The sequence below is a fragment of the Melanerpes formicivorus genome, unplaced genomic scaffold (assembly GCF_026170545.1).
Source record: "Melanerpes formicivorus ecotype bairdi unplaced genomic scaffold, bMelFor1.0.p_v2 SCAF_14, whole genome shotgun sequence".
Classification (NCBI taxonomy): domain Eukaryota; kingdom Metazoa; phylum Chordata; class Aves; order Piciformes; family Picidae; genus Melanerpes; species Melanerpes formicivorus.
Genome location: NW_027142366.1, coordinates 13521325 through 13628239, shown reverse-complemented (window position 1 = coordinate 13628239; position 106915 = coordinate 13521325). Strand labels below are relative to the sequence as shown.

The 106915-nt window shown below is 39.4% G+C and overlaps 3 protein-coding genes across 10 annotated transcripts; 2 read left to right on the top strand and 1 right to left on the bottom strand.

Moving 5' to 3' along the window:
* Positions 1 to 11143: 11143 nt before the first annotated feature.
* Positions 11144 to 37156, top strand: CIITA (class II major histocompatibility complex transactivator). Of its 4 annotated transcripts, XM_068147134.1 has the most exons (21): positions 11144 to 11218; positions 16698 to 16841; positions 17174 to 17302; positions 17714 to 17773; positions 19849 to 19932; positions 20496 to 20555; positions 21352 to 21501; positions 22669 to 22803; positions 23360 to 23413; positions 25378 to 25443; positions 25862 to 27563; positions 27680 to 27853; positions 28680 to 28751; positions 29779 to 29859; positions 31270 to 31362; positions 31693 to 31776; positions 32485 to 32568; positions 33066 to 33149; positions 33788 to 33880; positions 34933 to 34954; positions 35123 to 37156. In XM_068147134.1, the coding sequence occupies exons 2-19, from the start codon at positions 16715 to 16717 to the stop codon at positions 33858 to 33860; spliced, it is 3312 nt and encodes a 1103-aa protein (XP_068003235.1). In that variant the 5' UTR covers positions 11144 to 11218; positions 16698 to 16714; the 3' UTR covers positions 33861 to 33880; positions 34933 to 34954; positions 35123 to 37156. The 4 variants fall into 4 exon arrangements, with proteins under 4 accessions (XP_068003235.1, XP_068003234.1, XP_068003236.1 ...); XM_068147133.1 differs by having other exon boundaries at positions 34933 to 37156; XM_068147135.1 differs by lacking the exons at positions 11144 to 11218; positions 16698 to 16841; positions 17714 to 17773; positions 19849 to 19932 and adding an exon at positions 17625 to 17640 and having other exon boundaries at positions 17256 to 17302; positions 34933 to 37156.
* A 1037-nt stretch (positions 37157 to 38193) lies between these two features.
* Positions 38194 to 46479, bottom strand: DEXI (Dexi homolog). Its single transcript, XM_068147372.1, has 5 exons — positions 46468 to 46479; positions 44734 to 45193; positions 44187 to 44536; positions 41299 to 41486; positions 38194 to 38831 (listed from the first exon to the last, which is right to left on the bottom strand). Exons 1-3 carry the CDS (start codon positions 46477 to 46479, stop codon positions 44412 to 44414), a joined length of 597 nt encoding a protein of 198 aa, XP_068003473.1. The 3' UTR covers positions 38194 to 38831; positions 41299 to 41486; positions 44187 to 44411.
* Positions 46480 to 47291: 812 nt separating this feature from the next.
* On the top strand, positions 47292 to 105909 carry CLEC16A (C-type lectin domain containing 16A). Of its 5 annotated transcripts, none has more exons than XM_068147128.1 (24): positions 47292 to 47506; positions 51535 to 51663; positions 52964 to 53097; positions 53795 to 53943; positions 54573 to 54678; positions 56570 to 56693; positions 57181 to 57355; positions 58916 to 58969; positions 60539 to 60652; positions 66027 to 66255; positions 66735 to 66864; positions 70709 to 70809; positions 75426 to 75548; positions 77064 to 77173; positions 77662 to 77706; positions 79054 to 79104; positions 82046 to 82174; positions 85345 to 85465; positions 87454 to 87605; positions 88290 to 88494; positions 89276 to 89443; positions 92302 to 92445; positions 95917 to 96036; positions 100341 to 105909. In XM_068147128.1, exons 1-24 carry the CDS (start codon positions 47427 to 47429, stop codon positions 100676 to 100678), a joined length of 3231 nt encoding a protein of 1076 aa, XP_068003229.1. In that variant the 5' UTR covers positions 47292 to 47426; the 3' UTR covers positions 100679 to 105909. The 5 variants fall into 5 exon arrangements, with proteins under 5 accessions (XP_068003229.1, XP_068003231.1, XP_068003232.1 ...); XM_068147130.1 differs by having other exon boundaries at positions 95913 to 96036; positions 100341 to 100425; XM_068147131.1 differs by lacking the exon at positions 95917 to 96036 and adding an exon at positions 99073 to 99169 and having other exon boundaries at positions 100341 to 100421.
* Positions 105910 to 106915: the final 1006 nt, after the last annotated feature.

Here is a 106915-nt window from a genome sequence, read left to right as displayed (position 1 = left end):
GTGGGGCAAGCTGTGGGGGTGAGGAGCCAAAGCCCATTGCCCAGCGCTCTGAGGTGTCCACTCCCCTGGCAACGCTCACCAAGCACACCCACCTGGAGCTGGCTTCTTAGGTCTTAGTCTGAAGATATACCCCAAAGAGGTACATGTGTGAAGATGATACACGTCTGTGTGTTTCATTGAGGGCTACAGGTGGTACCAACAAGTCTGCAGAACTGTCACTGTTGGGTGAAACCCTATGTGCTGTCCCCTGCCTTGCACTGGGCCTGTGTCCCTGTATCATTACAGCTTTTGAGGGCAACCCAGTATGGCTATAGTAGTGCTATATATAGTGGAGCTTCTGCTTCTTCCTGATTGCCAGTTTATTCATCTCATCTACCCTATTAGCTCTTTCAGGCCTCAGCACAGTTCTACCAGCAAGTCTGATGGACTGCATTTAGTAGTTCTCTAATGTCACTGTGTTATCTGAGCTGTCACATTTTTCTTCTAATGCACCACAAAATAATTGTTTACTACATGCCTTATCAAGTAAAACAGTCCTTACTTCTGTGGGAGAGGTGACAATCAGCCTGTCACAACATTAGGTGTCTGATTTACTACTCTGGTGCTGCTAAGTGATTTCATCAGAGATGAAATAATAGAACTAAAAAAGAAATAGAAGCTGTGGGCCTACATTTTAAATCAGACAAGTATTTCTATAATTTTCTTCCTTCTGATGTTTGTCTCCACTGATTAGGGATTGTCTCTTTTCCTGAGAAATTGTGTTAGAAAATCCAAGATGACTATCACTATGATGTGCAAATGTTGTTAATTGCTCACTGAAACACATAGGATAAAATAGTTCTAAACTGCATCATTTGCTGCTGTGTGCTTACCATCATCTTGCAGACAGTCCTCCCCCCAGAACAAATAATGGTCTTTCTATCATAGAGCACTATCAGTGCAAAAGGTTTGGTGTGAAAAACTCATAAATCTCTGTTTCAACCATAAATGGAACCTCCTCTAAGATTAGTATGGTTAACGTGAAGTCAGCTGATTTCCTTTGGAGAATTGCCTGGAATCTTGCACTGGCATAACAGACTTGCCCTGTAAACTGTACAAGGAGGATATTTTGAGTAACATGACAGCTGTTGCTCTAGTTTGAGTATCTCAGTGGTGTTTACAGCTAAGTATTCCATTCCTCTGAATATTGTTAATCCAAGAAAAACTCTCACTCACATTAGATAGGTTCAATAAAATGTTTACATTTGGAGGATATAGACCAAATTAGAGAAGGTATTTAATGAAAACTTTCTAATAGTGTCACCTTCTCATTAATTTGTAAAATATTATTTCTTGCTTTGGCCCAGAATCTATTTCTGTGGAATATTTTGGCTGTACCCACCTGAACTGTAGTAATGGACAGCTCTGTATTAACAGGGGAGATGCCACAGCATTTACTTAACAGATTCGGATAGTCTTTTAGTTGGGTGATACAGAGCAATACACTCTCAGTAGAGATCAGAGCATGCACTAACTGTCTGGAGGGGAGAGCAGCCTCAGAACGAGGGTTTGAAGCTTCCCTTTCCCAGTGGCAGAGCAGCCCAGAGACCATGCTGCAGGACTATGGAAATATGGACCTGAAACTCCTGGAAAAAAAAAGTGCTGTGACTGTATCTGTGATACCACACTCAGTGCCTGCATTTACAAGAATAACAGCACGGCTACTGGAATTAGTTTTAAGTGCTGGCTTATTCAAGTGGCTAAAGGTAGAGCTGCTTTGTCTAATGTTGTGCTTAGTTGACAAAAATCAGAAAGGAAAGCCCCTAAAATACATGGTTTTTTCAACTGTCACTGTAGTATTTTTGACCAGTTTTCTTGCCTCCATCATTCTGAAACTTGACATAGGCTGTGGGTTTGCTCATATCCTTTTCCTTGTTGGTTTGGGTTTGCAGTTGTATTTTGTTTCCCATTTTTGCTCTATTTTATTTCATTGTAAGAGGAATTGCCAATGTACCAGTGTACTAGTAGATGAAGTCCAGTGGTGGTAACAGAAAGGTTATTAATATCTTTTAGTTATTTTTTAAAATGCTCTCAGCTATGGATGAATGACAAGTCCTTCTGTTAACAAAATGAATCCTGTTCTTCACTGTCTGTCCCAAAACTATTTCAAAGAGATCCATGCATTTACGATGCTCACAGACTTTTTGAAAACCAGGGGAAGGAATAAGAGCTTTTCTCAGGTGTTTTTTTCCTCCTCCCTCTGTAGGCCAAGCAGCAGCTGGGTGTTGCTGCACCTCCTGGTGCTCATGGTGCTCTTTCAGAGCATGCAGCCACAGCAACTGCTAGTGAGAATGTTTCACACTCCATCTTTGGCTTCCTGAATAAATACTTTGTGCTAGCAAAATTAATGTAATAAGAGAACAACATGCATATAAATCCACAGAATTTTAGCTAAATACTTCTAAACCAGCAATATTTTATTATTTTTCAGTTGTTTCAGCTTTTTATTTCACTGGGAAATTTCAGCAGGTGCCATAGCGCAATCATTTTAGTGCCAGTAAAAGTAGTGGATTCATTTTAGAAGGCTCACTGAAAACTCCAAAGGAGAACTCTGTAAGGAGGGACAGGTTCTCTTGGCATTGAAAATTGCCTGAATGTGTATGCCTGGGCAGGCACTGACACCCATGACAAGGAATATAGAATCAATATTCATTGGATTGCCCCCTCTTTTTAAAACTGGTCTGACAAGTGGCTGAGTTTTCATTCTTCTCCTTACAGGAAAAGAGGATCAACCTTCGCCAGCCAAGGCCAAGGGAAAGCATACCAGGTCGTGGCATCGGGTCAGGAAAGAAGTGGTGGAATTCATAGTTTAAATGTGGGCCTATAAATGCAAAGATGGTTTAGAAAGTATTTAATAGCTTGCTACTGAGAACAGCTCCATGTCTTTGTCTTCATATGTCTGCGTCTTCATATGTCTGCCTTGTGGTAACTCTTGGCACAACAATGAAACTGGGCTGCACAAGCTGGGCAGGAAAGTTGGTGTTGTTTGTTGTTAGTATTATTTATGTTACTAAACTAAAAATGCAAGGGCTGAGGTTTTAAACTAATATTTCAGAGAAACAGAAGAATTCCATTGAATGTTTGTGGCAGATTGGCAGTAATCCTGGATCTCCCAGCCTAATAAAAGTAGAAACCAAGGTCATTTCTGCAGAATGCCTTTTGAAGTTAGCCTATCAGGATTTTGCAAAGCAGGCACCTAACCAGGTTTTTAGTTCAGCCTGCCTTGCTCCAACAGCCTTCTGAGAATGCTTATCCAAAGTTCTGTGGGGTTGTGAATGACTGCAAATATTTGAGGACGCAATCTTTCTTTGCACCTACTAAACCAGAAATTCACAACCTTTTGAGTTCCTAATCACAACTGAGAAAATTATGTTCTGGAAAAGCTGCCAATATGACCCAACACCATTGTAGTGCACCACCTTGTGCTCTGTGCCATGTCTCACCTGCAGTGTTTATGCTGCACTATCTTAGCACAGTATTTGGAAAATAATATGGTAGGTGTAGGCATGGAAAGATGCTGAAGGACTTTTACACATCAATGGAAGCACAGCTAGTTTCTGAGGTGAGGCAGAAGGGATAGTTTAAAAACAAGCTCTGGGGAAGGAGAAAAAATAAAACAATTTAGCTATCTAAAACACATACCTTTTATGTCAAAACATCTCCTGTAACACCACACCTGTACTTTCCTGCGGGAAGTTATTTTCATAATAGGCATACAAGATTTTACATTAACAGCTGTAAACCTTGGCAGAATTAGTTAAGAAATCCTGTATGAGTGTGTGTATGTCTGACTGAAGACACAACATTGGTAACTAAAGTCTCCATTCTAAGATTTACTCAAAGTTTTGGGGCCCTCAGCACAAGATACACATGGACCTATTTGAGCGGGTCCAGAGGAAGGTCACAAAGGTGGTTACAGGGCTGGAGCACCTATCCTGTTAAGACAGGCTGAAAGAATTGGAGTTGCTCAGCCTGGAGAAGAGGACGCTCTGAGGAGACCTTTCAGTCATGGAAGGAGGTCTACAGAAAGGCTAGAGAAGACTATTTAGAAGGGCTTGTAGCAATAGGATGAGAGTGTATGGTTTTAAACTGGAGCAGGGTAGGTTTAGGTCAGACATAGCAAAGAAGATCTTTACAATGAGAGTGGTAAAATACTGGAACAGGTTGCCCAGGGATGTGGTTGAGGCCTGGTCCCTAGAGACATTAATGATCAGACAATGTGGGCCTGGGCAGCCTGATCTAGTTAAAGGTGTCCCTGCTTACTGCAGGGGAGTTGGACAAGATGGCCTTTGAGGGTCCTCTCTGACCTACTGCAATTTGTGAATCTGTTCCTGCAGTACAGCTTTGCAAAAACTAACAAAGTTAGGTGATGGGGAACTAGTAACTAGGTACTCACCAAGAGTAGCATCTCTAGTGCTCCTGGACATTGCTGTTGCTTTCAGTAGATAGTATTATGAATGAACTGTACTTCCTTGAAAATTACTTTCATGTTGTCTGAACTGTTAGCTCTGTCTTTGAGCTCTGGTTTTCCAGTCAGCTAGGTGTCTTTGGCTGTAAATTGGATTCAGTACCAAGATTTTTGTTTGTGATTCCTTCTGTCCAGGCTGAACAGATTTGACATACTGCTGATTGAGCAATTTTCCATAGACTAGAAATTCTATTTAACAGATTTCTCTACTTTCCTATTGCAATGGCTCAAGTCAGTATAATGTATAGGCATCAGCCTTTCACTCCACAGATGGTATTTTGTGTTCAGCTGCCGAACTTCCCTTCCTGTTCTAAGCATGCTCCTTAACTGACACATAGTTTATGTAGGTTAGAGTGATGTTTCATGGCAGCTGCATCTCTTTTTAGGGATCATCATGGTCATCTTCGTCTCAAAGTACAAAGGAAAAGACATACCTTAGCTACAGAAAGTGCTGAGTACTAGCAACATAAGAAACAAATAGCAAAAATGTGCAGGCTGTGTTAGTTCTCTTTTTCACACACTTTGTTTGTGCTATGATATGGTTTAAAGCGGAAAGTGAGTTAAAAAGGAGAACCCGTGCTTTTGATTTCTCTGCATTGAGGGGAAGTATCATTTCCAAGTAAATATGATGCTGCTAAAAGTCTACAGCTAATTTTAAAATCTTAGTCAAATCTTAGCAACTCGTTTCACTGTTTTGTCTAGGAGCAATGAAGCATCTTAAAAGGGTACCAATGTGTGTCAGGTTACATCCTTCATACCCAGATGCCTACATACCTGGCATCTGGGTATGTCATGAGCTTTAGCAGATTTTTATCTAGTGTGAAGATAGTAAGACTATTTATTATAATCATTATTTATATAAATGCAAAACCAAAAGCAGAAATAGAAATTATATTAGATTGTTTTCTCAAAATTGTAAATTAGGACTGTAGCAGCACCAGAGCTTGTGTCAGGTTTTCCAATCTTAAGCCATTGTAGTTTTCTTTCCTTTATTTTTGCCTTAGCTACAAGATAAGAAGTTTTGAGGTCAAAGGCAGAGTGCCTCCAGCATGTTATTGCTTGGTATATTTGCCTACAGCCCAGCAAAGGCTGGAGACATCTGTATAGAAACCACACTTCTTCCCAGATGATGATCCTGCAGATCTTTAAAACATGGGAAGAATAAAACAGGAATCAACTTGAAATCTTTACATCTTATGTAAATACACTTTTGGGCTGTCTGAAATCTAAACAGAAGAAAAAACATTGCATTAGGGGTTGAAAAGCCTGTAACCTCCAATTCCTGGTGAACTTTACCTGGGCACATTTGCATGTGTTAATTGCTTAAGGTGTGTAACACTTGCAGAAAACCCGCTTTTCTCACGCTCAGTTGTCAATCACAATGACACACCGTAAGGTGTTCGCTCACTTGCTTGTCTGCTTCTGGAGGGAGCTATCCTAAGGATAGGGGTTCTTTGCCCACAGAAAGAAATCCACCATTCCCACATTATTCTATCCCTTCACAGTCAAGCATACTTTTGCCCTGGAGAACTGAGCAAGGCTTTCTGTATCTGGCTTCTGCAGAGCTGTGGTGCAGCAGGTCAATGAGTTGCAGAGATAGGCTGAGGATTACAGTTTAAATTCAGTTTCTTCTTTTAACACACAGCTTTTCATGTAGCTTGAACTCTTCACTTCCCATCAAGGAGACTTCTTAGTCTGGACAGCCACTGCCTGAAGGGCCTTTGAATGTGGCTAATGATGCTGAGAAAGGTTTCTGAAAACTTCCCTTCCCTTCCCTTCCCTTCCCTTCCCTTCCCTTCCCTTCCCTTCCCTTCCCTTCCCTTCCCTTCCCTTCCCTTCCCTTCCCTTCCCTTCCCTTCCCTTCCCTTCCCTTCCCTTCCCTTCCCTTCCCTTCCCTTCCCTTCCCTTCCCTTCCCTTCCCTTCCCTTCCCTTCCCTTCCCTTCCCTTCCCTTCCCTTCCCTTCCCTTCCCTTCCCTTCCCTTCCCTTCCCCCCATTCCAGAGCATGCTGATTGCAGAAGCTGAGGCTGTTTCCAGTTACCCAGTCTAAAGACACCCACTCTTTGTTTTGCTTCCTGTTAGAAAATGCTATGACAAAGATAAGACAGTATTAGTTGCATTTATACATTTTTGAAGAGCAGATTTAGATTGGACGTTGAGAGCAAGTTCTTTACTATGAGGGTAGCAGAACACAGGAACAGGTTGCCCAGGAGGTGATTAAGGAACCTTCCCTGGAGATATTCAAGGAGAGGTTTGATGAGGCCCTGGGCAGCCTGGTCTAGTTGGAGGTGTCCCTGCTGACTGCCCCTTCTGTCCAAATAGGCAGTGTCTAGTCTTGAGCTCTGCAACAGAAAAGCAAGAAATGGATCAAGAAGGCAATATTTAAACAAAAATAGTTTTGAGATGAATTGAAAGTGTAGGTTGTAGTAAGTTTGGACCTATAGTTTAACATTGTTTTGATTGCATGGAAAATTTGGTACTTAATTTTAAAACTCTTAAGGAATTGCACTTAATCTGCCCCATAGTATGTTACCTTTGAATAAGAATATGTGGAAGTCATACCTAACTTGTTTCCTAGGTGCTTTTCTTCCTAATAACTTCAGATGTAGCAGAAACCGGAGGTAGATTTGGGATAATATTTTAGCCTAGAGTTTTTACCCTGGTTCTAACCCCTTTGACTTTTGTGAAAGCAGAATTTATTCACAACTCATTCTCTAATATTACATCAGAGTCTTCAGGTTTTAAACCTATCCCTACTGCAGAGGATGTGTTTTGTGCTTAAGCTTTTGGTACTCTTCGGATTCAGCAATGACCTTGCTGGGCCCACTTAGAGGACCACCAGGACCACACTCCACCTTGGCCAGGAGACAAAGATCCACCTATACCAATCCTTCTCTAATGTGATAAATATGCTGTGATTGGAAAATTGTATTTAGGGAATGCTTGGAAGAATTATACTGTTGTGTCATTTAATCAAGACATAATTTGTTGTTGGAAATGTTATTTCAAAGGCTTAATCAAATGAGGAAATATCTATGCTATTGCAGGCCAAAGTCTCATAGTGGTGTTTTGGGTGTTTTTCACTTCATCTTTTTGATGCAGAGTCTATTGTTTATTTTTTTATTGCATCAAAACAGTTGAGATTTTGCTCATCCCTCCTTCAAACATCTCCAGATGCAGGTATGAACCTCTTTAAGGAGATCTTGCCTCAAGTATGGAAGGTTTTTTCAACTGCTGCAGATTCTGATGACCATGCATTGTTTAACATCATGCTGAAAGAAGCCATGATATCCAAGGAGTACCATCAAGCCTTGCTCCATGAAGAAGACAGAGAGGATCTTGCAAGGAAGATACCTCTGACATTTGTGGAAAAATGGGACTTGTGCTTGAACACTTTGGTTCCCCTCAGTTGTTTAAATCTCTATTGCAGTAAGCCTCAAAACATGAGAGACTATGAGCCAACAGGAAGCAAGTACATTTCTGGTAAATCAGCTTTGTTTGTTTCTTTTTTCTTTTGTTAAAGATTTACTTTTGTTTATTGCATTTTGAGATTGCATTGTGGCATAGTGCAAAGTACAGCAGTGGAGAGCAGGTAGACAAGAGAAGAGAGTGTGTGGGAATACTGTGTGGGAGCAGCCAAAAAGAAATCCACCCATTCAGGGTAGCTACCAGATACCCATTTTCATAGCCAGGTCACAGTAACAGTTGTTCTCTGCCACCTTTTTGCAGGACCAGAGATTCAAAGTATATTAAAAAGATCATGTTAAGGTCAGTTCTCAGTTGACATATCAGCCATCAATAGTCTGAGTAGCATTTGTTCATGGCATATGCTGGGAACTTACATAGGGAAATCTCTTTTTTAATCATATATGGGAGGAACACGATCCACTTTAAATTCTAGTTGTCTACAAGCAACAGAATTGCACTGTCTACAACAGACTGCTGCAGATATAAGGAGAAGTACTTCCTGACGTATAAGGTTGGGGTTTTAGCAGGCAGCAGGACGGATAAAAATTTAGACATCTTATAATTCTGAGGCACTAAAGTAATTTTTTAGTCTGAAGCACTAAAGGATGAATGTATATGTTGGTAAACAAGGATAACTCTAGGATGATCCTAATGTTGCCCATCCTGTGTAAAATGACAGAATCCCATTTTAAATTACAGCATTCAGGATGACTTTCACAAAACTGAGCAACTGGAAAAGGAGAGTAGAATACTTATTAGATTAGTGGGACAGCCATGTAAAACTGATGGAAGGACTTTGGGCTGTATTGTAGTGAGGAGTATAAATTGTTTCCTCTCCTAAAATACAGTACTGGACATCACTTATCAAGACATGGATGACAGTAGAAGAGGAAATGTTTGGGGGATATTTAAGATAGTTCATGAGAGGACAAAATACCGACCCAGATTTTAGCTCTATTATTATACACATTCCAATTAAGGCCAAGAATTAATATTTTAAAGGTACAATATTATAGCACATGGCCTAGTGTCACTTATGTCAGGAGTGTATATGCAGTCTGGTTTCCACTTTTAATTAAATCCCTGAAGTGCTTGAAAAGAAACATGTTTCTTCTCATTTTTGTAATGATAACACCTAACATTTCCATTCAAAGATCTTGATCCTGTCAGTTCTGGCTCTCTGTCTCAATCACAAGGTCTGATTTTATTTTAGACATGACAAGAGGGAAGCTTAAGTGGATCAGTCTTTATGCATCACATGTTCAGTCACTCTCATTGTTCTCTAGCATTTGTAGTAGAGATGGGCTTTGAAAAAAAAAATGGTTTCAAAGACATTAATCCACCAGGAGATGACTCAAATTGTGTTGGAGGCTTCAGCTTCCTTTGAAGCAAATTATTTTCTGACTTTCTTTTTGAAATCTGTTCATTTTTTCAGTCATGTATTCAATCATTGTTTCGCTCTGAAGAAACCTTCCAAAGAAAACTCAGGTCACAAACAGATTGATAACAGCAGGCTTCCTAATATACCTTCAGTCTTGCAACTGTTGTACCACAGAACAGATCTTTACAATTTCTGGACAAAAATGTCCCAGATTTTCCCCTCTTACAAAGTGCACTGTTGACAGCAGTTTTGCAGTGCTTCCAGTACAAATCAATATTTTCTGTCCCCTCCTTTTTCAGTAAGATAGCATTTCAGCAAACATTGAAGCAGAGAAGCTGATGGTCACCTGAGAAGCTTAGGCAGTTCTCAGCTGTCTCACCACCTCTTGTTTTCTAGTCTACTTTTCTCCTCTGTGTCTCAGACCATCTTTACAGACTAGTTTGCTAGATAACCAGGACTCTAATTTCCTTCAACAGTTCCTTTATGCTGTTTCTAAGCAGCTGTGTGTTGTTCAACAGGTGGCTACCAGTCTTTGCTGCAGTTATGAACTAGAATCACAGTAAACAGCTGAACCCTTTTGTTCCCCAAACTTAAGTTCTTGAAATATATAGGTCACCTCATGGGATTATAGCCTCAGAAGCTGGTAAAGAAATCTGCCTGCAGGGCTGGTAAAGGAGCCTGTAATTTCTGGTGTCATGCTGCACATCAGAATAGGACTAGGAAGTAACCCTGTTAAATGTTGTAGGGATTTCTCATTCATTGTTGTCTCCTGTCAAAATAGAGCACTAAAATACAGAATCTGTATTTATGCAGCCTTTAATTATTTTCTGTTCTGAATGCTGTTATACTCAGATACTGCTGATCAAGAACTTGCCTTACTGAAGCAATAAGTCCTGGATGTTGTTGGCTTAATGAAATCCCACTTCCTTTTGACTTCAGATTCTGGTGTAAGTTTTGTTATAAGCTATAGCCAATGGCATAATGCTACAAAAAGTGTTTGCTCACTTGAGGAGATAATTAAACTCTAATTTGTGTATTTTTATTCATGATGAAAAAAAAAAATCAAAAAATAGGCAAATAAGCTTGCAAAGCCACACAGAAGCAGCTATAGGCATCACACTATAAAGCTCATGAATGAAGTTGGTTTTCAAGAGGCTGTTTGTCTTACGCCTGGTAGGCTCTGGCAAGGCAAGCAATGATTAGATGAATAAACATTCTGTCAGATGCTGCTACAAGCAAACCCTGACCACCATGTATAAGCTAGACAAGATATGAGCTCCTGTTTCATAGCACGTCCTACCTATAATTCTGGACCAATGGCAGGAGACACTTGCCCAAATTACCCAGCTAATTTTGTACTGATAGAGGCTGTCTGTGACATGTGAAAGAAATAGTTTCACTTCTGTTACACCAAATGGAGCTGCAAGGTAAGAGAGTCCACATGCTGCTTGCTTTCTTCTTACTGATGGATTATTTAACAGCATGAGTTTGGGACAGATTTGATCTAGAAGAATTCTGGGGAACACTGGAAATTGTTCCTGCCAGGTGTCATCCAATTTTGGTTTCCAATGGAATAAACCAACCTGGTCCCGACTGGTGACAAAGGCAAGCTCTTCTGAGGGGTGACAAGTGACCGGTAAAGGTGCAGTGCTTATTGTGCAGGGGTTGCTAGAAGGGAGGTTATTCTTAATTTTTCACTTTGGAATTCCCCTTCAGCCTTTAATTTTTTCTGTAGTGACTGATCTGGTTCATTTCCTCCTTTCTGGTGTCACTTTCTATAAGCCCTGGGCAGTGATAGCAACTCTCCTCATATTCTGGTACTGAATCCAGAGTGGAAGAACAGGAACTGTCAGGTTTCCTAAGGTGAGTCTTTCCTCAACTCTTGAATGCATTGTTTTTGTCATGGTAAATTCGTCTTACCTTACCTTCTGTACATATTGGTAACTACAATGTTTCGGTACCTGGACGTGTATTGCTTGAAATATTAGTAGGCTGACATCTGAATGCAAATGAAATTTTGGAGGATCTTTAGTTATTTTGTTTGTGGCTAGCCCTGTTCCTTGCACAAAGGGTCACTGTGGCTTTTTTCAGACTTTGTTGAGAACACACTTGGTTTTTGGTATAAATTTTGCTCCTGTAGAAAGTGAAACTGAGGATCACTGAAACAAACTGGCTTATTCACAGATCTGGCAAGACAGCCTAGAACTTTACTTTCCCGTTTAGAAGGGCTGAGATTCTGTCTGGAAGAATGTCTGTTTGTGCAAATGTACTTTTTCTGCCAAAGAGACTTACAGGCAAGGTGTATGCTGTGCTGCTCTATTTCATCTTGCTGGGATGGGAGAGCTGGGCACAGCTGTGGCACACGAGGTGATACTGGATCTGAAAAGGCAAATTCTGCTCACACATCACAACTCTGACACCTGCAGGACAGTGCATTATTAAACTGCCTGAACTTGGCTGTCTCCAGCCCAAGGCTAGTAACATTTCTCCTGTTGTATTGGTCATTATACAACTATCTTCATTGAAAGGCAGAAGCTCCTTTTACCTGATGTTTATACATCTAACTTCTTCAAACTCATCTCTAAGAGAGATGAAGGAGAATGTGTCAGGTTTTCCCAGCATTATCTCCGTTCTTCCTTTTTAGACTAGAAAGCCCTTGGAAAGTAACTCACCACTCCCTTGACAAGATAAAGACTGTTGGTAAAAGTAGTGCCTTTTGTTAAACTGAACAATGCAACAGGAAAAGTTCAACCAGCTTTCAGATGCAGAAACCTCTCAGGAATCTGAAACAGAAATTACAACCTTCAAAGCCAAATATAAATAGGGCATGATTACTTGCAGTTTACAAATAATCAGGCCACCCTTGAGAGGAAAATCTGGTAGAGGTGAAGCAGAGAAATTGTTAATGATATATTTGGAGAGTGGAAAGGAAGACAGGTGAGCGCAGCATGGAGGGGACTTCATCCCTCCTTACTGCTGGCTTGCCCACCTCCCAGAGAACATTGCCTTGAAACACTGCCTGTGACAAAAGCCAGGAAACACATCCCTGCCTTCTGGTGTGTGTATTGTGCATAATAACCTAATATTTGTGGGGCATAGAAGGAGAGAGAACTTTCTAAAGTTGTTTTAAAAGGCTTTCAAATTGTGGCTGCTGATATTGAAGTTTTAGGTCAAAGTACCAGCATTTCACTGGACTCTCTTACTTAGAGTTTGACATAACCTGGGTTTAGGCAGCTTGGTCACTCAAATTCATGTGCAGCACTTAATGAGGTGTTGCAAGAAAATAATATTTCTTCAACGATCTTTGTGTTTATTTTATCAGCCTCCTTTTTTTTTTCATACCAGTGCCACTCATATTTTTCTGTAGTCTAAGACTACAGCTGTAATGTTATGTCATCCTCTGGTTATGAAATAGGTGATGTGCATGGCACTACTACCCTATTCTATGAATTATCCTCTGCTTCCTAAATTGGTACACAAATTAAATTGTGAGGGGGGTTTCCTCTGTTCCTGAAATGACTTTACATATTTTCATTTTCTTAACTTCCATACTCACATGGGAGATTATTTTATTACCTGTCAGTACAAATGTCAGCAGTTTTGGGAAGGAAAATCCCTAACAAATCTCCTCACATGCATCCACCTGATTTTTTGGAGTAAATGCTACATTACTGTCGGTATAATCCTTCTCCCTTCTCTTAGATACCATTTGTTACTAGCAGACCCCATTGCCTGGAATCTTTAACATGCTGATCCTTTGAAATACAAGACATATTAAAACAAATTGCTGGGGCTAAACAATAAATCACAACCACAACCCTCATCATTAAAAATCTAAAATGCCCCATCTAACTCATAAGGCTTGTATGTGATTTAAGTAGACCACCTACTCCTTCATTAACTGGTACAATGATGTTAACTACATCTTTTACTACCTTTCCAGCATTTTTGATTCATATGCTATCACTTGGATTCTAAAAGAACACCAGAAAAACCACTGAGAGTCTTACCATATTGTGAACCATATTGCTGTAGTGTATATGCAGAATACAGCAATAAAACAAAAGCATCCTGAGTAGAAACCTTGCGGTAGCAGGTATACACTGGAGCACTGCAGAGGTAATAGGAGAGGAACACAGGGATGCAGCTGGATGGGATAGGCTGCTGGAGAAAGGAGGTATTAAAGATTAAAGAAAAATACTTGTCTTAACCAGTGTCCATATAACAAGTATTTGAATTTTCTGAATGGCATGGAAGTACATTTGGAAGAACATACTGTCTTAACCCCTATCCAGCACATGCACTTTGTGCATGGAGGCTTAACATACAGGAATAACAAGCATGCCTGGAAACACCAGGCCTTTTTCTTTCAGGGTTGTGCGGGGTTTGTGTTCCTCCTGCTTGGAGCTGACTCTGGTGTTCGCAGCCCTAACACAGAAATTATTATGGCATGTTTTAGTCCTCTCATGTGAAATGTCAGCATTGCATGAGACCCCAAAGGGAATGTATTATCAATAAACTATGTTAAAATCATTTATGGAGCAACAGAGAAAGTGTTGAGCAGTATAGAGTTTATTCATCTGTGGTCTCTGACAAGGGACAGTTGGGAAGCTGTGAGAAAAAAGGGGAAGCCCTAGGAAAGGAATTGCTGTTGTAAACAAGCTTGGTAGTGTTTGGTTTCATTTTCTATGCTTCAGCTGCAACACACAGTAAAAGACTTACTGTCTCCAAGGTGTAATTCACCTTGCCTCTGGCTCTTTTGGTGCAGAAATTTTCATCTTTCAAAATCCCCCTTCCAGCATCCTTGGACAGAGTGCTGCCTATAGAGGCACCATGATTTTAATGCAGCAATGCACAGGCACTATTGAGAACTTGTTGGTTCAGCTACAGAAAGAAATCACAGCACCCCTAATCCAGTGTAGCCAATAGAAAGACAGCTAAATGTAGCTTTTTGTCAAAACCAAAGCAAAAAGGGGGTAAGGTGATGACCACTCAGACTGATGAAACAAAACCGACAAGTAATCAAGTTTTTAATTCTTGAAAGAGTGGCAATCTTCATTCCTTCCAAGGCAGAATGCTAAGTTTGTCTCACTGCTGTGCTCCTGGGTTATAGCACCTTCTATGTTCTTATTTTCAGCTCTCTAGCTGGACTTAGCATCAGCAAGACTTTCTCTTGGTTGCTTCCCAACTTCCTGACCATTGTAGCTGAAAACATTTTGCATTACCTGTGTATTTATCCACAGGGAGATGCTATTGAAAGGAAGGTTTAAAATCACAAAAGTTCTTGAAACTATGCCTTAATTAAAGGTTGTTATTATTCTCATGAACATTAGGTAGGCCTTTTTAATCTCTTTCTGTAGTGCTTGTCCTTTTCTTTGTCTGCTGTCGTCAAGCAGTTTACCAATCACTGAACATGGAGAGATGCATTTGTCTGTCTTCTATTCACTTTCTGGCTTATGTCCAATTATTTGTCTGTCTCAACCTCCTAAACTATTCACTCAGAGGTAATGTTTCAATATGTTAGTCACAAAATCAAGCTGGCATTCTGAAAGGCCCAACTTTGTTTAGATTTTACATTAATTCAAGAAAGAACAGGACAAAGAAAAATGTTGCAACCAAGTGAAAATGTAATCTGGTGTGTTTATAACCTCATCCTTGGTTCTCATGCAGGTTTGTCAACTTCTGCTTTCCATTTATAGCATGGCAGGCAATAACATCAATTTTTTTGTAATCTTGGTAATGTAATGAGGCCACACAACATGAAAAAGGAGAATTGCCTGAGGGTAGGTTATTTCTGCTTGTGGGACCTCTATGTGCCCACCTGTAGATTCTGATGTCTTCTGCAGCAGAACACAAAGAGGTCCATTTTCAAGATGACCTGAGGGCCAGCCCCTCAGAGGGGTAAGAAGAATTTGTATTAGTTTATAGCAAAGCAGCACCCGGTGGTATGTGACTAGGGCTACTCTGCCTTCTTTCATCAGAGCTGCAGGATTAGCTCTATTTCTTTTTTTTCATGTTGCAGGTGGATTTCATGGTGTAGCATGTTGCTCCACATTTGCCCACCTTATGAAAGCAGACCTGCAGCCAGGGACACCAGTGACATTCTGCTAAAGCCAGAATATTTCAGAGCTGTATCATAGCTATCCTTCACTGCAAAATAAGGTGCCTGATGCCAAGTGGAAACTTTGTGGTCACAGTCTGTGGACACTTAATTTCACAGGACATGATCTGGAAATTTTGGTGGTTGTTCATTTCATGCTGCCATCTCAATATTATGATGGAATAAATTACTTGGATCACTAGCCCAGGTGACATTCATATCAGTGATCTATAAACACTGAGAGTCAATATTTGATTTTGAAACAGTTTGATAAAGATGATGAATAGCCAACAAGTAATGTTATTCAGCTACCTGTGAAATATCCAGGAGGGATGTTTGAGCTTATTCTAGTGCCTGCTGCAGTAACTGGAAGGAAATAGAAGGGATTTAAAATGAGGTGGAGGAAGAGATAAACTTTATCAACAAATGTAGCTGCAGCAGCAGTTCAAGCAGTTGTTACAGAAACATGGGTGATTGGAGCAGGTAGCACCTTAGATTGGCCAGATTATTCTGGATACTGTATAGCATTCTGCATGTAAGGCTATGGCAATTCCCAGCTCATGAGTGGGTACACACTTGAGTTCTGAAGGGAAAAGAAAATTAGTTTAAAATAATTGTGACAGATTCCAAAATGTTAGGGAGTGCCCTGTTACCAGAAACTAATTTCTGAGGTGACCAATGCTATTCCGTACATGAGCTACTGTATGGTTTGGGAAAGAATCATTAACTAAGTGTTCTACCTTTCACTGTTCCCTCTGCTACTGAGGGTATGTTGCCTTGTGTCATCTCTAGAGCTTAGGAATTGGGTGCAGCAGCTGCTTCCCCCAAGAAGAAACTGTCCTGACATTAAAGAATGGGATTCTCCTTTCACCCTCTTCATTGCAGACTTCTCATTTCCCTGATACCTGCTGGATCTGTGCTTTGCATGACTTATATCCTGATAAAGACATAGGAGTTGTGACATTCAATACTTGGCACATTTGGTCCAGGTGGTCACACTGCAATATCCCACTCACCTGGCTGGAGGAATAAATAGCTAAGTCTCATTGCAAGCTGTATCTGGATCTATAAGTTTAAGTAAGTCAGGGTTATAACTCCGTGCAAGACTTGGCAAGCTACACTAGCTCCATAGCCTAGGACTTCAATGTCTTGTTAGCAGAAAGCCACAGTGCAGAACTTACAGTTTTGTTTGACAAAACCTGTGGTTTTGCCATATCTGACTGTTTTGCAGTTTGATTTCAGACAGCAAGAGACAAATCATGAATTCACCGTCTGTGTCCGAAAGTGGCTATCTTGATTTGCTGCACAGTGATATTGATCCATTGCATCTGTATACTCTCCTTGATCCTAAGTCATCTGGAAATGAAGAAGGTGACTTCTCTGCAGGTTAGTAAAAACACTGTATCCTGAAGAGTAATCACAGTGGTACAGATGGGTCCAGGCCATGAGTGTAGGCCTCAGTATCATAGATTCTGGAACAGATTTCTTTAGTAGGAGAGATGAAGTCTCAGAGTTTTGCAAAAGAAAAGCATTGATTTCTGAGTGTCTATAAATTACTGAGAGTTCTGTTTGAGCCCTACTTAGTCAACACAAAATGAAAAGCTAAAGCCTTGTGCTGAAGTAATAAATCTGCCTTTTCTGCATGTCCTACTGTTTGTGGTTTTTACTCCTTGGTTATGGCATTCATTGAGCCAGTGTCTACTTCTTTTAAATTCTAGACCCTGAAGCTGATGCCTGCAACTGCGATCAGTTCAATAATATGGATTTCCTGTGTACAATGGAAAATGGTGAAAATGGGGATGAATTATATCTCTGTTCCAACACTGTAGAAGCTTATGCTAGAATAGGTATAAAACCACTTTTTGGTTTTCAAATCTTTATTTTCCAATGACTTGCTATAACTATTTCTTACTAATCCGGTTTTCAGCCTAAAGCAGTGACATACACTCAAATGGCCTCATGCATGGTGGATCTAGCAAGGGCACCTAAACCTGTGCATTGTGGGGAAACAGATGAACAGTAGCTTGTGGTTGTTGGGTGGAAATCTCTCTATTAATGGCTCCTTCTGCTTAGTGCTTCCTGTCTCCACTTCTCCTTTCTCATGTTCTTTGTTTCCTGAACAACAATCTACAAGAAAAATGTAACTCTTCAATTTCTCTTCATCCACAGAATTCTGTTTATGAAGGTAAGCTTACAAGGGTTGTACTGCAGAATTTACTGTGTCATTACTGTGTTCCTGTTCTTTCCTTTCTTGATAGCTGAATTAGCAGAATATGTGCTCAAAGATCAGCAGGAGAAGCAGGTGGAAGATGCTTTTGGTAAGATTTATGTGACTAAGATTAATTTTCTCCATGACAGTGTTCTGGCTAACATCTGTGCTGTACTTCATCCCCACAGTTGGAACCCCAGTAGGGTTTCTATACATCTAATATCCTCTTCTTCCCCCTGGGAGTTATGCACCAGGATTTTCTTGGCAAACTTTGAGATTTTCTGTATTTTTGTAGGCCTTTCTCAAAGATGGCAGTTTTATCTCTGACCAAGTTGCTGATCATGTCACCATGGCCATAGTGTATGTATAGCTTCACTGTCTAGTGCAGTATATGCCCACAATTAGCATCTGACTGATTCTGAGCGCAACACAGATAATATACATAAGTTCAAAGAACCTGACTCACCCAGGGGACTCGGCATACAGTTCATGCTCACATATTTCTGCCCAGAATGCACAGAGCTGCCTGAGGAAGTATATTATATTTTACCTCTCTCCCTGAATGGTATAATATACCTGTAGTAAATGATTCTTTCATTCAGTGCATGACCAGAGATAATTGCTTGGCTTCTGGTACAAAGTAATTCTTTTAGAGGTGGCACAAATGCAGCTGTTCATATTTCAGTACATGAATACATTAATGTGTGGTTGTTCTGAAATCTGGGGAATCATAAAGCCTCACAGAATATCTATATATACTGTTTTATGTTTAAGTGAAGTAAGTTGGAATAACTTACCAAAGATCAGTTCTTCCCCAGGACAATTTTGACTAGATGAAGCTCACATGACTTTTCAAATGTTTTTTTCTACTCCCTGCTGTGTTTAGAATTAGGGGGGGGGTTGCACCTAAAGGCAAAATTTATGTTGACTATAGAGGAAGCAAGGTACAGTATTAGTATTTAAGTATTTGCCAGTAGAAGAATGGTATGGATAGCTCCACAGTTCCTGCAACACAAAACACAACAACTGTCTGAACCCTTTACTCTGTCTCTTAAAGGACCTAATCCTGTTTGTACATAAAATAACTTTACTTGTACTAAGATCACACTGTGATACAGCCATGAGGTTTTATCCATGGCTCATCATTAGAGCATTGAGATGTATTTATGTTTTATTAACCCCTGAATTTATTGCAGTAGAGGAATATTTTGCAGTGCTAAAACTAACACAGGGTGGCAAAATCTGCATTCTGAGCACTGTGTGCTTTCTAAATCATTATCAATCTGGGTATGTGAAACACTACAGGCTTGGGGAGAGTGGCTGGAAAGCTGCCCAGTAGAGAAAGACCTGGGGGTGTTGATAAACATCTGGCTGAACATGAGCCAGCAGTGTACTCAAGGAGCCAAGAAGGCCAACAGCATCCTAGCCTGTATCAGGAATAGTGTAGCCAGCAGAAGTACGGACGTAATCATGCCCCTCTATTCAGCGCCGGTGAGGCTGCACCTTAAATACTGTGTTCAGTTTTGGAGCATGTCCAAAGAAGGGCAAGAAAGCTTGCAAAAGGTCTAGAGAACAAGTCTTATGAGAAGCAGCTGAGGGAGCTGCAACTGTTGAGTCTGCAGAAGAAAAGGCTGAGGGGGAACCTCATTGCTCTCTAAAACTACCTGAAAGGAGGTTGGAATGCGGTAGGTGTTGCTCTCTTCTCCATGGTATCAGGTGATCAAATGAGAGGAAATGGCCTGAGATTGTGCCAAGGCAGGTTTAGATTGAGTGTTAGGAAAAATTTCTTTACTAAAAGAGTGGAACAGGCTGCCCTGGGGGATGGTGGAGTCACCAGCCCTGGAAGTGTTCAAAAACCATGTAGACATAGTACATTGGGATGTGGCTTAATGGCCATGGTATTGTTAGGTCAGCAGTTGGACTTGGCCATGGCAGGGGGGTTGGAACTAGATGATCCTTGTGGTCTCTTCCAACCCTGACTGATACTATGATACTATGACTTGATGATGTTAGAGGTCTTTTCCAACTGGAACAATTCTGACTCTGACTATCACCTGATTTGGGTTATATATTTTATTTGGAGCATCTTTGCTGCCTGTTGGTGTGTTTCTCTTGTTTTTACCTCTTTCTGTAATCTTCCTAGGGGAGCAAAGGTTGACATTTGGCAATATTTCATGTTTTTAGCAGGAAATCTTATTTTGGATGAAATGACTGCTGAAAACACTGAGAAATTTACTGACATAAAGATGCAAAAATGTCACAAACGAAGTAAGTGAAAAACAGTGAGAGTCTGAAAGGCCATAGTTTGATTTCTAAGTTTGCATAGTTGTACTTTGGTTTTAACACAGGCTCAGTGCATCTCTCATGCAGCTCCTCACTAATACAACTACATATGCTTCCTCTGACTTGGCTCCTCCTGTGTGGGAGCACATTTTTTACAGTTTGCAGAATCTGTTGTCCTGTAGCATGACATTAAACATGTTATATTTCTTCCCTTTTTTAAACATCTATGTAACAGTGTTAGCTTTGTTTTCAGTGTAACTATAGCTTAGCAAGCATTAACTGAATTATTCCATCTTTAACAGCAAGAACAGCAAAAATCTTTAATTACTGGCACAAGACTCTGCAGCCTAACTGAAAATTCACAGTCAGAGTAAAATAATATGAGGATCTTCACATTCATACTTCATACAATGGACCCATACAGTTCTGCAATAGCTGAATTGAAATTGATAACACCCCATTCTAAGTAAAGTTAAAATAAGGTACCACAGTGGAAAGTTAAAATTACCAAATGACCCATTTTTGTCTCTCATTATCCTTTCTTTCAGCCTTCTTAGCCTCTGCAGAGAGTTGCTCTGGTGCTTCAGAACCCAAATACAAGAAAATTGGTAAGTTATTGGCTGAACAGGAGAATATTATTGAACATATATTGTCTCAGGCTCCAAAGTCTCATCCTCTCTTAAGCACTGTAATTCTACCTTCTAGAGAAAGTTTGCTCTCCTAGATTTGTACAGCATCATTATGTATTTTCATGTTTGCACTTCCATCAGATTCACTGTAGAATCCCATTCTTACACACCTTTGACTAATTCATGATGTAACAAATTCATGTCATCTCAGGAGCAGTTATTAAATTATGTGTCTTAGGACTGTTCCTTTGGGAAACCCTCTTAACACAGGCTAGTGATCCTTACAAACACTGTATTGTCCAAGTAAGGAGTCAGGGTCCTCAGTTTATTGTACTTGGGCCTATCTAATCACGGAACTGTCAGGGTTGGAACAGACCTCAAAGATCATCCCAGTTACTCTTGTGCAATATTAAGGTAACATGCTTGGGAAACTTAGTACAGTCAACGTAGGATCTTCTTGTGCCCTGTCAGTCGTCTATACATAAGATTGTTTGCATCTAAACACATCTGAAGAACACATAAAGAAGATAGGCCAGGAAAGATGAAGAAAAAGAGAAAAAGAGGCTTACTACAGAAGTTCATAAATACATTTTAGATTTTGAGACCTGGGTAAATTTCAGAAAGCTATTGTGATTGTTCTTGCTTTTGAAAAATCAAAACACAACTAATCAGAATCAAGTGGTTTATGATATCTCTTGAGACCTCTTCTTTGACCTCCTTAACTTCTTGCAATGAAATAACTTTTTCCTTTCATTTTACTTTCTTTTTTTCCAAGTGGACATCCCTGCAGTGCCTACAGGAAATGGCAGTTTCTTAGCTATGCCTCTCAACAGCCATGCAGCTAGCTCCACCTCACTGACTAGCCAGCACATGTCCTTTCTTGTTCCTGCTACCAATGCATTGGAAAGAAGTTTTGTATTTCCTGGTATGTATGGTACAGCCTCAGGTGTGCACCTGTACACAGAGTGATTTATACAAAGGGGAAATTCCCTTATAAATCTGATCAGTGACCATGAACAAAGGTGGGAAGAACAAGTGTGGCAGCTCTTTCAGTCAAGGGTGGCACTCACTAAAAGAAGGGAAAATATTCAAGGGAAATTAAACTTGCATTTCCCCTATTGAAACAGAATGAGTCTTTCATTTAATTGCTGGAGTGCAGGTTAATAATAAGAGAACAGAGTTATTTACTATATGATAATCAAAATAGTTACTTATTTGTGTTAAGAGTAGGAAGTCACAACATTTTCATTAATAAACTTTGGGTTAGTTCCAACTTCTTTTACTTCCAGAGGTTTGTAAAGGACTGCAGGATAATTCTTTTTGGAATAGAAGAGCAAAAGCCAGGTTGGAATTCTGTTCACAAAAGCTGAGTACTAATCCAAGTGATGGGCTGTGTAGTTTCCTTGACTTGATCATGTTGGGTCGCAGAAGATTCTTATGGTACACTAGCAAGACACAATACAACACCTTTCACTGTTAAATCTATGCTGGAAATGAATCAAGAAACAATAGGTAAGTTAGAAGTTCTGAAGCATCTGATGTTAGGTGAAACAGCACAAATTAGCAGAAGAAAATCTGTCACACCTACAGAAACTCAGATTTATGGCTGATTAAATTGCAAGCTATGCATCATCAAAAATATTTCCCAGCATGGACTCAGAGGGAGGATGCTTGCTAGGTGCTTGTACATCTGTGTGATGTATAGTTTAGGGGGAAATATGTAGTGCAAAGGATGGCAAAATTAATTCAGACACATAATATCCACACATTTTGTTTTCTGGATCTCTGTTCCTTAATTCACAGATTTTGCCTTAAGCCTTGTGTTAGTATAATTTCTCTTTAGGCTATAGGAAGCCAATAGTCAATAAAATCTGGGTAATTCCTTCTGTTTCACATTCATTGTACCTTTTAAGAGCTTTTGCTTAATGGATTCTGTGGACCTCATGTGATCCTACCAATTCTGGTTCATAAACTCTCCACTGGGGAAGCTGCCAGAAAGGATAAGCAGCTTTTAGAAATTTTCTTTCTTAGAAACCTTTTGAAACAGGAGGCTTTTAAAAATAGAAGAGTAATTATTCTGCTCTCATTTCAGGATCTTCAGCGCCTTTGATTCCAGAGTGTCTACTTGTTGGCATGAGCCAAGAGAATCCAGGCTTTGCAGATCCTCCTCAGCAGATAGTGAACTTTGTTCTTGGAAATGGCATATCTGATGTTATAATATATCCAGGTAAAAGCAATAATCTTTTACACACATAAATAGACAGAAAGTACTGTAAAATCAAAGCTGTCCACAAAGTAGTAATTTCCCTCATTTCAGTCACTGATGGCTATGATATGCTGAAAAATGTCAGAGAATCATAATATCATAGAATCAATAAGGTTGGAAAAGACCTCAACAATCATCAAGTCCAACCTGTCACCCAACACCTCATGACTACTAGACCATGGCACCAAGTGCCATATCCAATCCCTTTTTGAACACCTCCACAGGTGGTGACTCCACCACCTCCCTGGACAGCACATTCCAATAGCAAACAACTCTTTGTGTAAAGAACTTTCTCCTCACCTCGAGCCTAAACTTCCCCTGGTGCAGCTTGAGACTGTGTCCCCTTGTTCTGGTGCTGGTTGCCTGGGAGAAGAGACCAAACCCTACCTGGCTACAACCTCCCTTCAGGTAGTCGTAGAGAGCAATAAGGTCTCCCCTGAGCCTCCTCCTCTCCAGGTTAAATAATCCCGTCTCCCTTAGCCTCTCCTCATAGGGCTTGTCATTTCTTTCTTGCTAGTGCTGACTTCCAAGGAAACACTGATATCCCCGGGTTTCCCAGTTAGTGTATGTGGTAAGTAAAAAATTTATTTTGTAGATATACAGTACTTTGGATTGGGAGAGGGAGCATACTTCTCCCCTCCAGGCATTACTCATATTGACTTTACTGAGGAAAACAAAAAAAAATAATGGTATTTCCTTCTTTACATTGATCACTGGCTGCTTTGTCTAGCCCAAAATATAGAGCAGGTAAGATGCTGTAGAGCTGCAGGCTTACCTGTATATTTGCAGCCAAATGCAAATGCCTTTGCTCTTTTATTCTGGAAGAAGCCCAAATAAAATAATACTAAATTAGCCTGCTTGAGCACCATGAGAAGTGGAAGTTGTGCTAGTACTGGCATGGCCTGAGGATCTTAAATCTCCAATGCTGGAAGCCAGACTGCAGTTGGCTCACATGAAAGGCACCCAAACCAAAATGATGACAACTTATTTAAATAAACAGTACAGAAACCTATTATACAGAATGGCTGGTAAAGGAATCAGAGCTTTGGTTCCCACCTGTGACAGCAAACTTTCCTGAGACACTTTTCTTTCAGCACTCAGAGAGGTTTTGGAAAAGGGATTTTGAGTGCAGCGGGTGTTTCAGTAATTTCAGCCGCCTTGCAGTTTGGTACCGGTGGTTTGTTGCCCTCTGCTGGCTAACACCACCCGAAACAGCAACATCTTAGAGTGGGGATTAATAATAGGCAAATATCCCTGTGCTTGGGGAAGTATTTTGTAACTGATATCAATAATTCCAACTGATTTACAGCAGTACAACATGTCTGAGTATGTCACAAGCCTCAGAATTCCAAATGCAGCAGAAAAATAGCACATATATGACCAAGCCACTCTCTTTTTGCCTTTAAAAGCATTATTATCACCTGATTGATTTGACCAGTGCAGCTTTTCTTGGGTTTCCATCTGGTTGTTTCTAGGTAATAAAATAGTTAGCAAACCAAAACCAGACCTTTGCCTGAAAATAGGCATGTCTCCTGTTTATTTAACATCTTCAGTTGATTTTTCTTCTGCAAGGAGAACTAAATATTAAAGGTGTTCTGGAAAAACCAACTTGTTTGTTAGAAGTCTTGTGGGGGATTCCCTGCTAGAAGCAGCTCTGGACTAACCACTCCATTTGTAGCTGGCATGCAGAGTAGGAATTGATTGCCAGATCTCTGAAACCTGAAGATTTGTATTTTTTAAAACCACATTCTACATCAAGATACACCAAATCTTATGGCAATACTTGTACAAATCTTGGGAGATTTACCTGGTTTGTTTTTTCCACTTCTACACTGAGACTTGATGAGATTGGGGTTGTTTCAGACTGCCAATTTAAATTCTGTCCTGTGCCTGTAAAGCTTTTCCTAATCAAAATTTTGTCAAATCTAGTTGTCATCAGCAGTCTACAGAAATGGGCTTTCTCTGAAAAAGTCCCAATTTCTTTGTATATGGCAGACACTGCTCATCTGACCAAGGGCAGAAGTCTGCAGTAGTTTGAAAACAGACAAAATGAAAGAAAATTGGACAGTGGCAGTAGTTTTTCAGGGAGAGCAAAGGGTAAATTCTGATACCAGTAAGCACTTCTCTGTGACTTTCATCCTTAATGCTTGGGTACAAGGTGTAGAATAACAAAAGGGAGCTATTAATTTCGATGACATAAAGTGCAATATGTGAATGTGAATTTATGCAAACCAGTGACATTTGAGAAGAACAGTGGACGCCACCTTATTATGATAGGTCCTCTGCTTCATACAGCAGTCATCTTGCCTGGTGTCATACTGCCTGCAACAGTGCATGTCAGCTGAATTCTACTTGTGTGAGGACATTTTTCCTTGTCTTTGTAAAATCAAAAATAATGACTCTTTTCTCTGGATGACACAAAATACATGTTGCAATGAACTCAAAAATGTCCATTAGACTTGTTGTTAAAATTAGTGAATCTGAATCAGTGATTGTCTAGATGTTTTCCTCAGGTATATTGTTTTATTTCTCCAGGTTTAGAAATGTTCAAAGAAGTCCAAGTTCCTGTAATTTCTCCTGAAGTACCTTTCAAAAGACCAAGTGAGTTTAGATATCTTAAACTTAAAACTTCCAGTATCTTTTGGCTATTTTTTCTGTTTATTCCCATATAGAAAAGCTACTTGTAGGAATTGTCATTCAAAATTTGTGAACTGCTCCAAGTGTCTGAGCACAATTCCTGGTTTTAAGATTTTAGTTGTAGGTGCAGTACCTACTTAGGGCACTGTACTTAGCTGTTTTAATCACGGGCATAGATCCTTCCACAGTCTTCAATTCATAGGTCTGAAAGTGGCTGTTGTGCCTGCACTCTACTTGTGGTAGCATGGGATAAGTCCAGACCTACATGCATTATGGGAACTGATGTGTTTTGACCATATTACAATTAGGTACTTAAATCATCATGAGGCAGTGTTGCAATTTGTGGAGTAGTTTCTTCAGTGTGTGCTTTTCATTTCCCTAGAGCCAGTGGAAGCTTTCTGTGCATCACTTAAGGATTACTTCCGAGATGTGTGCAAATCTGTGGCCATGGAGCGTGAAGTAACTCTTGATCACCTGTTTATTGATGGAACACTTGTTCAAAGCCAAGCTGAAACCAAGATTGGGAAGAATAGTGTAAAAGCAATGGAAAAGGAGATGGTAACTTGCAGTTTGCAAGGGAATGAAAGGGCAGTCCTTAAAAGAAGCCAACTATTTCAAATCCCAGGAGGTAAAGACTTAGACACTAAAGTAATTGTGGTGCTGGGAAAAGCAGGAATGGGCAAAAGCATTCTTGTTCAGAAGATCTGCCAGGACTGGTCCAATGGAGAGTTTTCTCAATTTAAATTTGTGTTTTGGTTTGACTGCAAGCAAATAAGCTTGCCTGAGAAGCGATACAGCCTGAAGGATCTGTTGCTTGAGTTTTTTGTAAAACCTCAAGAGGGAAGCAAAGAGATCTTTGAGTATATACTGGAAAATCCTGCTGAAGTCCTTCTGATTTTTGATGGCTTTGAAGAGTTGCATGATCATGACACTTTTTCTCGTTGCTCAGCCAGCCAGCCTGAAGAAGACTTCTGCAGTATAAAGGAGCTGCTTTCAGGACTCATACAAAAAAAGATACTCCGTGGTTGTACTTTATTACTTACATCAAGACCAAAAGACAAAGTCTACCAGTATGTGTCCAAAGTGGATAAGACTATTGAAATTGTGGGATTTTCCCCTCAGCAGAGAGAATTGTTCATAACCAAATATTTCCAAGGCTTGCCCTACAGCAGTAATGCACTGAAATTAATCAAAGATTCTGAGTATTTGTTCAGTCATTGTCACTGCCCTGTTATGTGTAGATTTGTTTGTTTTCTCTGTGAGACAGTACTTGAAATGGGAGACAAAAGCCTTCCTTCAACACTTACTACAATCTTCCTGAAGTTTGTTCAGCAAAAGATCATACCTAGGCAAACAGATGTTACAGCTACACAGAATCAAGAGAGTTTCACTGCATTAGCCCGTTTAGCCTGGTATCTGGGAGAAAAGCACCAAAGTGTCATCAAAAGTGATCTTCCTTCTAAGAAAGTTAAAGAGTTTGCTCTGAAATATGGATTTTTCCTGCCATTTACTTTCCCAAAACATTCCAGTAGTGAAGAAGAGGAATTTGGGAGCACATTCTCTGATTTTGTCATTCAAAATTTCTTGGTTGCACTTCACCTTATGTTAGCAGAAGACATTAAAGATAGAAGTCTAACAAAGTACCTTTCCTTTCCATCCAAGAAAAAACCTCTTAACTGGTTAGATCTAGTGCCTCGATTTTTGGCTGGGTTGTTGTTCCTCCAGGATGACCCCTACTTCTGCTCCTTTTCAAAGAAGGATGAAAAACATTCAACCAAGAAGCAGAAAACACTCTTGAAATATATTAGAAGGCTGCAGATAAACAGGCTCTGTCCAGAGAGGTTACTTGAGCTTTTACACTGTGTTTATGAAACACAAAGCAATCATCTTTTGCAACGTGTGGCCTTAAGGATCAAGCCAGAGCTTTCTTTTCTGGGTGTAGTTCTTAGCCCACCTGATGTCCATGTGCTGCACTCTATTTTAAAAAGCTCAAGAAAAGAGTTTTCCTTGGATTTGCGAAACAGCAGCATTGACATGCAAGGGCTAAAAGACTTGGTTGGCCTGAAGAATGTGACATCATTCAGGTTGGTCATTCTTTGTAGATAGTAGTATCATTCATAGGACTGTATGTAGCTGACACTTAACATGCAACAACAGCAGTCATATCTCTTGATTTTGTGCATCTTTTGTCACTTCACAGGGCCTCCCTCAGTGATACAGTCAGACTCTGGAACTCTTTAAAGCAGGCAAAAGACTATGAAATGCTGAGAGCATCAACAGAGAAATTTGTTCTTGATCCCTTTAAGGCAAAGACAATGAAGGACATCAGTGACCTTTCAGAACTTGTGGAGATACAGGAGACAATGATCAACTGGTAGACTCATTTATGATCAAAAGTCCTCTTAATAGAATGGAGTCCTCTGCCTGTCCAAAGGAGAATTAACTAAGGCAGTAAAGCTCTTGTATTGTCTCAGGATGTTCTCTGACCTTGACATGTGGTGGTTGTCACAGAAGGGAGGAGCAATGACAGCACCATGCAGAATATTTATCAAAACTGCCAATAAAAGAGGCCACCAGATTTTTTTCTTTCTCATCAGATTTCTTTTCAGTCTCTGACTATGCTAGCTTGCAGTTGCTTTCAGTTACAGAACCTAGGATAATTGATTTTTTCCCTCCCTGTAGCACCTGGGCCATAAAGAAGGTTTCATTTTACATCTGTCACAAATGACCTGAGTCAGTCCTTTAGCTCAGGAGGCAAAAGCTTGTGTTATGTGAACTATAAAGCCAGGTTTTCATGCTTGTGCATGATATGGCTAGGGGCCTGGTTGCAATTAAAGGCATGCATATATATTTTGATTGCTTTTTTTAAATAAAAATGGTAATTTCCATTTCCACATGGGCAGAGAATTTTGATTAAAATATAAATAAGTTTCATGTTTGACAGAAAAAAAAAATATTTGGAATAATGTCTTTCAAGTTTTAGTGGAAATAGAGCAAAGAACTGCACTATGAAAGGCAATTACCAGATTGAAATGAATGAAGAAAGGTCAGAGCAGAAGTCATTCTGGTTTTTCCTGGTTCCTTTGTTAATGCAGCAGTGGTTTGTTTCCTGCACACATTTATTGAGAAAATTCTATTTAAAGAACTGTTTTCATTGCTAAAATATTCATCATACTCTGGTTTTACTGTGCTTTATTTAGTGTGCAAGATGCATCTGGTTGCAGCAGCTATGAAATTCCTGCTATCAAAAACCTCAGGAAACTAGAGTTTGCGTAAGTGATGGAGCTCTCTGCTGATTGATGCATGATTGCATTTATCACAGTATCACAGTATCACTTAGGTTGGAAAGGACCTCGAGGATCATTGAGTCCAACCTATCAACACAGACCCCATGACTAGACCATGGCACCAAGTGCCACGTCCAATCTCCCCTTGAACGCCTCCAGGGTCGACGACTCAACCGCCTCCCTGGGCAACCCGTTCCAATGACGAATGACTCGCTCGGTGAAGAACTTCCTCCTCACCTCGAGTCTAAACCTCCCCTGGCACAGCATGAGACTGTGTCCCCTTGTTCTGGTGCTGGTTGCCTGGGAGAAGAGACCAACCCCTTCCCAGCTACAACCACCTTTCAGGTAGTTGTAGAGGGCAATGAGGTCACAGCTGAGCCTCCTCTTCTCCAGGCTAAACAATCCCAGCTCCCTCAGCCTCTCCTCATAGGGCTTGTGTTCAAGGCCTCTCCCCAGCCTTGTTGCCCTTCTCTGGACACGTTCAAGTGTTTCGATGTCCTTCTTAAACTGAGGGGCCCAGAAAAGACTGAGAAAAGATGGATATTGGCTACATCCATTGAACTGATGTATAGCTAGGTTTTGGTAAAGCATTAAGTAAACCCTATTTATTGCTAATTTGCTTTTCTCAACTAAATTTATTAAGTTATGGCCAAAACTCCAAAAGCAGTTCTGGCTCCTGCAGTGACAAAGGCCAACATGGTTCAATTTTGTTTGATTTTACTCCAATTTAACTCCTTATTACCAGATGTAGATTCTGTGCCACAGGCTATAAAATATTTTGATTGTGATCCAGCTCTCTAGGGAATATTTTTTTTCCCCACAAACTCTAAAGAGCTTCCAAGGCTGCTTCAAATATCCTGCCATAGCATGTGGATTAGTTTGGGCAGTGCAATAGAGAACTCTCATCAGGTTCTTCATTTTTTTCCTGTTCTTCATACCCAGTCCAATTTTGCTGTTTCTGAGCATGTGAAAAAAAAAAACATGATGTATGTCTATATTTGTTTTTTTCCAGGCTGGGTCCAGTGTGTGGCCTTCAAGGATTCCTAAAACTTGTGGAAATTCTTGCAGCATTTCCATCACTTCAGCACTTAGAGTGAGTAATGCTGAAGATTAACTTTGTTAATGACGTTCCTCAGCAGACCTTGATGATGTGGAAAGCTTATTTACCCAAGAAACATTTTATTTGGCAGCAAACTGCTTGCTTTGCTGAACAAACTGAACAATAAAAACAGTCAGAGAATGTAACAGCAGACTAAAAGCTATCACACTTCATCCTCCCTGAAAACACTTGCTAGTGTTTTTATTCTATACCCCTTCAGTCACTTCTCACATGTTCCTCAGCAGTTAAAAGCTTGTGGGAAAGGTTTAGAGCCCAACTAGGTGCTCCCACTTCTTGCCAGAGCACTGACCAACACTGCCTACGGATTACTTCATTCAAGCTCCATAGCATGCCTGAGCCTCAGGCTCCTTTGTGGTAAGGTTTCTGAGTAACTCACAGTTGTGTCTGGCCCAGGAGAGAATGGACTCTCTCCTGAACCAGAAGCAGTGTTAAGTTTAGGGGCTAACACCAGTATTTGTACCAGTGCTGTGCACCTTCTGGTGCCAATAAACATCTTGAACTTCTGGTAGAACTTACAAGAGATTGAGCTTTGTGGATTTGATTAATATCAAAGACATAAAAAGATCCATGCTTAGCCAATATCTGGTTTTGTTCTGTCCACCTATTTTCACAGTCCTCCCTTCCTTTATGAGAAGCAGTATTAGAAACAGAGTTTTAAGAACTCCACTTACTACTAATTCTCTTGTATCCATGACAAACTAGCCGGCTCTGAATTTTAAGCTTCTTTACACTAGAAACTATCGTAGCAACAATAGCCAATATTGTGCCATCACCCTGTGGGAAGATTACTGGGTGTTAGAGGGACTTTGGCCTCACTGGCTCAGCCCATTGGCCATTTGTATGTATAGTATCTGGCCTTTATGATTATACCTGAGGAAAACAATAGAGCTCTAAAATTTGAAGGAGACCAATATATCTCAGCATTATCTGTCAGACTAGAAAGAGATCCAGTACCTAAAATTGTGACTATCTAAACCCCTTTCCATCTAGATACCTGAATGAGGAAAAAATCTTTTTCTAATACTCCCTCTCTGGAGAAGGAGCCATTTAGGCAGGGATTTACAGCATCTGTTGGGATTTTGTCAGTTCTGCACAGGAAATCTCATTTCAGCCTAGCTGGAACACAGCTATTTCATAACCATTTAAATAATCTTGCATATCAAAGAAAATGGGTCAAGCCATTTGACTAGTAGGAGAAAAATAATTCTTAGGCTGTGAGTTCAGGAAGCAGAAATCTGCTTATTAGAGAAGCTGTAATGTGTGATGCTTCTTGCTGATTTAGGCTATAGCAGAGAAGGAACTTCTCAAGACAGATATAGTCCTTAAGGTGAATAAACCACAAACATTTAAAGGAAAGCTAATTCTGTCCTTGTTGTCACCCAGCCTTGATGCTCTGAGTGAAAATGGCATAGGAGACGAGGGAGCAAAGAGTCTATCAGAAGTCTTTCCAACCCTGACATCACTGGAAACATTAAAGTAAGTGCAAGGTTAACAGTTCTTGGAAATTTTGAGAAGAAATAGATTTAACCTAGAGCCTTCAGGGACTGTGTGTTAACAATCATGGGCACAACCAACCCATGGGCAAGGAGGATTAGTGAGTCTATGGACATACTGTACATTCATGAGAAATGGGTTAATTTATGGAAATGCCTTGTTTCCCATGACAGCCATAATTTGTCTTTCTCCCTGCATTTGGTCAAAACAGACTGTCCAAATTACATAAAAATAGACATTGAAAATGAATTTTCCCCACACTGTAATAAATGGGAATAAATTTGCTCAACTTACAAAGCAATCTCACTGTAGCTTATCACAGAATAAGATAACAGATGTGGGAGCGGAGAAACTAGCTACAGCTCTTCCTTCCTTGTCTTCATTAAAGACACTAAGGTAAGTAGTTGTATCTTCTTCAATTTCTTTATACAGCACATTTTGCTGTCCTGTCAGAAATTACATGGGCTATGCACACTGTGTAGCAGCCAAGTTTTGTACTTCATTCTTGCATAAAGCTTTTAGAGAACAGAGAAGAGAAATGTATGACCCAGTGTAGACATATAAAAGGATATCTCAGGAATAGAACGAGCACTGGAATGATTTTCAAATCCAATCCATAAGACCCACTTCTGAATAATACCCTGCACAAATGGGCATTCAGGGGCATGATCTACTGCAAGCTTAATGTGAAGCTTGCTAAGCACAGTGCTAAGCCCTAAGCCAGGAACAAGGTGGTGTGTGTTTGCTGGTGTGGAACCAGTGGTCCATCCTACTTCATTAAAACATCTGAATGAAGTGTCTCAGGAGGAAATATAAGAAACCATGCTATGAAATTCAGGAATAATTTGCTCACCTGGAAAAGTTCTCATTAGTCATTAAGAATCTAGACCGATTTTTGCTGTAGCTATGCTAGCTGAAGAAGAGATGTGACTGTTTGTCTCACTTGATACAGAAAATACAAAACTGAGTTTTAATCATTAACAGCATAAGGATAAATTGGAAGTTAAGATGTACTAACCATATCTGTAATTCCTTAATCTAATACATAATCTGTTTACATTATCCATTAATTCATTGTGACTCTACTTGTTTGGGTTTCTGCAGCTTATACAATAATAGCATTTGTGATTTTGGAGCAGAAAATCTTGCGAAAGTTCTCCCTGAGATGGCATCTCTAAGAGTGTTAGAGTGAGTATGAAATCTTCTGAGATGGCCCAGGAAAATGTACTTGCTTGAATACTGAACCTTTAAATCTTCTCTGCTCAGGGTGGAGGAGACAGGAATTGAGGGATGCAGACAATTTCGGGGAAATTTCACAGGGAAAATGTGCTTATGCAGAGTCCAGATAGTCAGTGGTCAGAAAGGATTATGGTTCACCATAAAAAAATGAAAAATTAGGCTTAAGATGGGAGTATGGGGTTGTGGGGAGTTGGAGAAGGACCTCAAGTACAGAGAATAAGGACTCCCTCAGATGAACTAACTTAAGTTCCTGTTTTACCTTTTGAATGTTTTGCTACAGATTTTTTAACCAAGGACCTCTTTGTTTTGTTGTTGTTGTTTCTCTTTTTCTCTTTTCCCCCAACTGCAAATAAGCTTGAATAGTATTTTTGTATTTTGAATTAAATGCCTGATTACACCACTACATAATGGGATCTGGACTAACAAGGTTGTTTTTTTCCCCTCAGTGTTCAGTATAACAAAATAACTGGTGTTGGAGCTCAGCAGCTGACTGACAGCCTACGAAAATGTCCCCATATAAAGAACTTGGTGTAAGTCTCTTGATGATGCTGTCTGCTCTATCCTTATTCTGTAAACTGGGTTAGAATTCATGCTAAAGCTGTGTTCTGTATTTGTCAGCTTTATAAGAGGCACAAAAAAAGACATCACCAAAATTCAAAAGCAGTCACAGCAATGTTAAAAATGTTGTCTCTAGTTTCAGTGGTGTTGATCCCCAATTGTCCCAGCAGCTTGTTCTGCAGTAAGCAGAGTTTTATTGAGCCTCCCTTCTATCCTCCCAGAGTACCTGACCTGCTCTGTGCTGCAGGACTTGTATTTGACAGACAAACAATGAGCAGCCAACACTAGAGGTTAAATAGACTGAAGCTGCCAGGACACATTGAGGGGAAGGGAGTTTGATAGAAAGCTAAAGAACAGTTAGGAAGACAGGACTGTAATGTGTACTATAAGCAGTCAGCCAGGTTATGGAGGAGTGAACTGCTTTCCTGTAAATGAAATGCATTTTCATTTGTTCCAGAGCTTACATACTTTTCTAAAATTGTATTCAAAAGGGAAAGGAACTTAAACAAACAAACAAACAAAACCACCAAACATACCAAACACACCAAAAAAACATTGAAGCAAATTATGATTCTGAAAATCTCTTTCCTTTCTGAATTTGCCCTTATAGGATGTGGAATCCCACCATTCCCTATGGCATGCTTGAACACCTTCAGCAGATGGATTCTAGGATCAGTGTGTAGATTCAGATGATCTCATAAAGGTAACATAAACTCTGGCTCCCTGAGACAAGATTTGTCTTTGTGACAGCTGTTGATTCTGGTCTTGCAGACAGCAGGCCATGAGCATCACCAATACAAAGAGATGCTGCCCTAGAGCAGCACAGATCATTGTCACAAAAGGACCTCTTTTCCCTGCTGCCTTGCTTCCCCCACCTTCCTGGCACCAGCACTACCAGACTGCAAGAGCAGCATCAAGAACAAACTTCTAGGACTCCTGCTTCAGCCCAGTTCAGTGACTGGCAGCTGACCTGCTTCCCTTCTCTTTTCCGTTGCAGAAAACTAAATAGCTCTGTATAATTCTCCTGTTTAATAGATGAGTTCTTACTCCTTAGAGTAACCACTGAATGCATACTGGGCTATACATATGCACTAATCAGGCTACAGATTGTGGAAGACTTGGGTGCTGTACCAGCTTCACAGACTAGATTATACAGCAGCAGTGAAAAATAGTAGTGATCCTCAGTAGCACACAGTACAATTTACTCTTTGTCTAGTTCAATGACCATACCTGCTTGGGAAAGACAGGGATATGAACACTGCCAGGAAACCTTACAAAAGCAAAGCTATGTCTTAACATCCTGTGTCTAATTCAAGGTGAGAATGTGACAAGAGTACCTGAATGTGTAGATCAGCTTCCAAATGACTGTGGTTTTCCCTGGGACACAGGTCAATGTCAGACAGTGGTAGACAGCTCCACTCTATAAAAGTCAGTGATCCTTGGACGCTGCTCAGATCTTACACCAAGATGCCATTTAATGTGGCTCTGCATAAACTTACAGCTCCCTTCACTACTGTCTGCAGCTCGTGCCTTTGGTAACAGTTACCACATTAGTATTGCATGAGTATGTGAAGAAACATTCTTCAACCTTAGCACTGAGGATTAGTAGCAGGAAAGTCTGGATCTTGTCTCTCACACTTGAAACATCCAGTATCTACCAGTTTTCAAAGTACATCAAATGTATGGTTTGGCAGATATTAATGGTGATGAAGCTGATGGGCATACATCTAATACTCTCTTTTCATCATTCCACAGGCAACATAAAGAAGAGGGGAAGGTATCCTATGTGTTTTCCTATTTTCTTTATGCTTTATGAATTGGTTGTTCATTTTCATGAGTGGCAAAATGAAAAAAGGGGGAAAAAATAAAAGAAAAAGAAGTTATATTTAAGCTTCTGAGTGGTGCTCAAAGTGGATGAATGATGGGATTGCAATTTTTTTTAAAGGCCATTTAAAATGCTATTCAGAGACCCAGCTGTGTTTCTAATGAAGTTGAAGTGATGAAGAGTTAAGCAACATCAAGTTTCTAAGGTGGAAAGAGCAACTGGATATTGTGATCACTGCTGAAGTTGACCAGGAATCATCAGGATATTGACAGTGTAAGATTCCATCATCAATTCATCAAAGAGTAGACTGCAAGCTCCTGGACCCGCAACAACTCTAGTACTGCCAGATCAAATCTAATTGTTTCATGGTGCCAATGATAACTATGATCAAATTCAGTTTGATGATTTTGGACTTCCAGGGCTCAAAGTTATAGATGCCACCTGTCTGGACTGATTTGAAGCATTAGGGCCAGAAGCATAAATAAGAATGATCAATCACACAAAACAGCTATCGTAAGATCATCCACAAGGATAGTGGCTCTTTCCTTGATGCTAATCACCACATCACTTAATGGAGAGAAAAGCATTTTCTACCACTCTGTTGTTACGGAATCTTGCAAAAAGATTATGAGGGGAAAAAAAAGAAAAGAAAAGGCAGTAAAGAGAAGAAGGGAATTAAAGCTAGAAAAGCACTAGGGATTTTTCTGACACCACAGAAATCCAAATGCGAACAAATAGCTTCAGTTTATTGCACAATAATCCTCAAAGTGTCAATCTTCAAACTCTTCACACTGTTACTCTGTTTCAAATGAGAACTTTAAATTCATGTATCTGGACTGGGATTTAGTTTCATACTTGCAGGTAGCAGCACAAAGGTACAAGTATCACTTTTATACTCGACAATGAAATCACTACTGTGTCTTCTGTGTCTTTTATAGTTATGAATGCCTGGGCAATGACAGACAGTAACATATTTCAAAGTATTACCATGTGTCTTTGCTGCTGGTCTCAGTTATATGTGGGCCAAATACCAGTCCTGCTGACTGCCATTGCAAACCCCTTGTCTCTTTTCTTATCTTTTATTTCAGCTCTGTGAACATGCAGAGTAGAGAGACAATTGTCAGGACTAGCACTCTGGCTTCCTGTCCAGAGACAGTCTGGAGACAAAAAAAAAGCCAAAAATAAAATAAAACCAAATCTCCATTTAAAAAAAAAAAAAAAAGGAAAAAGGAAAAACCTAGGAATATTTGATATGCCAGAAATTGGGAAAGGAGGTCTTTATACTTCATGAACAGTTCAAGTTTAGTTCAACAACCTCCTTCAAGTCTCTTCTGCTAGGAAGCACTGACAATACTGACCCAAGGATATATGCAAACTGGAATCTCTTAACTAACCTCTCAAAAATTGTTACTGATTTTAAAAAACACCCCAGTTCAAACCCACAATCTTCATGTTCTTTCCAGCAAATCATACTTCTCTGCTAAAGTTTCAGTGCCTGCAGAATCTTGATAGCAGAGATGAAGGATGGACAAATTAAAGAAGGAAGAAAAGGAGGTTTGATTTGTTGTTTCTGTTAATCAAAGGAGAGCAGGAAGCCAGACATACTGCAGGAAGGAAACAGTGCAAGAGTTCAAGGTGGAAAAGTTCTATGGAAAATATAACTAGAAAATGGCTTTTTTTCTTAACTATTCCCATAGTTCTTTCTTCTAGCTAAATTCTAGTCAGAGTCATGGGAAATATCTCATTTACACTCCCGTCTTTCTGCTGTTCGAATGGGAGGTAGTTTGAGCCCAACCTTGTGTGACGTTCACATCAGCCCACGGCACTGCAGCTATGCAGATCTATGGTGAGCCCTTGTCTTAGCTTCCCTTAACTAAGCTTTGGATGACAAACACCCCTCTAGAGATATATTTTGAAGCTGTGCTTCATTGTGACACAATCTGAGAATGTGCTAAATATTACACAGACAGCTGAATGTTACGGGACCCTGTCTGGAGTGATAAAATCATGTTGGGTATACTGCTGTTCTTCTAAGAGTTAGTGGGATATGTGTGTTTAAAATGTACAGATTGTAAATTGTTACATGGTGCTTTGCTTGTCTTTATACATTTTTTTTTAAAGTATTAATAAAAGTGAGTATTCCCTTTTACAGTAGTTTGTAGAACTTGTTGAAAATTATATTGAGTTTTCTCTTGGAAATGCTATGAAACTACTGCTGGCTTCTGAGCACGATATGCTCAGGGCTTTGCATTGCAGGCTAACAGAGAGTACTGTGTTTGAGGGAAACAGGCTGGTCCTGCTGGCACTTTACCAGTTCAGTGGTTTGGAAATGAAGAAATAATTCTAACAGACCATGGGATCTTGCAATGCCAACTGACAGACTGCAAGTCTGGAATCCAAAGATACAAAAGTGCTAACTAAAGCCACTAACAGCAAGAAGGTTATTTTATCTTTTCAGAATTTTTGACCTTAAAAGTTCTAAAATTAATCAAGCTTCAAAGTCTGGATGTCCTTGTGGCATAAAGCTCTTCCAAAATGTTTTTGTCAAATGAGAGCATTGTGTATAGAGGACTGAATTCACTGGCCACCCTAAAAAAGTTGTTGTGATTAAATCTGTACTCAAAAAATCTTTTAGGATGAGAAAAATGCTCCTCTCTTTACACCCATGCTTTTTGTTGTCAAAGCACCCTTGTTTCCTTGTTTCCTCATACTGGCTGTTAAAAGACTCATGACATGAGCTGTCTAGATCCAAAAGCCTGAGCTGGGAGCAGATGGTAGATACATAGACTGCTGAGGACAGACATAATGCAGAGTTCAGGAGAAATGTTTTCAGTTCTGTTTTATCTGTAATCTTCTCAGTACACCAACTTGGTTTAAAAACTGCTCAGACATGAGAATTAGACTTTTCTTTTTAAAAAAAACAAAAAGGGAATAAGACAAAACCAGTACAATACTTGCTCTCAGTAACATGTGAGTTTTTTCCTCCACCATGGTGTGCAGTTCCTGCTCTTTCAGTTCGAGTCTAATTTTTTGTTCATGAAAACTACTTCCTACAAGCTGGTCCCCTCAACAATCTGGAAATATTTGTAGCTACCAAGAGGAAAACTGGCATTTCCTGGAAAGCATATTTTGGTAATTTTCTCTTCAAACTAAAAAAGAAAAACTCCAACACATGACTGCTTAACTTTTTCATGGAAAAGGTCAGTCTTTATTATATTGCTTTCATATCTGTACATAGGAACATGAGCTTAAACAATCTGCCAAGTACTTTGTGTTAAGTAATGAATCCACCTGACATATAAAATTAACTCTCTGATCTATTTCAAAATTCACAATTTAAATAAAATATCTTACTAGCACAGTTGTTGCTGTAATGCTGCCCTGAACAGAACCTCTTTGCAATCACTCGTGCATATTTTCCCCTGAGAGAACACTGTCTTTGAACTACTGGCTGGTAGAGTTTTCAATGTGTGATTGTAAAACTTGCTTAAGCAGTATGTAGTGCATGTCCATTTGGGTGACATGGTATTTATTCAAAAATTTACCAAATCTGAGTAACATCTTGATTTTATGTTATAATAGAACATAGCTTATATTACTTGTTCATACAGTTCATCCCAGAATTAATTACCTATGGAAGCCCAGTGCGTGAATCACTGCAGTTAGTGCACACTCGAGAGGCAATGACCGTGGAGAAATCACAACTGACAAAGTCTGATGACAACTGTTCTTGTCCTCTTGTCCTTCTTTTCATCATCTCAGAGAACAGTTTCTTTCCATGACTTGATCCATTACCCTGGTCATAACCCATTTCACGTGTTTAAGGAATCTGTTTAAAAGAAAACACACAAATACAGAGTATGAACTGAGAAGTCACCGAGTATGGTAGATATAGCACCATGCCATTGACTTAAAGCCTTTTGTGACTATGGACAATTCTTCTTGGAGAAGACCTGAACCTTTCAGAGAAATCAGGGAGATTGTTAGTACTCCGTATCACAGACCAAATCCTAGGCTGACTTAAAAATAGCACAGCAAAATGTATTGGGCCCCCAAAGCAAAGCTGTCTAATGGAAGTTTCACATATTGCTGTGGACTGTTATTCTTAGACTGTAATTTGTAGTGGCAGATATTAAATGGGGTGTGAATGATACAATTGACCAGAATATTCAGTCTTGCCTTTCTATTCAGCTGATTAAAAGTCTGTCCTTCAAATCTCATGTGAACCTATTTTTAAGAGAAAATTTCCGAAAACAAGGGCAAATCAAAAGGTAGCAAATATTTTAACATCTCAGAACTATAGTCTTCCAATAGCTTAAATGGTACTGTAAATATTTAACAGTATGGACACTACAGCATAACTTCAGCATCAAAAGAAGAAACTCAGTCATGATATTTTTGCTAGTTCTGCCTATGGGGTTGTTGCTCTTCACAACTCAGGCTGGACCAAAGAAAACATGGTGACTCTGCTCGGCATCCTTATATTGCTTTCTGCTTCCTGACTTTCTGCCAGAGTGTGTTCTCATACCTCACAGGCTATTTAGGCTCTATTCTGAGCAAGTCTTGGGTGTTTCTTTCTCGCCCTTTCAAAGGGTATATAGCCTTAAGTCTATTAACTGAACTGGGGCTTTACCCAGCAACAGATCATTCAGTGTACATCATCATTTTCCATTACTGTTATTTTCCATATATGGCTGTTATTAGTCTTTACCCTTTTTATCACATACATTGGAAATGTGTTCATGCCCTCAGAGAGTGTCCTTCAAACTAGTCAGCTATTTTTGCCCAAGTTTGTGGCCAAAGTACTTAAAACTCAGCTGAAAAAAAAAAATGGGAAAATGTAGCCACTTCTGTGTCCCATTTAAGTCTTTGGAACAGTTGTATTCCATATAAACTACAACCATTACGAAAGAACAAATGCAGAAAGTTGGACTGGCCAAGTATACAAACTAAATATCTCTAAACAAATTACTCTTCTGATCTCAGATTGCCAGCTACTGGATGAGCTACAGTGTCACTTTGCTCCCACTCCATGGGAAACAAACATGCAAAAATTAAATTGGATTGGTTTCTTAATTCCTGTTGACAGTTTAACACTGATATTTTGCTATTGCCACCTAAGGAAGCAAGTTGGATTACAGTAAGCTCCATTTTTGTAGGATGTTCCACACACAAGATTTATTTTTTAAAAATTATCCTTTCAAATCACTTATGACTGGGGTTTTTAACACATGAAATACTCAGGTCTGAACTATTTCTATCCTAAACTGAATGTCTCTATCTTCTATGCCTCATTTTAATTCAAAAAAAGCTGTCTTCCCTCTTTGCATGACATAAATGAAAGCATTTGGAAGAAAATCACTTCAGACTGTCCATGGCTGTGGTTAATGAGTCTCTATGGACAGTTCATCAGCTAACTAAGATTTTGTCTTCCTTCTATTTCAGATGGAATTCCTGTTCAGAAGAGAGTACAAAAGTTTCTTTAAAGCGGAGCTGTCCGGTGAGCTTGAGCACTCAACTTCTATTCATTTTAGTAACATCTAAGAATTCAAAACACAGTTCTAAAAATCACAGCTATTGCTCTTAATCCTGTTGTTAATAACTCACAGAAAAACAACTGACTGATCTGTATCACAGAGTCAGCGAGCCACTTTTTTTTTAACATGGAGATTTCTACCAGTAAGGGAAGGGCATAGTGAAAAATGCCAAGGGAAAACAAGTATTGAATCACTGTCCTTATTATTTTTAAGATTCAGAGTCTGAAAAGAAAGCAGTGATGAGGTAGATTCTGACATACTTATGTGTATCCTGACATTGCTAGTGATAACATTCTATTCCTTTCTGTGGCATGTTTTGAAGATGCAACAGAGACACAAAGAGAGTTAAGCTCACAGAAGACATCAGGGGCAGACATGGGAAGGAGTCCAGCACTGAGCCTGCATTTCTAATTGGCATTATTTTGATGAGCTACTGAGTAAAGCTGTTTCTTTGATTCAGGATTTAGATGCTGGCGTTCAGCAGAAGTGCTGAGTCACAAGGTTTTGAGTGCTGGATTCTTCTCACTGAAGACATTCATCATAATTTACCTTGATGAAAAAATACAGGCAATGCTTGTACTGTATGATTAAACAAATCCAATCTTTCCTATTCAATTTTCATTATTGATTACTTTTGCTCATTTTCTTTCTGATTACATTGTGATGAGTCACATCTGATTTTAAGAAAGTACAAGGAGAACAGTTTGATCACCTTATTCCAGGGGACTCCAAATATATTAAAGAACCTGGCACACTCACACTAAATCAGCTGATGACACAAGCAAGCACAATTCTGCTCTGTTTACACAGATGGTTTTCTTCATTTGAATAGGGTAAGAAGCTTATTTCAGCTGCTCAGTTGTCCACGTTCAGTCTCTGCCACCAGTTATGCTCAGAAACCTGGACATAATTTTGCTCCTGTTGATTTTTTTCAAGTAGGGGTTTCACTGCAAGAGAGAACAGAGCTCCTCTGATCCACATGTTCTTTTATTCTTACATCTAAATTAGCCTTTCCACATTCTGCAGAATCACCTCTTGGGATTTCTCCCCTTTGTTTTCCTGTCATGCATGCCATTCACCTCCTGGGTACAAGGCATCACTTTCTAAATTCAAGGAGCACGCTGCAAGGTTTCACCTAAGCCTAATCATAGCATTTTAGTTGCTCTCAGTAATCACTGGTGAGTCACATGAACACTCCTCATATATAATGCAAAGATTATGTCTATGTATTTTTCATCTCTGTAGGTAAAACTGAGACCCATTCTTCCTGCAGTGTCTTATGAATCCTCACCACTTCAGGGTGTAAGTACACAGGGGAGGTGGGCAGCCTTCCTAGGCTTTTAGAGAGTATGGGCTAACACAAAGAGCTTGGGTCACTGCAGTCTAGACACCAAAGGAATTTAAATCTTCCCTTTCAGTGCCTTCTGCTCCCAAAGCAGAAAACACAGCTCCAAATTAGGTCCCTCTTCTGCCTGTCTTGCTAGGGAACTGGTGAGGAGGAATGGCACAGAATGGTGAAGAAACCTGTAACCAGGATATTGACACAAATTCCTTTTCCTGGCAACATGCTGAGTCTTTGCCTGGTGGCTAAATAATTCCACAATTTGTAGCGTGGTTGCTGCACATATGAATATAAATATATAAATAAGAGATTTGTGGTTTCATTCTCAATGGAAATTGCCATCTAACATGACAACTTACAGGGTGAAGGCTGGAGCTGGTAACTGCAGAGTTACATTAGCTCAAAGTGCATATAGACCAAGACATACTTGGGAGCTCTGCAACCTCTTGCACTTTGATTTCTACATAAAAAGGTCACATGGTTTTACAGTTAAAATACCAAGAAGTGTACAGAGCCGTTTATCCTCTTAATATGAAGCAAAATTTTAAGAAGCCCATTTATCTACACTGAACAGAACTGTGCTCAGATCCCATGCTTCATCAAGCTAGGTGTTCAGGAAAATTATTTCTGTTGTTCGTATGTATTCCTAGATGCAACTCACCATGACAAATCTTAGTCAGCAAAAAAGTGATCATAAAAAAATAATTTATTTCCTAAATTAGATGGTGTTGGAGTTAGGTTTGGGGTTTGGGGAAAGAAAATGGCTAGGGCTTTTTGCACCAAAGATTTTGCTTAAATCTCCATTAGTTTTTATGAACTTCTTTTCTGGAATACAGAGCAAGTGTGTTATTTGCCCAGCTGAAAAGGGTTTAGGATACAGTCACAAAAGTACCCAACACTCTTTTGTGGGGAGTTTAGTTCTGCTCCAGACCTTCTGTTCTAGCAGAAGTGATTCTAATCCAGCTGCTTGGACTGCTTGAAGTGTCTGCTGGCACAGACACTTCCATTTGCAGTAACTATGTGCCATGAGATTTCTTCAGTAGCAGAGATCGGTTCCCTCCATCGCCCCTCACACTTGTTATGCTCCCATGTGCCTTTGGCCAAGCTTTGTTCAGCTGTGTTATTGCAATCAATGTTGTTCCAACACCAAAAAATTTCCATTTTTTTTCTATTAAACTATTGCCCAAAATCAGCTACTAATGCTTCATATGGAATCTGAATAGAAATATTTAGGAGATATTTTTAACCTGTAACAGGGCCAGCACTACAGGAAAGGTTTGTTTGCTTTTTGATTTGTTTCTTTTTAATTAGAAGACTGATTAAAATCACTTGATGTCAAATAGTATTTGTATAGTATGTTCTCCAAGCTTATGTTTGTAACTTTACAACAAAATTTCCTGTCTCATAATTTCAAATAGAAAATTAAAAGGTATCCTGAATAAGATTTCAGATTTACAGACAGTATTTTGCTTTAAAAAATCTGCTACTGGCAGATTTGCCAACACATTTTAATTTAAACCGTGAGTGTTTTCACTAACACACATTTGGCACAGAAACTCCCAGCTAGAAATAGTGATCTTCTTCCCAATTGCATTTCAGTGTTTAAAAATGATAAATCCTTATACATGTGTTGGTATCACTCACAACTACAACTATAAATTGATCAAGCAACGCCTCATGTTAAAATTAACATGAGGGGAATGGTAAACTGGATAAGTTTCTGATTATCCAAGATAGATATTTTAAAGGGCTTCTGATTAAGATGTATTTCTGGCTCGAATGTTAGTATCTATTATCCTGGATGTTCATTTAAATTCAGAGCTGCTTTCCAGACCGAATTAGCAAAGTTGTTGAGCAGCTGTAAACACAACACCCAGTGTAACTGCTGCAGTGGCTCAGAACTGTGCATCAAATTAGTCCTTAGGGAAGGCGTTCTCATTGCTGCGCGGCAGAGGACACAGAACGGGGCCCTACCATCCCTGGGCTCTGCGCAGTGGTACCGGGCGGGGAAAACCGCCGCGGGCGGCCGGATAGCCCCCAGCGTCCGCGGGCAGCCCGCCGCCGACTTCTGCACGCAAAGCTCGCCTGTTCTGGGAGCTGCGACGGGGTATGTCCCCGGTACTGTGCCCGCTCACGTCCTGGGGAGGGCTGTCTGCAGCCCTGCCACCGTCCCCTCGGGGGAACGGGCCGGCCGGGCGGCCGCGCCAGGGCACGGCGGGCCCGCAGCGGGAGGACGGGCGAACGGAACGGCGGCGGCAGCACCACACGGACCGCTGCCCAGGCCGAGCCTGAGGCCGTAACTTACTTCCCTGGCGAGCCCTCTGCGTGTCCGCGGGCGGCAGCGGGTCCCGGGGCCCCCAGCTCGCCCCTGCGCCGGAGGAAGGGGGCGCATTTGGAAAGGAAGATGCTGCGCAAAGTGGCCGAGATGCAGCGAGGGCATCCCGAGGCCGCGGCGTTCCCTGAGCTACGGGCATGCCGGGACACCCGTCCCCAGTGTCACCCCACGGTCGCTTCGGAGCGCCCAGGGGCGTCACTCCAAGTATCCATCAAAGACATCCACTTCGCTGTCCGTCTCGTAGAGCACAGAGCCAGGATCGGAAAGCACTCCCAGATCCACCAGAGCCTGGTCCATGTCCTCGGGCAGGAAAACGATGCCTACATTGAGAACGATGTACTCCATCAGGAAGGCATAGTACAGGATCAGCACGTTGACAAAGAACAAGCCCACGTAAAACATATAGGGCAGCACCAGCAGCGCATGGAAGGCCCAGGACTCCAGGGAATCCAGACGTGCCGAGACCGCGGCGGGCATGCAGCCGTGCGGGGCCGCGGCGGGGGCAGCGGGCACTGACCTGACCGGCCGGTGCAAGGGGGGCGAACACCGACGCGATGCCGGGAGCGGGACGTGCAGGACGGCACTCTGCAGCCCCGCTGGCAGGACAGGGCAAAGCCCGAGAGCCAGATGCCGACCCTGGGAAGAGGCGAGCCCCGCAGAGGCGCGGGGGCAGCACCTCCGCAGAGCGGCCGGGTCGGTCCCTTCCTTCCCCGCAGGAGGAGGCGCCCGGCAAGGGCTTCAGCGGCTCTGCCGCAGCCCCGCCGCTGGCAGGAGGTTCCGCAGGGGCATCTCCAGTCCGGCTGCGGCAGTCTGGTCGCGGCTCCCCTCCTCCTCCCGCCCGCAAACTTTGCAGAAGGAGCTCGCAGACGCGTTGTGGCGGTCGGCAAGGAGCACTTGCCGCCGTCACCGTGCCCGGCACCCCGTCGTGCACCGCAGGACCCTCTCCCGCCCGCCCCCTCGGCTCCCCGCCCCGCCGCCTGCCCCCGCCAAACGGCGCGGCTGTTTACCGGCGCAGCGGCCTCGCATACCGCCGCCCGCGGCGCTGCTGCTCGGCCTGGGGTGGCCGTGAGTCACGGACGCCGGCAACTCCGCCGCCGACTTGACTGTCAGCCGGATCCTGCTCCGCCTGCCCGCCAGCGGCTCGCGTCAGAGTGGAAGGGACAGGAGGCGCCTTGCGGTCTCCGAGCAGCTCAGCACCTCCGCAACAGCCGGGCGGACACCGTGGGCGGGTTGTCCGATTCCTTGCCCATGGGAGTGGTTTCCCGTGCCTCTCTTGTGGAATAGGGCCCTTCGGGAGCAGCCGGGCAGGCCCTGGGGCCCTTCTGATTTTGGTGGAGCCATTTATTTGCTGATCAAACTTTTACCTATATCAAAATGTAACCAAAGGCGTGATTTTAAAGTTGGGCTTTGGGGGGAGGTGTGGTGTATGCTTTTTTGTTTGGTTGGTTTTTGTTTTTTTTTATGCTGGCTAGCAAATCTGTCACTTTTTAATTTAATTATCTGGTTAAAGGGAAAAAAACACCATGACAAAACCCCAAAACCTTAAAACCATCCCACGACAGACATTAATGGCCTTCTTCTCTTGGTTCTGCATTAACTTAGTTTTTAAACCAAGTTTAAAACTAGTCAAAACTAGATGTGCAAAAACCTTGGCAAAAGGAATGTCAGCAGAGGAATTTCCACCACAGCATGTTGCTCTCCTGCTCAGAGCTGGCCCCACCAGAACTGGATTTTGAGTTGTGGAAGGTGGAAAAAGGATGTCAGGGCAACGTTTTATCTCAAATGACAATGTGTTTGAGAGGTATGTGGACATGTAAAAGGTTGGGTTTGATTTGATCTAGGCTAAAATTAATCTTTCACATTCTTAAAAGTCCTCTCATGACCTGCCAACTGCCAAAGAACAGGAGGGACCTGTGTGTTCTAATCAACAAACAGCTGAATACAAGCCAGCAGTGTGCCCAAGTGTCCAAGAAAGCAAATGGGATCTTGGCTTGTATTACAAATGCTGTGTCCAGACGGAGTAGTGAGGTGATTGTCCCCTTGTACTTGGCGCTGGTGAATCCACACCTCAAGTATTATGTTCAGTTTTGGGCACCTCAACACAAGAGTGCTGTAAAGGTGCTGCTATGGGTGTAGAGGAGGGCAACAAAGCTGGTGGAGGGCCTGGAGAATAAATCTTATGAAGGAGGTGGGGTTCTTTAGGTTGAAAAAGAGGAGGCTGAGGGGAGACCCCATCGCCGTCTACAACTACCTGAAAGGGCATTGTGGAGAGGTTGGTGCTGGTCTCTTCTCACAGGTAATTAGTGATAAAACAAGAGAGAACAGCCTCAAGCTGTGACTGGGTAGGTTTAGACTGGACATTAAGAACAAATTTTTCATGGAGAGCGGTCAGGCGTTGGAATGGGCTGCCCAGGGAGGTGGTTGAGTCACCAACCTTGGATGTGTTTAAAGGTTTCTTGGATGTGCTTGGGGATATGGTTTAGAAGTGAACCTTGTAGAGCAGGGTTAGCAGTTGTGCTTGGTGATCCCGAAAGTCTTTTTCAATCTGAATGTTTCTATGATTCGGTGAATTAAATAAAAAATGATAGAAATGCAAATAGGAAATAACAACAAGCCAAGTGCTCCGGCGGCAGGAGCTGCACGTTCCTCAAGCCCCGGGCCCACCGCTGCCCTCCGGCCCTTACGTGTCGCTCACGAAGAGCCAAGCTCTGCCGGATGCTGTGTACCTCCAGCAAAACTGCCCGGGCGCGGCCCTCGGAAAGGGGGCGGCTTATGGCAAGTGCTCCGGTCCCGCGCAGCAATCCGTACAGGAAAGGAGCAAGCCCCCGGCTACGGGGAACTCGCTCGTTTCCTGGCAGGTGGGTGTCAGGCCGCGGCGGGTGCCTGACACCGGGGGTCTCGGGGGAATAGACGTCCCCAGCGCGACTCGACTATCCCCAGCAAGAGAAGACAGGAACGTGAGTTGTGCGCACAGCGCCCGCCGCGTTGCCTGCTGGGACTCGCAGTCCGCAGGACAGGGCAAGAGGCGTCACTTCCCAGCGTGCCCTGCCCGCGCATGCGCTGGGCGCTGGTGTGCGCGGGGGCCGCCGCTGCTAGGTTGCTTCCCGGTCCTGTGCGCGTCCGGGCGCCTCTCGACCCCGCGCCTGGTCTTCCCTGCAGGAATATGAAGCCCTAGAGTCGCGTAGGCCGTAGAAAGCGTTCGCTGCCAGCATGTTCGGCCGTTCTCGCAGCTGGGTGGGCGGTGGACATGGGAAGGCCGCCCGCAGCATCCACTCCTTGGACCACCTCAAGTAAGCGCGGAGCCGGCCGCGGGCTCGAGGGCGACTGTGAGGGGAAGGAGAGTCGGGGCTGGGGGCTGTGGCCGGGAGCCGCGCTGCTCTCCCTGATGGCGAGGACACTTGGAGGAGTCAACGCGGGAGGCACTAGGCAGACAGGCTCTCGCTGCAGAGCTGCTCGGGGCAGGGCTTTCCTTCGCAGCAGAGGGCTGTGAAGCGGGGCCGGGCGGCTTGGCGACTTCCCTGAGGAGATGGGGTGAGGAGGGAGGCAGCTCGGCAGGTGACGCTCCCCAGGCGCTCGCTCTGGCTTTGGCTGTGTGCTCTGGCGCAGCTCTCCGCAGTCGAAAGCTCCCGGAGCAGTGCACCAGCGGCGAAGGAGGCTCTGTGCGATGAGGGCTAGCGTCTTCCTCAGGGAGACCTGCCTCTTCATCCCCAAATGCCTTCAGAGCAGACGCAGTTCCATGGTGGTTGACGTACGTGTTTGCTTGATTGTATGATATCACAGACACTCGGAGTAGAGTGTAAGGGGTGATAAATACAAGAAAGATGACATTTCTCTTGAGGGAGAACTTTGATTGTGTACTGCTAGTGACTAAGGCAGGGACCAGGTCCTAACCTGTAAGCATAACAGAGCTTTTGAGGGGTAGTCAGGATGGTGGCTTTGCAGCTCCAGGGCATGCACCCTTGTTAAAGGGCTCAGCAGCTGACACAGAAGTAAAGTTGTTGAGCTTGAGAATTGTAATGTTAGCTTCAAGAGTCTGATATCCTTGTGTTACTGCTGACTGCAGAAAGTGAGATCGTTTTTTCTAGCTCTGCCACTGGAGAGTTGGAAGGGTGGCAAGGGATGAACCAATTTTAAATTCTCTGCTCCATATTCTGAGAAAAAGGAGATCCACTGGTACAGCTGTTTTTGCTACTGAACAAGAAAAGGAGGTCATTAAGGGGTGAAGCATTTTCTGAATGAAACCACTGTGCAACACTGTGAATACACTGTGAATACTATGAGAATGAGAAATTGGTAGCTTTCAACAATTAGTGAGATTACAAAAAGGACATGAGTGGGGTCCACAAGTAACGAGGAGGGTGCGCTTATGCAAGATTTGGATCTTGCAATCCCTTTATCAAGAGGGCTTCTGGGTTCTGGTCCTTGTCTCTAAGCTGGAAAAATGTTCCAAACCAGCCAGGCTAATTTAAATACATTACTTTTTTCAGAGACAGGGAAAACAAGTCCATAAATACAAAACTGATGAGGCAGTAGCACTGCAGAAAGTAATGTTGAAGCATGGTAGGTCAAACTAGTAAGTCAACATGATTTGGCATTGCAGGAAAAAGGGTGAATAGTCATGCTCAGATACAAGTACAGGAATGTTCTATTTAATCTACAAGGTGTAGTCACTTGGTACTACTCAATGATAGTGGAGCTTTAGATCTGCCTGCTTTTGATACTACACTTGAATATCATACAGGAATGCTGATGCATGATGAAATCCGGAGAAACAGTTTAAATTTAGAAAAAGTAGGCTGGTGAGAGGGAGACTTTAAGATGTTAGAATCTTTCAGGCCAGAAAAATGTTCTCCTGGGTCCACAGAGAGGAGGAAAAAAAAAAAAAAGTGATAATCTATTTGATTTGTAGCAAAAGAAAATTAGGCTATAAGTGTTGTGGCTTGCACTTGACTTCTTATCTGAGAATTGATGTATATATTTCTCTACTAAAGTATAAGCTTTGGTTTGTTTGCTTTTTTGCATGTGATTAATTATTAAATCTAACATGGTATAAAGGACAGCAAAGATCTTTCATCTGTTTAGAACATGCATATTGTAAGTGTTTGTTTAGCCAGACTGTATGAGTTTCAGTTTATAGCTACATGCCAAAAGTAAAGACTGACATAGTCTTGACTAGCTCACCATCTTGTGCGCTGTCTTCATTCTCATCTTTTCAAATCCATATGAGTTGAGTAGAACACACCAATCCTGCTATTGTAGGCTAGCTTAGCCTATAAAAGGTGTATTATGATATTTTACAAGAGGTAAATTGTTCTTGTGGCCTGCCTTTGGATGTAAACCAGATGTTCTTGTGTAGGTCAGAGTATCTTACACTTCTCTCAGACACTGGCTGTGGTAGTCATTGTATTCTTCCTCTGTTGCTCCTCCCTTTGTGAAGTATGGTTAACATACAAAAAAAATGTATTGTATTGCACAGGTGAGGGTAGTCTAACCTTAACAGATGCATGCTCAAATCTCCCTGAGAGCAGCATAGCTGTGTCATCTTCCCCCATCACTCTACCAACTTTGACTTTGGATTGGAATGGATTGAGAGGATGCATACATTTTTCTAGTATTTGAGTGGTGATGTCTTAACTATTCCTGAATACTTCATCTGATATCTCTGGTGATCCTACTAAAGTGTAGCTAAGTTTCTTTAGTTCTAGATGCTAATATTTTTTTCTACTTTTGTAAGAGATATTTACATAGCCCTGTTCTTGTCTTCAAGTATGTTTCCCATTGTTGCCTCTGTGCTTGGTATTTTAATTGCATACTGACTACACACAAGGATTTATAACATTAGAGTTGTGTGTTGAACATTTCTCATGGCTTGGTCAGATGCAGTGTCCATAAATGTGTATGGTTGAAGACTTGTTTCACAGCTGATTCATTTCCTGAAGTACTGTCCCTGAGATTCCTCTGTGAGGACAATACATAATTACATAGTTACAAACAGCATGGAGGAGCAAATGTGTTATGGTTAAGTCTGGAGTTCTTAAGTTAGTGTGTTTTGACTTCCTAGTGTACTTTCGTAAGTAATGAGTAGGAAAGTCATTAATACATGCATTCTGTATTCGTGAGTTACTATGTGTAGTCCCTTTGAGCACAGTCTCTTACCAGAAAAATGTTCAGAATTTTGTTTGCCTTGTTAAGTTGCTGACAAAATCTCCCACTGATTTTGATGGCATCAGGTGCATTGCTGCTTTCTGTGTATGGGTTTTTGCTAGGTTTTTGTTCGTTTGAACCCAGTCTTCAGATACAGAGAGACAGAGATGACAAAAACCTCCTCTTTGAGGATTTAGCATTCTGACTCAACAATCAGCATTTAAAGATAGGCTTTAAAGGGTTATTTAAATATAAAAATACTGGGTTTGTGGGATACTTTATATTCTCATGATATGTTGCATGTCTGGTGAGAGAAACAAGTATGTACATACTTTCAAGTAGATAAAGGAATAGCATGGAAATGAAGTCCAGGTTTTCTCAAAGTGTATCAGTGTGTTATCAAATCAAGGAACTTTGCAGTCATGATGATATTAAGTATGTTAATTTGGAGTCAGTGTATTCCTGACTATTAAAAGTTTCTGTAATGCTCTGTGTTGTATAGACTCCCAAGGTGAGGTAATGGTGTATCATTCTTTCTGTTGTTTCCCATTCCCAGAGTTCTGCTGTTGGAGTAAAGTCCATTCCCAAGTTTGCATACTACAACTTATTAATGAGAAAAAATATGTTCACAGGTGCAATAATCTATATATGAACTTCAAATAAATAGGCCAAAATATGTGAAGTAGTGCAGTATGAATTACTCCCTCAGGAAGAGTACTTTTAGAAAGATCTGGGAGTTCTCATAGGTGGTCAGACATAAACTGTGCTGTCCTCACTCTGAGCTGTCACGTTGTCAGTCCCCATAGAAGGAATCTAGAACTCTGATCCCCGGATTAGTTGAAGAGGATTTGCAGGTGCTCTTTGTGTTGCTGTTTAGTGACTTCTCTGATGGTATGACACGTGACCAGGCAGTTCTGCCTGTGGGAGATAGCTATGAATCAACCTTTCCTGGGACAGCTTCAATCTGAGCAGTTTCTGTCTGCGTTTGGGAAACGAATGCTCTTTCATGATGTGATGTATTTTGCTTTCTGCACCTGTATTAAAAGGAAATGTTAAGATTTTTAAATTGTGCACTGATTAGACAGTGTCTACATTTTTATAGTGATGAAGGACAAACACAGTGTGTGTGCAACTGACAGGGTGGCATATTATTTGACATTGTGTTTTGTTTTAGGTACATGTATCACATTTTGACTAAAAATACAACTGTAACAGATCACAACCGCAACTTGCTGGTAGAGACTATTCGTTCTATAACAGAGATCCTTATATGGGGGGATCAGAATGACAGCTCAGTATTTGAGTAAGTATTTCTAAGTAATTTTGTCTCTGGGTTTGGTTTTGAAGAGCAATTAGAGTGGCATAGAGATGTAGTTCAAAAGGTTAACTCTTGCAAGACTGTTTCATGAATGTATGTAGAAAGCTATGTCCTGTAGAAGGCAGGTAAACAGGATCATATTCTTGTCATACAAAGAAACTTGCTTCTCTTAACAAAAGACGTGTTTCAAGTTCAGAGCCCCATTCATGTACCACTTTTGTTTTACTCTGAAGTTTTTGATTTAAAATGCAACCTATTTTAGGGCCCAGATTGATTCATTGCATCTATTAATAACATATTACTTTAAATGTTCAGTTTATGTGACACTACAGATAATTGGTTTATCTATGACATATAGGGATTGTGTCCAGATACTATTTTAATCCTTATAAGATAGTGTGATAGAAAAACTTCAAAACAGATATTCACCATTGCAAATCTATTAGTGCCAATTGCATGGCTGTTTGCTTCAAGGCACTTGCTCTTTTATAAAGGCAGTTTATAATAGAGAGAAGTAAAGCTGAAGTGATCTTTTTAGTTACTTACTTAGAGAGTGGGTTTTATTTCTACAACATAATTTCAACATCATTGAGTTATGATGTGGACTAAGAAAATTGTTCTGATGGTTTGTATCTGTACTGTAGCTGTGTCACATTCGTTACTGTCTTCTCTGCTTGGGAAGATTTTAGGAATGATTTTTTTCCCGGAGTTAATGTAAAAAAACCTTGTGATGTCCTGTTCATTTTTAAATTGCATTCATTTCTGGTTTAAAAACATTGGAAGCATTCACTGCTGTTTGACTTGTGCAATAAAACATGAAATGCTTGCTTCTAGTGTGGAAAAAAAATAATAATGAAAGTGGATTAAAAATAAAGTCTGCAGTGTCCAAGACAGAACAGTCTGTTAGCTTAAAAGGGACAAGTGAACAATATCTATTCTTCATTCAGAGGCTCTTCCCTTCAAAATTATGATTGCAAGGTAGGGAAGGGGCCTGATAAATTGAATATACTAAAAATAACAAAGGCCCCGATTTCTGGACATCCCTTTTCGGCACTTAAATGTTTAAGTGCCGTTGTTAGTATTAAGGGAGGTTGTTAGTATTTAAGGGAGGTTGTTAGTATTTGGAGGGTATTCTTCTGTGATACAGATAAAACTTTCCAAAAGAATTCTTCATAAATGTAAAATGTACTGTTTGCCAAACTTGCCTAGTATAGTCCCTGCTCCTCATAAAATTGTTTGTGTTAATTACAGTAAGTGAGTTAATTACACCTCTGTTTTATTACAGCTTTTTCTTGGAAAAGAATATGTTTGTTTTCTTCTTGAACATCTTGCGTCAGAAGTCTGGACGTTACGTGTGTGTACAGCTTCTGCAAACTCTGAACATCCTTTTTGAGAACATCAGTCATGAGACATCACTGTGTAAGGCCATGCTTTTAAACTGCTAGGGCTTCAGTTGTCACAATTTGAGTGAATCATTTCAATTCTTCTTCACAGAAGAACTATATGAATGTCTGTCAACCTTTTAAAATGAAAATTACTGAAAATACCTTTTAATCTAAATTTTCAGTTATTTGATACTACTAAAACACTGATTTAATGTATTTCAAAGGTTTTTATAAGTCCACAAATTGTGGTCTGAAACGTTCACCTTGCTGCTGCAGGTATGTGGTGGAACTCTGTTGTGCAATTTGTACTGAAACCATTCTGACATCACTGGGGCTGGCATGCAGTCACTTGGGTTTACTTCAAGGATTTTAGAAACACATAAAGACAACAGACAATTAATAGTTAAAGTAGTTCACAGCTATCATGAAGAGTAAGTTCTTATACAATCCTTTGAGTGTTTATGACTTTTGGAGGAAAGAGAGTTTGTTTGTGTTAGTTGCAAAGCCCCCATAAATTGAGGGAAATGAAAGTATGTTCTCAGTTGTCTTGCCCTTGGGAGCAGAGACCTTTATAGGGAACAATTCCCTTATGTTACTGCTTGAAGCCATCACTTAAGTTGTTTGGCTAAAACTTAGGATCTTCAAGCATGAGGTAGTTTATTGCTAGCTTTAAATATAGCTAGTTAGCATAATAATTTTTGTTAACCTCTGTGATGTGTCTTATTTTTCAGACTATCTGCTCTCTAATAACTATGTAAATTCTATAATTGTTCACAAATTTGACTTCTCTGATGAGGAGATCATGGCATATTACATATCATTTTTGAAAACTCTTTCCCTGAAGCTCAACAATCATACTGTACATTTCTTTTATAATGAGGTAAGTGAAGAAAGGTTGCAGTATCAGAGGACTTTAACTAGAATGATAGCAATTTGACATGTATTTCCTTTAGTCTCTTGTCTCAGCATGTCCTGCATTTATTTTTATAATGTTAATGCCAGTGATTGAGAATCTGTTTGTGGTGATCTCTGCCAAAGTATGAGAAAGATCTTTGACTTCATGTAACTATAAAGTTAAGTGATACATTGGACTCTTTCAGTAGTTTTGAAGTCTGCTTTTCTGAGAATTCAACTTGTTTATGGCTTGTTTTCTTGTGGTTTATATAAGCAGGATCTTTTCTGTTGCATCACTTGTTTCTGAGAGGCTTAGTCAAAGTCTAAAAAGTCTGAGTAATGAAAAGCCAAAGTTAAATTGGATTTTCCCTTGGTCCGTTCCAATTTCGGCCAGAAGAGGGCATTAAAGGACTGAATATGTGCGGTGTTAACATGGAAAGCTCTAACTCTTAAAGCAAGTTTATTTTAATGCAGAGCTACAAATACAGCCGACTGTGCATTGTAAAATAATTTCAGTTATCTAAGATGTAAATACCAGTGATACATGGAGAACGTTTTTCATATAGAATCCCAACAAATATTCTGTTGTAATTACTTTCTTTCCTCTTGTTGCAGCACACTAATGACTTCGCTTTGTACACTGAAGCTATTAAGTTTTTTAACCACCCAGAAAGCATGGTCAGGATTGCTGTTAGGACTATAACTTTAAATGTCTACAAAGGTATGCTTGTTATGTATTACAAAAGGCATGTGTCCACAGTGCTTGTTTCATTGTAGTTTAGTTATTTACATCTAATGGTTTTCTGACTGGTTTAGAGATTGAAAAGCTTAGCATATTGCCATGCTTCAGATACACATTTTGGGTTTTATGAAACAGACCCCCAAGCCTACAGTATTTATTTGTCAATAGTATTGTTTCCTCACAGATGAAACTGTTTTTAAAAACCCAAACCAGTATCCAAGTGTGTGCAAGAAACTTCAGCTTGCCTTTCAACAGAGATCAGAATGTGTCTGTATTTATGAAACAAACCCCACAGCACAAAACAACAAACAAAAAAAAACCCAACCCAAAGTGTTTTAAGAATATAAAGTATTTTTTACTTATGAACTTGAACTTTATGATGTATGAAGCGGTAACGTTCCTGGCTACATCACTTCTTTTTGGATTTGAAGTGCATTAGGATATGATCATAGAGCTCCTATGTGTTGCAATCACTCCAGTTAAAAGAAGAGCTAGACCATTCCTAGAGGTGCCCATTGGAGGCCAGAAGGCTGCAGTCAGAAATTCCCATCTGGACATTCCAGCAGCACATAAGGGAAAAAAAAACCAGAACTTTGCTGTGAGAATAGTTAAACATTGCAACATATTTTCCAGAGAAACTGAGACATCTGTGTAGTGTAAGATCTTCAAAATTCAATATGGCTCTTAGCAGCTTGATTCAACTTTGAAGTTAATGTTACTTTGAAAAATGAGTTTGGGCATTGTCTAGTCCAAACCCCAAAGTCACTTCCCCCTAATTTTTTCTTGCTGTCTATGAAATGCTTAATAGACTGAAAATTGTAACAGTGATCTCTGTAGAAGAAATGGTGCATATTCAGAATGTCTGCCTCTGAAATCAGCCTGCTGTAAGGTAGTATCTATTATGGAAGATGTTCATGCAAGACTTCTTATTCATTAGTCCATTTTAAATTAAATAATATTTTGGATTTCTACAGCTTACTATCTTTTAAGAGAAGTGACTTAGTGGCAGTCTTCATCACAGAAGAATGTAAAATCATTTGAACAGTTGGATTTGCACATAACTGGGTAGCCCGCATAGCCCGGTGGGTTCTTCATAGCATTGACTGCAAGGGGCAAAATGTCTTTCTTTTGTATGATGAGAATGAGCACATGATGCCTGTTTTCTGCATCAAGGATAAATAAGAGCTCACAAAAAAGGGCAAAGTGCAGGCTTCATCTCCTATTTGTTATATATTTACATAACTAAGTATTTTAATGTTAAAAAAAAGTACTTGACCAGACTTTTAATTTTAATATAAAGGCAAGAGTTGAAAAACCACAGCTCTGATGTTCAGGTTTCATAATTTTCTGACTATCTGTTTGCATATATTCTGATCTAACACCTACCCTGTATCTTTTAGTTTAGATGCTTTGTGCTTTAGCTTTTTAAACCCATTTGGAGGATGTCACTATCCCAGTTCCTAATCCTGTTAACTGTTGTCTGTTTCTTTTGCCCTTCCTTCACTGATGATTCCTGTGTTCCTTAATGCAGTGTCATGTAAGTCTAACTAGCTTGGCTCTCAGCATTACTGCTTTATTCTTGCGCTTTTTTTCTCTTCTTTTTTAATGAAGAATGTGCTAAAAAAATAAATCTGAATTCCACTACATTTATCTTCAGACCTATGTAAATATTGGGCTCATTCAAGTGTTAAAAAAAAAAGTGATGTGATGCTTTTTTGCTAATCCATTTCATGCATAAGATCATGTCAGGTATATACTCATATGAAAAGCTAGCATGTTATCAAAATTCAGAACATCCTTTGTTGTATTTTGTAACAAGGAATTTAAATAAATTTGCAGCTCATTTTTCTTTTTAACAATTTCTTTTCAGTGGACAATCAACCTATGCTGCATTACATTAGAGATAAAACTGCTGTCCCTTATTTCTCCAACCTCGTTTGGTTTATTGGAAGCCACGTGATAGAACTGGATAACTGCGTGCAGACTGATGAAGAGTAAGCTCTTAAAACTGCTGAGTGTTGAATGGAAACAATTTTCCCAGATGTTGATACTCTCCTTATTTTGTTTTTAGCATTCCAGTTAATTTAGTTTCTGAATACCTTTTCTTGCTTTTCATTCTTGCAAGGCCTTTTAGGGATTCTTTGAATTAATAAGAGCGCAGACGGGGCATGCAGCACTGGCTAATATCTGTACAATTGGTGTTTGGCAACATGCCTTTTCTCCATCTTTGTTTTCATTATGTTAAATTTAGTAAGTATCTGAAAGACACACAAAGTATTGGGGGCGGGGAGGGGGGAACAACTTGCCGTGTGCGTCCTAGGGCAGATACAAGCCTGAATACTGTTGGCTAGCTGTATTGGTTGACTGCTGAAAACACCTTCAGATGGCTAATCTGCAGAAGGGATGAGCTTTAATCCTTGCCTTCAGTTTTCAAGGCTTTGAGAATTCATTTAATCTGAGACTTTCTGCTCTCTCTTTCAGGCACAGAAATAGAGGCAAACTGAGTGATCTGGTAGCAGAGCATCTTGATCATTTACATTACCTTAATGATATCCTTATCATTAATTGTGAATTTTTAAATGATGTGCTGACAGACCACCTACTTAATAGGCTCTTCCTTCCCCTCTATGTGTATTCATTAGTAAATCAAGATAAGGTAAGATAATACCTGCAAATAATTAAGTCTTAAAGGTGTTACTTATTTCAGTATGCATAATGATTTGTGTAGCAAGTGCATTCTGTAATGGAATTACTACCATCAGTATCTGTGTTTTACATGCAATAGCTTAATTAAGGTGACTGTAGGGGAAGTATCCTGAGGCTGAATTTAACAGCAGAATGGATGAAACTGTACTCAACAAGCACACACTGTTTTGGATGACATGGTTGTTAAATGCTAGCAGTAATGGGACACAAGAAGAGCTGCAAATTTGGAACAGAGTTCATATTTCTTTGACACTGGGGGATGTGTGATTACGTTTTCTGATATGGTAACTTGTCTACTGGCAAAAGCAGATTAAATGCCTTTTCTTGGTATACACACAGATTTTCCATGGCTTAAAAAAAATCCACTCCAGGTAGAACAGGTAAAAAAAGAAAAAAATAGGTTGATTCTTTGCAGATAAGGGGTGTTTGAATTTTGAATTTATTGTTGAAATTACTTTAAATTCAGTGGAAAGCTGATTTTTAAGCAAATAGGAACTGTACTTTTAACTCTACAGGTTCCTGTATTTACTTTACTGTAAAAAAATTAATTCACTGTTCAGTTTGTTTCTGTTTTGGTTATCTTTTCTCCTTTATTTTTTTTTTTTTTCTTTTTATTTTCCCCTTTCCCCTTTTTAATCTTCTGTAGTGGTGTTTGCTGTGAAGATACACAGTGCTCTGTGAATTTCAGCACACTTTCATTAACCAGAGGTCAGGTTTCTTGCAAGTTAATGCATTCAGTGTATTATGTGTGCACTGAAGATTGAATAACAATCAGCTTCTTGTCTTACCATTGAGAAGTAGACTTCCTGACTTTTTCTTTTGCTTCAGCTATTCTATCTCTTCCCATTCATGCATGTACAAAAATCTACTTGTCCTCCTGTTTTCAGGCAGATGTGTGTCTATTATCATGAGGTCAGAGATATTTGCAGTCGTAAAATTGGGCTATTTTTACCTCTTGAGATAACTGAGGAATTGATTTGCTGATGGTTTTTAAAGTATCACTAATTTATTTTTAGAAGTATTTTCATTACCTGTATATAAATTGAGCACTGTGTGCACAATATATGCTTCAAATATTTCAATCAATGTAATTTACTTGATTTAGAAAAACGTCTATCAAGCACACGTTTTATATGGGTAATACTGTTTCTGAACAGACAGGGTTTAGAGCAGACTTGAAGGAATGTTAACTGAGAAGTACTTTTTGAAGGAATAGTAAGATAGTGAAGACCAACATCTTTCTCAGACACTCATCTATTAAATTTAAGTTACCAAAGTTACCACAAAAGACAGTAACTGATATGTCATGATGAGTAGGAGATACGCTTACTCAGTCTTCATTTGAAATAGTTTATAAGAAGTGAATGGTAAATAGCATGATGCTTTCTGAACGCTTTGTAGAAGGATGTAGAGCAGTACATTAAAAGTTAGGTTTTAAATAATATATTAATATCAATGCTTTAACTTTATTTAAAAAATCATCATATTTTACAACTTTTTTTTTCTGTAGGGTGGAGAGCGTCCAAAAATAAGTCTCCAAGTTTCTCTTTATCTTCTTTCTCAAGTAAGTATTTTAAGTTTGTTGTCCTATTTCAGAAAGCGTTTTGCAGCAGTGTTATGAATTATAAATTACTGTATTCTTGTCTGTTTTGGCAAAGCCATTAAAGAGAATTCTATATGTTGACCTCTTTTGACCTCTTTGATTTCAGCGGAAGCATTGGCTGGGTATCACTTCAAGATTTGCATCTGTGTTCTTTGTTGCTTTAAATAAAGAAAATGGAACTTTTAACCTAATTGTAGAGAACTGGGAACAAATTTTGTTTGTCAGAATGGCATGTGATGTAGAAAATCAAGCTAGTTTTTCTGTCACTGGCAGAAATGTATCTTCCCACTTCTTTTTAACCTAGTGTCTGTCTTTGGAATGGGATCTGAAAATTTGCATGCAGAGTACCTTACAAATGCTCTTAACTGCTTTTGACACCAGGCACTTGTGTATTAGAGACAAGGGCTTGAGAGACTTCATACTAGCAGATGAAAATTTCTGCTGTGGGTTTTCATTCACTGTTCACAAAGTGAGCAGATAGTTATGCCAAAACATGCTTGTGTGCAGCTGTGATTTTGGGGGCTGTTCAAAGTATTTTTGAAGTGTCACAACTTCACAATGTTTTACACAGGTCACCACTGTATACTAATGTGCTTATTCACATCACTTTTGAAAGTCTGGAATGGTTTAGACTTAAATCAGAAAATCCATGGAGATCATATTTAGATAAACATTGTCAAAACGATGATTAGGTTTACTAATTTAGAAACTGTCTAGGGATTTTTCAGCTAGAACCACATATTGGGGATCCAGCTTTGATATTTTTGTGAAGAGAATGGATATAAGTTGAGATAAAGATGTTGCAGCAGGACCTCAGCCAGTTCTGTTCAGATGCTGATTATTTGCTGGCTGAACCTTGTAAGCATTGCCTCAAAATAGAGTAAACAAAAAACTCTCTTAAAGAACCAGAGCACTTCTGGATAAGTGCTTCAGTATCATAGGCAGTATGGTCTTTATTGTTGTGTGATGAAGCTGTTCTGTAGCTAGACTTAATTCATTGACATTTCTGATCCAGTTCAGCCTCTTGCATGACATTTACTCATGAATCACTGCAACGTAATTGTGTCACAACACAGAACTTACTGGACTCCTGCCAGTTGTTGGCATACCAGAAGGTCACTGGATGCTGTGTACTCTAACACGTTTGTGTAGCTTCTCGGGGAAAAAAAAGAAAGGGGAAAAAAAAAGGCAAAACAATTTTCTGGAGCAGTTTTAATTTGTCTTTCTTGCTAGAATATCACATGACTTTTGTCTGAAAGCTAATGAGGAGAAAGAATTTACATTTCTCAGGAGGAGAGAAGAGTATGAAGAATATTAAAACTAGCTAATATAAACATCAACTACCTATAGAGTGGATTATGATCTCCTGTTTTGATTTCATGAAGTATCAGTGTTACCAATTGTACTTACTGCATATGTAAACTCACAATGCCAGTTTAACAAGGTCGAAATATGTTCAGTTACTGAAACTGTGAAGCAGTATGTGTTCTGTGGTACGTCTAATACTTCTTTCCACCCTTCTTTTAATAGGTTTTTCTAATTATACATTATGCCCCTTTGGTGAACTCGTTGGCTGAGGTTATACTTAATGGTGATCTCTCGGTGTTTTCTTCTAAAGTTGAGCAAGATATACAGAGAAACTCAGTAAGTGGCCAACTAATCTTTAATTTTTCAATTTTGTGGGGAAGGCAAAGAAAATACTTAAAAATCAAAATAATGTGTCTGGAAACTGGTAAGCTAAGGTCATTGTGTTTAGGAGAGAAGAGCAGCAAGAGGAGATTTTGGCTTTTGTTGAATTTGATAGCAAAGAAACACTCCATGCAACTTACAATATTAAATGCTTGCCATCTATATGTATCATAGGTAGCAATGCAAGAGTGGGTAGGACACAAGTTAGAATACTTAACTGCTTCTGTAGGAATCAGACACTGCAAAGCCTTCCATCATTTTGATGAGATGCTTTTGCATTCCTATCTTCTGTGTTCAGTTTTTTTAATTCTTTGGATATAGAAGGAAATAAAGGTTTTTGTCTGAATATTCTCAGTATTTTAGCAGTAGAAGTGTGCCTAGGAGAATATAGACCAGCTAAAAGTAGATGGGAGTGCTATCACTTTGTGATTGCCCTTGAATGTTCAGATTTATCCTGTGTAGATATTGCAAGATGCTCTTGCTACTTTTTTTTTGAGTATTTAATTAATTACTACTTTTTCCCTTTTGTTTTGGGTTTCACAGTTTTGAGAAATGCTGCTTGTAACTTTTTAAAGGCCTGTTTGGGGGTGGTAATAAAGGTCTGTGGTCTTACTTTGGTTACAAGCCTTCTGACTGAACTGTAGTTCTGTCTAAAGATTGAACGTGTCCCCTAGTTTCTTGACTGGTCAGCAAAGCGTAACTGACTGAATGTTTAATTTATAACATGCAGCAGATAGGCTCTCCCAGTAGTGGCTCTGAGAATTCCAAGGACATGTGCTTCAACTCTCTTCCATCATACAAGTCAACTTTTCCAGATTCTTCCTGTTGTGCACTGCAAGCTGTGTGGACTGGTCTTAGCCAGTAGCTTCTGAGTTCTGGTATTTGGTACTGTTGGCCTTGATATTTGGAATCTAATTTTCTTTAGAAAAAACTCTGGTGGAATGGTAGAACTGACTGAGATAAAGCAATCTCCTCCTTGTGCTAGCAAACATCTGACCTTCTGCCAGCTGCATGCTGAATGTCTTGTGTGCTACTCATGCAGAAACAGCATTGTTACAAGGAAATCTGTGGCAAGAGGGTGGGGCATCAGTTGTTGCAGAACTGAGATTTTCTTTTCCTGTCAAAGTTACTGTACAGAGTTGTGAAAGATCTGTAACGTATGTTTGTGTGCTTGCACTAATGTTAGGAGGATTAAGTGTTTCTTAGAAACATCTGTTCTCATGTGTTTGTAATAATATTTAGATTGCTGCTTGTAACTGTTCTTAATGGTGTGTCCTTGTGGCACGTAAACTGGGAGTTGTGTCATATCTGAACTGGTAATAAATTGAAAGGATACTGGGTTTGTAGGGTAGAAATTCAGCCATATCCTTCAATTAAATCTTGAAGGTGGAAACCTCTAATGCTGAAAGCCTTCTGGTGGAGGAGGCTAGTTATTTGCAGAAGGATCAGTGAGGAGGCCCTGCTTGGGCACGGAGGTTGAACTAGATGATCCTTTGAGATCCCTTCCAACCCCTAACATTCTGTGATTCAGCAGAAGAGCTCCATGCCCTCTTTACAGTGAAGTAAGCTATCAAGTGCTCTCAGTTGAGTATGAACAGCTACTGCATATATTGTGTGGTATTTTCTACTGATACACAATTCAGTGCAGTGAGTCACGTGCTGGTAATGGAAGCACAGACATCTTGAGTAAAGGTGATGCAGTTTCTTATTGCTCTGTGATAGCATTCCTCAAAGCAGAAAGTTGATTTTTGAGCGTTGTTAGCCATTTTAGGGGCATTTGTTCAGACCATAAGGTGTATCAGGATCTTTGCAAAGTGGTTACTGTGGTGTTCCATTGCAAAGACAAACTATTGAATCAGGGAAGCTATTTCAGGAGGTTTCTTCTGGGGTTAGTAGAGAAATGTAGTGAATTAAAATGGAATGTGGTATTGGGAGTATAGACTTGAGATTACCAGAAGCAGGACCATGTGTCCTCATTATAGGAGACCAAATGAGAAAGCAAAATAAAACCTGTGAAGAGTTGCAGTTACTGTGTATAAATGCAACATATCTAGAGTTAGGGCAGAAGAGCAGTGGGAGTTATCATGGTGTCAACAAATGGTAATTTTTTCTGGAAATCAGTTTGTGGGGGAAAAAATCACCACCAGATCTAAGTGGTGTGAGAGCTTATGAATTGGCCATAACCTAGTCAGGGAGATCTGCTGAACATCACAGAGCAGTACTGACTGCCCAGCCTCCATGGAAGAGGTTCTCCAACTTGAAGTATAGATACACTTTTCTTTCCATACTTTTTTCCCTGTATTTCTGGCTTTGGGTGGCAGCAGAAGAAATACTGACTATCTTGTGATGAAAATTGAATGTGTAGCCAACAGAATCTATCTAAACTTGTTAACAGCCATCAGACTAAGGTTTACCTTACTTCCTGTGAGATCTGCTTTCCTGTATAATTCGGATGTGGGCCAGTTCTGCAAATTTCATGTTTCTTGTTTAACCTACTTTCTGCTTCCCGTAAAAGTTGTTACTGGTACTGCTTTGCCAGCACACATTGCACAAGCTAAACCATAATTGAAAATATGGGTGAAATACAGTTTAAAAGTATAAATTAGCAGTATCTCACACTGTAAAATTAACTTAGATAAACAACAACTCCATGCAGTGCTACAGGCTGGGGTCAGAGTGGCTGGAGAGTGGCCAGGCAAAAAGGGACCTGGGGGTACTGGTTGATAGTGGGCTGAACATGAGCCAGCAGTGTGCCCAAGTGGCCAAGAAGTCCAATGGCATCCTGGACTATTTCAGGAATAGTGTGGTCAGCAGGATCAGGGAAGTCATTGTGCCCCTGTACTCAGCACTGGTTAGTCCACACGTTGAGTCCTGTGTCCAGTTCTGGGCCTCTCAGTTTAGGAAAGATGTTGAGTTGCTGGAACGTGTCCAGAGAAGGGCAACAAAGCTGGGGAGGGGTTTGGATCACAAGCCCTATGAGGAGAGGCTGAGGGAGCTGGGGTTTCTTAGCCTGGAGAAGAGGAGGCTCAGAGGAGACCTTATTGCTCTCTACAACTACCTGAAGGGAGGTTGTAGCCAGATGGGGGTTGGTCTCTTCTCCCAGGCAACCAGCACCAGAACAAGAGGGCACAGTCTCCAGCTGTGCCAGGGGAGGTTTAGGCTGGATGTTAGGAAGAAGTTCTTCCCCAAGAGAGTGATTTGCCATTGGAATGGGCTGCCCAGGGAGGTGGTGGAGTCACCATCATTGGAAGTGTTTAAGAAGAGACTGGATGAGGCACTTGATGCCATGGTTTAGTCGATTAGATGGTGTTGGGTGATAGGTTGGACTTAACCTGGTTAATTCTATTCTATATACTATGTAAATTAATTTTAAGTCTTAAACATGCAGCCTTGTTATACTTAGCAGAACAGAATATATATGTTGACTTTCTCCTCATTCATTCTTGAGAGGGACTAGACCTCAGTTCAGTGTTTCTGAGCACATTGCTGTCTGGCCTCTTCTGTTATTTTGCTCCTATGGCTAACAGCATATTAGAAATGCAAGGATGTTAGGTACATGTGCTCTTCATGGGGAAAAGAAAGTGTAACCACAGCATGTAGGAAGCACTTTTAAGATGTGAATGCAGGAAATTATATTGTGCAAGTTGCATGCTGCTTTCCTTTTCTCCCTAACAGATAGGACTTAATGTGTTCTTCCCTTTTCTTATAACTTTTCTGACCAGAAGTCATCAGTAAAAGGTGATATGGTTGTTTTATAATCTCCCTGTGTTGCAGTTTGATCACACTGGTTACTGGGGGAGATCAGTGTTGGTAAATTTCTCATTGTGGTATTTTGGTATTGTGAAAGATTCCTCCTGTTGTCTGGTTTGTTTCAGTGACAAATGTAAGATTAATTATGCAAGATTTCTCTAAAACCCTTTAAGAAAAGTTAGAGGATGCTGAGAAACATTTTGGCCTTTTGACTTACAGGAGGCTTTTTCCCAGATGTTTTTGAAGTATTCCTTATTAAGGGAGGGATTTTTTCCAACTTCTTTCTCCGAGTTCTATTTTGATACACACATCATCAATACTCATTGTACTTGAGTCACCTAAGGCAAGGAATAGAATCAGTTATGTATTTAGTCTTCTTTTTTGTTGATCACTCTCATTTTTAACTCTTTAGCCAACATCAGCTAAATTTGATGGAAATATTGAGATCTGAAATGTAATTAAGTTTCTGTAGCAGTCCTGATCAGCTTTGTACCTTTGTTGGCAGGAAGCCCTCAGCCCTTGGGTTTCACTTCTCAGGACCAGAGAGGTTTGGCTGATCAATATTTATAGCTCTGAGAGACAGAATGTGTACTCTGGTAGTCCAGCTGTCAGGGTTAACAAGTGAGAAAGGAGCTTAAAACACCAGAGCTCAGGAGCAATCTGCAAAATTGTAGGAAGCCAGTCCTCCTGTAGTGCCTTGTGTCTTTCTGTAAAAATGTATTGTTCTCTGTTCTTAGGATGGTACAGGCTCTTGGAAATTCAAATTTCCACTGGGATAAATTTGTCACCTGAATTCTCTTCATCTGTAAATACTCAGGAAAATAAGGCATTTATTGAATACTGTTTGAATTCTTGTCCAAAACCAGTATTTGGATTTGGAAGATAAACTTCTGGTATGTTTGGGTAGTACACAAAATTAAGTAGTGTTGGTTTTCTGGACTTGGTAAGTCAATGTCTGGAGGCCCAAAAAGAGGTTTAAGTCAGTTGTGCTCTGGCAGAGGGGTTGGATTAGCTGCTCTTTCTAGGTCCCTTCCACCCCTAACATCAGAACAGTCTGTGATCTGTTGCTAATTGATACAAGGACTAGTATGCTGTTGAGAGAAGCTTAAGGCTAAAAAAAATGTCATGGCATAGAGCTTTGGTTCTTGTCCTTTTTACTGCCAAAGGCATTGAAAGAGTGTATCTTCTATTAATACATTGCTATCAACACACTTTGGATGTTACTGATTTTATTCTTTATATAAAAGGTGTCTTGATTTTTGTGTGTATTAGCTGTCCCACCTGTTTAAGAAAGGTCAAAATAGGGGGAAATGAATAAATTTTTATTGATGAAATAGTTGTGTATCATCTTGTTTCATGATGGCATACTTTTTAATGATACATCTTTAGCATATGTTACTTTGGAGACAATTGTTCTACTGATCTGATAAAACTGCTTTCTTGTATTTTAAAATGAATTTGAGTTTTGTGTCAGGATAACTTACATTCTAAAACCTCTTCTATGTGAACTGAAGTTTCTTTATCAATTTGAGTTAAAAATGTCTTGCTGTAACTCAGTGTAAACTCTTCAAATTTACAGGTGAAGTCAAGTATCAGATGTTTCATAAAACCAACAGAAACACTTGAAAGGTCTCTTGAAATTAATAAACAGAAGGGGAAGAAGAGAATGCAGAAGAGACCCAACTATAAAAATGTTGGTGAAGAAGATGAAGAGGAGAGAGGATCTGAAGATAACCAAGATGATCTAGATAAAACTAAAGGCACAGAGGCAAGTTCAAAGGGTATCAGAACAAGCAGTGAAAATGAAGGTGAGTATAGCAGCAAATAAAAATGATGCTTACAACTTGGATACTTTTATTTACTGTATGAAACTAGTCATGATCTCCTACATGACTTGTTCTGTTGTTGTGCTAGATAAATGTGAGACTATGAATTTTGCCTCAGCCTTTGGCTGTATTTTTTGCTTACATAAATCATTCTGTCAGAACACGTTTTAACATCTTCCAGTGGTCTTCAGCCCTTGTCACAAACTTATGCCTTGCACCTGGGTATACATGGTTATGGGCCACTTCATAAGTAGACCTCACAACTTTGTAACTTAGAAACAAACTTCTTCATTGGAAAAAATATTGCCTACATCTATTCATTCAATTACCTTTCTGAGGTTATGATTATAACTTTTATAGATAGCTGCATCTGTCACTTTAAATGCAACATGGAAAATAAGAGAGTTGTCATAAGCTCTTCTCTAAAAATGGTGGGTTTTTTACTTTTCTTTTGCTTTTAGAAATAGAGATGGTAATCATGGAGAGATGTAAACTATCAGAACTGTCTATTTCTGCTGTGACAGAACAGAATACAACAGATGAAGAAAAGAGTGCAGCTGCCTCTGGGAGTGAGATGACAAACTGGAACAGGTATAAAGGAACTGTAATAAATTTTGCTGGATTGCTTCATTCTGTTAACTCCCTCACTTCTCTTAAGGGATGCTTCAGAGATGCCCCCAGTTAAAACTACAGGAGTTCTTCTGGATCTCAAATAAGTGAGGCAACAGAAAAATAGGATATGGCTTCTCTACTGATCAGTTTTTAAAATGGTTTGTGTTCCTTTGTACAGTTCATGCTTTCCTTTATTGCAGTTGTAATGCCTTCAGTTGGTATATTTAAATTACACAATATTACAGTATCACAGTATCGCTAAGGTTGGAAGAGACCTAGAGGATCATCAAGTCCAACCTGTCACCACAGACCTCATGACCTCATGGCACCCAGTGCCACGTCTAATCTCCTCTTGAACACCTCCAGGGATGGTGACTCCACCACCTCCCCGGGCAGCACATTCCAATGACCAATGACTCCCTCCGTGAAGAACTTTCTCCTCACCTTGAGTCTAAACCTCCCCTGGTGCAGCTTGAGACTGTGTCCTCTTGTTCTGGTGCTGGTTGCCTGGGAGAAGAGGCCAACCCCTTCCTGGCTACAGCCACCTTTCAGGTAGTTGTAGAGGGCAATGAGGTCACCCCTGAGCCTCCTCTTCTCCAGGCTAAACAATCCCAGCTCCCTCAGCCTCTCCTCACAGGGCTTGTGCTCAAGGCCTCTCCCCAGCTTTGTTGCCCTTCTCTGGACACGTTCAAGTGTTTAGATGCCCTTCTTAAACTGAGGGGCCCAGAACTGGACACAGTATTCAAGGTGCAGCCTAACCAATGCAGAGTACAGGGGCACAATGACTTCCTTGCTTCTGCTGGCCACACTATTCCTAATGCAGGCCAGATATTAACACAACAGAACCAGAATATTTCAGAAATTTCTAAACCTCTAAATTAAGCTGGAAATTTTTTTTTCTTAATGATATTTATGGTCATATCTGCCAATTTTGCATACACCCATAGGGAAACAAAGGAAGATTCCTTAGTTCAGGACTGAATTTTGCAGAATTTTAGTAATAGTACTAATCTAGATACAGTTTCCAAGGTCCAAGTGTATCTTGGGGTTAGTGAAACCTTCTCTTGGAAACAGAGTTTTTAAGTGGTTCTGGGAGCAGAAATTGCCTCAGTTTCACAATTTAATCTTAAATAGGTTCAATTCCCATAAGATACTTTCTCAGTAAGAATTTTACATCGTTCTTACTAGAATGCTAAAAAAAAGAAACTGGTTGTGCCATCTCTGACACAAAAGTAATTGCAAATGTGTCCCTTGGGGAAATGCATATGTTTAATAGAATTTCAAATTTATTTTTAAACTTGGGAAATGCTGCCTGCTATTCCCAGAATTTCATTCTATCTCCATTATGGCTTTGATGTAGCTTAGGTTACATTCATTAATAAAGATAACATTTAATTTCATTGTAAAAGTGAAATTGAACCTTGACTTGAACTGGCTTTAAAATACATTGTTCTAGATTATTGATATTTTGACTAAAATATGTGCCAAATGGCTTTTAGAAAGTAATTGGCAATGACTTCATCGAATACTAGAGCAACTAGGATGCTCAGGTCTCAAAAAGTGCTAAATACTTAGATGTGAAATGCTGGCACATTTTGCAGATGTCTACATTTCAGGACTCTTGATCTGCAGATATGATCTGCATCTTTTCTAAAAATAAACAGCATCAAAGAACATGCAGAGCTACAGATATTTGTAAAATAAGGATAGGCCTTGGGTAGGGTATTTCCAGCCTTAGTTTTGTACATGCATTTTTGAAAGCATAGGTGGATAAAATGCTGTAGATTAAGATTTTGTGTTACTCACGCTATATGTCAAATAGTAGCTAAATCTCTCAAGAAATGTGCTCAAGTGTGTATTGATTGGAATCCCTATGCCTTGTGGACAAGGTGCCACATGCTAGTGGAAAATACAGGGATCTATTCCATGAATGAAGTGGGAAAAACTTGCATAACTGGAATAATTCTCCCACCGAAAGTGGGAGAAACTTGCATAACTGGTTGTGTGTTAGTGTGTTACAGTCTTCAATTGTGGACACACTCCGCAAGAATAAACAATTTGAAGAATATTTGCATAGCATTTGATCTGTGTCTTCTATCAATTCACTTGTAAAAGGCTAGTAAAGGAAGAAAATGCTTACAGACTTAGAAAATAAATTTGCATACTTGCCATATACCCTTTAATATGAGAAGATTATTTTTGAAGTTGTCAAATAATCAGTGAAAATAAATGGAAACCAGCACAGTTTTCAGTTAAAGGTCTGTAGCTGTAAAATGTGAGGCAAGTTTTCAATTTCTCTTAGCCATTTAACTACTCTGAAGAACATAAAGGGAAAATGTGAGTACTTTTGGTGTAACTTTATTTTGATGTGCCTCGCTACTGGGAAGTTAAAGCCTAAAGGCTTATTTATAAATTAACTTGGTTTTTATAATATGCTGCACAGCAAAGTTTTTTTCCAGAATGTGAAACCTTCATGCTAGGTTGTACTTTCTGTTGCTACTTTCATAGAGCTGGGATTCATGGAAGTTGTTTCTGCTTCAGGTTTTTGCTATTCATACTTTGATAGTACAGACAGATGGCTGTGAAGAAGCAATCTAGAATGAAAACTCTTTTTCTCACTGCTGTAATAGTATTTTTAATTACTTTTTTTTAAAGCTACATAATTTCACAAATTTAAGTAGTATATGGGGGGGAAATGAAAAATGCCTTGGAGACTGTAGAAGCTGTTTAATACCACATAGTATTAGCGTTAGGTCTGAAGCTAGAAAAATATGCCTTTTTATGACTTTGGATGTTAAAGTATTTTACATGGAAGTACTCTAAGGCTTTTTTTTTTTTTCTTTTTACTGTTGAAAAAATACCTTGAGAGCTAGGAATTACCTCTTTCCAATCAAAGTTCTAAACTAATTTCTTCTAGTGACTCTGCCACTTCCCCAGTTTGATGGTGGGGGTGGTGGGTTGGTTGGTTGTTTTGTCGGTCTGGGCCGTCTGTGAAGATGGATTGAGTTTCTGCTTATTCTCTGAACTGATTGGGTGCAAGCCACTTTTAAGATAGAAAGCCAAGTTTTCTTGCTATCAGGCTTGTGCTCTATTATCAGCTTTATTTGAGCCATATCTGATCTGTCCAGTTTCTGGATTACATTGACTTTCCTGGTCTGCTTGGAGTATAGGTGAAAGGTGAACCTGACACTGTTTGTGGCTTCCTCTGCGTGTTCTGTAGGTCACACTTGCTTAAACCCAGGAAAACAAAATTCATCTGTAGTCTACAGCTTTTTTCCATTCAAATGTTGCCTCCTTGTTCATTTGTCTTTCCTGTAACTGTCCAGTGGTAAAGTTTTGGAGAGGTTGTTTTAGAATAATCTAGCTTCCTCCAGACTTTTGGTGAAAACTGTTCTTGTAATAGTAAAAACTTTGTAACTCTTAGCGCACGAGTTTCAAGGTAGGTTGTTCTTGTTTGTTTGTTTAAATGCGATAGGGATTGCGGCTTCTTGAGTTAATTTTGAATGTGCTTTAAACAAGCTGTGCAGTTCTTCTGCATATGCATAAATGTGCTACAAATAACCCAGTAAATGTGTGAACAGTCAATTCCTAGAAAAGTATTATCTAACAGATCCTGTTACAGCAGCAGAATTTATGTCAGAATATGAATACAAGGCATGGCTATAATCTGAGGACTCTTAAATGGGTCAATTTTTGTTGAATGCCTGAATACATGCATTACTGTAAATACACATTTCTGTTAGCTACCTGTAGAACAAGATAGTTACTACTTTTTCTGTAGATATGGTCATCTTAACCATTTAAAAATTACTCCTTTCCACAGACCTTTTCTTGATATGGTCTATAATGCACTAGACTGTGCTGAAGATGATTATTATGCCCTCTTTGTGCTCTGTCTTCTATATGCAATGTCACACAACAAAGGTAAGCAGTTTCTGCTTTTTTCCAGAGAAAATTAAATGAGACACGTGCTTTTAGAAAGGCACCATCTGTTTGTAATGTGTGTTTATGCATTCCTGAAACAGTGAGAAAAACTTTCTGTGGGGAGGCAGAAATAAGTATGCTGTAACTAAAAAGAGTTGCTAAGGATCACCTTTTTAAGAAGAACTTGGTAGAAAGCTTTGTAAACTTCAGATTTCTTTTGTACATTTCTTGGAATTGGAATATGATTATTGCATCTCATTTTTAGTCTCTTAGTTTCAGCTGAAGCCCATTCTATTTAGTCTACGTCTATACGGGATCCAGTTCTTTCACACTTTGTATATTCTGTGGTTGCTATGAGTAAGCCAGGTATAAAATGTTGAAAACTTGACCCTGTATGTTAAAATTAAACTTTTGTGTACTTTAAACATACAGATAATATAGAAGGCCTGAGAATCAGCTGTGATTCTGGAAGTCATGTATTGCCTATTTCTAGGCCGCTTTGGCAGTCCTTCAGTAATTGTTTTTATACTACGCAGTTCCTCGACAGCCTTCTTATCCGTTGTGCAATAATTGATTGAAAGCTTAAGTTGCCAGTGTTCTATGCCATAATACATCTTGCATGTCTTGCCAGGAGCCATGTTAAATGTGTACTAGAACAGAACCATGTTAAAAGTGTACTTAATTGTTATACAGGCAGTATAAGAGTATGTAACCTTTCCTAAAGGATGGTTGTAGTTTTGGTTTTTTTTTTGCTGTTTCTCTTTCTGTGTGTTTTAGTGGTGTGCCCCAAGGATCAGTGCTGGGCCCCATGCTCTTTAACATCTTTATTGATGATCTGGATGAGGGCATTGAGTCCATCATCAGTAAATTTGCTGATGACACCAAGCTGGGGGCAGGAGTTGATCTGCTGGAGGGTAGAGAGGCTCTGCAGAGAGACCTCGGCAGGCTGGACAGATGGGCAGAGTCCAACGGCATGAGATTTAACACATCCAAGTGCCAGGTTCTGCACATTGGCCACAACAACCCCATGCAGAGCTACAGACTGGGGTCAGAGTGGCTGGAGAGCAGCCAGGCAGAGAGGGACCTGGGGGTACTGGTCAATGGTAGGCTTAACATGAGCCTGCAGTGTGCCCAGGCGGCCAAGAGGGCCAATGGCATCCTGGCCTGCATCAGGAACAGTGTGGCCAGCAGGAGCAGGTAAGTCATTGTGCCCCTGTACACTGCAGTGGTTAGGCCACACCTCGAGTCCTGTGTCCAGTTCTGGGCCCCTCAGTTTAGGAAGGATGTTGACTTGCTGGAACGAGTCCAGAGAAGGGCAATGAAGTTGGTGAGGGGTTTGGAACACAAGCCCTATGAGGAGAGACTGAGGGAGCTGGGGTTGCTCAGCCTGGAGGAGACTCAGGGGTGACCTTATCACTCTCTACAACTACCTGAAGGGAGGTTGTAGACAGGTGGATGATGGTCTCTTCTCCCAGGCACCAAGTATTAGAACAAGAGGACACAGTCTCAGGCTGCGCCAGGGGAGGTTCAGGTTGGATGTTAGGAAGAAGTTCTATACAGAAAGAGTGATTGCCCATTGGAATGGGCTGCCCAAGGAGGTGGTGGAGTCGCCGTCATTGGAGGTGTTCAGGAGGAGACTTGATGGGGTGCTTGGCGCCATGGGTTAGTTGATTAGGTGGGTTGGATTGGTTGATGGGTTGGACGCAATGATCTTGAAGGTCTCTTCCAACCTGGTTTGGTTTATTCTAAATATTTTTATTCTAAATAAATGGATTGCTCATGGTGCAGTAATGTAAACCTCTGATGCACATCACATGCATAATAATCGTGTTTCAGGAATCAGGAGCTGAATTTAAATTATTGTTTGCTGATGGGCTTCTGTTCCATTCTAGTAATTTAGATGAATCAACTGCTGCAGTAAACTGAGCAGAAGAGCATCAGGTGTGATAGCATGCTTAAAAGAATACTCTTCCAGCTTCAAGGTACCTCTAATGGGCAAGCAGAGTGGAAATGAGTCTTGAGGGAACTAGCTAAGCTGAACCCCTCCTGTTCTCTGCCATCCTCTTGATGGCTTTATCATTTTCCAGGAATGAAGCAATACTTCTCTGAGTTTATAAATTTCAGACAGTGTTAGGGCTTTCACAGTCTCTTATGATAAGAGATAATAAAGCAACTAATACCAGTAAAGACAGCACCGCAGCCTTGCTATCCTGTAAGCCCTTTGTGACTTGCATTTCCCACCCCCACCCTGCAGCCAGTATACTTCTTCCAGAAAATATCTTTCCCTGAGGGATTTACGATCACTGCTGCGTTAGAAAACCCTGATGTCAGAGATGGTTTCTCTTCTCATAAAATTCATCAGTTGAAGCCAGAATAGTTGCAGCTTCAGAAAGTCTCCAGAAGTCTTTCAGTATCATTGTAAAGGAGTAAGCTTGCACTCTAGGGCTGTGTTGCCTAAGAATTCTTTTATTAAGAGCATAATTCATCAGCCTGTTGTATTTGTTTTCTGTCTAATTAGTCACTCTTCAATGTCCTGGTTCCAGAAGAAATCTGATATCCCTTCCTGTGTCAAAGATTATTTGTTTACCTCTATAGCATTGCTGTAAATCATGAGGAATGCAGCAGATCCATCCTCTTGCTGCTTTGCTTCAACATTCTCTTGGCTGTTTATTTTTCATCCAACATCCAGCAGTGCCAAGACAAATACAACAGGCAGTGAAATATCTACCTTTTAAGAGACTAGAGTATATCCTGTCCCTAAAACTGGAGATACCTTTTATGGATTTAAGGGGTCAGAAATCTACACTTCATTCTTTGGTGGTCACATAAGCCCTCTCTAAAGGGAAAAATTCTTCAGGCTGTATTCATTGCCTTTCCTGCCAACTGTTTACATTAGCCTGTTGCTCTTTGGAAGTTATTTTCTGGTTTTCCCCTAGCCTTGACCCTAGATCTTGGGTGTTACGAAGATAATGGCATCCAGTTTTGGTCTTCACTGTCTTTCACCAACCAGTTCCTCTTGTGCCTGTAATATACTGCTTTCAGCCCTGGGGGGCTACAAAATCAGTGTCTTGAAGAGAAGGGGTGTTACAAGCTGCTGATTTAGTGCCTGTTTGATGTTGTTCTTTAAAAGCTTGGGAATTGTACAGCTGCTCCATTCTATACCAAATTTGTATCAGCCATGGAAAGTGCCTCAGGACTGAGCTGGAGCCCATGCTTTTATATTAATTCATCATAATGCAAGAGGTCTTTTTGCTTACAGACTATCAAACTACAGGTCTCCGTTTTTGCCAGCAAGAAATATCCATGTGAACAGGGAGAAGGAATCTCTAGGTGTATACTTATGCAGCTGAACAGATTTGTTGCAAACTGTATGTGAGACATCTTTAATGTCAGAAGGAGCCCATCATCTGTGTTACTAAAGCATGTGCTGCATCTCAAGAACCCACAACTGCACAGACAACCAAATGAAAGATGCTGAATATTAATTCATTGATTGTGATTTAATTTTGACCACTTTGTTGAACAGCTGCCTCGTCCTGCCTCATTCTTCCCTCATTTTCATAGTCCTCTTAATGTTTTTCTGCTGGTCAATGACCTTAATGACCTTGTCCATCCATGAAAGCTTAATCTACGTATAGATAGATACTCTCTAAGAAATATTACATATAAGTAGATTTAATTTCCAGAAGGAAAAGTGCATCTCTTTAATAAAGTATTAGAGTCTTGTGAACTCTAATACTCTGATTACTCTGGTTTCTTAAACACTTCTTTCCCCTGAACCTCTTTCTTCATGCTCATCACAAGGGAGCACAATTGTATCACTGTTATTAATCTTTAAACAGACCTTTATTAATTCTTCCAAATACATATGCTTAGTGAAGAAATAAGTCAGATATCATAAACAGCATTGTTATGCAGAGTTAACTACAAGTTCAGGGTCAGAAGAAACAATAAACTAGTGTGTAGTCACCTTCTGGTTTATGGGGTTGTTTATTGCTATTCTTTAGAACGAGGACAGGGAGTTTCTCAGCAGTCCATAACTATGTTCTGTTCTAAGAGGTCTTACAGTAACCAATCTTTTCTGAGAAACAGCTTTGCTATTTTAGAGGAATAGGTTGAAGAAATATGTGGTTAGTTTCCTTCTATAACAAGTTAGTGAGAATCTGTGCTTCACAATAGGGAGGGTACTAAATAAGAGGGTGCTAGTCACAGAATAAAATCCCTATTTTTTTAAAAACATCTGAACTGATCACTTGATCAAAGTGGAATTCTAAATGAGACTTTTGTCTTTTTGCCTTTAGCCTTTATACTTTTCAGATACAGCATAATAGCCTTAGCATTACAGTTACAGCAAAATGGTTTGTATGTCACCAGCCTCTTTGAGATTTGAATGTCTTCACCCAGTAGGCTCCATTTATGCTGAGACTTTCCAGTGATAGAAAAAATGTGGTTAATTTTTGTTGTTCCTCTTTTTCCTAGTAACAGAAATTTAACTTGCCCAGTCTGGTATTGCTGATTACACTTTTCTGAGAAAACTGCTACAGTCTATTAAATACTTACCTTGAGCATAATCTGGCTTTCTAATTTACCTTTCTTCCTTTATCTCCCCGCAAAAGGGATTGACCCAGTCAAGCTGGAAAGAATTCAACTTCCAGCTCAAAATGCTGAAGAGAGAAATTCATATAATCATGTACTTGCAGAAGGGCTCATCAGGATAATGAATTATGCTGCACAACCAGGTATCAGGTTTCCAGTATTTGTCTTCCTGCCAAGCTGAGATTTTTGAAGATTAAATAAAGAAAAGCTACCTAACCTCTTGTCTTTGAAGGGAAAGCATCTGTTTAGCATGCTCTTCAATCAACGTGAAATACGTGTAGTATGTGGTATGAAAGACAACTGTCAGGTTTTCTTTGGTTGCTGAGGAACCAGAAACTCTGTGTTTCTACTGAATATTAATTTATACTCAGAACTATACAGGGAACTGTTGTCTTAATTCCTACTTTCTGTACTTTTGAATAAACAGAAATGATGAGATCCTACAGCTTTTAAGGTAGGATTTCATCCTGAAAATATGGCACCTTCGCCTGTAAAAGTAATTCCAGTGGAGTCTTGAAAGCTGTATTGTGTTCTTTGCTTATAGCACTCTTCTGTCTCTAGAGGTGCCAACAAATTTTCCATGATTATTTTAATCACAAATTGTATTTTGGGTTCTGAACTGGTTTGCAGAAAATGTGGGGGGGTTTCCTGGCTGCCTTTTTTTTGTGTGTAATGAGGGATACAAAGCTCAGTGACTTGTTCCATGGAAACATTCTTTTGTTTGTTTAAGCCACATCTCTTCTGCCTGCACTTCCCCTCTTTGAAACTTCATATGAGTGGAACTGGTTTTCCCCTGAAACTGACATGCTATCAAATTCCTGATTCTCTGCAGAATAAAGTCTGGTGTTTGTTTGACTCAAGTCTGTTCTGCAGAGTAGCTATGCTGATTACCAGTCACAGATTAAAAAATGTGTTTATGTATAAGAGTTTATACATACTGCAAGGGAGGAATACAAGATGAAAAAATGCATTTATTTAAACAAAACATTTCAGGAGAAGGGTCGGAATTGTGGGGTTTTATTATGCTTGCTAAATCTTCTTCTGTCACTTTTTGCGTGTACTAACTTTGTGTGTATCTTCAGTTTCTGCCAGCGTAGTGCTAACTTGGAAAATAGTAGATGGGAGTTGGGGTGCAAAGCTTTCTGTCTCTTGGATTATATTGGTTTAGGATTAAAAACTGAGCTCACACTGTACATTTCTAATGCCTTTTTAAACTTCTGAAACTGTGAGCTTAGAAATGTCAATACACTCTTGCTCTGACTTCTTCAGATTCTCACATACAGGCTGTATCTGAATCCTTTGGATTATAAGAAAAAGCTATTCCTTATCAGTATGCTATATGCAAAGCTTCCTTTCATCTTGTAACTTTCTATGCCAAATGTCTGTGATTCTTTTGTCATTTTAGTGCAGTATAGCCTGTGCTTCAGAGTTGATGAAGGCAGTGGTTTGGGCTTCTTTTCTAATACTTTTCATCCTATTGCCTTCTGATTGCATGGTTCTGCTTTAAATTTTATTCAGTTTTAAATTGCTCCTTCAGGTTTAGGGGAGTTTGGGTTGGTTTTGTGTTTAATAGCCAGCAGCATTTAAGAACATCAACTAACAAGAAGAGCAATACTACAACTGCTGCTGTTTTGTGTAATGAAATTTTCTTTTCATAGATGGAAAAATTCGCTTGGCAACTTTAGAACTTGGCTGCCTATTGCTGAAGCAGCTTGTGTTTTCAAAAAACAGGAGCATCATAAAAGATGTTCACCTTGCTTGCCTTGAGGTAAATGTTTTCTTTCAAATTACTGGTCACAGCATTACTCGTCCTTGAGGCTTGTAGTGTAGTTGAGTAAATGTGTTTAATACCTGATTGCAGTAAGCATAAACGTGAAACTGAACTTCAGGAACATACTTCTATTGGTGGCTCTGTGTACTGAACATAAAGAATCAATACCCCATGTTCTGTTCTCAGCTTGGCTATCACTATTTAAACTCTTAACTTCTTAAGCAGGGTTATGTTTAATTTTCTGTCTGTACTTTATCCATCTCAACCATGTAAAGAAAAGCGCTTTTGAAACTTAGTTCACATAGGCTGTATTTTCGTAAGTGCAAGGACTGTGTTCTATAAGATTCTGGGCTGAAGCTTACAAGTGTGAAGATACCTAACAGAAGTCTCTTCTGTATGAGTTTGGGTGGGTTTGGTATTTTAATGTGGCTTTTAAGCAAATGGTGTGTTTACTCTGTGAAACACAGTTATTTTATGTTTTCTAGGGTGCAAGGGAAGAAAGCGTTCATCTCCTTCGTTGTTTCTATAAGGTATATATGCAAAATGCTGTAAGAAAAAAAATCCTTTACATACCATGGAGTTACAATTTACCAGTCTGCAGCACAGTCTGTCCATAGTGCCAGAGGAAGCACTTTTTTTAAGATGGGCACTCCATATTTGTGATGGAGAGCAAAGTGTTTCATTGGAGAATTCCTGTCCTTTCCTGCCCTTCCCATATCACTATGACATACATCACAAAAAAGCTGTTAGCAGCCTCAATGTTTGTATTGGAGATTGAGTTGATGTGCTTTTATTGCAAATCCTACAAATTTCATGGCATGGAGCCACACTGTCAAAACATTTCTGGGCTTTTGTCATTTGAGCTAATATGGAATGCGATTCTTTTTGGCATTACTTTTTCTTTCTGTCTTATCTGAAGTGCTGATCTAAAATTTGACTTAATCTTTGTCATCGTTGTTGGAAAACTCTGCAGGGTTTTGCCTTTTTGTTGTCCCTCTGAGTTCTAAATGATGAGAGAAATAAAATTTTTAGCCCTGGGCATTAACTTATATTTAAGCAGCAGTAAATCCACAACAGATTTCAAGTGTCAAAAATCTCTTCCTATTCATGTCACAATTCCCTTGAAAAGTGTGTTCTCATTGTGGTTTATGAAAAGAAGTAACTCGTGGTGGGTTGCCCTTGGGTGGCTGCCATATACCCACCCAGCTGCTCTCTCCTCAACAAGAGACAGAATGAGTACAAGATGAAAAAATTCTTGTGGTTGAGATGAAGCTGGAGAAATCACTTCACAACTACCATCATGGGCAAAACAAACCCAACTCGGCAAAAATAAATTTATTGCCAATTAAAATAAATATAGATGGTGAGAAACAAAGGCAGATCAGAAAAACACTTTTCGCATGCACACACACACACACCCCCCCCCGCCTTTTCTCAACGTTGCTCTGCCTTTGCTGAGTCTTCTGGACTCTTATGCTTCTGACTAGTTCAGAGGGAACAGAAAATGGGAGTTTGGGGTCAGTTCATAACAGTTCATCTCTGCTCTTTCTTCTTCCTCACACTCCAGGGCTCATCCACCTGCTCTTATGCTGCAGTGTGGGGATCTGCTCCAGCATAGTCCTCTCCATGGGCTGCAGAGGGGTCTTGCTCCCTTTTCCACCCACTTTGTGCCCTAGGTGCTGGCAGCCTGGCTGAGGGGCTGGCCTATGCCCAGCACTGGGGCGGCTGAAACTGGCTATGTTCAGCACTAGGCAACCTTGACCCTCACAGCCCTGCAGTCCACAGTTAGCACCTGCACAGGAGCACCCAGTAAACAATTAACAAATCCAAACAAGCCATAATGATTGATCATCTGTCCATATCCCTCTTTTTGAAAGGGAGAAGAGATTTTTCTGGATATGTTTGAAGATGAGTACCGGAGTATGACAGTAAGTGACACCCCCTTCTGCCCCACCAACCCAGACACAGCACAGGAGAAAGAACAAGTGCTTACTGATAGCAGCAGAGAATGCTGGTATCTCTGTTTCTGGGAGTAGAGTAACAAAATATGGGTGATTTTATTTTTTTCTTTTGTCTCTGTCAAGTTGCATTTACACTTGCACAAATCATTCATGTGAAATTTCACAACTTTTTATTGAAGAAAAACTCATTACTTTCTGAAAGAGAGTATGCAAAAATTATTTCATCATAGGAAATGAGACACTGGATTCATTTTTTTTTTTCCTAATTATGTAACAATGTGAAAAGCTTCCTGTGTCTTTCTGAAGCCCAGCAGGGGTTCAGTTTTAAGTGGTGCCACTTCACTTACCATTAGAGAGCAGGATTCTAGCAAGCAAATAGCCCCTCCAGCAGAGGTACTGCCTGTGCCACAGTACTGGCTGTGAAAGTTGTAACAGATTACTAAAATTCATCTCTGACAGTTCATATTTAACCTATAAACATGTTTTAAAACTAATTGTCTGTTACACTTCTCAGGTTAGAACTCATATTCAAAAAATTATTTTAGGTAGAAAAATAATCTGTGACTTTCTCCACAGTGGTGCTGTTTGGAAAAGCACAATCTACAGCTGATGTGCTGCAATAAGCCTTTTAATATGGGAAGCATTTTGCATACCATTTGGCACAAGCCAACCTCATGAAGTTCAATAAGAGCAAGTGCAGGGTCCTGCATCTGGGTCGAGGCAATCCCAGGCACAAATACAGGCTGGGCAGTGACTGGCTGGAAAGTAGCCCTGAGGAGAGAGACTTGGGGGTGCTGGTGGACAAAAAGCTCAACATGAGCTCTCAAAGTGCACTTGCAGCCCGCAAAGCCAATCAGATCCTGGGCTGCATCAGGAGAAGTGTGGCTAGCAGGTCGAGGGAGGTAATCCTCCCCCTCTACTCAGCCCTGGTGAGACCCCACCTGGAGTACTGTGTCCAGTTCTGGAGCCCCTATTACAAGAGGGATGTGGAGGTGCTGGAACATGTCCAGAGAAGGGCCACAAGGATGATCAGAGGGCTGGAGCACCTCTCCTATGAGGACAGACTGAAGGAGTTGGGGCTGTTCAGTCTGCAGAAGAGAAGGCTCCCAGGTGACCTAATTGTGGCCTTCCAGTATCTGAAGGGGGCCTACAGGAAGGCTGGGGAAGGACTTCTCGGGTAGTGACAGGACTAGGGGGAATGGAATGAAGCTGGAGGTGGGGAGATTCAGGCTAGATGTGAGGAGGAGGTTCTTCACCATGAGAGTGGTGAAACCCTGGAATGTGTTGTCCAGGGAGGTGGTCGAGGCCCTGTCCCTGGAGGCGTTTAAGAGCAGGCTGGATGAGGCTCTGTCCAGCCTGATCTAGTGTGGGGTGTCCCTGCCCATGGCAGGGGGGTTGGAACTAGATGATCCTTGTGGTCCCTTCCAACCCTAAATGAAACTATGAAACTATAAATGGAAGCATCTAATGTTATGTGTATTTATTTTAGTTAAATACTGCTGTACTTTGAGAGGTGGCACCACTACTAGCATAATTTTTCTCTTGCAAGTTCAGTATACATCTAGGGGTTTCTGTTGTAGCATGATTTCTGCAAGTGCTTTGCACTTTTTTTCCTTTTTTTAAAAAATTTCCTGTAAAGGATAGAGCTACACCCTGGAACTTGAAACTTGTTTTCTTTAAACCATATTTATGTGCCTAGCTAGCAAATGACATGCTGGGCAGGCTGATTTAAGTGCTGAGTAGCACTGATGTTATCTTGTCAGATGAGTTCTGTAAATAACATGGTATAGGACTTCTAGAAGGCACAAGTTCTCTCTGAATGACAAAGAAAGGAAAAGTGTTTTCATTCATGAGAGAAGAAAACAAGTTCAGAGGAGCAGTTAAATTGAACACTGTAGGTCTTAGTATTTTTGCTTTCATCAATGATTTTCCTTTTTTAACATTCCTCACTTTGGTGATGTAAAATTCTGTCTAAAACCAGTGTGCACTCATGAAGTGCATCTGAAGTAGTTATTTACGTGTTAGAAATTTTAGTTCGGTGTTCTCATTTGTTCTCATTGTCAGTGTAGATTTTGATATCTTTCTATACATTAACTGAATTTATTAATCCAGTGGTTTAGACACTGAGGATGAATTGCTCTGAGATCAGAGCAATTTTTTGAGTTTATGTTCAAGACTGCATTGTGAAAAATCTGGACCTTGTTTCAGTCTGCTGCTTCTATGCTATCTGACCATGGCAAAGTGATCAGGAATGCTGCTGGATAGTTGGCTATTTTGGAATGCCCACATGACTGCCTTTTTGTCCTATGCAGAATATTGTACAAGGGCTTTTATATGTTTTATCTATTCCAGCTGGTTTTTGGCAAAACAAAGCTCATGTTTCCACTGCGTGTGTATATAATAGAAGTCAGATGAGATTGCCCAAGGGTACAGAAGGATGGATATTTCAGACATCATTTATTCATGAAAATAAGCTGACTGTTATTGGCAAGACCGAAGGGAATTGTCTGGTGTGGAAATTCCTGTATTATTGGAGACTAGAGAGTCCTTTTTGGAGAGAGAAACTTTCTTGTGATTGAAATAATTACAAATTTGAGTCAAAAATTAAAATTAAACATGATAGACTTTGAAGTTTAGTACTCATGAATCAGCTTTTCCTCTGTAGTCTTTTAGAGCTTTTCTTCCTGTGTTTTTTCAGTATGGGAACTTAAACAGTCTGTTAGGGGATGATAAGCAAACGTAGAATAGAGATTGCACGGAAGGATCTTAAAATAAGGTGAAGGGTGCTAACAGTTCTCAGAACTTTGTAACAATTCTTTCCTCTTACAATACACAACTATGAGTTGCACTTGAAAGACACAAATGCCTATCACTCTATCTAGTAATCAATGTTAAAATATTTTTATAGATTAAACCTATGAACGTAGAGTACTTGATGATGGATGCCTCAATCTTGTTGCCTCCAACGGGGACGCCACTGACTGGCATTGATTTTGTGAAAAGATTGCCTTGTGGAGATGTGGAAAGAACGCGAAGGGTAAGACTGTTTTTCTTACAGCTGTTCATGACAAAGTGAGTCCAAACAATTCTAGTAATGCAAATGTTTTTCCTTGAAAGATGCCTGATGGAAAGCTTCATCCATAAAGACTTGATATGGACAGGTGTTTGTGGAGTGCATATAATATTTACCTGTGCTGGGGTTTTAATTTTTAAACTGTGGAGACATCTACAAAAAAGATATTTTGATCAGTTGTCAATTTCCTTTGTGATCTGATGTCTGTTTCATTATATTTCTGTAGCAAGAATCTCCACTGAAAGACTGTTTGGCTTCATATTGCTTGTGTGTCTAAGCATAGTGAAAAATACAATTCCACTCAGAAGTGTTCATCTTGCTGAAGTAATTCATGATAGAGATCTTGAGTGAGGATGAAAATAGAAAAAAAAACTCTTTTTGTGACTGAAGCAATCTCTAGAGGTGATACTGAGCTGAATAATGACATCATTATCAGCATTCTTGGGATAATTAGTTCTTGTCTTTTTGCTGGCAGTGTCCTGTAAGCCTTGCAATGCCAGTATGTCTTAAGGATATATTGCTTCATGACATTGTTATTTGAAAAGTGGTGTTCCTTGGGTAGCTTTGCATTTATTTAAGTGTATATGTAAGTATATTGAAGTACTCATTGAAGAAAAAAACCCAACACATTTCCAGGAATCTTCTGAAAACTTTTGTTTTCATTGCTTGTTATAAACCACACAACTTTCATTATCACAGTAAGTTAAGTTTGATAAAGTACAGTGAATTGTCTTGAAAGTACTGTTCCTAGAAAGCAAAAATACTTCCTAGAATTCTCTCAGAGACATTTAACAGAATGATACTTAGAAATGCATGTTAATGGAAACAATTGTTCCGTTCAAGGCTACCTCTCTTAGGCTGAACTGCCATAAAAATATGCTGCTGAAATTCAGTCTATCTTGTAACATTGCTGCTACCGCTTAGCCTGCTGGAGGTCCTTTTTGCTGACAGTTTCAAATGGATAGTGGTTCAATTCTGAGCACCCCACAGCATGATTCTAAAAAAGTGCTCGAGTTTTAATTCACTAGCAAGTGAAAAAATCACGTATTTTGAATATATCAGGAGTTTTTAGCTGTTAGAGACCAGGTCTTTTTAGGCTTCCACTTCTTCTTTTGCAGTAGAAAGTCCCTGGAAGTGGCAATTCCTCTTAACAACTTCAGGAGGAACTCTCAGAAATCCGATATCTCTCACGTTATCAAAGGCACATTTCCAAAATCCAGAGAGCCAACCCCCCTGAGTTAAACCATCAAAATGATCAGAAGTTGTAGAGCTGCTTGCTGAAATCAGGTGCTACTGCTTGATGAAGCCTCCTACCTAGAACCAGATGCTTTCAATTTTGCTGTTGTTGCTAATCCAGTTACTGCTTGTTGGTCGCATCTCTTCTGACTTCTGTAGTCCTAAAGATGGTACTGCTTACCAGTACCCAGAATAACACAAACTCCTTTATGTGCTTATTTGGCTCTTGAATTCTGCAACTCAGAGTACATAGCAAGCAAAGACTTTTGAGAGGAGGTTTTGAACTAGCTGTAAAAACACTAATGGGAATGTAACAAGATTCTGGTAGGTTTTCCTGCAAATTGCTGTTTCTTTGCACATGTATATAAATGCAAGAATCAGTGCAATGTTTACCTCATCATAATGCATGGTTCTTTAATATGGATAGCAATTCATTTATGTTGCTACTTAAAACAGAAGCCAGCTGAAAATAATTCTAGGCCACTGAACTACTCAATTCTTTTATTGGGATCTAATAAAATGTTATAGGAAATCACAAATCACATGCTCTTGGGTTTATATTGGTATTACCAGCAGCTGAGGACTATTGGTATTGGAATGCGGTCTGCCTAGATGGGAGAAAGCACTCTGCTCTTATTCACGAGGTAGTGTTGATATCATATTTTCATTGACACTCTTGATGTTCTTTGCTCCAGATAATCATATTGGCATATTAGATTTCAACAGCATGCCAAGTTCATCTTACTCTGCTGTGAATTCTTGGAAAAGCCAGATACACGAGTTCCCTTCTTTCATCCCTGTTCTGACAGAAGTTTCTGAAAGCAGCACTAGTATGATAGCTGGCCAAGCACTCACATTTCTGTTTCACAGGAGCCACAGTTCTGTTGATTTTAAAAATAAAAGGGTGAAGGGATTTACTTTAAAGCAATTTAGATTTGTTTTTCCTAATACTTCCTGCAGTACAGGAGTTCCTGGGCACTGCAGCTGTTCCATGAATTCAATGCTTTTACTGTAAGACAGCAGTTAATTTACAGTATGCCACAGAATTACTATGTAGGGAACTGCTTTAAAAACAGAGCACTTGGAAGTAATAAAAAATGATTTTTTCATTTGCTATACTGAAGGTGCAGTTCTTGCAGTGAAAGAAAATTATAAATGGTGCTCTTCAAAATATGGCTAATAAAATGATGATTGTTCTTTTGGCACTATGTAGTCTTTGCATACCCTGTGTCATTAATTTCTAAATCAAAACACGAATATTAATTTCACAGAGCAGCTGTTTGAAGCTGGTGCAGCTTTCAGAACACTGTGTCCTGATGCAGACCTTCTGAGAATACAGATAAGGCTCTCTGAGAATGCACGTGGTTAGCTTTGATGAGCACAGCAAATGAAAACTCAGAAATCCCCACTGTTTTCTATTGTAGACATCTTAGCTAAATTCAGCCAGAAGAGTTAATGCTGTTGTAAATTCAGTGTGATAGATCTCTGAAGGTTGGTTGTGTAGTTGCCTGTAGTGTGCAGGTATTGTAAATACCATCAGTCTTAAAATAATGATTAAAAAGCAGTAATCCAAGATTGTTCTTGCTTAAACAGCTGCTGTAATCATTTGCCTGTCCGTTGCAGCCCATTTATGTGTGCCAGGGGGATAAAACCTCTGCTACTACTATGTCATTGAAAATAAATAGCATGCTTCAACTTCTTTCATGTCCTTTTTAAACTAACTTGGAAATTACATTATGCTTTCTCAATTTAAAAAAGGAGATTTACTGCTTGACAAATTCAGGGGCTATAAAAACAAGACAGTAAACTCAGGGGCTGTAAAAGCAAGAATAGGTTCTTAAGATTCTGTTAAAACATACAGTATTGAGTATAGCAATGGTTTTATTTGTTTATTTAAGGCAATCAGAGTCTTCTTCATGCTCCGTTCACTATCGCTGCACTTGAGAGATGAGCCAGAAACTCAGTTACCACTCACAAGGGAAGAAGATCTGATAAAGACAGATGATGTTCTTGACTTGAGTAAGTAGTCTCTTAATATCCCAAGTAGTCCATCACAGAACATTTCTGGGCTTTTTGAAGTTAAAGACCCAAAAGAATTGTTGCTGTAATTCATTATCAAGATTATTGCATTAAGTTTTTCTTCTGCTGGAATTGGAAAGCTTTGTGTTTGGTTTTCTTCCCTGTGGTTGTTTTTTTGTGTGGTTTGTTTGGTTTTTTTGTTTAAAGAGACTGTTAATAACAGTTCTAGGGCTTAAATATTAGTGTGTAAAGGACTTGGATTCCCTCACCTGGTTTCCTAGTATGTTTGTTTTCTAAATGAACTGGTCCTAGGAGAATTTTATTCTCTCCTGTTTCACCTGTTCCAAATGCACTTTAAACTGGGATTTGGTAGTCATCATGGCCCCCCTGCCCTGGAGATCTTTTTCCTCATATTCTGTAGTTTTAAAGCTGGTGTATGGAAGCTTTTGCTCCCACCTTTGAACAAGATGCTGTGCTGTTCCCAAGAGGAATCAGTCCGTGATGTCCAGAGTGACTTTATGATATTAAGTAGTACTTATTATGAAGCAAAGGCAAAGTACTCTCAACATTTTGAGACAATACTATTGCACTTTCCATCCTGAAGAAACAAAGTTGGAAGGACTCAAATCATGAAGGATGCTATTTGTCCACAAATACAATATACCTGTGTTCATTTTCCATCAGAATATATGTCTCTAGATGACCTTACATGTTACTGAACAGTACAGACTCCAGAATAGTTCTGACCTAAATCACAAAGCAGTAGTTTTACTGTCTCCAGCGTTTTACAAAATTGAGAAGAAAGTGGGTGATAACATAAATACTTTTAATCCATTGCTTGTAATTGAGACCTAGAAGAATTTGACACAGTGGCATTACCTGATAAGTAGTCAACTTCTGTTCAGGCTGTTGTTTTACTAAGAGCTTGCAGGTACCATTCATAGCTTTGGAGGGCATGTGATTCCTAAAATAGAGTGTGTATTTTCTAGGGTTTTAATTTTTGAAGCTTCTTTTTTCTTAAAAGGAAGGGAAAGACTGCTTGATGTTTCAGGAATTAATTATTTTTTTTCTAATTCTCTGTTTAACTGTTGAGCATCTTGTTCCAATTAAAGAAACAGTTGCCCTAGTTGCTTTAGTGGTTGTTACAGGAATATGCTCAGTATCTCAGAGGCTTTTTATGCATCAAGACCATTAATTATCTGATTGAATTGAGTCAAGCTAAAGTTTTGTGATAACAGAGCTGCTGTGCAGTAGCCCAGTGGATAAAATGCAGATTAAAGCTCAAATAAATAGATTATTTTTCAAGTGTTGCTAAAAAAATTACTAATTTTTAGAGAGTATATTTGCCTGCAATACTGAAAATGGCAGAGGAACTCACTCTGGCATTAAGTCTAAGGTATGCACCTTAGAACAGGGGAAGGTGACTGGGATAAACTCATTTATCTCTAAATGTGGAAAGAATGCTAGCAAAGGAGGTAATGAACTTGTGAAAATGTACAAGCTGTAGGATGTGTTCTTCAATAGTTACAGTCTGTCCTCTTCCTGCTGGTATTTTTTGGGCCTGGTGAATTAAGCCGAATGAGCTTAGTGCAACTCAGGCTTTTGATCTTTCCCGAAGAGAATACACAGCACAAGATGTTAATTACCTTATGCAATTAGCAGTTGTCAGCTAAAAAAGATGTCCAGAACTTAGTTGTTGACTTGCTAAAGGATTAGTGATACAGAATTAAGTTTCCTGTTTCAAAAAGAGTTAGCTTTTTACTACAATGTTGGCTCTTTTTCAGCAGGTGAGGTGAGATAAGCTGCTGCTGCCAAAAAAAAATTTAAGGGGGAGTCTGAGCCTGAAGTAGTTTAAGAACATACTGAACAAAACATAGATCTGATTGAAATACTGTTTCCAAATATCATTTGTTCCTCCTATAAAACAAACCCCAGAACCCTTAAATTTCAGTAGCTATATAATTTATTCTTTTGCCTCCTTCCTTCAGATAACAGTGACCTCATTGCTTGTACGGTCATAACAAAGGATGGAGGTCAAGTTCAAAGATTCCTTGCTGTGGATATTTACCAGATGAGTTTGGTTGAGCCAGATATTGCCAGACTTGGATGGGGAGTAGTTAAATTCGCAGGCCTTTTGCAGGTAAGAGAAGTTTTAATCTGAATGGTTAGTTTTTCTGAGCTGAAAATCACCATTTTGATGGGTAAATGGTAATACCAATGTTCTCTCTGTACAATGCTTACACGTCTTCTTACTAGTTGGGTTTTTTTTCCCTAGTTCTTGTCTTTAAGACCATATCTGTTTCTCTGAAGTGTACATACTTGAAAATGAGGTAGTTTCCCCAGTATATGTTGGGCTGTGTTCATTTGAACACAGAAATCTTGTACCTTAGGATTGATTCCAAAGCACTCTCCTTAAGGGGTACAGTAATGAACTCTAGTCTAGAGTTCTGATCTTCCTACACAGGTAGGGAAGGTGACATGTTGTAGCTTCAAAATGATATGTGTTTATCTAATGGATTTTGAAACTCGAAGAAGTTTCTCTCATTTATGTCTCTTTCTTGGCATAGCCAACGCTGTATCATCTGAAAATTACTATGCTCAAATAACCTAATTGAATTGTAAACTGACTTAATCTCTTGAGTACAAATTTCTGAAGAACTAAATCTAAAGTTGTACAATTTGCGTAGTCTTTTTGGCTTTTAAACACAGAAACTGTTTTCTTAGGAACTTTCTTAGGAACATTCATGGTATTTCCTTTAAATGTTGATAGCATTTTAAACTACAAATAAATAACTTTTTCATTAGCTACTTCTGTTTCTTTTAGGATATGCAGGTGACAGGAGTAGAGGATGACAGTAGAGCTCTGAATATAATAATCCACAAGCCTGCCTCAAGTCCTCATTCTAAGCCCTTCCCTATCCTTCAAGCTACATTCATTTTTTCTGATCACATTCGCTGCATTATTGCAAAACAGCGTCTTGCGAAAGGCCGTATCCAGGCTCGGCGTATGAAGATGCAGAGAATAGCAGGTGAGTTTTGAAAGGATTCTGGAAAACAAGACTTCAGAGCAACTCACTCTGTTAGCATTTTGATGTGTTTAAAAAAATCTCAGAACTGGTGGGCCACAGAAGACTCTTAACCACAGTCTACTTTCCAAGCAATAGTTATTGCTGGATTAAAATATGTGTAAATATGTATAAAATATATGCATCAAAGAAAGCGTGAAAAGGAAAAACTTCTCTCTTATAACCACTAGCTACCAATCATTTCACAGAACTCAGCACTTCCCTTGAAATGTGATGGCCTGATTAGACAGCAGATCTTCTATTGCTTTAGGGCTAAACTTGAGCTTGCCCGAGGCCTGAGTTAAAGGTGATTTGATGGTATTGATAATGTTTAATGCTGGGATGTGGTGATGATTCGCAATCCAAAATGTTGAGTATCAGCAGCAGCTAGATTTCTGTGTTTAGAGGAAATGCACACAAAGAGATGAAGAGTTCATTTGTGTAAATAGCAAAGAATGATTAAAACAATGCTTGAATATTGAGTGAGTGAAGGATAAATTGAAGCTAATCAGTAAACTGAACAAATCAGTGAGTATACCGAAGGAAGCTCTGAAATACAGGAAGGGAATTAAGTGGGCAAATGGAAAAACACACCAGCTATCTTAGCTTGTTTCTGACACTCCAAGTATGTTAAGCAATCTGGTTTAGTCTTAAGGTCCTGAACAAACTATCAATTTTATTTTCACCTACTCTCCCTTTTGTTTATTTTTGAGTAACAAAAATTATCAATTGTGGTTAAACATAGCTCTCCTGGATCTTCCTGTCCAGCCTTCAACTGAAGTTATGGGTTTTGGACACAGCTCTACAGCTACAGCCCAACACCTTCCATTTAGATTTTACGATCAGTCACGTCGTGGTAGCAGTGATCCTACGGTACAACGCTCTGTTTTTGCTTCTGTTGACAAAGTTCCAGGTAAGATTAGCATTCATTATCAAGTGAGTTTTGCTTGGTGATTTGTATCTGCAAAAGCTGAGCTCTAACTTGAATCAGCAATGAAAAGCTTACTGTGACACATTTCTGAACACACCACTCCAGGATGAGGCTTATGGAAAAATTTACTTCTAGAGAAACAAGTAACAGCTGGGTGTATATTTCAGGTATGTTGTGAGCAATACACCCATGGCAGTTTCTCCAAATACACTGCAAGTGTATTAATACTTTGCCTTCCTTTACAAATTGTGTTAGTATAAACCATGTTTCACATACTAGATAGTTATGTAAGAGATCGGTCAGTTGTGTGTAGTTCTTCCTTAATTTGGTTATGAGTATTTTTTTGCCTGTTAGTAAAAATAGCTGTGATGCTGTGCACTGTTTTGTTTACTCAGAGCTAACAAGATAGAAAAGGACCACAGGGCTACTACCAAAACATTAGCTTGGAATTGGAATTAAAGGAATTACCCTAAATCAATGAGTTCTTCACTCTTGTCTGTTTATTCTCTGTTTCACAAATACTTCTCTACAGAGCTTTTTTTTTTTCCTAGGTAGTGAATATTTCTCCTTTTGAATCATTGAGTCATTTTTAAAGTTGAATCTCATACTTCTTGCAAAGTAGTTAATTTTGCTGTGTCACACAAAAAGATAAAATCTTGTTACCACTAGCTGCCAGTCATTTCACAAAACTCTGTTTCTCTTTAAATGGGATTCAGTCATTCAAAATTCTAATGCCCCACTTACAAAGCAGATGTTCTACTGCCTTAGGACTAAATGAGAGCCCAGCGTGCTGGAGTCTGGGGAACAAATAAAAGCATTTATATTGCCGGTCAGGCTTTTGAGAAGACAAGTATACGCTGTGTGGCAGGAATGTATTTCCTCATTTGTCTTCCATGGAAAAGGTGTGATTGGAAGAATGCCAGTGTTGCTGTTCAGTGTCAGCCTTCTCTAAGAAGAGTGTACTTGTGTTTATAACAAGTGACTCCATCTACTAATTCCCTTTTTGTTGGGTGGGGTTGGCAGGTATTGGAAGTGGTTCAACATAGTAGTTTGTTCAAACAACCACATACTTAGTTGCAATTCCAGGAAATTGAGACTACCACTATATTCAGAGAGAAAATATGTTAAGATCACATGCAAGCAAATGCCTCAGTGTAAGGGCATGAATCCATGAGCTCTGTTGTGCAGATCATTTAGGCAGGCAATCTTGCTGAATCAGGCTAGCTTCTCCTCTGATAGTCACAGTAGACCGTGTTTACTACTTATACTAAGTCTACTGTTTTGGTGTGGATGGAAGATTTCTTCCTTGAAGTGCAAACCTTTTCTGGATATAGAATGCCTTGAATGGGTATAACTTTTTCCAGAACCTTAAAGGAAACAAATATATTGATGTATGCATTTCTCCACCAACAACTCAGTAACGGTTCCAAAAAGAAGCTTCATTCACTTCAACAGATGGCTTTGCCTGACTTCTGTGGTCACAAGTCAATTGATTATTCCTTGTTTCTCATCCTAACTGGTGTTTCAACATATGAAGTATGTATGAGAAACCTAATGCACATTTGGTATATTGGAAACTACATGTATCAGAAGTCTTTCACATATGAGGTATCTTAGTTTGTGGTTAACGTTTTGCAGACTATCAGGCATCACTGTAACCTCAGTTTAACTTACCTAAATGATTGCAAAAGATCGATCAGTTTGGCTTCTGAAATAAAACACATGGATTTGTTAACATTTAGGCAATAATTATGTGCTTAATTATTTTAAACTAAAATAGACAGTGGTTATTTAATTCTTTCAAGTGGTGTTCATCTAGACATCATGAATTGTAACCTAATAGAAGTTAGAAGTGTTCTCCCATCTAAAAGTGTGATACAAGTACTACAAAGTGTCACTGAAGAACTTTTTTTTCTGATAACCTGGCAGAGGGCTGGCTGATTTAAGAGTTAATTAAGCATTCTGCCTTTCTTGATCCAAAGTCTACTGAAAGTCAGAGCATGCTTACTTGCTTTTGTACCAGCAATGATAGACTCATTTTGTTATTAAATGAAAATGTAAACTTCAAGAAAAGTCCTTAGCAATCACTCAAAAACACAAGGTGTTTTTAAAAAAAACAAACAAAAACATGTTTGTCAGACAGAATATGACTAAAGAATGAAGAAGGAAAAATCCTTTGTCACTGTAAGATACTTTTGAAACACTGAGCAGTTATTTTGGTTTTGTTTCATGGGCTCTGGATTCTCTTGTCAAATATAAACTACATTCTTGCAACAGTGATACTGTGAAGTGTTTTAACTCTTCCAAAGACACTTCATGTATTTCTATTTATAGGCTGGAAAAAATTTGACTTGTGAGAAGATGGATGAAATGCAATTCCAGGATTAGGTTTGATTCATTCAAATTTTCTGAAGTTATCTCTGCGGTAAAAGTGTAGTGCAGGCTTTCTATCCAAAAGGCTTTTTGTTCACTTTTGACATAACCATTTTCCTTTATCATGTTCAGGTCTGTCACTCATGGTTTTATTGAGTTATATCAAAAAATGAAAATAAAAATTTATATGTTTGACTGTGTGAAAGCTCTGAAGTTTTAAAATACTTTGAATCCCTTCTCTACTTTCTTGTTCATTGGTCAGTGTTTGTAGTATGTTTCCAGTAAGATGTATTCAGATTTTCAAACTTCCAAGATGAAGGTGGAAAAAGCTTCATCCTCTAGGTCACTGCACAAAATTACCACCACTTAGATGCAATATGTACTCTTACTCTTTCTTGGTTTGTTCATGTAGGTTAACACTTTTGAGCTAATGAATAACTTATAATCCTTATTGCCCTGTTTTACAGGCTTTGCTGTAGCCCAGTGTATAAATCAGCACAATCCATCACCGCTCTCATCACCATCACCTTCCAGTGGCAGTGGAAGTACAGGGCGCTGTGATTCAGTGACAGCAAGCTCAACATCCACTCCTGCTGCACTGAGCCCATCAGGTATTAAGTCACGATTTTCAACCTAGGTGCTAAGGGAGGTAGAGTAGTTACAAAATTAAATTACTATGTTACTGGATGAAAACCACTGGGGCTTTGTTTTGAGATCATTTGTTTGTTCAGCTTCCTAGAAGTTTAATAAATACTTGGCATCTTTTAGCAGTAATTTGTAACTGATGAATTAATGTCCTAGTTGTCTGACTTGTCTCCTAGCACATACAATTTAAAACTCTGGGATCTTGTGTTTCTGATTTTTTTTTTTAAGCTGAACTATTGCATTACATAAGCTTAGCCTTTCACCATAGCAGATAAGTTGATCTTCACATGCAGCATCTTTTTTTGTATTGAGTGATGTTTGCTCTTGTATGTTTGTCTGATGCTCATGTTAGCTTGTAATAATGGGTCATATATGAAATATTTGAAAATAGTTATTAAGGATGCTAGTCCTGTAAAGCTTCTGCAGTAACTGTTCTGGTTGAACACCACATTTGAAGAGGCCTTTCATTAGTGCAGATGAAGCTACTGTATAAATAGACAGACTGACTTTCATAAATGTAGCTACCAGGTGTTTGTGTTGCACGGTACATTTAGTGGGCATGTTTGTAGTGGGACTTCTTGTTGCTTTCATTCCTCTTTTTTTTTTTCCTGTTGTCTAGTATTTTTAGAGAATCTTGTAGTAGTGTTTATGATTGCAAATTATGTGTTAGGTAAAGCCTCAAGCTGGAGACTAAACAAGAATTCCTGCAAGAGGCATACTGAAATGCTTCCATGCTGAAACTGACCTACTCTGCCTTGTTTGGCTTGTAAAACAGTAGAGGTACCTTGAGTCTCAAGACCTTTTCAAACAGCCCCCTCATTTGACAGTCACTTCCAGTGTTTACTACTACTTGGAATAGTTTTTCCAGTTCCTCCTTCTTAGGCCTTTCTTTTACCTTCATTTAGAGGCCATAGATCTAACCTTTTTCACAGTCCTACAAGAAATTGTTCAATCTTTGTTAGGCATTTAGTGTGTTTTAGTGTGTTCTAGTGTGTCAGGAGATCAGTGCACATGAATGTCCAGAATGACTATGTCTGCAAGAAATAGTCCTAGAAAGGGCAAAGGCTGCCTGTGAAGCTTGTAAACGTTACATAAAGCATTTTAACACCAATACTCCAGATAAAAAGCATCTATCACTGAGAGACTAACATAGTAAAAATATTTCTGTAGTGTGTGTAATTCTAGAATAAAATGTGGAATATTATTCTAAATAGGTTCTATTAAAAGCTTTGGAAGGACCTAATTTTATTTCCTCTGTTGGAAATTGCTCTTACTGTGTCTCTTGAGGACCTAGATAATACATGGTGCTTACACAGAGAAATGATTATCATTTGTCAGAAGTCTCAGTGTGGATTTGTATTACAAGAAAGAATTGGTTTGACTGCATGTTTCTCCTTAGTGTACAAAGGCTCATGTAAGATGGCCTTTGATATTTTGAAATACCCAGTTTCAATCTGCACTTTACAAGTTGGGTTGCATGTGTTGTCCACACTTGGTGTGACCTTCATTGTAGCTTAATCCTAAAGTATATTCAAAGTGCCACATGTCACGCAGGAAAGCAGGTTTTGGGTGGAGTTTTGATTTTTTTGCATAGGATCTAGGCACACTGAGGTGGATTGCTTAGAAAATCTAGTTGTGAGGATACAGTTCTGTGCCCTACCACTATGAAAGCAGTAACGTTCAGCAAAGCCAGTGGAAATGAATGTGAGAATCATCTACTTCAGCTCCAAGTAAGCAGCTTGCATTAACCTGCTTCAGGGATTACTTTTTAGCTCAGCTCTTGGACTTTGTTCTGCTAACTCTACCCTAGCAGTAGCAAAGAGGAGGACAGTAACTGTATGTGCATGAGCAGGTAATTTGGTGCACTAGGACAAGTAAGAGCTGGTACTGAGGGGCATGCATCTAATCTGCATGTGACTTAATGATTTTGATGTGGACCATACTTACTCCGACCTTTAAGATGAAGCATTCTCACCACATATTTGACTGTCTGAAAGACCAATTATTACTTCAGATATATATTGCTATTAATATTTGAAGTGTATTTGGTCCATAGTTGCTTAAAATTAAAAAAGTTGAACATGTCATCCCTAGAAAAAGAAAGCAGAATGCCTAGCAAAACAGAAAAAGCAGTACCAGGAGCTGCAAACACAGCTATCAAGTTGGGTTTTTTCTTTTGTATTTACATGATTATTTCTTCATTATTGACGTGTTTGAAGGAATGCTGTGCATAAAATAAAAATGTTATTTTGCTAGGCCAATTTTAATCATCAAGCTTCTGAGCTTGGACAACTGTCTTTTCTTGGCTACGCTTGCTGGAACCATGCACTTCTTTGAAGTGCTTATTTTTATATATGCCAAGGACTAAGATAAAGAAGCTCTCTTACTGTAAGTTAGCAGTCTTCCAGAATTATGTCTGATGTCATCTATGCTGTATTTTATCACTTTTTAAGTTGTCTTAAGCTTTAAAATACAATTGGCTTCAGTACTTAAAATGTTTACCCTGGAGCAATGAATATTGAAGACTTCAGAAAACGTTGATCTTTTATGCCACTTATGCTGTGTTTCATATTTCTGGCAGATATTGATGTTAAAAGGGTTAAAATAAGTATGTAGAGCTCTCCCTTGTTGCAAAGAATGTATTAGATTCCAGTCTGTCAAAATGTATATATTCCAAGGAGAGGATGATTAATCAAGCATGGAGACCCTGTGAATCCATCCTTGTTTCTTCTCTCCACAATCAGGAGTGTTAATGTGGCTTGATATTTTCTGTTCTATGATGCTAGTAATTTTTTAACTAGATGAGGGAAGTATTTTTGTTTCTAGAAAGTTTTTTTTCTAGAAACTTTTTATGCACCAAGCATCATCATCTGAACTGCTGCTATCTTTTAAAACAATGTTTGGCTTTGTTATAAACCAAATCTAGTATTTGTGTCTCGTATCATAGAAGAGTAGGGTTGAATGGTTTGCACAGTACTGCACCTCTTAGAATTTTTTGGCCAGTGAAAATCAGAGCAAGTCTGTGCCACCAGAATTTGTGATAAATAGCTTGTCCCAAGATTTCTAAAGCATGTGAGTAGACTGTAATGTGAATAAATGCCTGTCAGGCCCTCCTAGTATAAGTGCAGTTGGTATTGCCAGGCATAACCTGAACTGTATTATGGACATTCCCAGATAGGTAAGCAAAAAATTAAACTCAGTTAAACTCTCTTGTTTCTAAGGAATGAATACTTCAACTTCAGAAGTATTTCCCAGACTTGCAAGACTCTTGGTGTGGTGTAAAATTCTATTCAAGATACCAGCAGTTATGGATGTGTCCTTGTCACTTATTCTTGTTGCTACTCTAACATTTATCCTTTGTCTTCATTCCAGTTTCCCTTGCTTGTTTCATTGTTAAAGCCTTCATATGATCTATCGCTGTGTTTTCCTCTAGTAAGGTCTGGCAGGAAAGGACGTCGGCGGGTGTTTAGTCTGTCGGAGGCTGACAGTCACGGTGGACACTGGGTTTAGGTCTTCGAGCAGCAGCTGCAACAGAAACTCACGCAATATCAATTCAGGCAGGTTCCTCCATCAGATTTCAGAAGCCCATAACAGTTAATAGAACATACTTGATTTCCGTGCTGACAGCAATGACAGCTGGGGGGGAAGCTTAAGAAATCATCATATTTGTCTTTACTGGGTATTTTTGGGAGAAATATGATGCAGTAATTAGCTGTTTCTGAAAAATTATCAGCAGTTTCTCCCATGTTTCTTGGCTCTCTTCTCAAAGATGAAAGTTCTGCTATCAAGCCTCCAGCTTCAAAGCAGCTATGTCTTCATCTGCACAGGGGCAGTCGTGGCTGTAGTGGAATTTAGTAAGCACAGGCTCCTGAATGGACAGTAATACAGATACTTGGCTAGCAGCAAGAAATCTATTCATCACTTAAGTAAAATGGACAAGTATTCAGCATAAGGCTGTCCTTGGACTGTGAGCTTAATATTTTTATGATCAAACTCGGGCAGATGGCTTTATGGACCTTTGATTGCCATGGAAGCTGAGGAGAGGAAGCAGATGCAAAAAAAAGATGGAAATACACTTTAGGCTAGCTTCTTATTTATATAACCTGTTTTAACTGACATCTAATTTCCCCTCCCCCTTTTTTTTTGGTTTGCTATTGTGGTATGAAGGTATTTTACTCTGTTTATATAAACACTCTTTCATCTTTAAAGATTTTATTTGCATCTTTTCACTTAATGTCTTACTTCTATTTTTGTTATCTGTCCATAGTATATTGCTGTACAGCTTAGGACACTTCTCCGTAGACAATATTATTTCCTTTTCGTGTTCTTTTCTGTCTTCTTTCATTAATAATCATCCTTAACATAAGTTAACAGAGTTACTCAGTTTGGATTTTGTAGTGATAATCTTGGTATTCAGCATTATAGAAATGCTGAAAAATATCTAAGGTTGCTGAAGCCACTGCAACCAGGGAGAACTAATACCACTCAGAAACTTGCAAAATGACACCATTTTCAAACCTTGTTTGGCACTTTAATGTGGAGGTTTGAGGACTGTTTATTACAAGTAAATGTTAACATCACAACTGTTGTAAGAAACTGAATTCCCTCTCCCTAGTTTTGTTGCAGATCTGGCTCTTGCTTAAATACCTGGGGGTTGGGGGGAGGTAAATAGAGGTGCTGTTTTCCCATATGAGATGGTAACTTCTTCATATTTCAGAGTAGATAATATCTTTGTGACTGGTGCTTTTATACAGGTAAAAATAGAAATATTCTTGCTTTTTCTATCCAAAAGTTAAAATTTGAACCAAATATTAGGAGGTTAAGGGTTTTTAAAAGCCAGGGATCCTTGTAGCAATACATTTGAGGTGCATCTTTTTGCCAATTGTTTATTCCAGTTCCAGAGACTTTAAGAATTAAATATGTATTTGCATCCTTGGATCCCTCTCTGAATTGAATATACCTTCAAAAGGCTTTGAAATTTTGAGCTTCAAAGATTTTATCAGTAGTTTCTGTCCTGAAGCCAGCTATTCAGTTAGCTAGGAGGTGCTGTGTGAGAGGATCTACATCGTGAGAGTGGCCTGAGTTTTCATTTTAATGCCTCTTCTTTAGCAAATATTCATTCCAAGATGCTGCATCTTTGTATTGTATTTTCTATTTCCCTCATCTGTAGTGTAGTCTAGGTTTAGTTTTCTTTGTCCTTGTATCCAAAAGATTTGGGAAATACCATGCTTAAAAACTTACCTATTGCAAGCTTATAGTTGTGGTTTCAAGTGAAGTGTGCACCTCGAGTTGCCTATGGATTTGAGAGCTTGGTCAGAAAGATGTAAGTACCACTCTCACAGCTGTAGTTTATAGCTGCTACTGAAGAGTAAGATTTTTAGCTAAGTGTTGGTCCAGGAGGGATAATGTATTGCAAAATAGCAGTGAGAGCTGTTGACCTTTTCTAGGCAATTTCTCCCTCCCCTAGTTAAAAATTATGCCCCTTCAGTTACTAGTGGCAGTTTGCAAACAGCCAGCCAGTCATTTTGGCAGAAATGCCATGCAGAGTTACAGAAATCTGTCACTGCTGCCCTTAAATATGTTAACAGAGTAACAGAAGTGAAGCTCTGACAGTGACTAAAGAAATACTGAAAATGGGGGAGAGAAACTTGCTTCCATCAATAGTGATAAAAGCAGAAGGGAAGCATAGAAGAACTCTAGTTTTGTACTCTACAGATGCTGCAGCTAAAAACTGGACCGAAGATGTTCTGTTTACATTTTCTGATACTTTTTCATTTTTCTGAATGATTTTTCAGACTTTTGGATAGAAAATTTGAACTTAGTGACTCCAGATTTTTTAATTATTTATTTTTAAATGGAGGGTTGTGGTGTTTTGCTTTTTGTAAAACACTTTCTTTGGGGCATTAAGAAGGGAGTTGCCTCAGCATTAATTTTGATGCTGTGTGAAGGGACTTGGGGATAATATAGCATAACAAGAGAATATGTGTGGCTGTCATGATTTCAGTAAATGGAGGTATTAAGAAAATACATGAATACTTTGTTGGTAGAGGGGGAGGAATAATTTAGGAAATGAACTGCAGGATCAGAAGTGAAACAGCAGAAGTTCAATAGAAATGTGCTGTATATAACACTCCTGAGCAGAATGCCTGGATACATAATACTTATTTACCAAAATGGCTTTAAGTTTCCAAATCCTGAATTTTGGTGAATATTCATAATATAATGAAGATAAAAAAAACAATCTTGGCAAACAACATCTGATATTCTTTTCAGATATTCTAAATTTGGAAAGTAAAATCACTGCAAAGAGCCTCACTGTTTCATGCATACTTACCTGTTAATATTTACCTTGCAGCTGAGAGAAATTAGGCTTTATTTCAATGTTTTTAGCAGTTCATTTTCCATGCAAGTCTTGCATCACTCCCTCTGTTATCAGTCACTACATTCTCACTAAAGCTTCTTGACAGCTAAAAGAAAATCTGCAGAGTTGCTTGAATCTGTCCCTTGTCTTTCAAAACTAAGCTTTGATGTCCCTTTTATTTAAAAGGAGACTTTTTTTTTTTCACAATCTGTAAATTTTGTTTTTATTGAAGCGAGAAGCTTTAGCCATCGATTCAGCAAAAAAGTAAAATTGAGTGGTTTTCGGAAGTGACAATACACACCATTGTTTGGGGTTATCTTACCAGAAAGGTAAAAAAAAAAAAATACATAAAATCTTACTGTTAACCCACTGATACCTTACTGATATCCATTCCATTCTCAGCTTTTATGTTATTTTAATTTCTTTTTTTGCCTTATGTTCATGCTTTCTGTTCTTTTGCAGGATTAGTTGGGATCATATTGAAACTGTTAAAAACAGAACCTAATTCTTAGCTTCTATATTCACTACATTGCCTTGTAGACTTTTCTGTACACTTGAACACATGCTGTTTCTTACAAGAGCTCTAAAAATTGTCTGTCTTGAAGCTGGATACCTGTTACCGTAATGACATCTATTACTCTAGTCTGAAAAGACCAAAAGTCCTGAGTTTTTGGGCATGCTTGCTCTTAAGAGGATGCATTGCCTCATCCTCTCCCTTCACTATATCCATCTGAGCCAAATGAGCAGTTCACTTGATAGGTCAGTAGGATTTTAAGAGAGAAGAGGGAAATAGCTGTTAATGTATGGGGCTTTTTTTATTGTGTGAGCCGGTGTAGTAGCATATCAGTTTTCTGTGGTATGCTTATTCCCAGTTTAATCTGTGTGGAATGCTCCATGCTTAGGAGTGCACAAGGAAAAAACAAAAAAAAGTAAGGCAAGCCTGGATAAAACCAGACCAATTTTGCAGCACCTTTGAATTACCGTCAGCACGTGGCTGTGCTTTCTGTAGTTAAGGGTGTCACTTAAATGTGAATCTGGAGAGCAAAGTGAGAGAATTACTTCCACATTTTTGGAAGAAACAACCCACCTCTTGGAAGAACTAGTTGTACAGGGATTCCTTTTGTGTTATTTCTGAAGAGCTTCCTGGTATGGGGTGGCTGTTCCTTTTAGTCTGTACTAAATACTGGAGAGGCTTTCTTACTCTTCCCTTTGGTTTCCTCTCTCTAGGAATATTTCTGACATTGCTGCATATTCTAATAGTAAATGTGTAAAACTTTTACTTCCTAATTTGAACAGATGCCTACTGGCATCTTGTGTTAAGCCTCCATAAGATTTTGGGTTATTTCTAATTACTAAAAAGTGAATGTGTAACCATAATGCTTCAATGAACTCATTTTCCACACAATTATTCTTAAATATTAATAAATAATAGTATACTATTAGGCTTAATATACATAATAGGTTGAATATTGATTGGGTTTTGGTGTTTTCTTTCACTAGATGACACTTCAGCTCCAGAGCAGCCTCAGATGACCATTTCTGGTCAGATGATGACTGATGAAACTCTTTCAGCTGTTGCAAAGTCTAACAAGAACACTGTAAAAACCAGTGACATAGAAACAACAAACCTGTCTCCTAGCCTGATTCCTGCACAGCAGCCTACAATATCATTAATAACAGATGACAATACGGATGCACTAAGTGTAGAGTCGCTCACCCTGGTGCCACCAGTCGATCCACACAGTATTCGGACATTCACCTGCATTCCTCAGTCCTCTTTGCAGTCTGAAGGTGAAGTTTGCAAGGTGAAAGAGGTAGAAGAAGAAAATTCTGAGTAAAGCCAACCTGTGGACTGTGTTAAACAGTGAAGCAATTGCAACCAAATTCTTCATTGTTTTTCCTTTGGGAGTGCAGATACTTCTTGAAGCCTGGAAGACCAACTGGTCCACAAGAAGAGACCCACTAATGAAAGCAAGTGTGGGCAGCTTTTAGAGTAAAATCAGATGCTCACCATATTTAAACTGGAATTAAACCAAAAAAAGGGCAACTTTTTAGTCTAGACTGGTTGTTTTCCACCAATTTCTGTTATAGAAGAACATGGAAGTATTCAGAGCACCTAGTTTCTTTCTATTACACAGAGTTCCAGCTGCAGGAACTAAGAGAATTGTATTAACAGTGTTATGGCAAACTGAAGAAAATTTTGGATACCTGGATATTGTATCATTAACTTCTCTGAAACTGGAGGCATACCACTGACAGGAAAAAGAAATACTTTGTAGTACAGAGATTACGTTTCCATTTGAGACATGATGTGTTTTTCTGTTGTGTTTTTCTTGGGTTTGTTTCTGGTTTGGGGGGTTTTGTTTGTTTGTTTTTATTCTGATCTCATTCATCTTTTGGAGGTCTGCATGATACCAGCAGGCTTGGCCACTTTTAGGGTTGTCTTTGTAGGACTCCAGACTTCATTATTGTGTTTTCCATGTGCAATATTTATTTCAAGGTTTGATTCAAAGCAAGATATATATTGAACTATTTTTTAAAAGGTAAAAGTCTGTAAGTTAATGATAAATGCCTATTCAAGTTAGCATAAGGGATTTTTGAGGCTACTTTAGTCTTTGCTTAACCAGCTACAGAGGAATGTGAAATATTTTTAAGAGATTGCTATTGCTTGTTTGTTCGCTTCTGACAGTCAAACTGCTACATCTCTGAGGAGTGCTGATACCCTTTCTACTGAAGGACAACTTCTAGAAGCAGACAGAAGAGGCTTTTTAAATGTTTTGTCTTCATGTAGGAAGAAGGGTCACTACATCTAACTGGTAATTCCTTTGCAAGTCTGAAACTCAAAAGGAAAGGTATTGTGTAGGGTTTTTTTTCCTATCTGGGCTAGTATCACAGTTAAACAACATTGCTATACAAAAGTGATTCTTTATGCTTTTCTTACTTTGCTTCCTAAATTCCAGTACCAAGTTGACAGAAGGTAGTGGAAAAGTGTTAATTAAAGTTTGGAATGTTCTTTGCTGATTTGATACATAATTTAACAGGAATGGTATTAGGATTGCTCATCAATTTCCATTTATGGTGATTTAAATTAATGGTAAAATGAGTAGATTGTTGCTATTCATCTGCTGATCACATTGAGTGCTTTCTGGCTCCCAAAGACTGAAGATTACTGTTTACTTTACTTGTTATTGTGATTTCGGTCATCAGTGCGACGTCTTCATCCCGTCTGTACCAACATTGATTTCATATCAAGTAGATGAGTCTGAAAAATTTTTACCTACTTCCCAGCCTCTCATTGCACCTTTTTCTGGCTGTCAGATGGAGTAGTTGAAGTGTTTTTGAATGTTATATTTGTATATGAGATTGAGTAATCCACAAGTAGAATTTTGCTCACTTTTTCCATCTTTTCCTTCATGTAATGATCTTGTGAAGTCCTGTATACAACACGTCTGCTACTCAGCGTCAGCAATTTCTTTTTCTTTTTTTCTTGTATGCAGTTTTGTTGATGTCTGGCTTCCTGTGACTTCTGCTTTGTCTCAAATTGAATTAACCAATATTCTGACCATTCCAGAATGGCCCAAACTCTAAATGAGTTTGGAGAGCTACGTGCCCTTGGCAGTGCTGTGAATACTCTGTGTTGGTCGAAGCCTGGGGGTTTTGTATTTGTGTTTGGTTTGGCTGTTATTTTGTGGTCATATGCTTAAAGTGAGATTACACTGTTGCAGCTAAGGCATATGTACCTCAACCAGTCTAGACATAAATAGCAATTTGGGAACAAGGACCACATGAATTTTTATTAGCTGAACTGACTGCAATGTAGGCTTTCTTTAGTATGTTTCAGTGTTACACTGTAGCCCCAGTAACATTCTGAAGATTATTATAGAAAGGATGCCTTACTTAATTTGAAAGCATTAGTTAGTTCTTAACTCTTGACCTAGATTACAGGAACTGACACTGTGCAGGCTGAGTTCCCTTAAATAGAATTAATTTTGGACAGGAAAACCTTGATCTTTATTTATCTGTGTTCAAATTCAGTTGTAGCAAGATTAGGACCCTGCACAGGGAGCCTTTTAATGGGTATGCACAATCTCACGCTTGAGCTATGCTGCACAAGAAATGGGACAAAGGGAAAGAAAGCTGACTTCGTGCTTTTTGTTCCCTTTGAGTGGCTTTTAAATCTCATGCCCTGTTTTCTACTGAGAGCTTCAGAGCAAGTGACTGAGATAGATACTATTATTAGGAAAGTAGAAAATAAGGTCTACTGCCCAGTCCAGTGCTGGATGAGAGCCTTGCTGGTCGGGGGGTGGTAAGCAGGAATATCTTTTAGCAGTTCTGTCAAGAGCTGTCAGCAAACATGTAAAGCTCTTACTGTACCAGCTCTGCCAATATTGCGTTGTTATATAAATGCCACAACTGGTACAGACCAACCTAAATCTCTGAATGGTTATACCACAGAAGCAATTGACTTTTTACTTGTTACTTCCAATATTAAGGCATGTGTGTATACAATTTGGCTGTGGTTTGTGCTGCATTAAGGGACTTCAGAATGTAAAAGCTCTGGAGATGCTGAGATAATCTGCTATTGGCAGTCTTTTATCTCTACAAGTATGGTGTTACTCATCTACAGTTCCTTGAAGAATATCATATCTCTCTCTCTCCCTTATCAGAAAAACTCAAGGGCTGTTTTCTTATCCCCCTTTCACTGTAAAAAGGAAACTCAACCAGGAAAGCGTGAGCACATCAGCCACAAATGTAGGTTTTTTCCTGAACAAAAGTTGATTTAGGTCAGTGTAACATCAATCTTTTTAACCAAATTCAAATACCAAGATGCAAATACCAGCCATATTCTGTTAACGTAAAACAGTTCTGTAGTTCTCATGAGAAGCCAAAGATGCCAAGGCATACTGAATGTTGCTTTGATAACTTTGTGGTCTAGGTGTCTCATTTTATGTTTTCCCAAGATACTGCTTGTATAACACAACTATGTGTTGCCTTCACTGCCTCTTGCAGGTCCCCTTTGCTTTTCTGTCATCCGGTGTACAACAATGAACAAGACTCAAGTTTTTGATTTATGGAGAGTAATGGCAGCATACACTTGATAGTTTGGTAAGGAAAGGGAACACGGAAACATCAGTGCCAAAATCTAATGTCTGCTTCACCATGGAAGTAATGCTTGCAGTATAACACTTGTGTGCAAAAATGGTTTTGTAGAAATTCTTTGACATCAAAAAATTAAAGGCTAAGTTTCTTGCACTTCATTTTACAAGCTGTGTGAATTAAACCAAATCCAGCAGAAATGTGGTCACATATATTAATTTGAAAAGCTGTATTTTGTGTGTGAAGCCATGAATTATATACAATGTAAAAACAGAGATCCTTGATATTCACCAATTCAAGATAAACTAAAATTCTGACTTCCTCTAATTAAGCTGAGTTAAAAAAAGGCAAAAAGATAAAAGCACCTGTTAAAGAAGCTTCTCAATGTTCTTCACTTTACAACACCGTTGAAATTTTCCTTGAAGTCACTTGATGAGGAAAAGATTGGAATATCTTCTGGAATTCATTTGTTCTTTTGCACTACTGTTGCTAAAGGACAGATATGTGACATTTAGAAACTCTTCTGTATCCAGAATGTAAGACTCAAACCTTGATCAGTATTCAGAGTTTAAGTCAATGTCATATGAGCCCTTTGCCTGATAGAGACAGAATGCAAGTGGACATGCTGCTCCTTGGTGGATTTGAAGTATTCCTGTGTATAGAATTTTGAAGTGGATGGTTAAAATTGTTTGTTCACAGCAAAATCAGCAGTCCTTAACATTTGAAATTACTGTGTTTGATTTTGGTTTTGGTTTGTTGTTTTGGTTTTATTTCTAATCAAGCAGCAGGAGACGAGTGACTATAATTTCCACATTTACTGGAAGTGACCTGGCACTGGAAACTATCTGGATACTTAGTAGCATCCCTGCAATTTAATGTCATTTTACTAGTAGTAAATGAAGCTTTAAACTATATGCCTGTAGACACAGGTAAGCTATCAGACAAGCAGGTTAAACTGTAGGTATAAGTATGAAGCCACTTTGTAAAAGTAAACACTTTAATCACATGGTGCTGTCAGTGCTCTAGTGTAACCACTTTTTGCTGCACACATTAGAGGTAAATATCTACAGAATGACCCTAGTGAATAGTTTTACTAATCTGTATGTATTACCAAAAAAACCCACCATGCTAAATTTTCTGATGTTGTCTTCACTAACTAGCTAAAGTTAAATGGGGAGTTGCTTCTAAAAGCACATTGCTTAGGCAGTTGTCTTTTGGGAAACTTAAGTGTTTCAGTCCTGTAGTTAAATCAAAGATTTGCCAAGAGGCATCTGATGGGGGTGATCAGTGAGACGTAGGAGTTTTGCCTCAAAGGTAATGAGTCTCCTTGATGAATCTCCTACTCATCCAACTAATGTTAGGCATCTAAATATGTTGAAAATTCTCTTGCTAAGTGTGACTGTCATTCTTGAGTTTAGTATGTAACTAATAATCATTGGCCTACACTAGGGTATCACTAATCAGCACACTGCTCTTCTATTATTTAGAAGTCTTTGGGGTGGTTCTCCTGTCCTTGCCTGTTCTGTTGCTCTCACTTTTCTCAACATTTACAGCATGAATTGAAAACAAATACAATAATTCTTACTGTCTCCTATTGGCTTCTGAATAGCAGATGATGATCCAAGCAGGACTTGCTAGGGTGGGATGTTTTTACGAGATGGGTGGAGGGAAGTGCTAGGGAGGATTTGCTGCTACTCAAAAAGTCCTGAGCAGCAGGAAAGACATAGGAAATAGAGTTCTGGGCTGTCTCTCAAACAGAAGGTTCTTTCATATGGAAATGTATTTTTGTATAGCATTTGTACAGAATTTTCCCTATTTTGATCTCACAACATTTTTAGATTTGCACATTGCTCAGGTTTGCTTTCTTTTGCAAGGTGTTACAAAGTACGCCTTTTCTTTTGGTCATTTGTTGATGTATCACAAATGTAAAGCTAAATTTTGGTTGTCTAATAAATGTGCACTGTGGTGATAACTTGGTTTATTGTTCCACTAGTTTGAATTCATTGGCTCTTAACATGAAAAGGAAAACCTTGAGTCATTGTTGTGCAGTGCATTTATTTTTAAGAAGTACCTAAAAAGGGCTTAAGAAGCAGCTAATGACCAAGAATATTTGTCGATGACAAAAGTTCAGTGACATCCAGATTAGTATATAGTGTTCTCAGAAGTCTTCTAAGATTATAATCTTAAAATAGAGGAAGCATTTTTTGCCATCTTGTTCCCCATTACTTTTGGTTATTGGTAGTTGTACTAAAGTGAGTTTAAGACAGTAATTGCGATCTGATAATTAAAGCATATACGAGGAGATTAGAAGGTCTGAGCTTTTCTGTTTGTGCTTAAGGACTGAGTGTGGCATAAATAATTACAATGAACATGAAGGTAATTTTGAAAAGGACTGAGAGTAGATTCAAGTGTGTGGATTTTTATGGACTGCTAGAATTTCTAGAAGCTTTGTTTAGCCCAGCAAAAGCACTGCACTGTTACAGCCATAGGGGACTTGCTAGAAGCATTTTAAACTTGAGAGGATAACTTTAGGTATCTCCCACTTGTGAATAGGAATGTTGATATTTTTGTTGCAAACTTTTAACTTAATTTTGAGTTGTTTTGTAAGTTTGATTGTTTTAAGTGCAAAGAGGGGGAAATGTATTTTTCTAGAATGAGCGTACCTGGGATTTAAACACTGCATAAAGCATTTAATGAACATGAAAGACTGTCCTCCTGTGGAATATATTTCAATAAAATTGTGTCTGAAATGTACTTTATTTGGGGGGGTGGGAACATGCACTTATATTTACAAGGAAAAAAAGCCCAAATGTGGGATGACTTGAAATATGAAATGTCTTTCTACAGGCAATAAGTATTTAATATAAGTTATGTTAGACATTTGGAGTAGATGTGACAATATCTTAATTTAAAGGAAAATGTAAATAATGTCTGGGAAGGGAGTGAAATGAGGGAATGTTGGTGTATGTTACTGAAAT

Coding starts and splice junctions, on each gene's coding strand:
- CLEC16A (XM_068147128.1), top strand. CDS start 47,427: ATGTTCGGCCGTTCTCGCAGCTGGGTGGGCGGTGGACATGGGAAGGCC. Junction 51,664..52,963: donor AATGACAGCTCAGTATTTGA/GTAAGTATTTCT, acceptor GTTTTATTACAG/CTTTTTCTTGGAAAAGAATA. Junction 82,175..85,344: donor ATGTGGAAAGAACGCGAAGG/GTAAGACTGTTT, acceptor TGTTTATTTAAG/GCAATCAGAGTCTTCTTCAT.
- CIITA (XM_068147134.1), top strand. CDS start 16,715: ATGAATTCACCGTCTGTGTCCGAAAGTGGCTATCTTGATTTGCTGCAC. Junction 27,564..27,679: donor AAGAATGTGACATCATTCAG/GTTGGTCATTCT, acceptor GTCACTTCACAG/GGCCTCCCTCAGTGATACAG. Junction 32,569..33,065: donor GCATCTCTAAGAGTGTTAGA/GTGAGTATGAAA, acceptor TTTTCCCCTCAG/TGTTCAGTATAACAAAATAA.
- DEXI (XM_068147372.1), bottom strand. Junction 44,537..44,733: donor CCCTTGCACCGGCCGGTCAG/GTCAGTGCCCGC, acceptor TTCTCAATGTAG/GCATCGTTTTCCTGCCCGAG.